This window comes from Delphinapterus leucas, chromosome 8 (assembly GCF_059928025.1).
Source record: "Delphinapterus leucas isolate spDelLeu-1000000601 "Yukka" chromosome 8, BTC_Dleu_Yukka2, whole genome shotgun sequence".
Classification (NCBI taxonomy): domain Eukaryota; kingdom Metazoa; phylum Chordata; class Mammalia; order Artiodactyla; family Monodontidae; genus Delphinapterus; species Delphinapterus leucas.
Window position 1 is genome coordinate 7,077,710 of NC_143136.1, and position 108,076 is coordinate 7,185,785.

Consider the following 108,076-nt stretch of genomic DNA (forward strand, 5'->3'; position numbering starts at 1 on the left):
CCCTAATCCAATACAACTGGTGTCCTTACATCAATAAGAAGACATTTGGACGCAGACAGGCTCCAAGGGAAGACCATGTGAAGACACACAGAGAAGTCATCTGCGAGAAAAGGATAGAGGCCTCAGAAGAATCTGACCCTGCCGACACCTTGATCTCAGACTTCTGGTCTCCAGAATTGTGAGAAAATAAATTTCTGTTGTTTAGGCCCCCAGGTCTGTGGTACCTTGTTATGACAGCAAGGAGCTGGCTAATAAGGGCACAGAGGGGAGGGTGTCCTGCATCTCCACGGAGATTGGTGATTTTTGTATCAATTAATTGCAATGTAGCGTGATACATAAGTGCAAAAATCTAAGGGTGTTATAGGGGGAGGGACGGTACAGCAGGAGAAAGAGTTATAACTCTGCCGGAGGTGTCAGGGGAGCCTCTCCAGAGGACGGATTACCCCAGCCTGGTTTGGAGATTTGAACTGAAAGGCAAGGGGATGGAGGGAATTTTCCAGGAAAATACAAAAAGGCAGGAGACTACTACTCGAGTTGGGAGGATGACAGGGATTTGCATTTGCTGCTGAGCCTCTGGTCAGGTGGTGGGGAGTCTGGAAGGTGAGCTGCACCAGGACTCAAAGCAGCCTCTGTTTGACTCAGGAGCAAGGACGTTATCCTCTGGGCACCAGAGCCACTGAAGGGTTTTTGCAAAGCAGAGGAGGGTTCTATCCCTGGTCGGGGAACTAGATCCCGCATGCATGCCGCAAGAGTTCTCATGCCTCAACTAAGAGTCTGCATGCCACAACTAAAGATCCCATGTGCCGCAACTAAGACCTGGTGCAGCCAAAATAAATAAATAAATAAATATTTAAAAAAATAAAATAAAGTGATTTACCAATCCAGGCAATGCTGATTTGGGCCAGAACCGAGGAGGTAGTTGTGGAGGTGGAGAGAGGAGGTGACAGACAGAAGACGTAGTAGAGGGAAGAATAGGGACCAGGTGCTCCCTGGCAGGAGATTAGGGAGCGGGGCAAGTCGGAATGCCTCCCAGATACGGGGCTTTCCAGGGAAGAACGCCCCACTGAGCACAGTAGGCCTAGAGGAGAAGATGAACTTGGTTTGGAGCAAACTGAGCTTGAGATGCCTGGGTGTGCTGTTGCCTATGCCCGTTAGATGCTCAGGGGATACCAGGGTTCCAGAATCCATCATTTTAGAGGCGAAAAGCCAAGGGCATGAACGTGAACGCAAGGGAGAGTTGGGAGGCAGAGATTGTGGCTGAATAGGAGTCTATCTGCAATTATGAAAAAGTACTAGAAATTGTCACAGCCAAGAGGAGCCTAAGGGAATGTGATGACTAAATGTCATGTGGGATCTTGGAACAGAAAAAGGACATTAGGTAAAAACTAAGGAAATCTGAATAAAGAATGGGCTTTAGTTTAATAATAATACGTAAATATTGATTCATTCAGTGTGGCAAATGCACCATCCTAATGTAAGATGTTAATAATTTAGAGGAAACTGGGTATGGGGGAACTCACTGTACTTTCTTTGCAACTTTTTTGTAAATCTGAAACTATTTGAAAATAAAAAGTATATTTTTAAAAAGAGTATTAGGCTTAGTAAGAACTATATTATGTTCTTAAATCAGAGGAACATAACTGCCATATTTTCTCTGATGAGCAAAGAAGCCTTTGTGTTCTCTGGTGGCTGCAGAGTACTGTCCCTTGGAGACCACCCCCAAGGTGGCACGCCTGTAAGAGCACATTCACCCGTACCTCCTTATGCAATGAGTCACGCTGTGAATCATCTCTAACAATATGCTGCTCCCCGAGTTTACCCCACCTTAAGGGCATATCAAGGTGGCAGTAATAACACACTTCACATCCAACCTAATCTTTCTTCTCGACCTGTCAATGTAGAAGTGCACCTCCTGTCAAAAAGAACCGCTTCACGTTTGAATAGATAAAGGATGCACTTGAAAACATGGGAATTATCTTATTTTATCCTGAACTGTGGTTATGATTGACATCTGGAGCAGGACATTGCTTTACTGTGTGCGACACATAGTTCCCCTGGCCCCCAGGACCTGTGTCAACCAAATACCACCCCCATACATTTCCAAGTGCACCCAGCTTCCGCCCCCTCCCTGCCCACCCCCCAAGCATAAGTAAACTAAACCCTTAGGGTTGTGATATTAGACTGGGAGGCAAGCAGTGAAAAATGTTAAAGGAATAGGAAAACAGACACTCTAGAAAGAAGTTATCTACACGTGATAAAATTGTAGAGAACTAAATAGACACACACGAATACAAGTAAAAAGGGGGGAAATCTGGAAAAGATGGGTGGATTACAGCTACATGTGAATCTATAATTATCTCAATAATATTTTCAACTTAAAAAATAACTTAAGGGCAGCCATTGTTGAATCATAAATGCTCCGACACCCCCCCCAGACTCTCCTATACACATTCAGCAACAAAAGGTGAGCAAAGGGAATTCCCTGGCGGTCCAGTGGTTAGGACTCCGAGCTTCCACTGCAGGGGGCACGGGTTCAATCCCTGGTCAGGGAACCAAGATCCCGTATGCCACACAGTGTAGCAAAAAAAAAAAAAAAAAAAAAAAAAATGGTGAGCAAAGTTCTGGTTGTTATAGACTCAGGGAAACCAGAGTTTAAGTCTTGACTCCAACTCTCACTAGCTGTGTGACCTTGGGTAAGGTACATAACCTCTCTGAACTGCAGTTTCCTCATCTAACAAATGGGAAGCATGGTTGGAATGATTAGCTGTAACAGGTGAAGTGCCTAGCACAAGGCAGGTGCCCAATAAATAGCAGGGACCGCTACTTCTCCTTTGGTTGCAGGTTGCAGAACTTTGCCCCAAGTTCTCAGCTGCCGCTTTCTCCATGCAGCACCCTCAGCTCCTTTGCACCCTGTTTCTCCCACTGCACCTACCTAGAAAACCCTGGGCTGCACATCCAACCTGCACACGGGACATCCTGCCTTCCGACGCCAGAGCAGACACAACGCCTCTAGTGAGCAGGCCCAGCCAAGCTGAGGTTCCATATCCCGTTCGGGGCAGCGGCTGCTCACTTCCTGCTCACACCCGCACGCCCTTGTAGGGGCGGCCAGCTGCAGATCGTAAACTAGCCAGCACGTGAAAGTCAGGCGTTTTGGTACCAGAATAACCTGGAGGGCCAGGGCTGTCCTGACCTCTGCTCTCCAGGGACTGGCCTTCCAGCTCTTCTCTCTGGCTCTCACACCCGCACAAAGGTCCGACCTATTCCTGCCCACCCTGACTTAGGATATCCTGGGGTCAAGCAATGCAGGAACCAACTGGCTGATCCTCTCACCGGGCCCTGCCAGGCAGACTCCCAAGTCCCTGGCTTGCCCAGCATCTCAGGCGGGAGCCAACCACAGCCAACCTGTGGGCTTGTGGGGTAGGAGGGCAGCAGACGGGCTCAGATTCCCAGAGGAGCATGCCGCCCTCCCTGAGTATCCTGAGAGAGGGGTATGGCTGGAGTGGAAGCCTGCCGATGGGGAAATCGTGTCTGACCCTGCAAACCCACAGCTTTTCGCCTGTATTTTTTTCTTAATTTTTTTTTTTTGGCCGCATCACGCAGCATGCGGGATCTCAGTTCCCTGACCAGGGATGGAACCCGTGCCCCCTGCGCTGGAAGTGCAGAGTCTTAACCACCGGACAGCCAGGGAAGCCCCGTGCCTGTATTGTTATTATCAGTCTTCCTCCTCCAGAAATGAATCCTCACCCCTGTCAATATCAGAATGCCTCATATCCAACACTCGAGTTCAGACCTTGCTCTGTGTGTATGGGATCCTGTCCAAGGTTCCCAAGTGGAGCCTCCGGTCTAAATCCCAGTCCCCAGGACACAAACCAGCCTGGAATCCTGCTGAACAAACCCAGATGTGGGAGCCTTCATATGCACGGAACCCACACTGTGTCTGGCCCTCCGCCACTGCTGTTTGTCCTGGAGACCTGACCCCGAGTGTCCAGCCCACACATGCCCCCTCCCATTCACCCTCGTACCTCCTGTGAGCAGGTTAAACTGTACAGAACTCTCCAACCCCCTTTCATCCTATTCCCTTGAGACATGGACCAGAGCCTACACATCTCCCAAGCCCCTCCGTGGCCACCAAGAGAGCCATTCAGCCTCTCTGCCATCATTAGCAGGCCCCAAGGCCGGGGTACCATGGGCCAAGAAGGGGATTCTGCAAAGGACAGGGCCCTGGCATCACCTCCGTTACGTCTCCTCCTTTCCTCCCGGACGTGAGCATCCTTTCCCCCAACCCCTTCTATGCCCAATCTCAATGAAGACAGTCTAAACAAGAAGCCTGTCTGACTCACGGTGAACCCCCTCTTCTGGGACAACCCATTCCCGGGGCTGGGCTCTGCCATTGTTGGCCCCAGGGCACTGATCCCCTGACGGAAGCTGGGCCAGATTCTCCTGCCCAGAAACGGCACACTGGAACCAGAGGCTCGGAGACTAGGAGCGTTTGGTTCTGAGCCACCACCAGGTGAATGGCCACCCCAGAGGGCAGGACCCTGAGTTCCTGGGCTGGGACCCCAAGCCTTCTCTGATTTCCACCCAGCCCAGGTGTGGCAACTGGAGATTCTTCCTTTAAGTCAGTTCTCTGAGCCACTCTGAGGTCCTTCCAATGCATTCCTTTTTTTCCCCTTTAAACCAGCCAACTCGCAGTTCGTTGTTTGCATTCAACGGAAACAACCAACAGCCCAGAGCTCAAACAGGACTTGGACCCAAAAGTTAAATCAGAGATGAAGAGTGTTTTTACCCACATGTGTCCACTGCCCTGTTTCTCTTGGGAGGCTCTTTGGGTGCTTTGGAGCTAGGATTGGTCAGGTCATTAGACACACTGCTCCCCCTCCAAGTTTCCAGGAAAACAGCTTGCCCCAGGGGTCCTGGAGAAAGCCCGGGACACACCAGGCCCCTTCGGGTGAGCGCATCGATTTCAGGATGCCTTCTCGCCTTGATGGGTCTCCTTTCTAGATGCTGCCCTCCCCCCTGCCCAGACTCAGGGCCCCTCAAGGCTGCAGCTTACGTGCTGTTGACGTCACCCAGCTTCCCCAACAAGTCAGCCTGACTCACAACCAGGACAGAAGAGACAAACTTTATTTCTGTGAAGAAGACCCGCACTTTGGTATTTAGCATAACTAAAGGGCTAACTGTGGGGCACTGCTACCATGCTGCTAACGACCCCATTTCCCGAGTCCTGAGCCGGCCTCTTCACTCATCCACAGCCGCCTCCTGGTTTGTCTTCTCTTCCTTAACTTCTCTTCCATCTTTCAGATTTTGGCGAGCAAACTCCTCAAAAACCAAATTTTCATCCTGAAAACTAAAATACAACAAAGAACACTTTGATCATGGCATGTTCTTTGAAGCTTTCAATGAGATCTTGAGGAAAACAAGATCCTTGATCTCCCTTTTGCAACACAGGAACCGATCAAGATTTTCCTACGTGATGGAACACAGGACAATGCCATTCTCCTCATAGTTTTTCAAGTAAAATCTCTTTAACAAACAAAAATCAGAGAAAATGAAGGAACCAACAGAGTAGACATACATGCCCGGAATAACTGTGTGTGTATATGTGAATGTGTGCGCGTGTATGCGTATGTGTGCACGTGTATGCATGTGTGTGCGCGTGTATGTGTATGTGTGCGCGTGTGTGCATGTGTGTATGCATGTGTGCATGTCCTGGTACTAGAGAGCAAAAGGAAAGCCAGGCCCTGCGCCGGTATCGAGAGCATGGGGCGTGTATGGAAAGACCCAAAAAGGGGTTTGCGCTTGTCTTGTGCAGAGCTCAGCCTATCAATAACCACTGTTGTGGTTGGACTGGCCCTTGTGGTTCCTGTTACGACTGCAAGATGCCCTTCAGCAATAACCATCCAGAAACTTTTAGAAAATAAAGGTTTATTACTTACAGAACCTGGAAATTACACAGCATATACCTGGGGCCACACAGCGAGGTCGTGGGTAGCGAGGGAGAGCACACCACACAGGCCTGGGGTTCTGCCTTTACTGCGGTTGGAGGTGGGGGCCTAGGGTTTCGAGGGCTCACTCTTTATTGGTGAATTTAAAACAGAAGAGCGGGAATTTAAAGTGCAGAAAGACAAAAAACAAGTGGCTCAAATGATCTGCTATTGAAATCAACCAAACTCTAAAACAAAGGAGAGGGAGAGCCGGCCTGGCTCTGATCGAGTCCGGTGGCTGGCAATGTGTTTATTCGAGTGGATGCCTCTTTGAAGGGGATGCCTCGGCAATCAAAGCTTAAGTCAGGCACTTGCATTACAAAAAAAGAAAAAACAAAAACTGTGAGGGGTCACATTAGGGCTGGGGAGAAGGAGGTCACAGAAAGGGATAACACCAAGCAGGGCTCACCTTTTCTTGGTCTTATCTGTGAGCATGGAAGAAAGGAGAGAGAGATCTATTAGCATAAATCCTGTCTACCGGAAATTTTCTTCCTTTGTTAGGTCACTTTATAGGTGGAGGAATAAAAGGCCTAGATATATGCATTTCATGAGAATGGCGTGTAATTCCTGCTTCTTTGCCATTTCCCACTCGGAGGGCCTTTCTCCCTGCATTTTTAACCATCGCTTCCTCTAAAAGTTGCCACCACAACCTTCACCTCCCCAGACGGAATCAGCCATAACCTCGCCTCTAGGACCCTTTCCCTGATTAGCCTCAGCCCCTCTGATGTTGTGCTTCTCCTTTCTAAGCCTTTCTCCCTATGTGCCCTTTGGACCCTGTCCAGATCAGAGTCCCCAGGAGCTGTTACGACCCAGACTTCCATGGTCCGGCTCTCTAGGGGTGAGTCCTGGGACTTGACATTGAACTAGTACTCCAGTGGCTGGGGGAAGGGGGTGACTAAAGCTTGAGAACCACTCCCTGGCCCCTCAGGGAGTTTGACTTCTCTCTTAACACATTGATCTTGGGGTAGGGGGCGGGTGCGGGGAGTGGGTTAGATTTTCACATATATTTTGCAGACCCAGGGTTATTGCTAATTCTTTGTGAGGTTTTCTGCTTTTTGTTTTTTTTAATTATTTTTTCTTACTTATTTATTTGGCAGTGTTGGGTCTTTGTTGCTACACACGGGCTTTCTCTAGTTGCGGCGAGCAGGGGCTACTCTTCGTGGTGAGGCACGGGCTTCTCATTGCGGTGGCTTCTCTTGTTGCAGAGCACGGGCTCTAGAGCGCAGGCTCAGTAGTTGTGGCGCACGGGCTTAGTTGCTCCACGGCATGTGGGATCTTCCTGGACCAGGGATCAAACCTGTGTCCCCTGCAATGGCAGGCGGATTCCTAACCACCGTGCCACCAGGGAAGCCCCTTGTTTTTGTTTTTAGCTTTTTGCTGCCCACCTAGTAAAGTCCTAGTGTAATCGCCTCACCACCCACCATGGTGAGCCAGGAAGAGCTAAGTGAGGCTACACAGCTCCAGAGGGTTTGGGGGAGCTTGTGGCGGGGCTGAGCCACTGCCCTTATCTCTTGTGCCTGTCTGGAAGGCAGTACCAGGAGGGAAGTGTCTGTGTGGGCTGCTAACCACAGGGGACCTACAGAGAGGCTGATTCATCAAAATGACCCTGGGCAAGAACCATCCTGGACCCCCCCCCACCCTTGTATGTAATAAGTTCTGGTAGCATTTCTCCAGAACTTATTACATACAAATTACTTGGCCCCTGGCCCTGGCAGGGTTTCTTAACTCCAACTTATGCTTTCTCTGCTTAGCATCTACCCGTCTCAACTCGGGGCACCGGGGACCAGGCAGGTAAGATGTGAGCATGCATCTGTGAATGAAACTTGGGACTCATAAACCTCTGGAAATCAAAATTTTGAGGCCATGGGGGTGATTTGTCCCTTCTCCCCAAAATCTCACAGTATAAAAGATCATTGGTTTAGCCTTGATGTTATGATATGTTCAACATGAGGGCCATAATGACTGGAACATGAAAATGTCATACCCAGAAAAGGAATAACTCCACTTCCCCCAAGTGAAGTCATAAAGTCTGTTCACGGGGCCAGAAAATGATCTGACACAAACTATGACATCTCCTCCGGTCATAGTTTTAAAATAGCCTTTTAGAATGTCCTTGAAAGGGACCAGAATGTGTCTCAATCTCACATAGTTAAAAATAGTATTTTAACGATACAAGCATAAATGAATAAAAAAAAATATGGTTAGACTGTATTTTTCCCCCAAGGGAAGTTTTTGTCAAACTTCCAAAAGTTTTGAGTATTTGAATCTAAAATATTTGGAAGAGATACTTTGAGACAAAATAGTTTTGAGACAAAGCCAAAATGAATATGGGGCTCATTCTAATGTTTAAATGCCATTTCATTATCAACATAGAAAAGCTCTTTATAAAATATAAGAAAAAAAAAACCTGCTTGTTTATACCACTTTTACTTAAAATGTTCTTAATTACTATAACTCGGGAGGGTTCTCATCCAGACAGGTCCATTTTTCTTTCCTGCCAACTAAGCCACCTTAACACACAGAGGAGAATTTTTCCTCAGAATTTCTGAGATTGCACCTACATTATTTTTGCCGCTTCATTTATCCCCTTTAAAAGAGCTGTATTAAGATCTAATTCAAATATCATACAATTCACCTATTTACACGTACAGGCCCATGGGTTTTAGTTTGCTCACAGAGCTGTACAACCATTACTTAATTTACTTTTAACATCCATACAAGAGCCAACGGATTTACAATTCAAAGGAGCCAAGGTATTAGGAGCCCAGCCTGACCCTCTTTTCCAGCATTTTCTGTATTCTCTTCATAGCTGCCATCGCCAGAAATACTTATCATCTTCTAAATTCCTATTAATGCTTCCAAATGAAAGGCAAACGCCTCAGGCTGTCAAATTTACTTTTCACTCAAATTTTATTTAAATCTAAATCCAGGTCTGGGGACTTCCCTGGGGGTCCAGCGGTTAAGACTCCGCACTCCCAAAGCAGGTGGCCCGGGTTCGATCACCTAGTCAGGGAACTAGATCCCGCATGCATGCCGCAACTAAAAGATCCCACATGCCGCAACTAAAAGATCCCACATGCCGCAGCGAAGACCAGGCGCAGCCAGATAAATAAATAAATAAAATTTGTTTTAAAAAAAGAGAGAGTAGATCCTAAGACTTCTCATCACAAGGACAAAAACACTAAAAAAAAAAAAAAAAAAGAATCCATGTCTGTTCACAGCAAAGCTTCTGCTTTTAAATCATTCCTGATAAAACCAAACGAGACAACCCGCCCCCAAGCAGGGATGCTATGTCCTCCACACACTCACTGAAAGTGGACAAGCCACCTGGCCCATGACCTAGTAGCCGAGCACTCATTCCTGGGAGGGGGGACCCAGGCACTTGAAGGTGGCCTGGAACCTCGGCCACCTGGCCCTGCCTATGCTCAGATATGCAGTCAAGGAAGACTAGCAGTGAGTACGTAATAAATCTGTGAGTGGTAAAGGACTAGAAAAAGGCAAGATAACGCGAGACTGACCTGGGTCCTCAGACTGGGGGTGCATGAGGCGGAATGGCACGTCAGCGGCCACTTCACTAGAAAGAAAGAAGGATGCAGAGCGGTGAGAACACGCACACAATTGTAAATGCACAGCCAAGAGCTGGGAGCTGGGGTTGCAGAGCTCTGTGAACGGTCCCCAGGCCCCAGCTGAAAGAGGACTCAGTGAGAGTCAAAACAAAACAAACCAGAAATCGGGAAGTGGTCAAGAAGGAATTTTAAATGTATTCCCTGGAATGTGGTCTAGAAACTCCACTTGCGAGAGGCTGAGGCAGCTAGGATTTTTAGGTCCCCCTTCCTCCTGGTTATTAGTTTCAGGGACATGATATTATGGGTAGAGAAGAGGTGAAATCCTGGAGAATAAGGATAGTTTTGAAAATATCCTTTGCAAAATGTAACTACTTTTTACGTGTTAAATCTGTGCTAAGGCTGCACACAGTCCCTCTGCAGAGAGCAGAACAGGGATGAGCAGGGTCTACCCAACTCCAGAGGCTAAAGGGCTTCGAGGCGACTTGGAATTTATATTAAAAAAGGAAGGCAACAGGGCTTCCCAGGTGGCGCAGTGGTTAAGAATCCGCCTGCCAATGCAGGGGACACGGGTTTGAGCCCTGGTCTGGGAAGAACCCACATGCCACGGAGCAACTAAGCCTGTGCACCACAACTACTGAGCCCGCGTGCTACAACTACGGAAGCCCACACGCCTAGAGCCGGTGCTCTGCAACAAGAGAAGCCACCGCAGTGAGAAGCCCGTGCACCGCAACAAAGACCCAATGCAGCCGAAAATAAATAAATTAATTAATTAATTTTAAAAAAAAGAAGGCAAGGAGTCAGGAAGGGGTGGAAGGGAAATCTAGGCACAGGAAGAATGGAAAGGGGTGTGGGAAACAAGGGTTACTCCTTGTTTCACCCAGGACCCATCACCTCCCGCCCTGGGGTTACTGCTTCGGTCAAAGCACTTCTGCTGCTAAGGCGCTCCTGGCGGACCCGAATATGGCTGGGGTCTAGGAGAGAAGGCACAGCCTGGGCTCCATGTGAGGGGAGGTGATAAGAGTCAGTGAAGGAATATGTAAGGTCAGTGCCTGCCTCAGACTTGTCTTACCTGCTGCCTCTTTGTGCATGATTTAAATGGCTGCTGTCACTAATCACAATCGCCCACAGGTGGAAACAACCCAAATGTCCACCAACCAAAACGTGGTCCGTCCATACCATGGAGTATTTCCCGGCCATAAGAAGGAATGAAGTGCTGACATGTGCTACAACATGGACCTTGCAGACATGATGTCAAGGGAAGAAGCCAGCCACAAAAGGACAAATATTGCCTGATTCCATTCATATAACATGTCCAGATTAGGCAAATCTACAGAGCTAGAAAGCAGGTTAGTGGTTGCCAGGGGTGAGGGGGAGGGGAGAATGGGAGAGACAGCTAATAGGTAAGGGGGTTCCTTTTGGGATGGGAAAAGTGTACAGGAGCTAGAGAGTGGTGACAGAGGCACAACACTCTGAATGTCCCTGATGCCACTGAACTGTACACTTTTAAAAGGGTAAAATGGTAAACTTCACGTTATGTATATTTTACCCCTCCCCCCCCCACACACGGGCAGCTGCAAGGAGTGTGCCAGTTTTCTGAGTGTGTGTGTATGTGTGTGTCCTCGCCCAGGTGCAGGCCCAGCTACTGTCTCAGAGGAGCATCCCCAACCTCACACCTATCAGCCAAGGTCTGCAGGGTGTTAGGGGCATCATCTCCTAAGACCTCTGAGCATGACAGCCGGGAAACCAGACTTCACTGTCACTGTTTTGAAGCCCCGGTTTGTCCCCTTTGATATCTTGGAATCAAGCAGAGAATCAAGCAGAGAAGGAAGATGAAGGGGTTTACCTGGAGGTGAGGTCTCCCAGAAGGCTAGGAAACATAAAAGCAAACAGGGCTGTGGTGACTCTCCACAGTGGTAACACAACCTTACTTGCCGTTATTCAGAGGCTGGACACGTGCCCGCCATGTTCCTCACTCACGACTTTCAGGATCTTCGCACCCCTAACAGCCAACTCAGCTATTCCTCTCTACTTGTGATTTCATCTCTTTCTCAAGTGGGTTAGTTAAAAAGAGGAATTACGTAGGTTCAAGCCCTAATGTTCAAGAATAAACCTCGGTCCAGAATTTCTCTCTGGGCCACAAAGGTCACTGTGAACTACCTGCTGATCACTTACCTTGACTGCTGCACTCGACCCTGTTTTAGATCCTCTCAGAGAAGATGAAAGAAAACACTATACACTTTGAGAAACACAGCTACACACACTGTGTTAACTAAATTTGCAGAATCAACCCACGTTCTACTTTGTTGCCCCAACCAAAATTTGGGGAACTCTTCACCTACTGAGCCCTATGGAATATACCCATGGATTTGCTTTGATGGCTGAACTACCGAAGGCTGATCAAGGTAAAAGGCCAGAGCCTCTGGCAATGGAATTTGAAAAGGAAAATGAGAAGTCGAGTTTTTGCCTTCTGATAAGATTTTTAAATGGAAAGAAATTGATTTCAAAAAAGATGGGAAACCATTTCCTCAGAACTCTGAGACAGTCATGCTCTTGTATGAAAAGGAGACTCCCCAGTCCTGTGATTGCTCATTGGGGAGGAAAGGCAGGCCCTTTCCGTCATGGATGGATGCCTCCTGAGAGGCAGGTGAACCAGGATGCCCTGCGAGTTCATTTCACAGCCGCCAGTCTTTTTCAAAGTACAATCAGACGCTCAACTGACTCTCCTGTTTTATATCAGCGTCCACACATGAGCACAGGCACACCCATTTTTGCCAAGTGGTACCAATAGTGCACGTGTTTCGTAGTCTGCTTTTCTACCTTTTCCCCCGTAATGTTATATCAGGTAGAATTGTGAAACTAGACAAATAGAATCTTTCTAAAACTCTGCTATGTAATCGATAGAATTTGTGGACTTTTCTTGCTTTCTGTCTCCCAGTCACTCAGGAATGAAACCATTCAGACTACTGATGGCCAAGATAGAGCAGGCAGAGTGCTGGAGCTGGACACTCACCCTGACACCGTGAGTTTCACCTTGATCTGGTAAGACACCAGGATCCCCATGATGGTCTTGTCTATGCCCTCCTTTATGCTGCTCAAACAGAAAAGAAAAACAGAAGAATGCAGGGAGGGGAGAAGCGGGAAGCAAAAACCGGATGAATCAACCCCACCTCTCCCCACTGCGTCATCCAGGCTCTGCTGTGTCCTCACTGTCTGGGGCGCTGGAAGGCAGCCCTGACGCTGGGTGAAAGGGGGGCTCGGGATTTGGGTTGGGCTTTGCTCTGCCATTAACTGACCCGGTGACCTTGGCTGAAGCTCTCATTCTGGTGGAACCTCAATTTCCTTATCTGTGAAATGAGTATAAATTCACCTTCCTCACAAAAGCATGGAGAGACTGGCATGTTTATAAAATACTCCATGAACCACAAAAGATCGTTACAAACGGCAGTGCGCCGCTGTGGATGTCGTGATTCCTTTGCCCTCGCGTTCACGGATCTAGGGCATCAATCTCCCTGCTCGGCCCTCTCCCAGAGCATCACAGATGTGCTTTAGAATCTAACACACCAACTGGCAAATCATCCTCAGAAAATCCTTTGACTCCCAAGATCCTGCTTTCTGCCCAATGCTCACTGACCCCGCTGTTCGTCTCGGAGCTACGGGGGCAGGGAGGGCAAACGCGAGAGCTCTTCTCGATGGCATCACCTGGAGCTGATCGCTGGGGCCTTGGAACACACAGGGGTGGAGGGGGAGATGGCAGCAAAGGGCCCGAGCCTGGGTGGCAGCTCCTACCCCAAACCCTCAGGGCTCACCAGCAGACACACCGCTGGGAATGGAAGCCCCGGAGGATGGTGAGGAGTGACAGGGCTATTTGACGTAGAAGCTTCGTTCTAGTTTTTACTAGATCTGCTGGCTCAGTTCGGCCATGGTTCTCTGAGCGGGGTCAGCATATCAGTGCTTATTTTCATTTGAATTGAACTGACCTCTGTAGCCCTCAGGACCTCCTGTTTTTACCTTTCCTGATGGAAATGCATAACCGACCTTTCCATCATTCGTGGAGCCAGCTGGGGCACTCAGTTCATATGCTCAGGGCTCTATACTAGCTAATGATAATTTTGAAGGTAATAGCTGACATTTCTGGAGCACTTACTGTGTGCCAGGCACCACATTTTACATGGACTGTCTCACATAACCCTCAAAACCTCTCTCTGAGGCGCTGTCGCTCCCACACTTTACAGACGGGAAAACTGAGGTTCTCAAGACAGCTCCAGTTATCTGCCCAGGGTGGCCCAGACAGCAAGCAGGGGAGTTGGGGCTCAGCACAAGGCCCAGAGCTGTAGCCACTGTGTCACACCAGGGGTGGGAGTGGTGTCCCTGCTTGGGGCCCCGAGCACGTGCTTGCCACCAGGCTGCGTGTGCACGCCGTGAGCCCAGGGCTGGGACGAGGAGGAGGTGTAGACCAGCGCCACTGCAGCACTGAGTCTCGGGGCTCACATGGTGCTAGAGGCAAGGTTCGTGTCCTCGTGCTTGATTTTCCCGTCCAGGGCGATGCCCTTTCTCTCGCGGTTGTTAGCCAGCAAGGGCAGCAGGGTCAGCGTCGTGGTCAAGGTGCTGTTTGGCAGCACTTTTTCCCTGCAGGAAGAAACACAGAGAGCAGATTTAGCTGACTGCTCTTACAGCCTTGAAGCCACCTTCGCCCCCACGAGACCCTGTGTGCCATCAAGCATTTTCTAGAACCCACGTTCCCTGCGACTCATGGGAAAGACAGTCCAGGTGCCTGTGCCTTTGCCTTGTGAGAAGAACGGCATTAGTGACGTCTCAAAACAGGCTGGCAGCAACGTTAGAACGTTTCTCAAGTCCCTCAGCCTGTTCTGATTGCTGAATTTCTAGAATGTCTTGTGGGGTGAAGTGAGACTGGCCCAAGAGTCAGGGACCACACCCAGCCTCCTCCTGAGGCTTCGTGAACCACGCAGTGGGCTGCAGGGCCAACTGGCCAGTGCCAGCAACAAGCCCAGGCTGGGAGTCGTCACTGTCGGGAGGTTTCAGCGTGTGCCCAGGGAGGAGGGGCGCGAGAAGGGCCGCGTCCTCCACTGTGGGCTGTTCAGACTGGGCGGCTCTGTGGGCCTGGGTGCAGCTGGGGGCAGAGCAGCGCGGTCTCCCCAGGCCGGGCAGCATCCCAGCTCACCGAACAGCATCTGAGGCTGGAGAGTTGGCTCTGCCACTCACCCACGTGCTGACCCCTGGCCTGTGCCAACAGCCGCCATGCAGCCGCCTGCCCTCTCTGACCCCAGAGCCCAGGCGAGCCGTGTCCGTGCTCCTGGCACACCCTCTGTCCTTGTGCCCAGCCAGGAGAAGGCAGGGCCCTGAAAACACTGTCCAGGAGCCAGCCTCGGGCCCTTTCCCCAGCCTGCTCTGTAACAGATGGGGAGTCCCACTGCCACCCTCGGAACGGGTCCCCTCCTCCATCTCCCTGGGGAGTTGAAGGCGGCTGTGTCTTCTCTGGCCTCCAAGTGCACACAGGAGGCTCCCGGGCATGCAGAACCCTGCTTGAGCCCAAGGTGGCCCACATCCCTGCATCTGGGCCCTGGTAGAACTTCTCTTAATGAGCTTAGTTTGGGCAGCAGAGTGACAGAAGCACAAATTACACTGGAAAGGTAGTTGTAGTAGGAAGGGGCCCCCGGGATGGGGCTTGGACGATGGCCTTTCCTGCAGCAGCCCTTGCCGAAGGCCTATGCCAAGGCCTGGGGCCAAAGTCCCACCCGGCCACTTCCCAGCGCCTTTGGGATTGGGATTGGATGGTGGGCAGCAGCTTGGGTGTCAGGTCTGACCTGGTTCCCAGGAGGCCTGCCCACCAGGGCCCCAGAAGCCCCACTTTCAATCTCCCTGCCTCCCACCCTTTTGAGTGTATCGGAGGATGGTTCCCAGTTTTCTGGGAGTCCTTGATGCAAAATGTATCCAAGAGCCGTAAAGAGGCCCAAGTAATGGGGTATAGTAGGGGAGAACTCAGCTGGGGACCAGTTTCTCCTATCATTGTTGGGTGCGTGCCAAAAGGTGAGCCAGGAAGATGCCCAGGACACAAGGATGTTCAAGGACACAGCCTAAAAGGTAGAGTAGACCCCAGGCCTGGCCCCAAGGAGACAGTCAGTGAGTTATGGTTCTTTCCTTCCTCTCTCCTCTCTAGACCTATAAGTAAACTTAGGTCAGGATCTGGTTTAAATAACAGTTTATCCTGAAGTCGCCTTTTAAATATCATGTAATGTTATCTTGCTGAATCAGCTGTCTTTCCTCACCCCGCTCCCCGAACCCTCCTTCCTTTAACCGTGATAATATTTTTTGCATACAACAATGCTTAGAAAAAACACCTTCCCAAGCAATCCTCTCTGGGGGAAGGCATAACCCCCAGAAGCCTGTGTGCCTCATGAACCTGACTGCCTAGCACAAAGCAAAACTGGTTAGATCTCTCGCTCCACCATGAAGAAGGTATCACAGGATTCCCATTTGTTTTTAATATCTTTTCTTTTTAATTTATTTGGCTGCGCTGGAACTTAGTTGCGGCACGCAGGATCTTTATTAGTGGCAGCATGTGGGATCTAGTTCCCCGACCAGGGATCAAACCCGGGCCCCCTGCACTGGGAGCACGGAGTCTTAGCCACTGGACCACCTGGGAAATCCCCCCATTTGTTTTTTACCCTAATGAAGGGAGAAAAGTCACTAACAACAAGTGGCTGAGAACTGACATATCATCCTAATCCAGTTGTCACTGGTATCAGACTTTCAAGTTATGGAGAAGATCAAAAGATAGAGAACCCTTGACTGGGCTGACAGGTCATTTGATTTTCTGCTGTGGGGGCAGAAACAGTATCAAATTCCTACCCACTTATTCAAGGATCAATAGAAAGTTCTAGACATTCCCACTGTGACGTTTCAGCCTTTATTTCTCTCCTCTCCATCATCCCTAGCTTGACCCAGCTCTCGGAATTCTTGTTAGTGAGCACACGATCAAGATGCTAACTTTCTTTTGCAGTCCTTGAAATGAGAACAGGGGAAGGAAGTGGAAGGCTGGGGAGCTAGCTGACCATTCTACTTCCGTCTTCAGCGATGACCAAAATGGGAACTTGACCAAGAAGCTGGAGCCGCCCAGGAAATAGAAACCCAACCCACTACTCACTGTGTTTCCTCCGTGGCCACCGGCTTGATGTAATAATCACTCGAGTAGAGAACCACGTTGGCCACTTGTTCCACTGCAAAGGGGGACAGGGTAGGGTGACTTGGTGCGGAGTCCTGCGTAGTGCCTTCCAGGGGACATGGTTGGTCTTCCCTAATGGCCATTTGAGTGCACCTCTCAGGCTCGGCTTTAAGGCTGAGATTTCTGTTCTGTCCTCAGGCCACTTCCATTCACCAATAACCTGCTCTGTGTCAACCCTACCCATGAGCCAGTCTCCTAAAACTGCACCTCCTGGGAGACTCATCCTCCCTGCTGAGCTCAGGGCACATCTGCGGGTATCCTTCCAAAACACACAATCTCCCGGTGTCCCAAAACTCACCATGTGCTCTCTTTCCCCAAATACACTCCCTTCCAACCTTCTCTATCTTATTCAATGAGCATCTCCTTCGGGTGTCCAAGCTAGAAACCACCTGGAGGCAGCACAGGGCTGATTTGTGGGTGTAGCATGGTGGATAGGAAGGTGGGCTCTGGGGCCAGACCACTTGGGTTCACATCCCAGCTTAGCCATCTGCTGTGGGGTAATTACTGAGCTCCTCTAAGCCTCAATTTCCCCATCAGCAAAATGAGAATGATAATTGCATCTAACTTATATGGTTGTGATGATTAAAAAGATGATTTTTAATCTCCATTAAAATCAAATTTGAGAATCAGAAAAACAATTTGTGTGAAGCACTCAGCACAGTACTCGGCCTATAGAAAGTTCTTAACATCTTGCTTCAGAAATTCAACAGCTTCTTTCAAAAATTAGGGGCTTTGATGTTAGGATTCATAAAACTTTGAGAAATAATTTAAAATCTAAGTATCAAATGATACTTTCTCAGTCCTGCTGCTTTGTGGAATACTGTATTGACACTACATACAACATGCTAAACAAATAATGCCAGGTCCTACAAAGACTTAAAGGCATCGGAACTAGACCAACATAAAAACAAATCCGTAAAGTAAGCATGTATATTAGCATCAAGAAAAATCTAGAATTTTTTAGTATGTATGCATCAAATTCCTGAGTCTTCTCTATGATGGATAAGAGGGAAAGAGGAACGTGGTATATGGCACTTAGGGTGACCAACCATCCTGGTCTGCCTGGGACTGGCCCCATTTTAGCATTGAAAGTCCTGCGTCCTTGGTCCTGGTCAACCCAGGATGGTTGGTCACCCTAACACACTGTGAGTCTAACTCTGTCTCAGCCATCGAGTGTCTGAGGGAGAAGTGAACAGAGAGGTCTCCCTCCAAGGTCATTTTATCGTGTCTTTTTTACATCACCCATATAAGACCAAGATCTAGGAGCATCCCGTGCACTTTGATGTCCTTTGAGGTGAGGAAGTGTGTAGGACCAGCAAGCGGGAGGCGCATCTCCTGAGTAGTCAGGAGGCTTGGCCATCACATCACGGTGGCAACAGTAGCAGTGACAGTAGCGATTACCACTTACAAAGCATGTCCAGTGTGATCAATCAGTACCTAACGAAACCTGGGAAGGTAGTCCGGGAACACTGCCGTGGCTGCCCGCTAAATTCCAAGAGGACGTGCACAGCTCGAGCCCACAGGGGAGCCCAGAGTTCCCAGGCCAGGAGTCCCCACTACACGGCGCAGAAAGAAAACTCCCCCCGCACTTACCCCGAGACCTGGCACAGGGGCCCCTCAAGGAAGGCGTGACAAGGAAGGACGGGAAGATGCCCTGTCGGGGATGCTGTCCCAGGACAGAAGACAACACTAAGCTGGGCACGAGGCTGCAGGAGAGGACACCTTCCTCCTCTAAGGTCCTGCCGTGTGACGACAGAGACAAACGGGCAGTTCCAAGGCCCCGGGGGGCCTTACTGACCAGAGGAGAGACCCTTGGGAAATATGACTAGATTGGGAACCTGGAAGACTCTGCTGTCCAGGTTCGAGCAGAAAGTCCTACCTAGCACTTTAATCTTCTTCACCGTCTTCTCTGTATTATTGGTCACGGTCACAGTCACAGGAATGGGTTCCCCATGGTAATAGAGCTGAAGAAGTCAGCAGATACGTCAGAAAAGGGGAAGAGAGTGTGGCCATATCTTGTTAAATTCATCTCAGTCCTTTAACTGGAATAAAAGTGGCTGAATGCCCACACTTTCAAGGAAGACAGGGTGATGGCGTCACGTTTCCTGTGGAGAAGGGTCTGGAGCGGGCTCTACCCCGTCTGTGGGAGGCTGAGGTGGATGACGGGGGCTCCGGCCCCAACGCCCAAGTCCTGAGGGTCACACAGAGTTAGCCCCGGGGGTGTTGAGTGGAATCATGAGGTTATTGGGGGCAGAATAAGTGAAATGAGGGGAAATCAGTGGGGAAGCCCAGAGGTAGAGCTTGCCCAGCAGTGACTCTGTGTGATCTAGCCCAGGTGCTCATGTCCTTGCGTGCAAGGGCGCGCACGCACACACACACACACACACACACACACACAGTCTGCTGGCAATGTGTGTGCACGGCTCTTGTCGACCAGAGACGGCCTTGGCCAGTTTCATCTTTTTCGGCCGTGATTTTCACACATGACATGCTCACCCCCTCACCGTTACTGCCAAACTTAAGTTTGCAGGGAAGTAAACAATTTGTTAACACCACACCCACTGATGACACACTAGTAAAGAGGCCCCTGGGGGCAGACAGGGGGCAAAGACAGCCTGGGCTGGGGGTATGGGAAACCCTCCACCTCCAAGTTGTCGGGACCCACAGTGAGTGGAATGCAAGCCAGTTTGGTCCTATCCTAAGGGTCACGTTTACTGGCTCCAAATTATGAAAAAAGCCAGTTGTCCCCAAATGTTGGTGCTTTAACTATCGCTGCCCCCAAGACTGCCTGCAGCACACCCCCAGCAGAGGGCCTGGCAGGCTGTCCCCAGGCCGGCTCCACAGTCACCTCTTTGCTGAGGGCGACGGCGAGGTGCAGGGGCTTGTCGGACATGAAGAACTGCCAGGAGGTCTCCGTTTGCGGCTGGGGACCCATCTCTCGTGGCGCATGCTGTACCTTCCGGATCAGCAAACGCACGGAGCTCCTGTGGATGAAAAGTCACTGATGGTTCCCCGGATCAGAGCCTGGGCCTCCTCAGGACGCCCTACCAGGTCCCCCTGCCCATCCCCAGGCTGGGATCCCTCAGGGATGCTGCCGATGGATGCAGGATGGACCAGTAGAGGGATCAGGTCTGGGGGGTGGGGCCTGGTGGGTGGTGTGGACCAGTCAGCTCTCCAAGGGTCCCTCTCACCCTCTGCTAGGACCCCGGCGTGGCCTCCTCTCGGGTGAAGCTGATGTGGGGATGTGTGCCTATGTGACAGGCTTCAAAACTCTCTACAGATGTGATGCCCTGTTATTGCTGTTTGGTATAAGTGTCCATAGGTGTGAATGTTGAGCATGTAGAGAAAGTGTTGAGGGCACAACTGGAAACCTTGTTCAGGAACAAGAAAAATGGGCACCAGAGCCTGAGAGTATAGGAGGAATGGAAGTCACTGCCTACTGGGCAGAGAGCTTCTGTTTGGGGCGACGACAGCATTTGGGGTACAGGTACCCTGAGGCATGGACAGCAAATAGTGGTGTAACTGATTGCACAACGTAACGAATGTACTTAATGCCACTGGATTGTACACCTGACGATGGCTAAAATGGTAAACTTCATGTTATGTACATTTTACTGCAACAAAGAAATTACAAAAGAAGAAGAAAACTAAAGAAAGAGGGGATCTGGAGGCTTTTAAGGGCTTACATGAGCCCTTGAGGTTGCCAGCTCCCCTGTCATTTTCTTTTGTTTTTTTTCCCCCCAAATGGTCAGCCATTGTCCCCCACCCCATGTGGAGATGGTTCATCCTGACGGTCCTGACCTGGGGAGGCTCCATTACCCCGCCACAATGGCCCTGTGGGAAGATTCTGCCACTGGGACATAAAGTGAGGGGCGGTCTCTTATCCCCAGCCCTTCCCCACACACCCCTCACATATTCCCACAGCTACACTCTTACTTCTTGGGAATTTTGTCCTCTTCCGTATCTGTGCCTTGTATGGCAAAGGCTTTGACCTCGAAGTCGACCCCACAGCACTGCAGGGGCAAGAGAACAGACAGGGCTGTGGTCAGCACCTCCCTTCTGGGAGCCAGGATGGGGGTCACAGCTCCCGCAGGGGATGTTACGTGGCTACTTCTTTTTCTGTCTTGGCCGTATCCTTTTCGGAGTTGCACCATTATGACTAGCTTTGGAAGTGTGCTAGTGATGAAACAGTGGCATTAACTCGAGGAGAGTGCCACGGGCTCCAAGGCCCCAGTGAAGGTCCCCCAGCCTGCAGGATGAGCCCCGCCACTAGCTGCAGAGCACGGTCCTAGCCTCTCACCACCTTGCACGGCGGCCAGCCCATCCCCCATTTAGTTGTCCTTCTCAGAAGTGACCCTGTGTGCGTGTAACTGATGGTCCACTGCCTACAGCAGGGGCGGGAGCAGTGGTCACAGGGCTGGCAGGGGTCCGTGGACGCCTGTGCTGGGGCTCCAGTGCCCCACGCCAGCGGGCAGCTGCTATGCAGCTGCAGCCAGGCGTGGCCAGGCTGCCACGGGGACCCGGTGCTGGCAGCTCTCCCAACTTTTGAAAAGAAGCTGGAAATAGAATTTGGAATGAAGGTTCCTGATTTTTAAATTAACTAGATTAAAAAATGTTGCATGGGTGGAACAAATGCATCTGCGGGCCCCTTCGGCCCCCAGCCCCAGAGTGAATCCCCCGTGACCTCGCTCCTCTGTTGTGTTAACACGAGGTGGACGGGGCAGGGGTGAGGGCACAGAGGCCGGGGATGGGCCCTCCACCAGCTGCCCACAGAGTGACAGTAGCGTATAAGCCACAGTCTTACTGGCTCTGCAAAACTGTGGAATCGCAACAACTCTAAAACCTGGGTTGAAAATAAATACACATCGTTACGCTCCAGCACCTGGAGCTCTTAGCCACGCCTCCTCTCTGCTCAGCCCCCTCCACCCCCACCTCCTGCTGCCCCCTGCACAAGCCAAGCCCTTCCACCTGTCTACCCTGGGCACGTGCTGTTCCTTCCTTCTGAAATGCTTGACGCCTCTCTCTCCTTTTATACTAGCCCAGCTCCCAGGCCTCCTCATCTGTGAGGCCCCCAGGGCCCCTGCTGCACTGATGTCTCCTCCCCGGGGACAGAGGGAAGGGTGGCCCTCTGGCTGGTATAGTGTCCCCCACTCTGATTGAGTGGCCTTCTCCACCTTCCCGCCCACACCCCCGTTTTCCTGGCCCGGTGGCTTTCAAAGGTTTCAGGCCACCGCCCACGGTAAGTAGGAAAGTTCACTGCGAGGCCCAGTAAACAGATGCTCACGTGTGAAGCAATGCTCATGAACTAGCGCTTATCTACGCTGTGTGCGACGTGCTCTGAGCTCCCATGCTGTTCCACTTCATGCCATTCCATTTTCTTTCTTCAATGCCATCTCGGATCCACCTCACCGGTTTCACAAACCACTAATGGGGTAGGACGCCCAAGTCGAAAATCATGGCCCTGGACCCTCGGTAATCCAGGTACCGATCTGCCATTCTCAGCCCTCATTTGCTGTCTTTTTATTTTCCAGCTTCTTCCCTCGTGACTCCCTCAGGCCTGTAGTCCCTGGATCCCAGCACCTTTTCCTCTCTCCTCGTGTCCGCACTGCCCTCCCTCCCTGCCTAGAGTCCCCAGTCCACCAGGGTCACAGCTCTCTTGCACACAAGGCCCCTTTGCTTCTCGCCTTTCAGAGCTCAACCCCACTCTTAGCTCAGTGGCCAGAGGGATCCTCTACAAACCCAAGTCAGAACCTTCTGTGTGTGGGGGGGGAGGGATAAATCGGGAGATTGGGACTGACATATACACACTACTATATATAAAATAGGTAACTAATAAGGACCTGCTGTACAGCACAGGCAACTCTACTCAGTACTCTGTAATGGATGTATGTATATGGATAACTGATTCACTTTGCAGTACAACAGAAACTAACATGTTGTAAATCAGCGATATTCCAATAAAAATTAAAAAAAAAAAAAAAAGAACCTACTGTGCAGAGCCCGCCAGCGGCTCCCATCTCGCTCAGAGAAAGTCCCAGTCCATGCAACGTGTACGAGGCCCTTCCTGACCTGGCCGCACCTCCCGCCCCTCTCAGACCTGCCCCCACCCTTCACCCCAGCCCCGCCTGCTCTCCAAGCAGCACCCACTGTGCATGGTGCGCCCGCCCACCTGGATGGCTCTCCCGAGGCTGGAGTGGCCCCTCCTTTGCCCCATCAGAGAGGCCTTCCCTAAGCTCCCCGGGCAAGCACCACCAGGTCCTCCCTTAGCTCTCCGAGCCTCTTGTTCTCCATGGATGGGCCGCATAGGGACTTGCTATTTGGTTTTCGTCTGTTTCTCTCCCCAAGTGAGACCCACGAGGGGAGAGACCTACTATTTCACTCACAGGGCTGCTCATGGTTAGGAATTGCTGAAGACAAGTGATACGCTCATTATACTGTCTCTCTACTTTTGCATATGTCTGCAATTTCCCACAGTAAAAGCCCGTGCGCCACAACTACTGAGGCCACGTGCCACAACTACTGAGCCTGTGTGCCACAGCTACTGAAGCCTGTGCACCTAGATCCCGTGCTCCACAACAAGAGAAGCCACCTCAATGAGAAGCCCGCACACTCCAATGAAGAGTAGACCCCGCTCGCCACGACTAGAGAAAGCCTGCGTGCAGCAACGAAGACCCAACGCAGCCAAAAAAAAAAGAAAGAAAAAGTCTTTTGAAGTAATGAATGAATCCCTGGCATTTCTTCTGGAACCAACCTTGTCCACATCTTGTGGAGCTGGCTGCAGCATCACCGAACAGGGCAAGTAGTCAGGAAACTGTGGAAAGAAACAACAGATCATTTCTTTCAGAGAATGTTATTCCACGTGTGTTCTACCTTCATCGCACAAAAATTGAAGAATGGGGGCTTCCCTGGTGGCGCAGTGGTTGAGAGTCCGTCTGCCGATGCAGGGGACACGGGTTCGTGCCCCGGTCCGGGAAGATCCCACATGCCGCAGAGCGGCTGGGCCCGTGAGCCATGGCCGCTGAGCCTGCGCGTCCGGAGCCTGTGCTCCGCAACGGGAGAGACCATAGCAGTGAGAGGCCCGCGTACCACAAAAAACAAAACAAACAAACAAAAAAAATTGAAGAATGAAGATGAGGAGCAAGAAAAAGGGAAACATCTTCACGTCTGTTCCCAACAGCCGGAGTGGCGTGAACACAGCCTCCTGAGGGTCCCATGTCAGCCTCACACAAACACGTATGTGCCTGTCTAGTTTTACAGAAATGAGACAAGTGATGCACGTGTCCTGCAGTCTAGTTTGCTCCCATCACTGCTCCTAACCCTGCTCAGGGTGAGTGTGACCATTTTCAATGCTGGGAGATGTAGTTCTGCGCCACCATTTTTAAGGCTCCCGTAACACTGCTTTTTATTTTTTTTGGCCCTGCCGCATGGCTTGCTGGGATCTTAGTTCCCCAACCAGGGACTGAACCTGGGCCCTTGGCAGTGAGAGTGCAGAGTCCTAAACACTGGAGCACCAGGGAATTCCCCTGTGACACCACATTGAATTCAGCCCGTTTCCTTTGTTGGCTGCCCTCCATCAAGTGGCCTTTACTTTGTTGCCATTGTCACCAAGGCTGCATAAACATCCTTCAGCCACCTTAGCACAGTTTTAGTCCATTCACTCCATAGGCTACACTATTAGAAAGGGAACAGTCAGGTCGAAATCACATTTTTAAGGTTTTGATATATGTTGACATGTTATCTCCAAAAGGTTCTGTCACTTCAAACTCCCAGTCCCAGCACATGGAAGCACCCAGGACCACAAAACTTTAAGTGATTTTTTTTAAAGCTGTTATAAAATATACCTAACATAGGGACTTCCCTGGTGGTCCAGTGGTTAAGACTCCATGCTCCCAATGCAGGGGGCACAGGTTCCATCCCTGGTCAGGGAACTAAGATCCTGCATCCCACATGTTGCATAGCATGGCCAAAAAAAAAAAAACTATATATATATATATATATATATATATATATCCATCCCTAAATAAAACTTACTATTTTAAGTGTACAGTTCAGTGGCATTGAGCACATTCCCATTGTCCTGCAATGATTCCCCACCACCCATTTCCAGAACTTTTTCATCATCCCCAACGGAAGCTCTATACCCTTAAACATTCATCCAATTCCATCCTCCCCCGTTCCCTGGAGGCCACCATTCTACTTCCTGTCTCTACGAACTCCTCTGGGTCCCTCATATAAGTGAAATCACAGAGTATTTGTCCTTATGTGGCTGGCTTATTTCACTTAGCATAATGTTTTCAAGGTTCATTCATGTTGTAGCTTGTGTCAGAATTTCCTGCCTTTTTAAGCCTGAACCATATAACTTTGGAGGAATATATAATCTTAAGACCCATAAACACGTGAGTGAAGAGGGTGACAGCAGCTACCCCGACAGTGAGCTCAGGCCCAAGTCTTCAGAGGCAGGAATGCTGGCCCCGTGGTAGCCAGGTTCCATCAGGGGAGACTCAGGCCACGAGAGGGGCGAAGGGCTTTCTCTACAGTGACCCACCGAGCTCTGGTCAAGGCTACAGAGGATGACTCATTTCACTAAGATCTCCTGTCTGGCAGGGAACTCTTTCCTGCTTAGAAACTCCTCGAGGCAACCGAGGGGCACGTCTTTCTTTTTATAGCCGAGCAAGTGAAGGCATAACATGCACATATAATTAGGTGGTCGGATGCAGGGAAATATTTAAACCGTAGGTTGAAACGGTGCCTTCAAAGGCCGGGAGGCTGTTTTCAAGGACTTAAAAAAAGACAATCACAGCCCGTGCAATCTAGAATTTCCTCCAAGGGTGCAATTTGCAGGCCCGCAAATGTGAAGTCATTACTCTGGCCCCTTGCCTTCGCTGCTGATCCCATCATAAGGTGTTGTGGGTGAAGGAAGCAGTGCGAGGAAGTGGAGGGTCGAGTCGTCACCCACCTTGAGCAGGAAGGGGTACGTGTGCTCCCCTAGCTTCTTGATCAGGCTCTCCTGTAGCTTCGTGAGGGTTTCCGAGGCCCCCACAGGAGGGAACAGCTGGACCTGGGAGAAGTACAGGTCCCTGCGGAACTTCAGGCCGATCACATCGATGTCTTCCTGGCCGTACCGGAAGGCGCAGGTCAGAGAGACGTACACTGGAAGGGAGACAAGAGGGGGTAGGCTTGCCCCGTTGGCAGGCTTGGCACCCCTGCCTGGGCTGACACTGCCTACCAGTCTCAACATCCCACCTTCAGCATCTCAGTAACGACCTGAGAACCTTACTACCCAGCTGGCCCTTCCCTCTGGCTTGCGTCAATTACTCGAAAGGGCCAGTGTCTGAGTGCTGGGAGGCTCCTCCCATGAGCCACATTATTTAGCCTCCTGCCTCTACTGTTTCCCTCATTCTCCCACCGCCTCCTCTTGATGTACCAGTTCAGTGAGCTCAGGAGGCTTTTAAACAGTGTGAGGTTGCTTGGGTTCTGAGGGCGGAAGATCTGGATGGAGTTGAGAGCGAAGGTAAGAAGCAGAGGAAGGGCTTCCCTGGTGGCGCAGTGGTTAAGAATCTGCCTGCCAGTGCAGGGGACACAGGTTTGAGCCCTGGTCCGGGAAGATCCCACATGCCGTGGAGCAACTAAGCCCGTGCGCCACAACTACTGGGCCTGCACTCTAGAGCCCACGAGCCACAACTACTGAAGACTGTGCGCCTAGAGCCTGTGCCCTGAAACAAGAGAAGCCACTGCAGTGAGAAGCCCACGCACCACAACGAAGAGCAGCCCCCACTCGTGGCAACTAGAGAGAAAGCCTGTGCACAGCAACAAAGACCCAACACAGCCCAAAATAAATAAATAAATTTATTTTAAAAAAAAGAAAAGCAGAGGGAAACCGTGCTAGAGAACAAAACAGACGAGTGCCTGAGCTAGACGGGGCCTCGAGGGAACTGAGCAGGGGCTCAGGGACCAGGTGGAGAGGTGAAACCAACTCCGAGAGGAAGCCTTCTTTTCACACTGCTCAGAAACTTAATTGAGCTTTCTCTAAATCAATCAACGCTTCTGAAAATTCACTGTGGTTAAACAGATGTAAATTGTGCCCCCAGCGGACCAAAAGAATTATATGAAACTACACATGTTTCGAGGATGGACTGTTTACAACTGTCCTTAATGTGGTAAATAAAACCACACGAAGTGGTCCCCCCAAGTCCTTGGTAGCTGTTGGTTGAGGATTTTGTCTGTGTCTGCCTCAAGAGTAATTGTCCCTCGGCGCTAAGCTCAGAAGAGCCACTGATCATTTGCTTATCCCTCATTCAACGTTTGTAAGAGGAAGGTGCCCAGAGATGACCTGGTTTTATGCCTCCCTCTCCAGGCAGCGCGTTCCTGGCCAAGGGCATGGGCTTTAGGGGCTGGAACTGGGCTCCGCCTGGTGTAAGAGAGGAGCAGAGTACCCAGGAGGAAGCTGGAGACAGCAGAGGGGGGCGATTTTCAGCCTGTTTCTGCCACGTCCCCTGGATGCTGTGGGCCCTACATCTGACATACTCCATGGGCACGTCCAGGGTTAGGAACAATTCCTTGTTGGGTGCTGGTAGCTACCACTCTAAAAGGCATATTTAGAATGGAACTGAGTCAGTGACATTATCATAAGGATAACTTGGTTCCAATTTAGTTTACACGACTGGTTTTTGTTTGTTTGTTTTTGACATGCCACATGGCACGGCTTATGGGATTTTAGTTCCCCGACGAGGGATCAAACCCAGGGCCCCGGCAATGAGAGCACCGAGTCCTAACCACTCGACCGCCAGGGAACTCCCTACACAACTGTTATTAGTACCAAATTGCTTGCCACACATCGCAACTGCCAGGTATCTTTGAGGGGGCTGCGCTGCCGTGGTCCAGAATACCAGGCTCAGCATAAAAACCCTGCCTTCCCGCAGCCTCAATTCCCCGCTTTTCGTATAAACCCAGAAAGGAGCCCTCTTGAGTCTGCCCTGACATAGAACGGCAGGACACGGGGCAAGCAGGCAGTCCGTGGAGCCTGCAGACCGGGGCTCCGGGCTCTGTCTGCCGTTCCTTATCCTGCCACCTCCGACAAGTGGCTTCCCCGAGTCTTCACCTCCGTCTGGAAGATGCGGACAGTGAGCTCTGGTGGGAACAGGGCCCGTGTCCTGAGGATCGTATGAGGGAATGTGGGTGCAAGGGCCTGGCAGAGAGAATGGGTGTGCCAGAGCTTCCCCGCCCCTCCTTGCACACACACGCCCCCTTCCCGCAGCCAGACCACCGCTCCCCGGAGGACGACGAGCTCTGCCTCACCTCTCTTTCCCTTCACAAGCTCAGGATCCACCAGCACGACACCATCTAAACCAAAAGAGAGAGAAGAGTGAGGGTGGCGGACGTGAAAGAGACTGGAAGCTTCTTGAAGTGTGTGTGTATACATATATATATCACACGTAATCCATGTTCATTACAGGAAAACTAGAAAGGGAAGCTAAGCAAAGAGAAAACAAAGTCACCTCCACTTGAGATACCCAGAGATACCCATTGTCAACATATCGGTACAGAATGATTTTCCAGATGTATATACATTTTTTTAAATATTCTTTTTTTAATGTATATTTTTATTTTTTTGACTGTGTTGGGTCTTCGTTTCTGTGTAAGGGCTTTCTCTAGTTGTGGCAAGTGGTGGCCACTCTTCATCACGGTGCGTGAGCCTCTCACTATCGCGGCCTCTCTTGTTGCGGAGCACAGGCTCCAGACGCGCAGGCTCAGTAGTCGTGGCGCACGGGCTTAACTGCTCCGTGGCGTGTGGGATCTCCCCAGACCAGGGCTCGAACCCATGTCCCCTGCATTGGCAGACAGATTCTCAACCACTGGGCCACCAGGGAAGCCCTCCAGATGTATATACATTTATATGAATGTTTTTTTATATATATATATTGTTAACTGCTTTCCTCATTCAACTATATATTGCAAACACATATTCATACTATTCATACATACACACACATATAATATGTACTAATCTTTTTTAAAAATTTTATTTATTGATTGATTTTTGGCTGCGTTGGGTCTTCATTGCTGTGCACGGGCTTTCTCTAGTTGCGGCAAGCGGGGGCTATACTTCATTGCGGTGCGTGGGCTTCTTATTGCTGTGGCTTCTCTTGTTGCGGAGCACGGGCTCTAGGCGCGTGGGCTTCAGTAGTTACAGCACGTGGGCTCAGTAGTTGTGGCTCATGGGCTCTAGAGCGCAGGCTCAGTGTTTGTGGCACACGGGCTTAGTCGCTCCGTGGCATGTGGGATCTTCCCGAACCAGGGATCGAACCTGTGTCCCCTGCATTGGCAGGCGGATTCTTAACCACTGCGCCACCAGGGAAGTCCCATGTACGAATCATTTTAATGGCCACACATTTGCTCCATTGACCAGGTGCACCATAAATTATTTAATCAACCCCCTGTTGTTAGGGCATTTAGGATGTTTCTGATTTTCCCCATTATAATTAATATTGCAATGAACACTCTTATAGATAAATCTCTATCCACAGCAGAATTGAATTTGGCTTTCGATAACATACTGCCAAATGACCTTCTAGAAAGTGTTTTGCCAAAGGACATTCTCATCCTAGTGCCTAAAAATGCCAGTCTTTTACACTCTTTTTTTAAAAAAAGAACAATTTGAGTTGAAGTAATTATAGGTTCACAGGAATTTACAAAGATAGTACAGAGAGGTTCCCAGGTATCCTTTATCCAGTTTCTTCCAATGGTTACATCTTAGATAATGACAGTACAATCTCAAAACTAGGAGGTTGACGTGGGCACAATGTGTGTATGGTTCTAAGTCATATTATCAAATGGAGATTTGTGTAACCACCACTGCAATCTGGATACAGAACTGTTCCCTCACCACAGAGATCTCCCTCTTGGGCTATCCCTTTGTAGTCACGCCCAGCTGCCTCTCCCCACCATCCTTAGCCCTCAGCAACCACTGTTCAGTTTTCCTTTTCTATAACGTTGTCATGTCTAAGATGTTATATAAATGGAATCATACAGTATATGGCCTCTTGAGATTGGCTTTTTCCACTCATTACAGTGTCCTTGAGACCCACAAGCTGTTGCATGGATTGGTAGTTCAATCTTGAGACCCACAGGCTGTTGCATGGATTTGGTAGCTCAATCTTGAGACCCACAGGCTGTTGCATGGATTTGGTAGCTCAATCTCGAGACCCACAGGCTGTTGCATGGATTTGGTAGCTCAATCTTGAGACCCACAGGCTGTTGCATGGATTTGGTAGCTCAATCTTGAGACCCACAGGCTGTTGCATGGATTGGTAGCTCAATCTTGAGACCCACAGGCTGTTGCATGGATTGGTAGCTCACTCTTGAGACCCACAGGCTGTTGCATGGATTTGGTAGCTCAATCTCGAGACCCACAGGCTGTTGCATGGATTGGTAGCTCAATCTCGAGACCCACAGGCTGTTGCATGGATTGGTAGCTCAATCTTGAGACCCACAGGCTGTTGCATGGATTGGTAGCTCAATCTTGAGACCCACAGGCTGTTGCATGGATTGGTAGCTCAATCTCGAGACCCACAGGCTGTTGCATGGATTGGTAGCTCAATCTCGAGACCCACAGGCTGTTGCATGGATTGGTAGCTCAATCTTGAGACCCACAGGCTGTTGCATGGATTGGTAGCTCACTCTTGAGACCCACAGGCTGTTGCATGGATTGGTAGCTCAATCTTGAGACCCACAGGCTGTTGCATGGATTGGTAGCTCAATCTTTGTCAGTGCTGAGTAGTGTCCCAAGGCATGGATGTGCCCCAGCTTGTTTAATCTTATTCGCCTGCTGGAGACGTTTAGGTTCTTTCCAGTTTGGAGCTACTACAAACAAAGCTGCTGTGAACAGTCATGTACAAGTTTTGTGTGGACGTAAGTTTTCACTTCTCTGGGATAAATGTCCAGGAATGCAACTGCTGGGTCACATGAGAAGTGGATGTTTAGCTTTTAAAGAAGCTGCCAAACTGTTTTCCAGAGTGGCTGCTCCACTTTACATTCCCATTCCCGCCAGCAAGGCACGAGCGATGCAGTATCTCTACATCCTTGCCAGCGTTTGGTATGGTCACTATTTTTAATTTTAGCCATTCTGACAAGCATATAATATTTCATTGTGGTTTTAATTTGCATTTCCCTAACGACTAATGTTGTTGAACATTTTTCTTTTCTTTGTTTTAGAAATGAAATCAGGTCTTTTTTTTTTTCTTTGGCTGCGCTGGGTCTTCGTTGCTGCACGCGGGCTTTCTCTAGTTGCGGTGAGCAGGGGCTACTCTTCATTGTAGTGCACGGGCTTCTCATTGCTGTGGCTTCTCTTGCTATGGAGCATGGGCTCTAGGTGTGCAGGCTTCAGTAGTTGTGGTTCGTGGGCCCTAGAGCGCAGGCTCAGTAGTTGTGGTGCACGGGCTTAGTTGCTCTGTGGCATGTGGGATCTTCCCGGACCAGGGCTTGAACCCGTGTCCCCTGCATTGGCAGGCGGATTCTTAACCACTGCGCCACCAGGGAAGTCCTGAACATTTTTCTTTTTGTTGTTGTTGAACATTCTTCTATGTGCTCATTTGTCACCTATATATTTTCTTTAATGAAATGCCTTTTCATGTTGTTTGTCTATTTTCTAATTGGATTTTTTTTTAACTGGTGAGTTTTGAATGTTCTTTATCTAGAAATGAGTCCTTTGTCTCATTTAAATTTGTCTCCAATCAGCCAGTGGCACCTTGATGATGTTTTAATTTGCATTTCTTTGATTAGATTATTAATGAAGTCAATTTAAAAAACACAAAACTAGTGTTTGTCTGATGACTTAAAGGAAAACCAGCATTAAAATCTCACCCCAGGAGACTTCCACGGCGGTCCAGTAGTTAAGACTCTGCACATCCATTGCAGGGGCCATGGGTTCGATCCCCGGCCGGGGAACTAAGATCCCGCATGCCACGCGGCACGACCAATAAATAAATAAATAAAGAAAGAAAGAAAGAAAAAACTCACCCCAAACTCAACTTACCCACAGGCTCTACTTGGTCAACATGGTCTATATAGTCTCTCTTCCCCAAGTAGATGGTCACCTGTGGGGAGAACAGGTATGGATTCTAAATGGCCAAAGAACACTAAGGTTTCATGTTAAAAATCAGTAGCAACCAATAAAAATAAATAAATAAAAATTAGCAACAGCCGAAACATTCTGACCAGTCCTGAGAAGAGGAGCGGCCTGGCTCTGCAGCTTGTCCACAACCTCCTCTCTCCCTGCTTGGCTGTAGGCGGACATAGTGGATTGCAGGCAAGCTGTGATCTTTCCTCAACCTCATAAAGTGCTCCAAGGAATTCTTCCCACCCCTTGGATAGCTCCCTGTTCTCCCCACCTTTTCCCATCAAGCCCAGGTCTGATATCAACCAGGTAAACTTGTTGAGTTCATTGATGATACTTTAGTGGAAAGTTATGCCTATGCATATGAGGCGCCTGTCAGCTATTTGCATGTTAAGCCTTTTATCTCTAGCTGTGAATGAAAGGTTTCTCCTCCTTGTTAGAAGAGTTTCTGATTAAGAGGCAGGTGTTCTGGAGTCCCTGAAATCCTCTCAGGTGAGCATCTATACAGATAAACCTGAGCCCATGCCCTGAAGAATGGGGGAAGGGGTCCTGGATGGGAAGAGATGACCATGTCTCAGTCCTTGTCCTATCTGTTTCAATGCCCCTGGCAGCAAAGGTCTCTTTACCAACCCCCTTTGTGGGAGAGCATGGGTTGGGTTCACCACCACTCACCACTTTAACCCACAGCACTGTGACTGCCGTGATGGTAAGAATTCTCTTATTCGTCTTTCAGCCATCACAGTATCTAGTATAGTATCTGGTGCATACAGGGATTAAATCAACATTTGCTAAGTACACCGATGAGTGAGTGCATGGACCCTGGCTAGCCTCCTTCTTCCCTAAGCCTCTGAAACTCATATTTTTATTTCCAAGAACACTCAAAATAATTTTTGTTGGCATTGTATCATCTCCTGTATCTACCCCCTCATGGCAGTATCCTGGAGAGGATCTCTATGGCTTCCAGGTTATTTGCGTTATTGATGTTGAAGCACCTGAAGGACAGCATAGCCAGGTGATCGGGATGGGGGCGGGGAGTTAGACGGTGAAAGGATGCTTTCTGGGCAAAACAATTCAGTGTGTACAAAGCCCAGAGCCAAGAGAATGCTTCTGGAACTGCCAATGGTTTCATCTGTGGGTGAATGGCCTCCAAATGGGCATGCAAGCTGATGCCAGAAAGGGTCTTATAGGACCGGACCCTAAAGAATCTAGGAGGACATGGAAGCATTTGAAGCAGGATGAAAGGCCTGCAATTAAACGGCATGTAGTGATTGTCATGTACCAGGCGCCAAGCTAAGTACACTGACTACATTATTTCACTTAATCCTCACAACTACTCTTTGAGCTAGGGATTACGCCCATTTTATAGAGGAGAACACTGAGACTTTGGTTGCACTGGCAGCAAAAGGGAAAGCTGATCGTGGTCTGGAGGAGGGAGCACTGAGAGTGAACGGAGGGGAGAAGGTGGGTGGAGAGCACATGTCTTCTTTCTCAAGCTTTGGCTGTGAAGGAAGGAGAGCTAGAAAGGGGACGGGGTCAAGAGGGAGTTTGTTGTTCTTGTTGCTGTTGTTGCTGTTTTTAAGATGCATGAGGTGGGTACTTGTTGTCATGCTCAGGCCAAGTACTGGTAGAGAGGGAGAGGCTGCACATAGCCCCAGAGGGAGGCTGATGGTGGAGGACCCTAAGAAGGTGGTGGACCGTGACCCAGGCTGTAAGCAGCATGAACCTCCATGGAAGAAACAGCACCTCTTCTGCTGCAATTGGAAGAGGAGAGAAGAGACAGGAGCAGGTAGAGAAGTGGGGCTGGATGATGTGAGGCTGCAGCCCACCTGCTGCTTGCAAACCCCATAGCCACGTGCCCCATCTTCCTGGATAAAAGTCATCAACTGTAGGGAGTCCCCTGGTGGTCTAGTGGTTAGGATTCCGGGCTTTCACTTCCGCGGCCTGGGTTCAATCCCTGATCGGGCGGGGAAGTGAGATCCCACAAGCCACAGGGTGAGGCCAAAAGAAAAAAAGTCACCAATTGTGTCCAGGGTCCCATGTGGTTGTGTAGTAAGAGGAGACCACCCCAGAGGATGATTCTTTTTCCTTTTTTTACCCAGTTTTATTGAGATATAATTGACATATTGTATAAGTTTAAGGTGTACAACATAACGATGTATGTATAAATTGCAAAGCAATAACCACAATAAATTTAGTTAACATCCATCACAGAGGAGGATTCTTTTTTTTTTTTTTTTTGCGGTACGCGGGCCTCTCACTGTTGTGGCCTCTCCCATTGCGGAGCACAGGCTCCGGACGCGCAGGCTCAGCGGCCATGGCTCACGGGCCCAGCCGCTCCGCGGCACGTGGGATCCTCCCGGACCGGGGCGCGAACCCACGTCCCCTGCATCGGCAGGCGGACTCTCAATCACTGCGCCACCAGCGAAGCCCGAGGATGATTCTTGATTGGCCAGATCCAATTCTTTTGGCTCGGGATGGCTTTAAGGTGGGCATGTGACCCAGTTTTGACCAATGAGATATGAGAGAAGTCTGCTGGAGAAATATAACCTCACCCTTAAGAGACCCCAGGAAGCAACAGCCTTTTCCTTCTTCTAGAAGAAAGTGAGGGTAAGGCACCTGAAGCTGGGGCAGCCGTCTTGCCACCAGCCAGAGGATGAAGATCACCAAAGACGGACGAGTGGAGAGACTCACAGAGAAACACAGCCAGGGCCCTGGCACCCACACCTGCAGCCAGGCAAAACTTGCCACCGAAATGATCCTAATACGTGACACGTTAACTGATGAATTGTGTTTTCCTCCTATATACAAAAGTTCTAAATTTCCCAGGTCAAAGATGTCTATCTGGATGTGAGGAAGAAAAAAGTGAGAAAATGATATGGCCCAGCAGGAGTGTTTTCTTTCTTCTTTTGCCAGAAGACAAGATAAAGTGCACTGGAAAGACACAAGTTGGAAGAGAGTCGGGAGGATGAAAGTTTGAGGGGTACCCAACTTGTCTCCCCAAAGAATCAGAGGACTTGATGAAAATGATGGACATCCTCAGCGAGGGAGAGGAGAGGTAGGGAGTGTCTGTGCAAAGCCCGATTCTCTCGTGAGGCGCGAAAGCATCGGAGAGTTCCTTTCGGGCGCAGTATGTATAGGCTTCAGAAGTCAACTAGAAGAATGACCTAGAATCACATTGTCCAATACGACAGCTACTAGCTCCAGGTGGCCACCAGCACTTGAATATGGCCACTCCAAGCTGACGTGCTATAAATGTAGAACACACATCAGGTTTGAACAACTTAGAAAACGAAGGGAAAATACGTTGTTAACAATTTTTATATCATTTACATGTTGAAATGATAGTTTTTTGGATATATTGGGTTAAATATAGTATTAAAATGAATTCCCCATTTCTTCTTACTTTTTTAACATGGCTACTAGAAAATTTTAAATTAGATATGTGGCTTGCTTTGGATGGTGCTGAACTAGATTATGAGCCCCTAAGAATCCATAGAGTGGAGCGAGGAGATCCCATCCTCGGAGGCTGTGGGGTGGGCTCTCCATAGGGTGTCCCAGGCCAGGAAGTTCACAGGCACATCTAGACTATCTAACGTGCCCCCGATGGAGCCAACAATGGCATCGTCCCTGCCAAATATGCGGAGTGCCAGGATATTGGGTGGCCATGCAGCCACAGTGCTGAGGGGCAGAAAGGGAGCAGCAGGAGATGCTCCCTTATCCAGTGACCCTGGAGGCCCAGCAAGGTTTGAGAGCATGGCAGCTGGGGTGGGTGACAGAAGGTAGAGAGTTGCATTGATCCATTGATCCAGCATCAGGGCTTTCACCAGGCAGTTAGGTGAGATGATAGAAAAAGGGTCAAGGAAGTTAGAGATACTGACCAAACAATGTTTGAAACGGTTAAGTCATGGGTTCAAGGCTAGGAAAAGAGGTAAAACTGGAGGCGAGGGGTTGGGGACTGAGAGATTAGGAGAAAATTAAGGGTCTTGGGACTAAAGTCTTGTTGATATCAAAGAGAATTTATATTTCTGCAATTTACTCATTCATTTATATCTCATTTATCATCCATCTCAGACAGAGATGGAAAATAGACATAGAGCTTCCATTGACCTCATAAGATTTTGATGTTGATTATGTCTATTCGAAAAAGCTCCTTTAAAAAAAAAAAAAGATTACTACTAAGCCCCTCACCTCTGTACTACTTACCGATTTGTCCCGGGAGATCTTCTTGAAGATAACGTGGTTTGGTGTTGACTTACTGTCCTGCGCGTTGGCCTCCATGTTATCTGTCCCTGGCAGCTTCTTCCCTTTGGGGTGTTGTGTCAGGTTTTAGAGGGCTAGGAAAAGGTAAAATCATCTTAAATATAAAGTCAGGAACATTCTGTGAATAAAACCCATACATGAGATGCTGGACATCCATCAGACATTTCCTTCTACCCGCCTCAATACCCACGTTTGACTAAATAAGGGCTTCGTCTAGTTTGTATTTTACTAGAGTGTGCTTTTTTTGTTTAAAGGTGTTTTATTTTTCCTGATAAGCCTCAGACATTTCTTAGCAAAGCTCACCAGGACGTCCAGATAGATTCCAATGAGAAGGTTTTACTTTGAGACTAAGCCTTGGTATCGTCACATTAAGCCAGACTGAATTTAAAATTCTATCTTGACGATATATTACGGCAATTAAAATAGAAAAAGTCCCTGCAAACCACAGCATAACCACTTCACGAATATCATTTTAAAAATACGTTAAATCCCCAAAAGTTTTGCTCAGCAATTCATACTGAGCGGTGCTTTCCCTTTCCTGCCATCTCTCACCACTCCCCAGCTTTACCCACAACAAAGAGGCCATCTGAGCTGTCTGGAATTCAGTGCGCTCCTTAACAAGCAACGTCCATGAAAACTACACAGAAAAGGTGAAACTGGGACAGACTGACTACACGAAAATGCCAGTCTTCCTGGCGCTGGCTCTTCCCTGCGCCCTGCCCTGAGTTTCTGAGAAGGCTTGTTCGAGGGTGACCACATACCTTGGGCAACCAGCTGGGACGGTCCCAGGAGGTGAGGAGAGGGTCTCTGTGTCCTCCGGGGTGAGCAGGCAGCCAGCCCTTGCTCTGTCTAAACAGATGACCCCACTTGGGCCCTGGCTGACTGGAATTTGTAGGGAATCTGGAGAGGGTGCCCACACCCAGGTCTTAATGTCTAGAAGCCAAATCCCATTTAGGGAGTAGAGTGGCAACTGGATTAGTGCTGAGACGGGAGAAATGGTAGTTTCAGCAGTTCAAAGCATTAGACAAGGGCCCAGAGGGGCTCCCAGCGCAGGAGCTGTCAAGCTTGAGTGGGGAAGGTTTGGGGGAGGGATGACAGCTAAATGAAAGCTATTTTATCTTAATCCACTTTGGGTTCTGGAAATAGACTGATTATCCCTTCACTCCTGGTTTCACCAGGAGAAGGGATTTTCAAGAGCTCAACCAAATTGATTAAACTCAGCAGGCAGCTAACGCAACCTTGGGGGCGGGGATATAAACAAAAAGGTCAAGGAGAAATGTCAGCCTCAAGATAAACCCTGGTGTTATGCAAGCCAAACTAGTCATGTCCCTCTCCTCTGCCCTACGTGCTATTGATTACATCACGAGTCCTGTCAATTTGCCCCCAGTGTCTCCAGAATCTTAGTCTCCCATCCCCAGCGCTCCCTCTTGAGTCCATACCAGCCCCTTTGTTTTCCTGGTCTGACTACATCCTTCTCCACGCTGCAGAGGGGGCTCCCAAGCCCTGAGCAGTCACCCTCCCGCTCAGCATCTCGCCTTGCTCTCAGCTACAGGCGCACAACTTTAAAGCCACACGCTTGAGCCTCCGCCTGCTGTTCCCCATCTCCCTGTACCGCCTCTCGCTGTTTGCTTTTGCCTGGAACCATCCTCTTCTCCTTTCCTCCTTGACTCTTTTCATCCTTCAGATTCCAGCTCAAGAGTCACTTCCTCAGGAGAGCCTTCCCCAACCTCTCCGACTAGGTTGGAGGCACTATTGCATTCGATGCTTGTACAGGAGATGATTTTACCGTCTCTCTTCCCATACTTGACTCTAGGCTCCATGACGTCAGGGACCCATGCCGTTTTGTTTCCCTTATCTTTGTATTCCAGTGCCCAGAACAGGATACTCAGCGAATGAATGCATGGGATGGTGTGGCCACTAACACATATATGTACTGGACTTGAGCTGGTGTGTGGGAGTGAAGCCAGTCTAAGCAGAAAGTGACGTTTGGGGTGTTAGCATCTATCGAAACACTCCAGTGGCTTCCCACCTAAGTCTGGATAATGTCTGCAAGGCCCTGCATGATCTGGGCCCCCTTCTTCCCACCTCACCCACTTTGCTCCAGTCCACTGGCCTCTTTGCTTTTCTTCAAACCTGCCTCAGGGCCTTTGCATTTACTGTTTCCTCTTCTGGAACACTTTTCCCACAGATAGTCACTTGGCTCACTCCCTTAATTCCTTTGGGTCTTTACTTCAATGTCACCCTATCTATCTATATCCTATTGTGTACCATCTCACCCAACACTTCTGTCCTCCTTCTCTGCATTACCTTTCTCTGTAGCACTTATCAGCAACTGACATACAAGATAATTTATCTTGTTCATTGTCTGTCCCCCCACCCCAACATAAGTTCCAGGACTGTAGAGATTTATGACTGTTTTGTTCCTATCCCATCTCCAGGACCTAGAATAGGGCCTCAGTGGACTTTTGAGCGAATCAATGAGTCACTGGATTGCAACAGTATAATGGCTGGCAATAGCTAAAGTTGGGAACAATTTTAATTTCTAAGGGAGAAAACTTAAAAAATTTTTAACGTAGGAATGCCAGCTAATAAATGCAAAGGGAATGATAGAATTGGAAAAACATCATTTGACAAACTCTGATGGTATTAATCATGCCTTTTTGTTTCCTGTAATTCTGATGCTTTGACATCTGAGGCTTTGCTGACCCTGGAGAGACTGCCATCCCAGGGCTAGCTCTTTCCTAGAGAGAATAAATGACTGCTTTTCATATGCAAACCAACCAACTCAGAGCCCATACACCCCAAAGGCCTCCTTTCCTCCTTTGCTGGGCTCTTACACTCTGAGCCACTACTGCCCGGCCCTAATCACCCTGGGGCCAGGTATCAGACAACTGGAGACAGCCCCTGCACTCCAGGGCCTGCTGAAGTAAATAGCCAATCTTAAGTCTGCTTACCCTATCTCACCCGTTCTTGCCCATGGAAACCACAAAAGAACTCTTGCCCATGTTTTCTCCTTGATCCTTCTACCTCCTGACTGGCCCTGGTGCTTCCCCGCATGGCCTGCCCCCTCTTTTTGGTAACTGTAACAAACTATCTTTTCAACAGCAATCGTCTCCAGATCTGTTGACCTCGCCATAGCTGAATAATAGTAAAACTTACGTTTTAAAATACTGATGACATTATTGACTCAGACAAGGATTCTTTATTGGTGTGAAAATCATTAGGTGAAGTGTGGAAGGGGAGATGGCTATTCCTGTGACACCAAAGTGATGCCATATAGATTATGACTCTTCACAAGGTGCAAAGCCGAACTATACAACAGGGGATCAGCCACAGTCCAATGTCAATCTTTGCATCACAAATGGTGTCAACCAATGTGATGTGTCACCTTGCAGCAGCTGGAATCCATCAAGCCTTTAGACATCACTTCTCGTTTTTAGGAAATACAAGGAATAGTTAAATGAGACCACAAGAGAGCTACCAGATGAATGTAGAAAGTGGCTGATCTCTTTCATAAGTCAATGTCATAGGAAAGAGATGCATTAGATTAAGACACTTAAGGAACATCCAGATGTACTGTGTGGTCCCAAATGGACAAACAGGATGTACAGTCCATTTCTGGCCTGTTGGGGAAATCTGAATATGCTCTAATAATGTATCAGTAATATGTCATATGAGCTCTGACACGCAGGATGGAAATTACTGGACTAGGAAGGTAGAGATTGTGACTGAAGAAGGTCATAGGATGGTATGTACAGTATGATCACATTTTGCAAACGCACAAGTCTATGTATGGATATACATGCACACATGTGTGTTATCGTGCACACTATATGCATAATCTACGAGGACAGACACCAAAGAGCTGACACTGGTGGTCTGTGTGAAGGGAATGTTAGGTTTTGTTTTGAAGAAATCTTTTCTTGTCGCTTAAAAAAAAAAAAAGGAAGAAAAATGACTGGGGCCCTTCATTCAGTGTCCCCATCAGAAGGGCTGCCCTGAGCTGTGGGTGCTCCTGGGACCCCCGTTCTCCTGTTCTCCTGCAGCTGTGTTAGCTCCAGGCCCCCAAGGGTGCAGGTCTCAGTCACTGACCTGCCAATGCCGGGCAGGTAGGAAAATCTGGGGTGCACTGCATGCCAGACCTCACTCTTTTTGGAAACGGTAGTCTCTGGTAGTCATTCCCAGCCCCTGGTCTGTAATGCATTTTTCTCTGCTTGGTGGAGAAATGAGAAAAATAAGGACACTCTTGTCAGTTTTTTCATAGAACCAAATTATTCAGTATAAAGGACTGTCCTTTGTTCTAAGGTTATGAAGTTCTAAATTTTTCTATTTTTTTTATTTGAAGTTTTAAACTTTTAAATATTAAAATGTCCTTCTTCTTCCTCCCAATCTTTATTGAGATATACTTCACATCCAACCAAATCTACCCATTTTTAAGTGCGTGGTTTGATGATTTTAACCACCACTATGATCAAGACACATTTCCATCACCCCTAAAAGTTCCCTGGCACCCATTTCAGTCAACTCCTGGTCCCAGGTAGCCACTGATTTGCCTTCTGCCATTAGTTTTGCATTTCCTACAATTGATTATGAATTTAAGCATACAGAGAAAGGCTGGAATAGTATAATAAACACCTACATAGTCAACATGGAGATTCGACAATGAACATTTCACTGCATGTGCTCATCTATCTCTATTGCTTTTTTCCTTTTGAACCATTTGAAAGTAAATTGCAGACACTATGACAATCAACAAATGTCAGAATGCAGCCGCTAAGCCTAAGGACAAAGTGTCCTTCCTTTTATAGAGATGAGCGTAGATGGCAATTTAGAAAAAAAAAAAACCCTTACTTGGCCAAAATAAAAAGTTATCCACCTCTTTCTACAATTCTTTTAGAAATTTACTGGTCTATTAATGCTCAAAGTCTAAGAACCACTCACTGGCTATACAATACTTGTTTCTCTGGAGTCAGCATCCAGTGAGAAGCAGCTGCGAGTCCTGTGTTTCATTTCCCAACATCAAACGCAGCACCAGCTCGAGGGGGTGGGAGGTCGGGATATGCAGCTAAGAAGCTTAGAGGTTTTGGGGCTAGGTTATCATCTTAGGGGCTTACTAGGGCACACACATGAGGAAAACTGGTTCAGTCTGCTAACCGTCAACTACAAAATGAAAACCTTGCCTTAGTTTTACTGAAGCAGAGAGCACTTGACAAGTTTGAGGCTACTGTATTTATGCAGAGTGCCAGGGAATCAGAGCTTTTAAAAGCCACCCTCATTTCAACATGTACCACTTAGTCAATTGGCCTTAAGAACAGAGGGCTGTTTTTATGGGCTGGGCTGGCTAATGTCTGAAATCATAAATGCAACCCAACGGGCAGAGACCCTTGAAAAACGTTTAGTCTACACTCCATCCCTTGCTTTGATCTCCTCTACAATAGCCACAGAAGTTGTTGAATGCTTCCAGGGACAGGGAAATCACTACCACTTTTCTTTGAAATAGCATGAAGTGTGAGAAAATTTTTTGTAGGATGGAAATCAGCCTCCCTTCTACTTCTCTGCGTTGCTCCAAGTTAATCCAATCTCTTCCACACGTCAGTCTTTCATGATTAGAACACAGGTGCTCAAGCCACATGGGCACTGAAACCCTCCCACACCCAGACAGATCTCAAATGTCCATCTTGAAGCATCACACTGACATCAGTACTTAATGCTCCAGGTTTCTGTGCAGAAGGACCAAGTTGTACAAACGGCCCCAGACTGGAGTCCTGGGCTCCGTCGCTCACTGACGAATCCACTGCCATCTTGAGAAACTAGCTTGGCCTCACTGCTATTTGCTTTTCTCCATCTGTAGAAGGGGAGCCCACGAGCTGCCCTGGCTTGCAGGGTCAGGGAAATGCATCAAATGTGCAGACAAGGTCTTGAAAAGGATCCTGATGGATGTTCCTTCGTCCTCTCTGAGGTGAGAGCTTCTTCACCCTCTGGTCCTGCCACATGGGCCCTGACGCTAGAGGGGGTTTCGATGGTAATGAACTTGGAGTTGACCACAAACTGCGCTGCTTACACCTGAAGTTGAGCAAAATTAGGCAGAGCCTTCTGGAGAAGTTTGTTACACACAATGTGTCCCCTCAGATTCACGTGTTGAAGCCCGTTTACCGCCCAGTGTGACGGTATTTAGAGGTGGGGCCTTTGAATGAGGTCATCAGTGTGGTTCCGATCTGACAGGCTCTCCACTCTCCTTGTGCACAAACAAGTCTCATGAGCACACAGCTTAGTGGCAGTGAGGCCTCAGGATGAACTGAAGTCTACCCCGCCAGTGCCTGCCGCTCGGACTCCAGGCTCTGGAAGTGTGAGACACTTCTGTTGTTTAAGCCACTCAGGCTACGGTTTTTTTGTTCTTTTTTAAAAATTTCAATGATGTTTATTAAAGAAGTAATAATAGCATGAACAGGGCTTCCCTGGTGGCGCAGTGGCTGAGAGTCCGCCTGCCGACGCAGGGGACACGGGTTCGTGCCCCGGTCCGGGAAGATCCCACATGCCGCGGAGCGGCTGGGCCCATGAGCCATGGCTGCTGAGCCTGCGCGTCCGGAGCCTGTGCTCGGCAACGGGAGAGGCCACAACAGTGAGACGCCCACGTACAGGAAAAAAAAAAAAAAAAAAAAGCATGAACAAATGCAAGGTCTATGATATCTACCCATGCAGGCTACGGTATTTCATTATGGCAGCCCAAGCTGAGCAGGACGAGGGCCCGCGCTTTTCTACAGACAGATCAACTGCTATCGATCCAAAGTTTGGAAAAAAAAATGGACACTAATCCAGTTTAAGAAATACGCTTTTTTGTTGGAACTAGGTAGAGGTGGTGCTCGTACAACACTGTGAATGTGCTAAATGCCATTGTTCAGTTTAAAATGACTAATTTTATGTTAGCTGAATTTCAACTCAGTACATTTAAAAATAGTAGAAAAAAATATTTTACACCGCGACCCAGTACATACACACATATATACACAACACTCCTATGAAACAATATTTACCCTTGCTAAGTGGTTTATTCTTATTTTTTTAAACTACTCTCCCTCTTACTCTTCCTTTTAGCTGGTTACGATTCACTTTGTTTTTGCTGATTCAATTCTACTAAATAAAGACTTTGTGCCAAGTACTACGTGAATGTCAAGATGTCAAGGATATGATTGATCTTGAGACTTCTGGCTTACGACCTCTTAGAAGCACCTGGGCACGTACTCCGGGGAGCAATGGAATGTATGGCTTTCTATCTAGAAACTAGACCGCGTATAGCTTGTCTTCCTATGGGCCTGGCTCACGAGCATACCTTCCCATTGTCTCTGAAGTCCATTCCTCTGGAAAAATGAAGCCCAAAGCCTGAATTCCCCTGCTCTCTTCTCCAGGTCCTAGGGTTGGACCAAATCCCCAGAGCCTGGCACATAGCAATCTCCAGGGCTACATTCCCAAGTGGGACACAGAGCTTACATGAGGAAAGTCAACCAAATGCAGCGTGGCACACCAGTTGCCAGAACCGCCAAGGCGAGTCCCTTCCCTGTCCCCACTCTGCTCCGCAGTCCCACTCAGAGGCCGGGCTGCGCGTGCCACCTGCTCTAGCCAACGGGGTGTAACGGAGGTGACCGGGCAGAGCGACAAGCGGTCCCACAGACGCTTGATTTCTTGCCGCATCATCCTTGTTCCCCTTGCTGATGGCACATTAGCAGTCAGATACGAGTGAGGCCACCCTCTACCAGTTGCCCCCAATCCAGCCGGCTACGCCCGCTCACAGAATCAGGAGAAATAGTACTTGCTTTAAACCATTCCATGTCATGGCAGTTTGTTATGCAGCAAAAAGCTCACCGGATCCTGATTCACTTGTTTCTTTGCTGATTCAGTTCTACTAAATAAAAACTTTACTGAGTGCCCACTGTGTGCCAAGCACCACGTGAATGTCAAGGTGTCAAGGATATGGCTGATCCCAAGACTTCTGGCTTACGACTACTTAGAACCACCTGGTTCTAAGAGGTTGTAATCATAAAAAACATTGGAACAGTCAGGAAAATTTGAATATAGACTGGATAGTGGATAACAGGGTCACTTAATTCGGTGAGGTGTAATTGCGGCATGGTGTCCTTATTAGGTTGGGATGCATGCTGATTCATGGGGAAAATGACATGCTTGAACCTTGCTGTAAAGTACTCTGGCAATGGTACTGAGGGGCAGGTAGGTACACCTTGCTACATTGGTGTTTCCTTCGCCTCCTCGGGTTCTGGACCCCCAGAGACGTGGATGTTCCCATCATGCCTGCCACTCAGGGTTGGAAGAGGGCAGCTCGGCCCCCAGCAAGATGAGTAAGAGCAGAAGCGCCTGAAGGGTCCACCATGGCCAGAGCACAGACAGGATGCGAGAAGCGTCTGGAGTGAACATAGGGGAGAGTTCAGCAGCACAGATGGAAACCAGGGCTCCCTGAGGTGAGAGAATCCGATTCTGCCGAGGTGAGGGAGGGAGGCAAGAATCACTTTCTGGATCAGAGTCCAATCTTTCACTGGCACGTACCACACATCCTACGTGTTTCTACACAATCTATGCAAATACAGATATATTTCACTTTATTCAAGATTCCCAAAGTTTATTGGCTTGAAAATTTGGGATTTCTAGTGAGAATGAGCCTTACAGTAAGACACAAGAGAAAAGACGCAGTGGAATAAAGACAAACACGGGCAGCTCATCCTCGCCCCCGAAGAGGCACTTCCCGCTGGCTCACGTGGAGGGCTGGATGGGGCACCAATGCCCACCTGGGGGCCAGGACTCCGGAACAGCCTTTTGCTTCGCTGGGAAACTTCCCCCCATTTGTGAAATGGGATACACTTCAGATCTGACAGAATTTGAGCGCCATAGCTTCCTTATTACTATCCAAGACATCTCATAAAAACAAACATTGGTGGCTTCTGCAGCCTGGCAAGCAGTCCTGCACGAGGTTTCATCACTGCCACCCTTCTCTCCCGGTGCTGCACCCAGGCGGCGAGCTTCAGGTCTACATTTCAAATTGTCAGATTCCCCAAGATCACGATTGATCACGGTTGTGCTATAGATGTGAAGACACACAGTAGCTCCGCACACCTTGGTACACTCCAAACCCTGGAATTTCCCAACAAACACGCCCCTGGGGCCTCGGCTGGCCCCTCCCAGCTGAGAGCAGCTTCATCCACTTGCCCCAGTGTCCCCACAAAATATCCTGTGTGCTGTGATATGAAAGATGCATCGGGGCTTCACAAGATAAAGGTAAAAGTGAATGTGTGCACAGTATGTGCTATAAGAATAAGGCACAGAACTTGATATATCACACTATTTTGGGAAACCACCTAGGAAATATAAATTTTAAAAGTCTTTAATTCTCAGCCCGAGATATGCTAACGTCTGGATCAAAGCCCACTGCACGCTAGCTCTAACCAGTCAGGATTCACCTGGGAAATGAAAAAACCCCATGCCCACCTCCCACCCTGACCAATGAAACCAGCAGCACTGGAGGAGGGTCCCAGATGATCTGAGAAAAAGAGAATGAAGACCATGAGCTGGCTGGAAGCATGTTCCACCCAATGGAAGCCATACCTGTAACCCAGCCTTGGCAGTCAGGTGACCTGAAGAGAGCTTTACAGTATGGATGGATCTCAAACTGAAACATCTTTGTTAAGAGCAGAGAGCAGTCCTGCTTCCCTCCAAGGTCAAAACCCCCCCCCCCAGGATAATCAGAGGCTACGACAATGTTTACTTTCAGCCTTTTTGAAGAATGAGACTTACCTCCTTGAAGGCGACTGCAACAGGATCCCCACGTTCCGCTTTTTGGAGATTGCTGGCTGCCTCTGAGACTCCAGATCATGATGGAATCCTGACTCAAGCTGCTGGACTACCGCCTGGTAATGGGCTGGACAGGGGTCCTTGGGGGTGGGGGTGGGATATATCAGGGAGACCCTAATTTGTTATGGCACACGGCCGCTTGCTAGATATCTGAGCTGCTACGAATAAATCACTCTTCAATGAGGAAATTCATGTCCCTTCAGCGAAGAAGAGGCCTGGCGGCTGGGAGACACATACAGTTCACTATCAATCCTGTGAACAAAGTCTGCAGTGCAGGGACAGGAAGCTCGTACTGCTGCAGCGTGGAGCAGACCGCACAGCTGCCGAAATTTCGAAGAGACCCTTTTCTGGTTCCAGTTAAGATTTGCAAATGACGTGAAACTGGAACGCTGACGTTTACAGACAGTAATACCTTGGGCTTAAATGATGAACAATAAGGAAAGGCACGGGGACAGTATTAACCATCATTTACAAATGAATGAATACCAGGAAAACAAATGAAAAAAACCCAGCTTTTCGCCCTTAAGGATAAAGAAGAATAAAATAACTACCAAGAGGCATGGAGTGTGAAAAGTACATAACAGATTTCTTTTTTATTTACAATCAAGTTCTGTTGGGCAACATAATTAAATAAATAAAAGACATGCCCTGGCCTGTGAATTTCAACTCCCCTCAGCACGAGTTCCCTGAACAGCAAACTGAAAAGGGGAGGCGAGGGCAGGGGAAAGGGGAGAACAGAGCCACCAACACCATCAGAGGGAGCGCGCAGCCCGTCCTCGCCCTGCTCTAGCCCTCGCTCCCACAGATGTCCAGAGAACAAGTCTGGAAGGAAGAAAATTAAAGTGCGAATGAGTAAGTGATAAAAATATTGGTGTTTCAGTCACTCAAGGAACTAGAATTTTATAAACGAGTAAGATGGTAAAGATAAACGTTTAAAAAAAAAAATGCATAGGCCAGTTTCTTCCCAGCCTTACTCGCAAGTCCCGAAATCGAAAGACGGCATTCCCATGCTTCCTGGAATGGGCTTCCTGCACTAAAGCACCGAGGGGGTATTGCACATAGGCTTGGCAAAGGGGCAGCGACCCGGAACTACTGGCTCCAGGGTAATACACTGGAGGCCTCCAATCCCACACCACCGGCAACTGTAACCCCAGCACAGCCGGGAAGAAGGGGGCGGCCCACCTTCTGAGAAGCTACAGATGATCCGGGAATACAGTCTTTATTCCTGCAGCTCACCCGCTTCTCTGGAAAAAGGGTTGTGCACTTCTTCTCCTACCCACTGCCAATTTTTTTTTTTTTTAAACCAAATTGAGATTTATTTCTCGACCAAGAGATAGATATGTAGAACTGGGGGGGGGAGGGGAGGGAGGAAGGAGTTTTGAAGAACAGTTGCTTTCTAAGAACAGTTTAGGAGGCCTAAGGAAATTCCAACTGTGATCAGGTGAGATCAGAGTAAGAGCCTCGTAATAAAGACACAGACCAGCAGGGGGGACCACAGTCCCACTGTCCCTGTGGGCTACCTGAGGGCAGGGGTAATCCCACCTGGGTTTCTGTTAATCCATGATTAAAGCAAGTTCCCTGGGAAAATGACCCCAAGGTGACAGGACCTTCATCAGGCCAGAACCGACTTTGGAAGGACAGGAGAAAGCACAGGGGAGAAGCAACACCCGGTACAGGGGGCGTCTGCGGCACCGCCGCCCAGGGAAGAAGCCAGCAGGTGCCTGCACTCCCCCCGCTGAGGTATGCAAGATCAGAGCCAGTAGTGTTTCCCACTTGAATCAAGGCAAGAACCTGAACCTCTGCTGAGCGACCGCAGCATCAGGTTTTTCTCAGTGTTACTCTTTCAGGCCACGGGACCTCAGCCACGACCCTCGGGAGCCCTGCTCAAAGGCAGGCTACTGCGCCCCACGGCTCGAGCTCTTCTCTGGAGGTCAAAGCCACAGCCCAGGCGCCACCTGCCAGGACAGAGCCGTGGGGCCCGCGTGCCCCTCCAGCTTCTGATCCGCTCTCTCCTGACGAGGTGCCCTCAGTACTCTGACCACAGCACAGCTTTGCTTCCTTTGTCCACGCTGACGACATGGGAGCCGGCAGGCGACCAGGCCACGGCGTTGATCGCTGAGCTTCAAAGGGAGAGGTCGGAACGCGGGTGAGACATTCGTGGGCCGAGCACAGGGCTCCCTCGCCATCAGGGCGTCAGGCTTGTCCCAGCGCCCATTTTACTCGCCGGTGTGGCTCCCACGCACAGACAGGCGCTTAGAGAGCAAAAGAACTTGGAGGAACCCTGCCTTGATTCTAGGAGGTAGTTTGGAATGAAAGGAGTCAGGCCTTATCAAGTCTACCCTAAGGGAGTAGCTCTGAGTTAAGCAAAGAGCCTCTGACGAGCACCTCAGGGCAACTGGCTGAGGAGCGGGGAGGCACCACCACAGCGAGGGCGGTGAGGGGTGGTCCCGGGGGGCCCTGGGCCTGGGTTCTAAGAGCAGCTGGGCTTGGGGGACACAACAAAGCCGAGAGGAAAAGGGGCCTGGATGAAAGTAAAAAGCACGTGAAAATCGGCGTTTACAGGCAGTCGATTTCCTGAGGAAAGGGGCTTAGAAGGGGGAGAAGGGGAGCCAGAGAGGAAGGAGAGCGGTGAAGGGGCAAGAGCAAGACAGGAGGCGCCACATGACGAGAGACAGAACGCGGGGCTCTAACCTCCTCCAGTGGCCATACCCTAACTGCTCTAGCTGGAACGGTCTGAAATGTAAATAAGCAGGACGCTGCTGTCTGCTGTCCGGGGAGAAGGGCCCCAGCTTCCCTCCACTAACCTGGCTCACAGTAGAGCGTGTGAGCGGACACTGCCCTCGTGGGGTCGACTCGGGTCCACGCCCGAAGAGGACGTGACCCCTGGGATGGAGTCACAGGCCTGCTCACCACCTCAGAGGGGCTGACATCTTACCTGTGATGCTTTGAAAGGACCTTCTCCACTTTCCCGGAGAGCACGCTCCAGATGTAGAGAGAGCCCTCGGCTGAGCCTGCTGCCACGTAACTGCCGTCAGGGCTGCAGGACACATGAGACAAGAAACGGCGTCTACCACCCACCCCCAACTCAGCGTCTTCCCGGACCCCTCCCCAGGAAGTCATGTTTACTCTTCACTTACGAGTCAAACACGTGACCATTCCCGTGTACCCAGAAACCAGAAGATGCTCTTCAAAACCGCTTTGGCCAAAGCCGCTTCGCCCTATCATCTGGCCTCACCAGCTAATGAAAAATGGTGCCGCTGCATTACTTCTTGGGGCCACAAGTCCCTAAGCATCTCTCAGACTCAAACATAGCACATAGGGAGGTCAAAGTCAACCCCCAAATGGTGAAGGGTTTCTTTCAGTTGATGGACTGCCTCGTTATACGGTGCAGTGAAAGCAGAAAAGGAAGGAAGCATCGACTGTAGAGAAGCTTCTCCACGATATTGGCACTGACCATGACAATGTATTTGGGAGAACAGCCATGCGTGGAAGGGAGAACAGGAAAGGGAAACCACCCCCTCTCCAGAGAGCCTATTCTGCTCTGTTCCAGGGGACACCACCCTTCCCAAAAAGCTCTCGAAGAGTTCTCATGTAAATGAGTAAAGAGAGGGGAACCTGATATACCCAGAACAAACCAACTAGCCATTATTAGATTTTGAACTGGGACACAGTTTCACGCAATCACAGAAGGGACACTTTAGAGAGGAAGGAACAGTGGCAGTGACCTCTAGGACTGAACGTGCAGCTTCATTCCTGGACACCTGCGCGTGTGGAGGCACCGTACAGATGTAGCTCGTTTCCCCAGTGGGAAGATGCCTCTGCTCTAACCTCCGCGGTGAACCACGCTGGGGGCGCGGGCGCGACGGGAGGAGCACCACCACTAACCTGAACACAACTCTCGTCCAGTCGGAGCCGCACTTGAAGCCCGGCGCGCTGCAACAGACGACAGGGCACCGTTACCCCCAGAGTCCATGCGAACTTGGGATGTGCGGGCAAGTCAGGCTTCTGGCCTTCTCACAACCCTCTGAAAAATCAGCAAGACTCAGATGAAACCCAACCAGAGTGTCTTCAGTTACCTGAATGTCTGTCTGACGGCATTTATTCGTAGGTCAATAATTTTTAGCAGGTCATCTCGGGAGCAGCTGAGGAGTTCAGTTCTTTCTGGGTTTAAGTCCAGGGCAGTAATCTTTCCCAAGAGCTCCATCTCTCGGACGATACTCTCTGATCTAGGAAAAAGATGGAAAGTCTGAGAAAACCTAACACAGAAAGGTCAGAACTTCCCCATTTCAACCAGGATGGCATGCCACGGAGAAAAGGAGGAAGGAGAAAAGGCAACTGAACTAGAATACAATACTCTTCAAGGACGGTGAAAATGCTCCCACGCCCACACAAATAATCTCAGTCCTGGCTTTTATTATTTTCCCATCAATAGATTCTATCAGTAGTTGTGAGTACTAGAACTCTAAAACTGGTAAGGATTAATTTCCTTGCCTGTTGCTGAAATGATACAGTAACTGCCAATCAGAGCTTCTGATCAGCATGAACTAAGCAGGGCTACTATTTAATTAGTATTACTTCAATTTTGTCATTTCAACTTATCCAAAGGGACGTAAACCGCGTTAGCAGGTCTGGGCTGCCTTATATGGACAAATGTGTGGGCTCTCCAGGCTTCCTGTCATACAAAGTAAAGCTCGGGGACCCTCCAACTCATCCCAGTGACTCCAGATGTGGAACCGGGGCACCCTGGCAACCCCTTCTCCTTCCTTGTCTTCTCCCAGCTCTCCTCTGGGCCGCGGTCCACACCCAGGTCTGTGCTCAGCAGTCCTGGGCTGGGCCCTGTTGGTGATACAGCCAAAGGAGGTGCAGACCCTTCTGGACTCATTCATTCTGTTGTAAACTTTCGATGAAATGATTTCCCACCTCAAACCATAACCAAGTAAGAGAGTTTATCTTACTGTTGCCGCTCCAGCTCCCTGGGACTTGGGGTCTTCATCTGTCAAATTAGGGGGGAGACCAGGAGGAGCCTTCTAACATCCAGCTTAGCTCTAAAATTCCTTACTCCCGGTTCAAATTTCTGCCAACCAGTACACCTGAAACTAATCACCAATTACCTACCTCCTAACCAACTGTCCTCATCCTGACAGGACTCCTGTCCCTTCTACTGCCCCCACCTTGGCCCATCAACAGGACTCCAGCTTTCTTCCCCTTTCTGCCACTCCTCCCTCCTTGGGCAGCTCCCTGTACTGCCCTCCTGTTGCTTCACAGGTGGGCTCTGACTAATTCACTCTCATGTATTCAAAGTCCTCCTGTGAGGACGTCTCATTTTTTCTCCCAGCCAACCTCTCAAAACTTTTGTTTTTCCAAATGTCTATTAGAAACCTCAAATTTATGTCCTTTTCTGAACATGTTCACTGCATCCTCTTCCTAAATCTGTCATTTATTCTGCATCTTGCTTTACTTCTCTCCTTCCTCACCCTCCACATCCAACTTGTAACAAACCCCATCCAAATCCCCCCTCCACTGCCTTGAGTTCAGATCCTCAATGCTTTACTGATTTCCCGCTCCCCAGTACACCCTTTAAAACTGCCACCAATGCAATCTACCACACTCTCATGAAGCAATCCTTTACTCAACACCCAACGACTTATGAGATCAAGTCATCTACCAATGGCGTCCAAAGCCCGCAGCAATCTGATCCCAGCCCACCCTATTGGTCTCATCTGCCCTCGCCTGACCTGCCAGACTGCCCTGTTCTGGCCTGGAATGTCCCTCAGGGGCTCTTCTGCAACGTGAAGCCTACTCACTCCTCAGGACTCATCTTGACAGACGGTCTCTAACATCCTTGGACAAGGGCTCCTGGCCCTACTTCAACACACCCTGCAGACTTGTGTCTCTGTCTTCTCGATTACACTTGAAACCACCTAACAACCTCGTTGTTCATCTGTTTGTAAGTACATAGGGCATGCTCAGAGGTGACTGTTGAATGTGACCGTCTACTTCAGGGTAAAGAATATCAAACTGAGAAGATAATGTGGACTGGAGCTCATTTCTGCCATTTCCAGGGACTTTAAAAACACAACCCACACACAAGACACCATCACAGTTCTGCCACATACAGACCCTCCCATCTGCCTCCCCAGCAAGCTCCTGGGTGTTTTACCGGATGTCCCAGAAACGAATTTTCTTGTCAAAATGTCCACTCATCACACACTGCTCTGTGCAGACGATATCATTGCAGCTGGATCCGGCAAATACCGTCTTTATGCCTGAAAGACAACCGAACACGAAGAATCAAGCAGAGGCCCCTCTGCGGCTGTGCACGCAACACTGCTGCGCTCTCACCCTAAGTAATCAGAACTACTTATTTAAATGAAGCTTCAAACTTGAAAAACAGTCACTGCGCCAGCGCCACTCAGCATGAGGCTGGACTTTCAAAGTTTATCACACTAAATGCAGGCTTTAACGTGGAAACAAACACCTCTGAGGTTAATATCTAATCATTCATAGACACAGAGAGACTGAATTTCCTCACAGACTTTGCTGCGTAGATCCCAGAGTTTGAGGGTCCGGTCGTGACTTCCAGAAACAATACGCGCATTGTCCAGCAGGAACTTGGCAGACAGCACTTTGCCGCTGTGTCCCGTGAGTGTATGCTAAGGGAAAGAACACAACCAGGGTAAACCTCCGGGGCGCCACACTGGGAGAGTCAGCGGCAAACTGCCAGGGAGCCAGCTTCTCCAAACACCCTGAGATCTGGTCAGGAACACGCAGAGAGAAAAGGAGGAGCAGCTCAGGGAAAACACCCAGAAAGCCTGTCTTTGGGTATTGCCCGGGGTGAGGTCTCAAGAGGAAGAGGATAAACCTCCCACCGCCAATAAAACTAAAAAAAAAGGTAATGAAAAAATAAATGAAAGCTCCAACACCACAGCACAAACTTCACATGACCATGCCCTCAAAATAAGGGAGGAGCAGGCAGAGGACCTCAACAGACATTTTTCCAGAGAAGATATACAGATGGTCAATGGACACATGAAAAGATGCTCAATATCACTGGTCATCAGGGAAATGCCAATCAAAACCACAACAAGATTATCACTGCACACCCGCCAGAACTTCTATTATCAAAAAGACAACAAATAACAAGTGTTGGTGACGATGTGGAGAAAAGGGAATCCTCGTACATTGCTGGTGGAAAAGTAAGTTGGTGAAGCCACTATAGAAAACAACATGAAGGGTCCTCAAAAAATTCAAAATAGAAACCCCATACGATCCAGCAATTCTACTTCTGGGTATTTTTCCAAAAAAAAAACCCCAAAACCACTAATTTGAAAAGATATATGCCCCTCTATTTTCATTGTACCATTAATCACAACAGTCAAGATATGGAAGCAACCTAAGCGTCCAATGATAGACGAATGGATAAAGACACGGTACATATATACAGTGGAGTATAAGTCATAAAAAAAGAATGAAATCTTGCCCTCTGTGACAGCATGGATGAATGTAGAGGGTATTATGCTAAGTGAAATGAGTCAGACAGAGAAACACAAATACCATATAATTTTACTTATACGTGGAATCTAAAAAACAAATCAATACCTTACAGAACAGAAAGAGACTCACAGAGAACAAGGTGGTGGTTGTGTGGGGTGGGAGTGGGGGTCTGAGTGAAAAAGGTGAGAAATGAAGAGGTACAAGCTACCAGCTACAAAACGGTCACGGGGATAAAGGTACATACAGCACGGGGAGTACAGTTAATACTGTAGTAACTTTGGTGACGGGTATAACTAGACTTACCATGGTGATCATTTGGTAATGTACAGAAATAACAAATCACTATGTTGCGCACCTGGAACTAACATAGTGTTGTAGGTCAATTCTTCTTCAATTTAAAAAAAAGTATATACAAAAACTGTATAATAAAGTACTCAGTAAAGGCTCTACTACAGAAAGTATACAGAACACAAATAGGATATCTGTATTTAGTCTTATTAGCCAATGAAATGGAAAAGAACAATGTATATACTAACGGTATCTATTTAATATTATTAGATTTGTGCTGCCACGTTAATCTTACATGTTATAGAAAAATAACATGTTTGTCTTCTCCCAAGTGTTTAAAAAATACATGTAGACATTTCCTGAATCTGTATTCTTTATTGAGGCTTGTCACATTTTAAGCTGTTAATTATACAACTTAAAAGGGGCGGAGGGCAATCAGAGGACCTTCTTGAAATAAGCTCTATTACAGATACCGGTCTGTATTGTTCTTGCAATTTTCTGTAAGTCTGAATTATATCAAATTACAAAATTTTTAAATCTTGGATTTTACTAATGTCTCAGAAAGTCAGTCTCCTATTTAAAGTCAGAATAGACAGGTTCACCAGAGGCATAATTTATCAATATAAAAGGAAACATCAGGGGCTTCCCTGGTGGCACAGTGGTTAAAAATCTGCCTGCCAATGCAAGGGACACGGGTTCGAGCCCTGGCCCGGGAAGATCCCACATGCCGCGGAGCAACTAAGCCTGTGCGCCACAACTACTAAGCCTGCGCTCTAGAGCCCACGAGCCACAACTACTGAGCCCATGTGCCACAACTACTGAAGCCCACGCGCCTAGAGCCCGTGCTCCACAAGAGAAGCCCGCACACCGCAACGAAGAGTAGCCCCTGCTCACTGCAACTAGAGAAAGCCCGCATGCAGCAATGAGGACCCAACACAGCTAAAAAAAAAAAAAGATTCTTAAAAAACTAAAAGGATACATCAGGACTCTTTAAATAAACAATTAAAACTCCTAGGGGTTTTTCAATCAGAGGTCTCAGCTTGAAATGTCAGATCATAACCACAGACACCAGCATTCCCAACAATCAAATCTTTTCGTGACTAGCTGTTAGATGCCAACCATGGCGTCTTTCCTGGGCTACCAAGCAACGCAGAACTGGGTCATAACCGAACGTCAGTGTGCTTTGCCCGCCACAGCACTACTGGAGCCCAGTGGGAGAGAGGCGGCTGGGGATGGTGAGGATGCCGCACTTTCCCTACTTTTCAATATGGATCAACATAGTCATGTGTGGAAACTTCAAAGGCTCAGAAGATATACAGGTATTCACTAATGATTTCTTTATAATTTTTTTTAAAATAAATAAATTTATTTATTTATTTATTTATGGCTGTGCTGGGTCTTCGTTTCTGTGCGAGGGCTTTCTCTAGTTGCAGCGAGCGGGAGCCACTCTTCATTGCCGTGCGCGGGCCTCTCACTATCGCGGCCTCCCTTGTTACGGAGCACAGGCTCCAGACGCGTAAGCTCAGTAGTTGTGGCTCACGGGCCTTGTTGCTCCGTGGCATGTGGGATCTTCCCGGCCCAGGGCTTGAACCCGTGTCCCCTGCATTGGCAGGCGGATTCTTAACCACTGCGCCACTAGGGAAGCCCCTATAATTTTTTTTTTAAAAAAAGAAAAGGCTTTTTTTTGGGGGGGTGGTTGCTGCGCTGCATGGCTTGTGGGATCTTAGTTCCCTGACCAGGAACTGAACCCGGGCCCTCGGCAGCCAAAGTGCGGGGTCCTAACCACTGGAACGCCAGGGAATCCGTCCCCCCCACCCCCCCAAAAAAATGAGCAGCTTTTAAAAGACCCTAATATACTTACTATAACTGTCAATTTACTGGGTTTCAACCCTGACCCCCAAAGCCAGGCCTCGCAGTTTAGAGTTAACATTTTAGAAACCAGTCTTTCCTCTCTGCTCAGGAGAACAATTCCACTTTAGTACAGGAAGAGAAAACTCAGGGCCACATGTACTTCCCCTTTAAGAAAAAGTCTGCAGGAATTCCGAGACTCCTTCTCACATTTAAAATGCTCTGAAACTGGAATAGCATCTTACAATCGCTGCCAGCCAGGTGGCAGCTGTGCTGTGGCTGTGTGACAACCTCCCACTGATCCTTCTGGAAAGATCAAAAAAGTTCCAGCAACAAAGTTTATGCTAAATACAGTATAGGAATAATGCTCAGTATAAATCATTCAATCTGCACAAACCATGGGGAGAGACCAAAAACTTGGCGTAGGTACTTCTACTTCACCAAAAAATTCAGTTTTGTGTACATGCACCGTTTTCTTTCTTACTATTAATATAAAAGTAAAATCATGTTTCACAAACATAGGGAGGAAAAGACACTGCCCGCAAATGGGCGATGCAAATCTGCTCGTTTTGCTTACTCTAAATGCACGTTAATATTCTCATATAGTTCACATGAAAACACCCCTACAAATTTATCCACCGCACTTTTAACTTCATAGCACAAGCAGTTTTTCATGTGACAGGAAAATACACGGGCTTTGGGGTCACGCTGTTTGGCGCCTGAACACCCTGGCTCTCTAACGTCTGTAAAAGACTAACATCTTCCTCACTCTGTTTAGGAGGGTGACCCACGCACCAGGCCCATGGCTGACTGCATTCTTTCTCTTCCTTTCTGCACCACCCTCCTTAAGAGTTTCTGTAATTACTCTATAATAGCTAAACAGTCTCCAAGCAATGAGATTACAACCTAATAGAAATTTCCTTGGCTAGCAGACACCGACATCCCTTTGAAAGTTTCACGATCACAAATGATGCTGCAGTGAACATCTATGAGTACACGGCTTTCCCCTGACTTACTTCCTGGAATGAAACTGCTGGATTAATGGAATAAAGGAAAGGAATGTTTTTATTTCCTGGCTTTTCACATGTGTTACCTTGCTTTTAAAAAAGTCTGGATTTCTGCTTATTTTGTTCTTGGTGGAAACCCAGCCTGACCGGCCCTGCCTGGAGCTGAGTAGTTTCATCTCCATGCTCTCAGTGGTATGGAATTCAGCCTCCTGCAAGCATTCACTTTTATCACGTAAAAATTGATTTTTAAGTCATTTTAAGTGGATCAGATTTATTTTAAATTCTTTTACCCATTCGGTGTTTCTGAATTTATTCTTAATAGTTAATATTTAACTTCTAACACTACTTTAAGGCTTTTATCTTCCTCTTTAAGAGACGGGCATGGGTTTTGATGTCACAGCAGCCCCGAGTCTCCGAATGGGAAGGCTTAGAGCTCTCTTCCCTCAGGCTCTGCACAGGCTCCCTGGTGCTGCAGGGCAGACCCAAAGGGCCACCCACCATGTAGCAGCTACCATTAACACCAACCAAAGACAAGTGACCTCAGAAAAATGCAGAACTTGATAAGGAGGTTTCTGAAATAAAAACCATCATCTGAAAGCAAGTCCTCACTGAGGCCACTTCTCCACACCAGCATTACAGACGTGAGCAGGATGGGTTCTTCAGCCCAGTTCCTCAGTTTTGCAGTAATCTTTTAGATTTTTTTTTTTTATTTTTAAAAAATATTTATTTATTTATTTTTGGCCGTGCTGGGTCTTCGTTGCTGTACGCGGGCTTTCTCTAGTTGCGGAGAGCGGGGGCTACTCTTTGTTGCAGTGTGAGGGCTTCTCACTGCGGTGGATTCTCTTGTTGCAGAGCACGGGGTCTAGGCACATGGGCTTCAGTAGTTGTGGCACATGGGCTTCAGTAGTTGTGGCTCGAAGGCTCTAGAGCACAGGCTCAGTATTTGTGGCACACGGGCTTAGTTGCTCTGCGGCACGTGGGATCTTCCCGGACCAGGGCTCAAACCCGTGTCCCCTGCATTGGCAGGCGGATTCTTAACCACTGCACCACCAGGGAAGCCCCTACATTTTTAAGAGAGTCGAAAACATCCTGTAATGACAGAAGTCCTCTGGAATGGGCCCCTTTCAACACGAGACTATTTCTAGAACCCTTTACTAAATGGATTTAAAGCAAGCACTTGACCAGCCACTCCTGCTTTCTGGTCTCACCCAACACCACCCACCTCAAGTTGAGGAGACAATGACCAGGGCTTGGATCTTGAGTCTCAGAACATGGAGATGCCCATCTATGTCCTCCAACATCCTCTGTAAACGAGGGTCTCGGTAGAAGCCAGAGCCTCCTAGACAGGGAGCCTACTTACATCCTGGGCCCTGGTAAGGGTTCATGCGGTTTCTGTGGGAATGGAGAACCTGTTAAAAGGGCCCTCTGATCTCCTTCACACATTTACCAAGTGATAGCACACAGCTGTGAGCAGACCAGAGTCCCTCTGAGCCAGCTGGTTCAGCAAAGGAGGCTACAGCCCTGGCACCAGCCCCTGGCTCGTCAGCACCCACAGCTTGGTGCTCCAGCACCCTCTCCAGTGAGACTCAGCCCACCTTTGCAAACCAGCTCACTTGAAAACAGTTACCAACATTATGACCTCTATCATACAGGTCTATCTCCGCCTCCAGGGCCTTCTTACTTCAGGCCTAAAAGCTGACGCTTACCTGTTGAGAACTCTTCTACCAACTAAAAATATCATCCTGTTAGGAACCAACATGGTGGAGTAGAAGGATGTGCTCTCACTCCCTCTTGCGAGAACACCAGAATCACAACAAGCTGCTGGACAAGCATTGACAGAAAGACACTGGAACTCACCAAAAAAGGTACCCCACACCCAAATACAAAGGAGAAGCCACAGTGAGACGGTAGGAGGGGAACAATCACAGTAAAATCAAATCCCATAACTGCTGGGGGGGTGACTCACAGACTGGAGAACACATACCACAGAAGTCCACCCACTGGAGTGAAGGTTCTGAGCCCCACGTCAGGTTCCCAACTGGGGGTCCAGCAACGGGAGAAGGAATTCCTAGAGAATCAGACTTTGAAGGCTACCAGGATTTGACCGCAGGACTTTGACAGCACTGGAGAAAACAGAGACTCCACTCCTGGAGGGCACACACAAAGTAGTGAGCGCATCAGGACCCAGAGGAAGGAGCAGAGACCCCAGGGGAGACTGAACCAGACCCACCTGCTAGTGTTGGAGGGTCTCCTGCAGAGGCGGAGGTGGCTGTGGCTCACCATGCGGACAAGGACACTGGCAGCAGAAGTTCTGGGAAGTACTCCTTGGCGTGAGCCCTCCCACAGCCCCACCAAAGAGCCCAGGTAGGCTCCAGAGCTGGGTCGCCTTAGGCCAAACAACCAACAGGGAACCCAGCCCCACCCATCAGCAGTCAAGCGGATTAAAGTTATACTGAGCTCTGCCCACCAGGGCAACAGTCAGCTGTACCCACCACCAGTCCCTCCCATCAGGAAACTTGCACAAGCCTCTTAGATAGCCTCATCCACCAGAGGGCAGACAGCAGAAGCAAGAAGAACTACAATCCTGCAGCCTGTGGAACAAAAACCACATTCACAGAAAGATAGACGAGGTGAAAAGGCAGAGGGCTATGTACCAGATGAAGGAACAAGATAAAACCCCAGAAAAACAATTAAATGAAGTGGAGATAGGCAACCTTCCAGAAAAAGAATTCAGAATAATGACAGTGAAGATGATCCAGGACCTTGAAAAAGAATGGAGGTAAAGATCAAGAAGATGCAAGAGGGGGCTTCCCTGGAGGCGCAGTGGTTGAGAGTCCGCCTGCCAATGCAGGGGACGCGGGTTTGTGCCCTGATCCGGGAAGATCCCACATTTCTGCGGGGCAGCTGGGCCCATGAGCCATGGCCGCTGAGCCTGTGCGTACGGAGCCTGTGCTCTGCAATGGGAGAGGCCACAGCAGTGAGAGGCCCGCGTACCACAAAAAAAAAAAAAAAAAAAAGAGAAGATGCAAGAAATGTTTAACAAGGACCTAGAAGAATTAAAGAACAAACAGAGATGAACAATACAACAACTGAAACGAAAACTACACTAGAAGGAATCAATAGCAGAAGAACTGAGGCAGAAGAATGGATAAGTGACCTGGAAGACAGAATGGTAGAATTCACTGCTGCAGAACAGAATAAAGAAAAAAGAATGAAAAGAAATGAAGACAGCCTAAGAGACCTCTGGGACAACATTAAATGCAAAACATTAGCATTATAGGGGTCCCAGAAGGAGAAGAGAGAGAGAAAGGACCTGAGAAAATATCTGAAGAGACTATAGTTGAAAACTTCCCTAACATGGGAAAGGAAAGAGCCACCCAAGTCCAGGAAGCACAGAGTGCCAGGCAGGATAAACCCAAGGAGAAACACACTGAGACACATACTAATCAAACTGACAAAAATTAAAGAAAAAGAAAACTTATTGAAAGCAGCAAGGGAAAAATGACAAATAACATTCAAGCGAATTCCAATAAGGTTCACAGCTGATTTCTCAGCAGAAACTCTACAAGCCAGAAGGGAGTAGCATGATATACTCAAAGCGATGAAAGGGAATAACGTACAACCAAGGTTACTCTACCCAGCAAGGATCTCATTCAGATTCGATTGAGAAATCAAAAGCTTTACAGACAAGCAAAAGCTACGAGAATTCAGCACCACCAAACCATCTCTACAACAAATGCTAAAGGAACTTCTCTAAGTGGGGAACACAAGAGAAGAAAAGGACCTACAAAAACAAACCCAAAACAATTAAGAAAATGGTCACAGGAACATACATATCGATAATTACCTTAAACGTGAATGGATTAAATGCTCCAACCAAAAGACACAGGCTTGCTGAATGGATACAAAAACAAGACCCATCTATATGCTGTCTACAAGAGACCCACTTCAGACCCAGGGACACATACAGCCTGAAAGTGACAGGATGGAAAAGGATATTCCATGCAAATGGAAATCAAAAGAAAGCTGGAGTAGCAATACTCATATCAGATAAAATAGACTTTAAAATAAAGGATGTTACAAGAGACAAGGAAGGACACTACATATTGATCTAGGGATCAATCCAAGAAGAAGATATAACAATTATAAATATATATGCACCCAACATAGGAGCACCTCAATACATAAGGCAACTGCTAACAGCTATAAAACAGGAAATCGACAGTAACAAAATAATAGTAGGGGACTTCAACACCTCACTTACACCAATGGACAGATCATCCAAAGTGAAAATAAGTAAAGAAACAGAAGCTTTAAATGACACAACAGACCACATAGATTTAATTGATATTTATAGGACATTCCATCCAAAAACAGATTACACTTTCTTCTCAAGTGCGCAAGGAACATTCTCCAGGATAGAACACATCTTGGGTCACAAATCAAGCCTCAGTAAATTTAAGAAGATTGAAATCATATCAAGCACCTTTTCTGACCACAACGCCATGAGATTAGAAATCAATTACAGGGAAAAAAATGTAAAAAACACAAACACATGGAAGCTGAACAATACATTACTAAATAACCAAGAAATCACTGAAGAAATCAAAGAGGAAATCAAAATATACCTAGAGACAAGTGACAACGAAAACAGGACGATCCAAAACCTACGGGATGCAGCAAAAGCAGTTCTAAGAGGGAAGTTTATAGCTATACAAGCCTACATCAAGAAATAAGAAAAATCTCAAAGAAACACTCTAACGTTACACCTAAAGGAACTAGAGAAAGAAGAACAAACAAAACCCGAAGTTAGCAGAAGGAAAGAAATCATAAAGATCAGAGCAGAAATAAATGAAATAGAAACAAAGAAAACAATAGCAAAGATCAATAAAACTAAAAGCTAGTTCTTGGAGAAGATAAACAAAATTGATAAACCATTAGCCAGACTCAAGAAAAGAGGGAGAGGACTCAAAACAATAAAATTAGAAACGAAAAAGGAGAAGTTACAGCAGACACCCCAGAAATACAAAGTATCCTAAGAGACTACTACAAGCAACTCTATGCCAATAAAATGGACAACATGGAAGAAATGGACAAATTCTTAGAAAAGTATAACCTGCCAAGACTGAAACAGGAAGCAATAGAAAATATGAACAGACCAATCACAAGTAATGAAATTGAAACTGTGATTAACAATCTTCCAACAAACAAAAGTCCAGGACCAGATGGCTTCACAGGTGAATTCTATCAAACATTCAGAGAAGAGCTAACACCCATCCTTCTCAAACTCTTCCAAAAAATTGCAGAGGAAGGAACACTCCCAAACTCATTCTATGAGGCCACCATCACCCTGATACCAAAACCAGACAAAGATATTACTAAAAAAGAAAATTACAGACCAGTATCACTGATGAATAGAGATGCAAAAATCCTCAACAAAATACTAGCAAACAGAATCCAACAACACATTAAAAGGATCATACACCATGATCAAGTGGGATTTATCCCAGGGATGCAAGGATTCTTCCATATACGTAAATCATTCAGTGTGATAACCCCTATTAACAAACTGAAGAATAAAAACCATATGATCATCTCAATAGATGCAGAAAAAGCTTTTGACAAAATTCAACACCCCTTTATGATAAAAACTCTCCAGAAAGTGGGCATAGAGGGAACCTACCTCAACATAATAAAGGCCATATATGACAAACCCACAGCAAACATCATTCTTAATGGTGAAAAACTGAAAGCATTTCCTCTAAGATCAGGAACAAGACAAGGATGTCCACTCTCACCACTATTATTCAACATAGTTTTGGAAGTCATAGCCGCAGCAATCAGAGGAGAAAAAGAAATAAAAGGAATACAAATTGGCAAAGAATTAAAACTGTCACTGTTTGCAGATGACATGATACTATACATAGAGAATCCTAAAGATGCCACCAGAAAACTACTAGAGCTAATCAATGAATTTGGTAAAGTTGCAGGATACAAAATTAATGTACAGAAATCTCTTGCATTCCTATACACTAATGATGAAAAATCTGAAAGAGAAATTAAGGAAACACTCCCATTTACCATTGCAACAAAAAGAATAAAATACCTAGGAATAAACCTACCTAGGGAGACAAAAGACCTGTATGCAGAAAACTATAAGACACTAATGATAGAAATTAAAGATGATGCCAACAGATGGAGAGATATACCATGTTCTTGGATTGGAAGAATCAATACTGTGAAAATGACTATACTCCCAAAGCAATCTACAGATTCAATGCAAACCCTATCACATTACCAATGGCATTTTTTATGGAACTAGAACAAAAAATCTTAAAATTTGTATGGAGACACAGAAGACCCCGAATAGCCAAAGCAGTCTTGAGGGAAAAAAACAGAGCTGGATGAATCAGACTCCCTGACTTCAGACTATACTACAAAGCTACAGTAATCAAGACAATATGGTACTCACACAAAAACAGAAACATAGATCAATGGAACAAGACAGAAAGCCCAGAGATAAACCTACGCACCTATGGTCAACTAATCTATGACAAAGGAGGCAAAGATATGCAATGGAAAAAAGATAGTCTCTTCAATAAATGGTGCTGGGAAAACTGGACAGCTACATGTAAAAGAATGAAATTAGAACACTCCCTAACACCATACACAAAAATAAACTCGAAATGGATTAGAGATCTAAATGTAAGACCGGTCACTATAAAACACTTCGAGGAAAACATAAGAAGAACACTCTTTGACATAAATCACAGCAAGATCTGTTTTGATCCACCTCCTAATGGAAATAAAAACAAAAATAAACAAATGGGACCTAATGAAACTTCAAAGCTTTTGCACAGCAAAGGAAACCATAAACAAGACGAAAAGACAACCCTCAGAATGAGAAAATACTTGCAAATGAATCAACAGACAAAGGATTAATCTCCAAAATATATAAACAGCTCATGCAGCTCAATATTAAAAAAAAACCCAATCCAAAAATGGACCGAAGACGACCTAAACAGACATTTCTCCAAAGAAGACATACAGATGGCCAAGAAGCAAATGAAAGGCTGCTCAACATCACTAATCATTAGAGAAATGCACATCAACACTACAATGAGGTATCACCTCACACCAGTTAGAATGGGCATCATGAGAAAATCTACAAACAACGAATGCTGGAGAGGGTGTGGAGAAAAGGGAACCCTCCTGTAGTGTTCGTGGGAATGTAAATTGATACAGCCACTATGGAGAACAGTATGGAGGTTCCTTAAAAAACTAAAAATAGAACTACCATATGACCCAGCAATCCCACTACTGGGCATTTACCCAGAGAAAACCATAATTCAAAAAGACACATGGGGCTTCCCTGGTGGCACAGTGGTTGAGAGTCCACTTGCCGATGCAGGGGACACGGGTTCACGCCCCAGTCCGGGAAGATCCCACATGCCGCGGAGCGGCTGGGTCCGTGAGCCATGGCCGTTGAGCCTGCGCGTCCGGAGCCTGTGCTCCGCAACGGGAGAGGCCACAACAGTGAGAGGCCTGTGTACCGCAAAAAGAAAAAAAAAAAAAAAAAAAAACACACGATGCACCCTAATGTTCACTGCAGCACTATTTACAATAGCCAGGTCATGGAAGCAACCTAAATGCCCATCGACAGACGAATGGATAAAAATGTGGTACACATATATAATGGAATATTACTCAGCCATAAATGGGAACGAAATTGGGTCATGTGTAGAGACGTGGATGGATCTAGAGACTGTCATACAGAGTGAAGTAGTCAGAAAGAGAAAAACAAATATCGTACATTAACGCACATATATGGAAACTAGAAAAATGGTACAGATGAACCGGTTTGCTGGGCAGAAACTGAGACACAGATGTAGAGAACAAATGTATGGACACCAAGGGGGGAAAGCGGTGGTGGGAGAGGTGGTGTGACGAATTGGGCGATTGGGATTGACATTATACACTGATGTGTATAAAACTGATGACTAATAAGGACGTGCTGTATAAAAAATAAAATAAAATTCAAAAATTAAAATAAAGAAATAAATAAAATAAAATAGAAAAAAAAATATCATCCCGCACTCAACTCCTTGCTTTACTTCTCAAAGGGCCTAAAATGTAAGGAACCCTCTATGTCACTCTTCACTAATTACACAGTTTTACTGTATCTCAGTCTAGAATAATCCAGGCCAACTGAACACAGGAAAGAGCACAGGACTCAATCCAAAGTCTCATCTTTCTATTTGTTAACTGTGTGACCTCGGGCAATTCTGTGGGCTTAGCTGAGCCTCAGTTTCCCCATCTACCTACCTCACCTGCATCCCCCTGAAGATTAAAAGCAGTAACATATATAATATACCTGACTACTGGGTCAAACACAGAAACCACTCAGGTAAAAGCCCCTTTCCTTTAGGAAAAATAATGACTGCAGAAGTATTCAACCCTGTCTTAAATTTCTGCTAAGCAACTGATGGGTACATAGAGAAGGCATGCCACAGGATGGACTGTAACACTGCCAGGAGAACAGTCTAGGCTGTTACATGGAACTTTTTCCATGCTTACGGTGCAGGACTACAGGGCTTCAACTGAGAACTCGTTCAAGCATTTGAACAGATGTGTACCATTGCTTAAGAGGAGTCCAGCCCTGCCCGCAGGCATCCACCTCCCTGTTCCTTCCTTGCAACAAGACCATCAGGCAGGCCCTTCAGCTTTCAGAAGAGAACATAATCTTTGTCATCCTCACATCTCATGCTTTGCACGTGGATCCTATTTCAACTAAGAATCGAGAATTACCACCCTTTAGTATTAGCTAGCATCTAACACTGGCCATTTTCCACACAGCTCCTTCAAGAAAATGGAAAGCCCAAGTGATAAGTGAACTGTGTGTTTCTAACTATTCTTCTAGCTGCATCCCTGCACCATCGAATCAGACCATCAGAAACTACCTAATGGACCACTTCTATTGCAGCTCCCCACCTCCCTGTAGATTTATCTTTATGAAGTTCACCTTAGCATCATGCTCTCTGCTTTTCATGTGGGTTGACACACAAGTTTGCGTCAAGCTTTTTTTTGCGGGTAAAATGCCTACCAATGTCAAGTAAATCCGCCATCTTATCTTTCAGTAGCCTTTATTTAATGAGCTCATGTGAAGGTTGCTTCAAGCTTAAGGAGAAAAACATGTCTCTAAATTAAGCTATGTCTTCTATTAGAACAAAAGTGATATAACCATCTAATTTTTGTCTTTGTCTTGGAATCCAAGCGTCTTCTTGGTAGGTTTGGGTTCAGATGCAGATTTCATCAACATCTGATCCCACTGTCTTGCTTTCCCATACATCTGTTTCCTGGCTTTGAGTTGTTTTCTCTCTCTCATAAGTGTACCCACATATACTTCTACAGCCTACTTTCCAGTTCTACTTTGTGAGGTGATTTAGTCTTGGGGTGCTTAAGAAACACAGATTACACTCTGGTGCTAAAATAGCTGAAGATAAGCTAAAACTGACACCTACCAAAAATATTTAGTTTTTATGAACAGGAGTGTCCCAAGTCTTTCATGGAAACGTGATGGTTTCCTATTGCAAATATTCTGCAACTGAATATTGGACCAAGTAAGAATGTAAAGTGGAAACATCAATTTTCCTAAGGAGGAAAGGACAGGGCAGGGGCAATCAAGTATGAGTTTCAGGACAACATACAATTCTCCTAATCAATCAACCTGCCATTTCCTACATCATGTGACTGGTAAGCAACCACGTGAAGTTTGGAGATTACATTAACTTTCCTCACTGGGTCTTACCCGTAGCCGATAGTCATCCACAGTCCAGATGCGGCTTGCAAAATCATTTGACGCTGCTAAGAGGTAAGATCCCTACAGGAATAAAGGGGAGGAGAAGAAATGTTAGCGAAAATAGAAGAACTCAGTTACAAATTCCCCGATACAAATTCCCCGATAATCAAGCCCAAGAAGGTTTAGATGCCTATAACTATACACCTGAGCTGAATACTGCTATAACCAGTATTCTGTTATCACTCCCCCTTAAGTTCAGACCTTCCTCCCGAGCCTGCTCGACCTCACCTGTAAGCTGTATATACCTCCAGCTCAAAATGGAATTCCTCCTCCTGTGTTCACTCCTCACCACCTCCCACCTTCAGTAACAGCAAGTACTAATTCTCTGCACCTGTCCAAGTCCAAGAGCTCAGAACCACCGACTCTCCCCAGCCACACCTCCCAACTGCTCCCATTGGAGACCTGCTTGTCTCTGGCGCTTCTCGCTAGACCCTCTCCTCTCCACCTGCACTGCCTTGGCCCAAACCGGGGCCTTTATCAAGTCTGGCGACTGCCTTGCTGGGGTATCCCAGACCTGTCCCCCTACCCAGTCTTCAACACGGTCGTGATCAGCACAGAATTTGTAATCTACCTACATCCTTCTCTAACATTAAGACAGAAAATAGCAGAGAAACCAGATAAGTTTTTAAATTTCAAGAACCAGATGTTTAAAACTGTTTCTAAAAACCTCTAAACTCACCCATTTCCGTGGATATTAGGTACTTACAGCACTATCGAATTCAATGCTTGTAATTCCTGCATTACTGCCGGACAGGGAGCCCTTGAACTCACATTTGTCTGCATACAAACAAGGTTAAGAAAGGGAGGTTTAAAAACAAACGATGGCAAATCCAACGTATCAATTAAAATGAGGCACTTGAAACACAATGGAAGCCAACTACATGGTCAAAAACAGCTTTCCTGCATCTTTACAGAATCAAGTAGCAGGACAAATGGAATAATGAGACCAAAATATCCGGCTGGTCAGTTCCAAGAGCAATGAATGTACAAGCGGGTGCAGACCCCAGCATTTTCCTGTGGGTTCTTATGCTGTTCATTTCAAGAAATTCAGTGTCATCGATTTCCTTTACAAAAGATAAGTGCAGGAATTTAAAAACATGTCAATTGACCCTAGAGACCGAGTTTGTTATTTCTCAGTAAAATTTTCTACTTTCCATAAATACATCTTTGGGTTTGATCAATATTTGCCAACTTAACTATCACTTTCGTAGAACCTGACCACTAGAATTTCAGAACCCAAGTAGGAAAAGAAATTTCTACTTACATAAACTGGCTGGTCCTCAGAATTCTAGTAAAGCTAGTTTGGAGTTTCGGTCATCTCTCTGTTCACTCTATATACGTGAGCCTAAGGTTCTGGCAATCCAATCGCCCGCCAGTGCTCCCCCCTCCCATGCTCCCCCCCCCACTGCTGAGTCTCCTCCACCAAGAGGCCCGTCCATATACCCCCGGGCTCTGTTTTCAAACAGCTTTGGCCACCCGCAATGAAACTTTAAAGATGAGCTGTATGAGTCTCAATGATGATGTGATTCAGTTTCCTTTTTAAAGGGTATCTTTTTTTTTTTCCTCTAAGTTTTATTTATTTATTTACATCTTTATTGGAGTATAATTGCTTTACAATGGTGTGTTAGTTTCTGCTTTATAACAAAGTGAATCAGTTATACATGTGTTCCCATATCTCTTCACTCCCATCCTCCCTATCCCACCCCTCTAGGTGGTTACAAAGCACTGAGCTGATCTCCCTGTGCTATGTGGCTGCTTCCCACTAGCTATCTATTTTACGTTTGGTAGTGTATATATGTCCATGCCACTCTCTCACTTTGTCACAGCTTACCCTTCCCCCTCCCCATATCCTCAAGTCCATTCTCTAGTAGGTCTGTGTCTTTATTCCTGTCTTACCCCTAGCTTCTCCATGACCTTTTTTTTTCTTAAATTCCATATATATGTGTTAGCATACGGTATTTGTCTTTCTCCTTCTGACTTACTTCACTCTGTATGACAGACTCTCTAGGTCCATCCACCTCATTACAAATCGCTCAATTTTGTTTCTTTTTATGGCTGAGTAATATTCCATTGTATATATGTGCCACATCTTCTTTATTCACTCATCCGATGATGGACACTTAGGTTGTTTCCATCTCCTGGCTATTGTAAATAGAGCTGCAATGAACATTTTGGTACATGACTCTTTTAAAGGGTATCTTAAGGATAACCTATATAGACAAGCCAGGAAAACAATTAGGGAATCATTCAAATCAAACTCATAAAATAGGAGCACAGAATAGTATACATTTCAATTAACAGCCTTTTCTCTTAGGACTTCTAGATGCTAATAAATATAAATACTGGTTTGGGGACTTCCCTGGTGCTCCAGTGGTTAACACGCCACACTCCCAATGCAGGGGCCTGGGTTCGATCCCTGGTCAGGGAACTAGATCCCTCATGCCATAGCTAAGAGTTCACATGCCACAGCGAAGATTCCACGTACCACAACCAAGACCCAGCACAGCCAAACAAATAAATAAACATATATACATATATATATAAAAAATACTGGTTTGGAGCTGTCAAATACGTTTAGGGCGAGGACTATTAACCTGGTGGATGAACCCCTGAATTAATTTGCAAAATACGGCACATTTAATGCCTTTCCCTGGATCCTAGCTTTCATTAGATTTTCACAAGTCAAAAAAAGGCCAATACCTACTAATTTAGGACTTTATTTAGATTAAATCTTTATAGACAAAAATATTACTGCAAATTCTAAAAGATATCTCTTCGGCTTATGCCTAAAACACTGGTCTATTTGTTTGGCAGGTGACAAAGTGCCAAAATGTAAGAAATGATCAGTAAGTGCTAGTCTACACAAGAGATTGATCTGAAAAGACCAAAGATCTTATTAAAATCTCTTTTATTTAGAAGGCACTGGGGAGACTATGTCAAGAGCATTTATGTGATTCCCAGCAGAGCTGCTGCTTTTGACAGAATAAGCAAAGACAGGTGCTCCTACTGGATGCAAAGTGGTGGTGGAAGGGTAAAAAAGAGGACCCCCGAACTATTTCATAAAAGGCCTCTTGGACTTGGTCTCTTCCAAGACTCAGTAAATATTAGCCAAGGGGGAAAAATTATAGGCCAAGTAAGCCATTTGTGAAGGAAAGATCCTATAATTAGTTATAGGATATATATACAGGACTGATATTTGTTCCTGAAAACTATAAAAAATGCTGCCAGACACTATGTTATTTCTGTAGACCTAGTAGAAATATTTCATTTTAGTAACACAAATTATGTTCTGGCACAAATTATGTCAGTATTAATGTTGGTTAGTGTTTACTTCCTCTTTAGCAGCAAAAAAGTAACACTATTACTAATCCCTGGTATCTTTAATTTTCTTATAGGTGTTTTTACTGACCAAGGAGTAAAACGAAAATATTTTTAGTGCTATCTGTATTTAATTGCAAGGCATAATCAAAACAGACTATCTGTGTAGATTTTTATCACAAAATCTCTATTCTTTTTTTTTTTAATTAATTAATTAATTTATTTTTGGCTGCACTGGGTCTTCGTTGCTGCATGTGGGCCTTCTCTAGCTGTGACGAGCAGGCGCTACTCTTCATTGTGGTGCGCAGGCTTCTCATTGCGGTAGCTTCTCTTGATGCGGAGCACGGGCTCTAGGCGCGCAGTCTCAGTAGTTGTGGTGCACGGGCTTAGTTGCTCCGCAGTGTGTGGGATCTTCCTGGACCAGGGCTCGAACCCGTGTCCCCGGCATTGGCAGGCGGACTCTTAACCACTGTGCCACCAGGGAAGCCCAAAACTTCTATTCTTATGATATGGTTTTATTATTGTTTTGTAAGTTTCAGCAATTACCATTCATAAGGTGTTTCTGGGTAAAACACAGATTTTGATGGGTTTCAAATAGCTCTAACTGCCAGGGATTTAAGTACTGAGTCATTTTCATGAAAATCAAAGGCCAGGGTAGACAAACTGGGTGCTTTATATGACAACGTGTTCCAGCAAAGGAATCAGTAGAATTGCTCTTGCTCTAAATACATCAGCAGTAGTAACACAGGGACTTCCCTGGGAAGCCCGTGCTCCGCAACAAGAGAAGCCACTGCAATGAGAAGCCCGCACACGGCAACAAAGAGTAGCCCCCGCTCTCCACAACTAGAGAAAGGCCGTGCACAGCAGCGAAGACCCAACGCAGCCAAAAATCAATCAATCAATCAATCAATTTATGTATATAAAAAAGTAGTAGTAACACACATGCTTCTTCAGCAGGTCTATAGCTCAGAGGAGGCTGTTTTGGAAAAAGCAAGGCATCTACAGTCTTAACACTCAAGCTCAGGTCCCAGGTTTCACAACTCCCTGTCCACGTAAATCAACCGTGCAAATCAAGTAGTGTCTCTGAGTTTTCACCTGTCAAACAGGGGTGATACCCACCTAACGGCACAGGGCTATTGTGAGGATCAGAGGAAATAAAGTAGAGAAAGGTATGATGGTGCTATTTACTGTTGGAGAGTGAGCATGTATGTGCTGCAAGTATGGAAACCGGACAAAGTGGTTCCTATAAAACCCTTCAGTCTATTCTTTGACCTTGCCTTACTGTTATTATTTTTTGGCTGTGCTGTGTGGCTTGTGGGATCTTGGTTCCCTGACTAGGGAATGAACGCAGGCCCTTGGCAGTGAAAGCCCAGAGTCCTAACCCCTGGACTTCCAGGGGAATTCCCTGACCTTGCCTTACTAAATATACATGTATATTTAACTGAATATCAAAATGTTAAAAGTGGGCTATGCCCACGTTCAGAATTCTGGGAGAGGATTTCACTAACTCTCATTTCCTGTTTTAATGCCATCCCATTTTGAGTACTCTGAGGTCATTCCTGAAACAATGTCTAATCAAAGAGACTTCAGTCTTGATTTTAGAATCCTTGTCCAATAAGCTCTTTGTTAAATACATTTTCCTAGATGATACACCCCTCTGTTTATTCTCAAGCTTAGATACGATGTCAGTCATTTTTTGCTAGGCTATGGCCACTGGCATTATTAAATGCATAAACCACAGCTTGATGTGTAATTTAATTGTAGAGTCCATGACTATAAGATTTTTTATTTTCCTTCTAAAACCTGTACTATCTTGGAAGATCCCCTGGTCAGTACGTATTTGAGAAAACACAAACGCTAACGTATCTGTAACTCAACAGCATTCTCTAGTCTACTTGGAAACCCAGAGCAAACATCTACTTGGCTGTATCAGCTGTAAAGGATAACTGAGAGGGTAATAATGCTTTGGTCAGATGATTCCTCACACAAAATACTGTATGTTTCAAGAAGATGAACAATTCAAAGACTGCCTGAAAGCAGGGCCAACCAAATGTCACCAACACAGCTTCCTTCTGTTTCTCACTCCAGCGAGATCTCACCTCCGAACACTTCCCAGAGCTTCACCCTCCGATCCATGCCTCCCGTGGCCAGGAGCCGGGAACCCGGACTGAACTGCACAGCATTGACCTCCCCATCGTGAGCATCCTGCAAGACAAGTGCCCTGTTTCAAACCCAACCCCTGTCATCCCCAAGAAGAAAGGGCCCAATACTGATGGACACTCTGGACCCCTAACCAAAGGTTAAACACCTGTCATTGAAGAGGGGACCCAATCACAAACTTGGGTTCCTAGCCCAGGGTCTCCTGATTCTATTATCATTAAATACTTATAGTTACAGTTCCATTTTTTTAAATGCAGTGCAACCTTCTTAAAAAGCATTCAGAATCTGTGTAAACTAATTGCCTAAAGTTTGTCTCTGCATTAATTTTCCTTCTTCTAAGAATAATGTAATTTCAATCTATACTGTACTATGATCTTAAGAGCTTAAAAGTAAGCCTATGGTTAACTGCCTCTTCTGGCCCAGACTGCATTAATACCACATGTTAAACTATGTATCAAATTAAGGTATAGCATGGCTTCTCATGACTTTAAAAAAAGAAGCCTTTTCTTTTTTTAAAAAGTCTTTCTTTTGGTCTCCCTAATACGAATACATCCTGATATGAGTAGATGGTGGTCCTACTGCCACCCATCAGTGTTGGAGTAGAATCCCAGGTAGTTCTTTCTGGAAACAACACGGCACTACATGTACTAGCAGTGAGGCCTCCGCCAAGTTCCTTCACTTCCCAAAGCCTCAGTTTTCTCGTCTATGAAAAGAGACTTCTGCAGGTTTTGTGAGCTAGGAACGTGTTCGACCATGACTCGGCCTTTGACAAAAGTAGCAGGTGTTATTTTGGCAGAACCCACATTCTTCACAGGGAGATGTCTGAGAATGGCATCCACGTTGGAACACATGATCTGAAAAGGTGGTGGCATTTGTGCTCAAGATGAGAAAGGAAACCAAATAAAAAGCACCCCATTCCAGAATGGGAAGAGAGAACACTAGACATGACTATAATCTCCTCTCTTAAAAGACCATGGATACTGAAATATTTATGAATGAAATACCATGAGATTTGCTTTAAGTTGCTCCAGCAAAAGTGTGGGCGTGGGGTGGGGGGCAGATAAGATTGGCAAACGTGACTGACTGAAGCCGCCCGACAGGAGGATGTCCGGGAAGTTCTTTTACTCTCTACTTCTGCTTATATTTGAAAATTTCCATAATCAAAAGCCAGGGGCGGGGGACCCTGCAATACATGAATGATAAATACTAGATCCTTAAACCTGTCATCAACCACTTGCCTAAAAGGTCATTTTGGGAATACAAAATCTGATCTTCACATTTGCTTGGGACTGAAAAAGGTGCCTGAAGTATCGAGAACGTGACTCATGAACTGACTGGAACAGAAACATGATTTCTTATTATTTTGCTTGATCTGCTTTCTCTCCACCCTCTCGTGTCCCGGGGCTGAAAAGCTGTCTGACAGGGGATCAAACTCTTTACCTCCATACAATTCCGTTTTCTTTGTAATGATACCTTTCTACTTCGGAGGTCTCAGATTGAAAACTTGAGATCACGCACCATCACAACCATGGCTGCCTCTCATCAATCTCCTGTGTGGCCGGTTCTGTTGGACGCTTGTCAGCTGTGCACTGCTCACTCTCAGAGACACACACTGACAGAATCCCCGATTATCAGCTGCTCCATTGCCCCATACACACGACTTAGATGTGACAGGAGGGAAAAAATGGGCTGCTGGGAGTTGAGGGCAGGGAAGGCAATGTGACGTCAGGTGCAATCAGACCTTTTACCAATCATCATCGACCTCCGAGGTGCCCAGGCCTGTTAGAGAATCACAGGAGCCGAGTGGGAAGGGGCCTTAATGGTCCCCCGTCCAACTCCTCACCCACAGCAGGACTCTCTTTACAACGACCAAGGTGGCTAATCGCTCAGCCAGTTCACTGTATGGAAATAACTATTAAAGTTCCTCTTTATGCCCGGAACTGAAAGCTCCCCCCATATAAACTCCATCCCATTGTTTTTTTCTTTTTTGCGGTACGCGGGCCTCTCACTGTTGTGGCCTCTCCTGCTGCGGAGCACAGGCTCTGGACGCGCAGGCTCAGAGGCCATGGCGCACAGGCCCAGCCGCTCCGCGGCACGTGGGATCTTCCCGGACCAGGGCACGAACCCGCGTCCCCTGCATCGGCAGGCGGACTCTCAACCACTGCGCCACCAGGGAAGCCCCATCCCATTTTTACAGCAAGCCTTTCTCTCCCCGAACGTCAGCTCCTCCAACTCAACCCTCGCAACACAAGAGTTAACCCAACTATTTGGGCTTTGCTCTATTCTTCCACCCCCCACCCCATTTCCTAGCCCTGAGCCAGGGACTCTACAATTCCCCAGGCCGGTTGCATGTCCGCTCAATTACCCCAGCCAGGATCCGGATTATCCTTTAGTACTAGGACCCAGCTCCACACTCCAGCTGACAGCCATGGTATCACAGTGGCTTCTGCCCAGGAGTTTCTCCGGCTTCCAACTATGTGCTCCTAATGGTCAGAAGTCACATGGACCTGAGTATAATTTGTGAAGCCAACAGCTGCCCTACTGACCTTCCAAAACAGAACACTGACTAGAAACTCTAAATTGGAGCCAACTGGTGACAACAACTGCATGAATTATTCTCTAATTCCTCACCATCCTAAATTAGCTCTCCCCTTGTCCCACCCCCTCACGCTACACATCCTCTCAGCCAGTCCTACATTACAGAGGGTGGCTGCAAATAAATTCTGTTCTCTGAAGAGCGGCAAAATACACTAATTTTACTTACCTTATCAAAGCAACTTTGCTTTGCTTTGCTTATCAAAATATAATCAATCCTTTCTATCAGACAGCCAACAGGTTGTCTGATAGAAAGTTCCATATGAACAAAACAATAATAGAAAGCTTAGCTGCAGCAGGAGAAAGGGTCCTTTGTCAGGCTCTGTTTCTTTATGAAGCTTGGTGGGCTGTGGGGATAAATCATACTTACGAAGACACACATTGCGGTCGTTGGCACCCTCACTTCTTTACTAGAGCCAGGATGAGTATCCACGTTATCCTGGGGAACTGGAAAGGAAGACACAGAGCGCCTCCTAAGAAGTAACATAAAGGAAAACATCAGGATGGCACAGGCTTACTGTCCACCAAACTCTCAGAAGGGATTCAAAGACATCTTTTATCAATAGCTTCTTTCCCCTTCTAGACCCTCCAAACCACAGAACGATTCCCCAAATCAGAAGCAACCTCACTCAGTGACAACTGGAAAGACAGTCAGCACTTACCTGTGCTCTCCTTTTCGCTAACCCACGGACTCCAAAACTCAACACTGAAAAGCAGTCCCGAACAACTGCTGCCCCCGTCAATAAACAGCTACAAGTGTTCTCAACTTAATGTAACCGCTAGCTCAGAGGGAGCTCGTTGGTACTTTCATAAAACTATGTTAAGGTGATTCCTATGCCTGGTTACAATCATCCTCAGCGTACACTTGTGGTCAAGGTGGAGCTGAACACACGCCAAAGAAAGAGCGACCCGGCCTTGGTTCCTGTACACAGCTCAGCCTATCCGCCCGTCTCCGAGGGCTGACAGCATTCCTAGGAGCATGCAAAGCGTCCAGGTTATTAGCGCATGTACACGTGATGATTGGTGTAGTGAAGCAGTGATCAGCATAATTATCAACGACCCACGCTTGCATGCTGGGCTAAGAGAGGATAATATTTTCACCTGGCAGCATCAGAAGAGTGATGTCCCAAAAGGGGAGACTCGGACAGACTAGAGGGTAAGGCCAGAGATCAGCACGCAGCGAGATTAAGAAAAAGGAAGTTGAGGAAAAAAGGAAGAAGCTAAATGAAAAGCTGAAATTAAGGCATCTGTATACTCTGCACGGAAATTCTGGCGCACATTTAAAAAACGACAACAAATCATGTACATGTACTCAGGTATATTTATACACATATTAACAAGGAAAGGTGAAGGTTTTCTAACCTACCCAAAGATATTAGTGATAGAATCCAGAAGGCCTCCAGCAGGCTGCGAGAGTCGCTTACTAAAGAGGAGGGGAGGATAGGTTTAAACCTTAGAAACATTTTGCCCAAATAATCAATCAAAAACAGTCCACAAAAGTACCTGGGAGCGTGTTTCCCAATGAGCTCCCAAACCCCAGCTGAGAACCCCTCACAGTACTGAACCACCAGAAAGCATTGGGAAGGTAGGAGGGAAAACCCAGCCTTGAAGTTTCAAAAGAAATACGGTTCCCTAGCACTACATTAACTTCCCTGGAAATAATGCTTTAGACGATGAACTGTCTAAGCGACCTAACAACAACTTCTAGTGGTTAATGACCAATCCCGTTCTTTTCATCCTGTTTTGGCAAATTAAAAAAAGAAAAGAAAAGAACTCCTGGAGCCCTAGTAAGAATTAAGCAGTATGATCTAAACAATCACCCTGCCTAACAAGGTCCATCTTTCAGAAAGCCACTACACTTTTTCTGCTTCTCTTCACAGCTGGTGGCGGCACTAAGGGACGGCTAGCCTCCTGTTAAGCAGAGGTGACCCGAGAAAGACGGAGACACCCTGGAGCCCGCGAGCCCCATGGCTGAGTGAGCGGGGCTGCACGTTCCAGCTGGGGGCGCCACACCGTTCCCTGGCCCCGCCCACAAGCATGCTGCCGGGCTGCTCCGCCCCTGGCACAGCCCGTCTACTCACGCGGCTGCTCTGCTGACGGCCCGCACCGGAGAGGCCTCCTCAGCGTGATCGGAGGTTTCATCCACAAGGACTTCAATGTCATCATCCCTGGAAAGAAGGGCAAGAGGCTGAGTCTTTGATGCTGCTGAACAGAGCTTTGCTCTGCAAAGGCCGACACCAACACCACTTCCTAATCACACACGGGCTATGTGACCTGGCTGTGACAGAGGCAGTCAAGGCTTCTCTGGAGAAAAAGGAGCTGCCATCTGAGCAACAGCGAAGAAACAATCTGTTCAAGTCAAATCCAGAATTCCAACTGAAAACAATTTTACAAGTGAGCTTTTGCTCTTTTTACGTCTAAACACAGCTCCCACTTGGAAAGCAATGACATAATGGCTTATTAAGCCTATATTCACATAACCAGCACTAAGGTAGATTTTTCTCATCAGAAGTCTGGTTTGTAGCTCAAGGGCTCCCGCATGCCAACTGGACTGCAGCACTAAGAAACAGTTCCCGTGAGACGGGCTGAATAACATAGAGGATAGCTAGGGGGCAGCTATGGTGTACAAGAAAATGCCAGGATAGGGAGAAGATCCAAGTCAATAAGGAAACGGACTGCTAAAAGGGCAATGAAGTCAACGGGTACCTAAACAACCCAGTTCTAAATATTAGTGTAATAGTAAAAGACAGGAAAGCAAGATCTAAACACAGTTCATTTTTGACTCTGGGTATTTGAGGCTTATGTTCAAGCATAGCTCTGGGTATTTGCTGTTTCTGACATTTTAGAGAGTCCATTATATTACACATGAGATAATCAAGTCACAGGACCATGCTCCTTTGCTGGTGTTTATCCCACCGGATGCAAAGCTCCTCTGGAATTCCCCTTCCTCCCCGTTTTCCTGGCTGCGGGGAAGGCAAGTAATTATTTTGGTCTTAATGACGTCCTACCGAGTTGCGATCTTCACGGAGAAGCAAAATAATAAAATCTAATAACCCAAGACTTTATTACCAAATGTTTGGATTCATAAGAACTCGAGAGATTTTTCCATGATTAATTATCTGGATTATGTAAATATATACTTCAGAACTTGTTACCAAGCAAGTTAAACCAAGTTCAAGTAAATTTATTTTCCTTGGCTATTGATTCTAGGGTCCCGTGTAACTGAACCCAGTCTTGGCCAGGATTAGAGGAGAACAAAGGCGGGCCTGAAGACAGAGAACAGGCTGGGCTTTCTTCTCTTCTCAGTTGTGGTCTGCGGGTCACTTGTGTCCGCACAAGGGTAACAACAGAACAGCAGACATGGCAAGAGTAACAAACCTGAGCTGAGCCTATGTAAATGGTTTGTTTAAGATAGAGTTGTATAGGTATAAAGGTACTTGGAACAGTGCAAAGGCCCAGGACCACGAGAAAATACCAGCATGTGGTAACGCGTTATCAAAACCTTTCAAAGGTGTTAATGTCCTTTCACCTAGAAACTCTACTTGTAGGAAAGAACAGAGATTAAGAACATGCCTTTACAGTCAGACACCCTTAAGTTTCCACCCGGTCTCTGCCTTTTCCTTTGTGATATGGGGCAGGATGCTGGACCTTTCTACACCTAGTCACCTGTTTATGCTGGCCAATAAGAGGCAGGCAAATGATGCTTTTATAAGCCGTTATTTTTAAGGAACCAAATCTCATTTCCAGGTCAACTATTTAGCTACTTTGTAGCTTTGGGCAAATACACCTGAGATTCATTTTCTACATGTGAAGAGTATAGAAATTATGCACATATGCTACATCTAAAGCAAAGGCTTGGTATGAGATTTGTTTTCTTATAAATCAAGACCTTTGTCTGGCAGATGACTCCTGAGTGAATTTAAATCACTCCCCTCCATTTACAAGGAAGCAAGCAACATTTAAAAAAATAGAAGATCATAACTCTAATACTATATTCCAGAATCTATTTCAAAGAGGGAGAAGACCCCACATCCTGAACCAGAGCAAAGGGAATTTAGTCACTAAAATACCCACTGCTCTGAAAACAAAGCTTCAAATCTCAGGGAAGACCCTCCACCCAATTCCAGATTAGGAAAAACTCCATATTGACTCAGTTGCTTTTGTTCCAGGAAATCCCAGTTTTTACTTAGGCTTCAAAGGTTTGCCCAAGCTCCACTTGAAGCCACAAACCAAGAAGAGAGCAAGAGACAGAACCCCAGCCCAGCATCACACTGCAACAGCTCCAACCAGAGGCAGAAAACAGGTCGGTCTCAACAGGAAAACAGCGAGGCTGTCACTGGTTAAGGGTGGAGGAAGTCAGAATTCACACTCACAGCTAATGAATATAAACTGAAACAACTTTCTGGAAGGTAATGGGTGTTTTTTATTTGCTGCCCTAAGTCTTTTCGTTTTCCTTCTACATTTTGTAAAATGGTTTTATAGAAACAGAATATTATAAGACTATTTCAAAACAGCAAATCAAATTACTACGAGCATAGTTTCGATTTGTACATCTCTACTCACTGCTCAGCTGGGAGAGGTTCCTTTGCTGCTTCTGCGAGCTCCTTCTGCAGCCGGGCTTGCCGCCTCCTATTTAAAAAAAAAAAAAAAAAAAAGCCCATTATTTATGTCTACTTAAAGAAAGCATGGGGTTTTGGCTCTCAAAAAACTATTTAGTAACACATTTGAATATTCAATGCACTTAAAGTAACAACTACCCTGGACAAAGATACCCAAAGTCCCAAATCCACAACTGTAACTTCAGCAAGGATCCTATTATAATGGATTTCAGAGCAAAGCCCTAGGAGGGATTAGAGAGAGCAGTGAACCAGCAAGGGAGAAGCCTGCCTGTGGGGACCCAGGGCCTCTCAGGACAGAAACATGCATCAGGTTTATCCAGGGTTAGTCATGGTCGAGACTTAGTTTTCTGAAGTAAACAGTCTCACACTAACATATCAAGAGCATGAATAATAATAAAAATTTACTTGTACCTAGCATGGTTTTATTATTTTACAGAATTTGACTCATTTAACACTTATAACAAACTTTTTGAGGTTAAGTACTATGATTCCCATTTTATAGACGAGGAAACTGAGGTATAGTGAGATTCTTGAGTCATCAAAATGTACAAGGCTTCAGTTTACTAGGGCTGGACACACAAGTCCTGGCTGCAGCAGAATTTTAATGTCGTCACCAGTCGCTTCCACTCTCTCCCCTCTCAGAATCATTTTTGTCTTTCCTTCCCAAGTCCTCAATTCAGGAGCTTCCTAAACTTTAAACCTTGGCCTCCCTCTCTTTTCCATGGCAAGCTCACCTCTATCTGTCATTTTTGCCCTCGCTGTGGAGGACCCCCAACCCAGAACTCTAGCACTGCTACTGAGCTCAGGTCAAGAGTTCTGCTGGAATTTTTAAAAATTTTTCTAAATTAAAAAACAACTTTTCTAAGTTTTTAAAAAAGTTTCTACCATAGTGATAATTCTCAAAATAGGGCAAAGTCCTGTAGGTGGCACATCAGAATCTGGGATGGGATGAGGCTCTAGCTTGAAAAAGTGCCTTACACTCTTAATCTTATACCTTGAAGATGAAGAGTCAGTTTTACAGGACAAGTGACAAAAATTACAGGTTAACAAATTTTTCTTAGCTGGAATAGATGACCTATAAACTGTCTTTGAGGGGAAAGCAGAATCCTGGTGCAGGGTGTGTAACACTCCTCTAAAGGAAAGGCACCTGTCTGCAAGGAGTGGGTAAAGGACAGAGCTGGAGTCACGGGGAGAAAAAAACACCCGCAGCCCAGGCTTCATTACAACAGCAGAAATGTCCTTCTTTAATGCTGACAGCTTCTTACACCGCACCCACCGTGCCTGCCTGTGGGGACACACCCCAGCCTTGCAAGGGAGGCGGAACACAAGCAGCTATTTCAAAAAACAGCGCTCCACTATGACCCAGGTAAACAAAAGCTGCTAGGAGAGGAAGGACATCTAATCTGGGAAATAGGCAGGAAGGGGGAAGGCTTCTAAGGAGGAGGAACTAGTTGAGTCAAGTAACGAAAAGAATCCCCAGGTCCCACACGTGCAATCAGATGGTTATACGTGCAATGGTATATTCCTAGGAAAACATTCCAAAGGACAGAACAAGGGCAGGTATGTAACGTGCCTCACTCCCCATTTTCACTAGAAAGTTCGGGTTGTTCTTGTCCACGGCGATGATCAAGGGCTCTCCCTCTGCAGAACCACACGCCTGCCCACTTCTCCCTCAGGCAGGCTCTCAGCCCGAAGCCTAACAACTTCCACGGAGCCCCGGTGTCCTTACCACCCCTAAGCTGCCCAAGAGTTCCACATATAAGCCGCGCAATTTTACTTAAACATGAGACAGAAAGAATATAAGGACAGCTCACGTTTTCTTAATACAAACTTAAGACGTATATATATTTTGAAAAGACTTTGCAAAATCCCACTGTATGAAAATATCACAATTTCTTCCCCCCACCAAGGGATATACCGCTTCTAATTTCTCACTACTGTGAATAATGGACTATCACAAAATCGTACTTGTGAACGAACCTCATCACTCAGGATAAAGGCCAACAAGTGGGAACCATTTTCAGGTGCCTGCCATCCCCAGGGCCCTCGAGGGGTTAGAGAAACAGCCTTCACATCGGCAATGTGAGGGGCCTGTCCCACCTTCCTCCCAACAATCCTTTTTACCAGATTCACTGAGCTCGTCCACTTCTTTTATGAACTATCTATGCTTTACATCCCTCTGTCTGAATGCTCACCTGTTCCTTACTGACTCTATACTAAGGATACATATTTTATAATAGCATAGCCTATTTGCTTGTTTTATAGTGTTCTTCGATGTTAAGAAACCTACAATTTTTATACAGTCTGTTCTTTATTACCATTACTTTTTTTTGGGGGGGGGTGTTTTTTTTTACTTTTATTTGCATTTATTTTTTGCAGCATTTATTCCCGGGCCATAAGTTTTTGTTTCTTCAGGTATATCTGTTTATTCTGGGCAACCTCCTCTTCTGGTTTAGGAACAATCTGTTCTTTTTCAGTAAGGATCATCTCAGTGTGGCAGGGAGAGCTCATGTATGGGTTGATCCGACCATGAGCTCTGTAAGTCCTGTGCGGCACCTTGTGGGCTTTGTTCACCTGGATGTGCTCAGTGACCAGAGAATCTACATCTAAGCCCTTAAATTCAGCATTACTCTGCATTTTTGAGCATGTGCAGTAGAAATTCAACACTCTTTTTGGGCCACCAACCCTGTGCCCAGCCCCACTGTTTGGCCTGGGCACACCTACCAACTCCATCACTGTAACGACGGAACGGCACACACTGCTTCTTTAAAGTGACATCCTTCAGATACTTGGTGGCTTTTCGGATATGCATATCCTTAATGGCCTGGGCAGTTTCACAAGTGTTCTTAAAGTGAACATGAAGATTTGAACCTCTTGACTTGCATGACTTTGTGGGGTTTTCTGGGTCAACTGAATAGCGAACCATTTTTAGAGGTCACCTCAGGCTGCTTACTGGAAAAGCTACCATTACTTTTAATGTTTAGAAAGTCCTCCAATACTCCTATTTAGGAATTTTTCATAAAACAAACAGCAGAGAGTAACATTTTTTGCTTCTACCTTTTGGTTTCCGTTTTTACACAGATTTCGAAATCTTTTTGCATATATTATTTGGTAGGATTAGGGCTCTTTGTTATTCTTTAAGGCTCTTTCCTATTCCATGTATTTATTCTTTTAGATAAACTACAACAATCTTTTCAAATTCTAAACTACTGATGTGGGGATTTAAAATAAAATGTTCTAATCTTTTGAACTCATTACTAGTGAGGCTGGCTCACGGTCTTCTTGTACACTAGCCAGATCAGAGTTTTTGCTATGGGTTGGAATAGTTTTACAAAATGGGGCGGGGGGGGGCGGATTATAAGCTTTTTCTAACTCTGGTTTAATTTACACTGTTCAAGAACTAGCTTTTCTTCTTGAAACACGGAAGGAATTTGCTGGCAAAAATAGCAACGGGCCAAAGCCCTTTTGGGAGGTAATCCTTTGCTCAGCTGTAAAAGTGTTCTTATAAATGCAAATCTCTTTCACACCCACCACCACTATTTCTAATTTTGTTAGTGCTTCCTGGTGCCCCCACCCTGTGGTCAGAGCTGCCAGGTTGGTTTCCTTCTTTTCTAAGAACTAGGTTCGACTTCATTAAACGATGGAAATCACTGACTGCCGACTCATCTCCCACCTCGAATCCTTCTCATTCTCCGCATTTAAGCGATTAGCTTCCTGGGCTTTCTCAGCCATCCATCTGGTGACCAGCTCCTGGTTCTCCTCAGTAGTCTTCCTCAGTTTCTCCTCCAGGGCAGTGAAAGTGATCTGCAGGGCATCATATTCATCCTTCAGGGTCTGGTTGGCTCTTTCAAGGTCCTGAAGCTTAGTGCGTAGTTCCAGGCACTCGGTCTCGAGATCAGAGATGGTCTGCAAGCATTCTGCAATTCTGAAAACACGACGGGAGAGGGATACTGCACAAGAGCTGTGTGAGCTTGGGCACCAACAATGACCTCAGCCATCACAGCAGGCACCTCACTTGGCCAAGCCCAGCCCCAGGGGTTTACAGGACAATCCCATTAATGGAGAGGAAACACCTAGGGTAAAATTCATCCAGACTATGAATGACTAGTTAAAGTATCTTTTAGAAAAGCAGGATGGGAAGGAAGAGGGAGCTTTTGATGCTGAAATAGTGTAGTAATGGGAGATTAAAAGGAGGCTGGGTATCTTGTGCATTCCATCAGCTCTACCACTCACTGAGTGTGAATGCCTGAGCAGGCTCCCCACCTTTCTAAGCCTCTAGAGAGCCCTCTCTGTGGAGTAAGGGAAAAGGCACAGATGAAACCCAGGCTCCCCTCCAGCTCAAAGATCCTAGGATTTGGAGTCCCTGTTTATCTTGACCGGTAGGCTTCTCCCAGATCAAGAACAACCCTGCCCACAAACTCATCCCCGTTCCCAATGGCCGGGCACTGGGCTATCTTGGTCCCATCCCCACCACAGAAGACACCCGCTCCCCCAGGCAATGGCCATGGGGAGAATTGTGAATGCCTCAGGGACACTTCCAAGAGCGAAGCTGACTTCTCAGGGGTGTGCTGGGGCCCTGGAGGACACAGGGCACTCTTCTTGCCTTTTCCATCCTCAGAGGGTAGAAAAGGACCCCAGACTATGTATGCACAGAAACGAAACTTGTGCTGAGCCCAGCGTGGCTACTGTTTGCCACCGATCACCACTGGCCCCGCTCACAAGAGTACAGTAAAACAGGCGGTGAGATCCCACGACCAGTCCCGGAGGAGGCGTGCTCGCTACTCACTTGGCTTCATTCATCTGCATCTCCTTGTCCTTCTGCTGCATTTGGTTATTCAGGTCAATCACCAACTGAGCTAACTGGGGGTAAAGAAGAACACTTTCATAAACAAGAGATTTTAGGACCTCAGCTGGAAACTCATAATTGCGGTTTACTTTAAAGAAAAAACAGGTGCCTGTGCGGTGGGGCCAAGGCACCAAGAAGAAACGAGCTGGGTGGCCGAGAGGAGAAGGGCCAGCGGGGGGCTGCGCGGGGGTGCAGTGTGCGCTTTCCCTGTTGAAGGCAGCCTTGGATAGACGAGCAACGCTCCAGGTGACCGCCAGGTTCCTGCTGAGAACACCCGGCTACCCCTCCACCCCAGCTACCTTTCCCGACTCTTCAGCTGATAATCAATTCAGCTGAAGTAATGGTAAGTTGCACTTTTTCATAACTTGCCATTAGACCACCACCCAGTGTAAACACAGCCCAGGACTTGATTCTTCCTAATGAATTTTTCTGAAATTGCAGGTTTCACGCTTTATGAAGGTATTAGTTAAGACTTTCAGTCAATCAAGGAGTAAGCTTCTTTCTTTTTATGTTTCTCCACTCGTACCTTTCATGCCATCTTGGAGCATGACAACCTGGTTGTTATCTCAATGGCTTGCCCACCTGCTGACAGAGGTCTCACATCTTTTCTGTTGTTTCATTCCCACAGATAGAGCTGGTGATGCCGTATGTAGCCAGGATGGCTGCAAATTCCAGTGGGAGTGCCTGCCCCACCCCCCGACCCCCAAGACAGACGAGAAGAGGAGCTATCTTTACCTCCCCACGTTTCTTGTGTAATTCAGTCAGTTCTTCTTGGTGTTTAATCCTCAGCTGGGCCATTTCTTGCAGCTGACTATCATTCCATGCACCATCATGTCCAGGACTAAATGCCCCAACCAGGCAGATGAAGAGAACGTGCAAACAAGAGAAAAAAAAAAATCAGACCCCAGAGCCCTTCAATCAGGCACTGGAACAATAACTTTAGAATTTCAAACCTGTACATGACAATATAGCCAAGAAAGCAGTTCAGTTCTCCAGGCCAATAGAGTTATAAGTCACTACAAACCTAAAGTAGAAAGTAGGAGATATGAGACACAGGGTAAAACCAACCAGCCACAACCCACACCACCAGCTGCGTCAGGAATAAAGGATGGATTCCAGAATAAAGTTCAGGTAAACGGGGAGGAGACAACGAGGTCCACTCACCCGACAAGTATCTGAGTACCGGCTCTGTGCTAGGCACTGTTTTGGTGCCTAGCGGGGAGAAGGCAGGGAACAGGAAGCTGTACAATTGGCTAAGAGTAGGTAGACAACAAATGAGTAGATGGATGGAGTCAGGTGGTCAGATATGCTGTGGAGAAAAACTAAGCAGTGTAAAGAAGGGGACAGAGCGACAGGGTTCCTGTTCCACGTGCGGTAGTCAAAGGCATCCCGAGAGGTGACACTTGACTGAAGACTGGAAAGAGTGAGGAACAAGCCATGCGGACCTGGGGGCGGGGCCCTGTAAGTGGAGGGAACAGCAAGTGTTGGAGAGGCTGGGGGCAAGTGTGACCGCAGCGCCCGGGGCAGGGGGTGCAGGGAGGATTGGGGAGGCCACGCAGAGCCTCGCAGGCCCCTGAGGACTGTGGCTTTTCCTATGCATGACTGGAAGCCGCCAAGGGTTTTGAGCAGAGGAACGACTTACGTTTTGAAAGGATCGCTACAGTTGCTGGGTGGAGAGCACACTGCAGAGGTTAAGGGCAGAAACAGCGAGACCAGTTAGCAAGCTATTACATATTCCAGACTCAGAAAGTGCAGATCGGGACAAGGTGACGGCAGCAGAGGCGGTGAGACGTGGTCAGATCCTAGCTAGATCCACTCTGGAGAGACTGCAGGACTTGCCTTTGAATTGGTTGTGGGGAATGAGAGAAAGACAGGAGTCGAGGACAACTCCAAGGCTTTTGCCCTGAGTGGCTATTAAAGGTAGGCGTCACCTACTGAGGCAGAAGGACTGGAGCAAGAGGTTGGGGGAGGCCTGAAGAGTGAGTTCACCGTGGACATCCAAGTGGGCATGTCAAGTGGAAATTGCATATTGTTAAGAGTCTGAACTTCAAGTAAAGAGGTCCAAGCTGGAGGCTGACATATAGAAGCTGTCAGCAAACAGATGTATCTAAAGCCATGGACGGAGCTCAGGCCACCTCGAGAGTCAATGGAAGTTGGGAAAGTTTGCATACTATCTCAGAAATAACAGCAGGTGAACAGAACTGTGGATCTGTAATTCAGGAGAGGGGTCTTGGCTGGAGTTACAGGTGTAAATTATCAGACTACAGTGAGTAGCTAAAACCACTCCCCAGGGAAAGCACACAGATGGAGAAAAGGAAGATGGCTGGCAAACTAGGATGCCACCATCTGAAGCGGGGGCGGGGGCACTATCTCTTCCCAATGACCGATAAGAAATAAAGAGGGAAAAGGCGGCAGAATGATGCTCCCTCCTAAATCTACCCTCCATCTCTAAAAGCATTTTTCTTACATGTTCTAAGATACACTAATATTGCATTCTTTGAGGCAACATAGTGCTTCCCCAATCTTGGCCCATGAACTAGAAGCCAAGAGACTAGAAAGCGGCACATACCTTATAAGAAACCACCCTAAATTAGGCAGAAGAAGCAACAGGCCTGGGTGATTGACTGCATATGGGGATTAGAAGGAAAAGAAATAATTTTTATCAAATCCCCTTATTTCAATGCAAAGCAATGTGAAATATGCAAAACATAAAACTAGTCTGTTCCTCTAAGAAGCTGAAGAGAATCCTGAGAAAACGCAAGGATACAGGGCACTCATTCCTCTGCTCAAAGCCTTTTACCACTTCCAATTTTATTCACAATAAAAGTCAAACTTCTTACAAAAGCCCAATAACAGTGCTTCACTAGGCAGAAAAAAAAAGAATCACCTAGAGAGTAGGTTTTAACAGATTCTTGGGCCCCGTCCCAGAACGATTCATCAGGTCGATGTAGAAAAGGGTCAATAATCTGCATTTCTAACATGCTCCCCCGGGTGTCTCGGATACTTCACAAGGACTGAGTAGCCACTAAGGCAGTGGTTTTTATATGTTAGAGGTCATCAGAATCACCTAAAGGTTCTTAAAACAAGACTACTGGGCGCCACCCCTAGAGTTTCTGAAACAGGAGCTCTGGGGTGAGGCCCAGCATTCTGCATTTCTAACAAGTCTCTGAAGCTGCGGTCTAGCGGCCATACTTAGAAAACTGCTGGAATCAACTCTTTCTCAGGGATGAGTCTCACTTTGATTTATTCAGTAAGCAAAGGGATTAAAACACTTAAGAGAGGAGTCAGATAATTGATGAGATAAAGCTTTTTAAGCACAGTGTGTTTTAAGATTAATTAGAATGCGATGGGCAGGACTTGAGAGCCCAAAAGAGAGAAAGTAGCCAATGAGATCCCCATCTTCTGTGAATACCTGTATCCTACTAGCACACACCTCACTGAGCTACTCTCCCCCACGAGGCTCAGGTCCTTGTGAACAAGGACTCTTGGCTTATTCATCTCTGTATCCCAACGCCTGGTCCACACTGTAGTCACAAAATGACTCAGTGAACGAGACCCCTGCCATAGTCTAGGAGTGGAAGCAACGAAGCTGGTGGCACACAAATGCAAACTAAGGGACAGATGCACAGGACACTTGGGCAAAGAATCAACAGGCCTGGGTGACTGCAAAGGGGGAGGGGCAGGACACCAAGGGAAAAAGGAATCATAGCTGACTTGTGGAAAATAAGGATACCATTAATAGAAACGAGGCAGTCAGGAAGAGGCCTGGCTGAACACAAGTTTGCAGAAAGGACGGACTTCCAGTTAAATTACCACCCCAGTGGTACTCAGTTAAAAGAATGTTGTATATTTATTTATTGTACCTTTCCAAGCAAATGAGTTTCGCTGACAGATAAAGGATGCAGGAATATAGTCACCAAGAGGCTAACCAGATAGAAATAAAATGTTTCAAGGTTTCAGTTGACTGAATTTAGATGAAAAAGGGTGAAATGGATTCTCTACACCTAAAGTTGATCAGAACACAGCAACTAATATTTTAAATCCTGCAGAAGGCCTCCCAGGGCCACAGCTAGGCACGATCTACTGAATTGTTCTTAAGCAAAAAACGGAACCTAGGCCGGGCCATCTGTTCCTCTTTCTACTCCGGTCTGCCTGGAGACCACCTCGCCAGATGAGGAAACACAGATGGCAAGTAGTTAGCAGATATGGCTATAGGAGTAAATGACAAGCTACACCCAGCATTTCTGTTTTTTTCCTAAAATCCTAAATTACCATCAGCTTTGTTTTTACAATTGCTAAATGTTAGCTGATATGCAAAAAAGCTTGTAGATTTTAGAACAATAATGGGTACTGTTCCCATACAAACCACAAAATTTAATATGCAAACGTGATGTACAAATGGAAAAGGAGGACAGTAAGACTCTAGAATGATTCCATTTAAGCCACTCGGATGAAGTATGGCTTTAAGGTTTTTTTGGGCCATGACCCTCAAAAAGAGATAGTTTACATGAATGACCCAAGTAAAGATACTAAACTCCCCACCATGAACACATACTCACATATTTAGTGAAGCAATACTTAGCCTTCCTATAAAATGCAGATTTCTGCCTAATCTTCCTTAAAAAAAAAAAAAAAAAAAAAGCTTTCTGCAACCCACTGGTTTGACTGCACACTGAGATACATGGAAACAACACTGAACTAAAAAGGATCACAGAGACCTGTAGCGCTTATGTTTACAGGCCAGTCAATCCTGTACTGACAAGATCTACGTCAATCTGCTCAAGAATGCTTACTTGTCTGATTATTCAGAAAAAGCGAACCCTGGCAGGCTACAGGAGGAACTGGCCTGGTTACCCGCCTCAAGCGATTTCTCAAGCTCGCATGGTACTGATGATGTGCCTTCTAGGTGGGCAGCTACATACCTTCAAAAAAAACTTAGTTAGTTAGTTATCTGGCTTCAGAAGTTTTTATTTGAAAGGAACTGACAAAAAGTGGAGCACAAACACAGTACTTGGTTTGCTTCAAAATCAGGGAAGTGACAACTGAACTGAGACAAATTTCAATTAAAAAGGAGACACAAATAATACAGGATCGTTTCAGAATACCTTATCTCATGCCTGTTTGGTATGTCATGCTTTTCAGCTTGTAGCTTATGGGCCAGCACTGAATGAAGATCTGACTTTTCCAGCAACTTGTTATCTAGCAAAGAAAAAAAAAAGTTATTACAACCCAGGTATGCTTTATTACTACTTAACATCTTATAAAGATTTGGACCAAAGAAATAACCAGAAGATGACTGGGCAGGTTTCACTTTTATGAGGTATCAAAGTACTAGGTACTGTACTTTACCACCGATTACAGCAATCGTCCAAACTCCAGGCACATGCGCTCCTTAGACACTTCCTGGCCCAAGCACAGGCAGCCCAGACAAAGGAACCTATGAAAAATCACTCCAAAACGCCCCCGTGCCCATGCTTTCTACTCCCACAGCTACCTGTTTCTACCTGGGAAAGAGGCAACAAACATACCAAAACACAATGGAAAAGTGAAGTGCTATGCATCTCTAAGCAAGAGAGGAAAACTTTACCTTATTATATTTGGAATTTTTTTAGAAAGAAGATACTTTTTTTTGTTTTTTTTTGCAGTGTGCAGGCCTCTCACTGTTGTGGCCTCTCCCGCCGCGGAGCACAGGTTCCGGACGTGCAGGCCCAGCGGCCATGGCTCACGGGCCCAGCAGCTCCGCGGCATGTGGGATCTTCCCGGACCGGGGCACGAACCCACGTCCCCTGCATTGGCAGGCGGACTCCCAACCACTGCGCCACCAGGGAAGCCCTGGAATGTTTTTTAAAAAGATTTTTTTAATGTGGATCATTTTTTAAAAGTCTTTATTGAATCTGTTACAACACTGCTTCTGTTTTATGTTTTGGATTTTTGGCTGCGAGGCATGCGGGATCTCAGCTCCCCGACCAGTGATCAAACCCACACCCCCTGCAATGGAAGGCCAAGTCTTAACCACTGGACTGTCAGACAGTCCCTGGAATATTTAATCTAAGATCAGGGCACTAGGGATACAAATACAAACCAGAGTCCCTGACCTCAAGGAGCTAAAAAAGTGTAATGGGGGTGGGGGTGGGGTGGAGGTCAAGTATAAAAAGGAAGAGTGAACTTTTACTCATTTTCTCAGATGGTTTCACAGGTGAAGACAACAGACAGTCCAAGCAGAAGGTCTAGAGAGCTGTTCAGTAAATGGCTAGAAATAAAAGTTTGCACCAACACGTGAGAGGGCAGGATGAGAAATTCAGACCTCTTCTTACTGGCAATAGCGAAACAACAGATTTTAAAAGCAGGCAGTGACATGAACAGATATCAATTAGTAAGAAGTCAAAGATTATTCTGAGGTTCCCTGCTCGTCCAACTGGGTGCAAGATCCTAACATGCCAGAGAACACAGGAGCAGAGAGCTCAAGGAAGAAAATGAGTCCTTGGAACTTAATAAATGTGACAGGGAACACAGTGCAGAAATTCAAAAGAAAAGTCAGGGCAAGAAATGACATGCATGCAGGGGGCCAGTGAGATCAGAAGTGGAAGGGCGTGCACAAAGCAGAACAAGAAAGTGACCACGGGAAACTTACAGAAAACCCACACCTGATGGGGGCTTTCACAGATCCCAAACGTCTGAGATTAGCGGTCCTTCACAGCAAAAGTTGGAGAGGGTTTATGCTAGTGACTATTCCTGTTAGAATAGCTTATCTTTCCTCTTAAAGAGTTGAGTCCTACTTCTTGATATCTAAAAATGGAAATCCTGGGCAGAAACAGAAACACTATCTTCATCAATATTAATTTAATAAATTAGCTCAAGAGAACAGGGAAGTGATTCCAAACTTGAATGTTCACCAGTGTCAAAGGGCTCTAATAAGATCTTCAAAATGTTACAGCTAGGTGCCCTGTGATATCAAAGACATGAGGTATTCAAGAGGGATCCTTCTTAAAAGTTCCTCTCACTCAAAGGCCACCTGCTGTCCCCAGAGCCTCTTTTCATCTTTCTCTTCAGGCTCAGAGGCAGGACTGAACGGGAAACTCTGGTTGACTGCTTTGGGAGGCTAGGAATGAAGAGTGAGGCTGTTCCACCATCTAGAAGTGACCTCCCAAATGTCAGTCCCCTGCCTCAACTGCAGATTTTAACAGGCCAAGATTGTCTTGCCCTCTTGGCCCGCCCCCGCTCCCCCCCAGCCCCCTCTCCTAGCTCCCGGGCATGCATTACTCACTATAGCTGTTTTAAAGACGTGTTCCCTCTCCAGGACTGACCTGTCTTTCTGACTTTCCTCCAACATCCTCCACCCCTCCAAGATGTCCATTTTCAAAGTGCAGAAAAACACTCAATTGTGTCAATGTGATTACAAGCACCTTCCATTAATAGACAGTTACGTAGACGGCTTTCAAAGCACTTATATGCACAGCACTGTGTTTATGAAGCAGGCAAGGCGAGCTTCACGCCTATTTTATAGATGCAGCAAACCAGACTCAGGTAAGTGAGGCTGGTAAGGGGAGTGTCGTCAGACCTCCAACCCAATGTGACCTTCAGTGTATTAGCTTTGAAACAATAAGCATATGATGAAATACCCGATGACCTGAATTTATGTAACCCATGAGGAATCGTTTCAGCAAGGAGTTTCCTGTGCTTCTGGCTTTCTGAAAGAGCACTGGGCTGCCAGCCTCTTAAGAGTGTAAGGAATCAGCACAGGAGTGGCACATTCATCATGTCCCTTTTCTCCCCATTTTAGTTAAGAGGATGGGCTCAGCGAAAGCAAGAAGGCCGTTTCTTGGGGGACCCAATGAGAAAGGCAAAAGTGCAAAAAAGTCCGGAGCCATCAAGTCTGTGTCCAAATCCAGGCCCTATCATTAATCTGCTGTACCTCCCCAGAAAAATGACCTAATCTCTCTCAGTCTCAATTTTCTCATTTGTATAAAGGGCAACAGGACCTGCTTCACAGAATCTTCAGAAAGATAAAGTGAAACGACACATGCCAAATATTTACGACAGCTCTCAAGCTTGTCTCTACCTTAGAATTACTTGGGGATCACCAAGAAATACTGACACCTGTGTCCCACCTCTACTACTGGCGTTTCGTTGGTCTGGGATGTGGCCTGGGCTTTATAATTTTTAAAAGATCCCCACCTGATTCTAATGTGCAGGTAAGTTCAGGAACCATAACTTTAGCACAATCAGAATTCAATAAAGGGCACCCACTATTACAATGAACTGCGTCATCAACATGATTTGAGATTTGCAGGCTTACTTCAAGGGGTAGACAGAACCAGAGGTCCAAAGAGTGTCCCGTTTCTTCCCCCAAATGTGTCGTCAGTTATGGTAAAATGGGGCGGAGGGGCACGGAAATGCTCTTTAGAAGGCATCTAAGGGCACAAACATTTTTGTACTCAAATTGCAGCAGCGGGGGTGGGTGTGAGCCACCTCTTTCACACTGAAGTTTTCAACGACAGTAAAGACTGTGATGTCCCAACTAAAAAGTACGTTAAGACTCAAGATGTGTAATATGTAACAGTCAAAGCACACCAAACTGAAGGAAGAACAACAGATCTTCAGGAATGAAAGGCAAACATTTCGCTACACTCTGAAGACGGCGGTAACGGAGCGAGTTACTGCTTAAAGTCAGTGCCCGTGTCAGTAACAACACGATGCCCGAAACAGGATGTGTCTGGAACCGGCCTATTTAAGTAACACAAGCATTATGTGAGCTGCTGGGATTTACAAACACAGACATGAACGGTGCCTGCCCGTGAAGAATATCCAATTGAGGAGGTAAACCCAGCACAGTCACACCCAAGAATAAAGTGAAAGAGGAAAAGATCTAAAAAGGCGTTTGGGGGTCCAAGGCGCTGGGTACCCGGGGCGGCCTCAAGGCGCGCGGGCGGCGCGGGGGGCTCGGCCTCGGGTTCCCGCTGGCGCTCCGCATGCCTCGGCTGGGCCCGCCCGCCCGCTCCCGGGGCCCGCCAGCCGCTCACACTGCAGGATGATCTCTTCGAACGCCTGCCTCTGCAGCCGGTCCCGGCGCCTCAATTCCTCCGAGATGTGGCGCTTCCAGCGGGGGAAGACGGAGGCGCGGAGGCCCGACGACATGTCGCGCGCTGCCCCGGCGCCTTAGCGCCGCCAATCCGCACGGGGGCTGGCTGCCGCGGCCCGCACCATGAGGCAACCTGCGGGCGCGGGAGGAGCAGCAGCCCCAGGTTTCAGGTCCACGAACAGGCCTCCCCCGATGCAATCCAGGACGGACTTCCGGCTCCTGACGGAAATGGCTTCGGACAGAGCCAGAAAGCCCGCCTCCTCATCCGACGTCTTACGCCACACGCACGCACATGTCCGGCGCCGACTCAGGGCGCTGGCTGATGATAGCATCCCGAGGCCGGAAGTGCCGGCCGCAGAGATGCGGCCGCTAGGAGGCGTGCGGGCCACGTTGGAGGCTCGGCCTTGCGGGGTCGGGGGCGGAGGAAGGAAAAGGCAAAAGGGAGGCTTCCGCCCACCTGCTGTTTCCTTTGCTTGCTTTTCCCCGTTTTATATTTTCTTTCTTAGCCTGCCTCCCTTTTCTTCATGTCAGTTTACAAGCAGAAGTAAACTCCCCACATGGTAGCTGTGTGACTATAGATGAGAGACAGCATTCCTAAACCTCAGTTTCCTAATCTGTAAAATGGGGAAGATCCCTAAACCGGGAAGGAATGATACCTATCCCACAGGATTGTCGTGAGGATTGAAAGTAATAAACTATATAATGCAATTCACACTGCGCCTGTACATAGTAAGCCTAACCTTACCTAGACACTTGGTATCCGTCGAAGTCCTAACCAAAGATTGGTTGCTTTAAGCAAGAGCAACCCATTGACCTTCGAAAAAGGTTTTTTATGCAATAAAGAAATGGAATGCAAAGAACCGCTAAAGAAAATGCGAATAGATTAGCTATGTAAATCATTAGAAGCCTATAAATTATCTATGACCTAAAGGTAAATGGGTCCTTAGAAGGTCATTTAAGGGTTAGGATACAAACAGGATTTTGAAAGAGAAAAAGGACAGTTTGCCAGTAGATGAAAGCAGAAGATGAAAGACAGACTCGGGAGAAGATGACATCTATCAACTCAGTAGAATGGGAAACCTTGGTCTGTAGTAGAATCATCTGAGTTCCATCTGCATTTAACAAGTTAGTAAATTTATTGCATGAAAATGGAGCCGGACAAAATAGGAGGCAGAAGAGAGGAAAGGAATGTTAGAATCTGCCTTCTCTTTCAATGTGTCTCAAGTCCAGAGGAAGATCCTTCACAGAGAAGAAGGCCTTTCCTCTCCTGTGGAACCCAGGAGTAGGACAGTTAGGATTCTAGACCTGTAAAGATATTTTGTCAGCAGCCAGTACTGAGTGATCTGAATTTGTGAGAAAGACCCATGGGGATCAGAAATAGAAGGGACTTCCTCACACACTGAAGCAAATGAAGAAGCAGTTCTGAAAGTCACGAAGAATGCCTCTAAATGTAACAGTGGTACCAACCTCAAAAGAGCCTAGAATCAAATCTTGACAGCTGAATATGCTGATTTCCAAGACAAGATTATGATTAAAACATGTTAACAAATTTGCAGAACCAGCAATTCCCCTTACAGGAATGTATGTCAACAAATATTTGGACGAAGGCCCAGAGAAAACTGTCACAGCATTGTTAGAAATAATGGAGAGTTGGGAAAAATCTATTGATTTCCACCAATGAGAATTAAATTACTGTATATTTATTGTTCAAAAAATTCATAATAAAAGGAGTATATGATATAAATCTAATTGATGTAAAATTAGTATGTCCCTGGATCTCATAGGCAAAGTTTGTTGAATGAGTAGAGAATATAATTTCTAAACTGAGGATACTAAGCTCTGTAGGTCTGCCCTCTCCCTCCCCGGCCAGCTTTGCCCAGTGAGCACTGCAGCCTCCGTGGGCCCTCCTCCTCTCTTCTGCTCACCACTCTCCCTCCCAGTGCAGGGCCTTTGGATTCACTGTGCTTCTGTTGGGCAAACCCTTCCCTTCTGACCTTTATGAGTTAACTCCTATGAGTTAATTCTCAGCTCAGTAGTCACTTCCTCACAACCTTCAAGTAACAGACCTTCACAACTAGGTCAGATTGCCCAATGACACGTGGACCTCTCCGTTCTAGCATTTATCACAGTTGCAGCTTCACATGTTTTTTATCATTACTTGCTTAAGGCGTGTCTCCCCGCCACAGACTGTAACCTCCACAGCAAGAGCCGTTTCTGTCTTTGTTCATCATTTTACCTCCAGCAAGGGCGTGAAGTCTTTCATATATTAGGTGCTCAGTAAATGTTGTTTAATTAACGAATGGAATATATGAAAATATTTTCTCTGGGAAGTAGCATTGCTGGTGTTCTTTTGTTGTATGTATTTTCTATATCTTATATGCATTTTCTAATTGTTATCCATTATATACGTACTATATATGCAAGAAAAAGTTATAGAAATGAACATAGATTTCTCGATAAAACCACTTCTTCAGCAGAGTGCTAGGTTCTGTGGGAGATAACTAATAAGCGGGAGCACTTCTAACAACATGGGCCGCGCACTCTTCTGAATATTTCACGTGTTGTCACTCTCTTAATCCTCACAACAACCCTGCTCAGTAAGGTTGTTATTAGCTACCCTTAGCATCTTTATCCTCATTTACAAATGAGGAATCTGAGGCCCGCAGGGGTAAGTCACTGGCCTGAGCACACCTGGCTCTTTATTGGCCAGACCTGGCTTCAGACACAGGCAGTTTGACTCTAGCGTCTGTGATTTAACTACTGCACTCCATTGTGCACTTTCTGTTTCTGCTGACACTGTAGTTTGGCTCAACGAGAATACGTAAAACAAAGAATAATTTGAAATGATTTGAAATCAGTTCCTAAATTAGCCAATAGGGAGGGCATCCCATCGAAGAGCAAAGTCAGCAAAGTCAGTGGTTCGGAAGCCTCAGGTGTGTTCCTGGGACCCTGAGGGGACTGGCTGGAGGGAGGATGAGTAATGAGTAATAGGAAGGAGGAGGAAATGATGTTGTCTGAATATTCCGGAGACAAATCATGGATCTTAAAAGAAGCGTTTTTATTTGTTCTGGTAAATACTGAGTGTCTAAAGGATGCAGCATGCTTTGCTGGATAGCGATATCTATGAAATGGATTCTGCCCGCCTGTAATGGATGTAAGATACATGTGAAGTGATGCTCCAGTTCTGAGGAACTCAAGTGCAACCTTCCAAGAATTGTCCTATTTACTTCTGTCCTTTCCCTTTTGGTCCCCCTGCTTTCCTTTATCTTTCAATCAGCAAGTGGTCAAACAGCTGGGTCCTGGTGTGGGTCAGGCACAGGGTGAGCACTGCCTGGAGACAAAGATGGCCAGACTTGGATCCTGGCCTCAAGGAGCTCACTTCTTCAGGAAGGGAGATCTGAATGTGATTATGTATGAATGTACGGAATTATAAAGTCAAAAAGACCCAGCCAGTGCCCAGGGCTTTTGATTCTCTTCTGTTCTTTTTTTCTCTTGCTTTTATTCTTTTTTAAAAATATAATTTCCTGTTTTAAAAAAATATGGCTCGATCTTTATTTCCACTCCTTTTCAGCTGTTCTCAAAATTAGATCACTAAAAATGAAAGTAAGATAAGCTAACCATGTTCCTGTGTTAACTGCTGTAACCTAGTAAACCTAGTGACTGCTGGAGTAAATGAAAGGATAGCCAAGAATCCAACCGACGTGGATTTTCAGACACACCGATGATCCTTCCAAATGTCACATTTTTTGGCGCTGGACATTTTTACCCCTTGGCTTTTCTTTGTTTCCTTTAGTGTTATTGTGTTTGCAGACATATGAATAAATACCACCTGACATTTCCATTATAAAGACTCTCTGTGCTCGTGGAGTAAAACCCATACAGGTCTCATCACCCACTCCATATATATGTTGACACTTAGATTTCACATTTTAAAAATGACTGTCTGATGTAGGTATTATTCCTGTACCCCAATACAAGCATTATAGTAAACTTTAACTTTCTTAGAGAAATGCCTTGTTATCCCTTTTATAAATTGACAGCCAAGTGTCTGGAATGGTGGCTGGAGGATTCAACATGGCACATCTAACAAGCTGGGACAATGGCTAGAGAGAGAGTGTGTCTCTGTGGGAAGTTATCTCCCTTGGTTTGCCTCTTTGCTCTTTAAAGAGATGATAAAATTTCTCCCAGACACTACTGCCCTCTCCTACTATGAATAATACCTAATGTTAAATGAGTGATTTTTGCATGCCAGATACTTTGCTCAACATGGATTAACTTATTTAATTCTCAAAACACTACCATGTAGGTACTATTAGTATGTCCTTTTGCAGATGAGGAAACTGACACGCAGAGGTCAGGTAGCTTGTCTGATGTCACAGAGTTAGTAAGAGGCAGAACTCGGATTCAGTTGAGGAAGGCTGGTGCCAGAACCCAGCCATATGACCATATGTCCCTCTGCTGTGGATCAGGGTATAAAGGTTCTGGCTGTTTTTTTGTTTTGTTTTTGTTTTTTGTTTTTTAGGATGAGATAGAGTATCAGAATGCTTTTGACTGCAAGCAATAGAAGTGCAATTCGAGCTTCCTTAAGGGAAAGGGGAGGTTATATGGATATGGGGTGCTGCATCAGGCTGGCAGCAGGGATGTGGCTGGACTGGGACCCAGATGCAGATCCTGTCAGAATGCTCAGCTCTTTGCCTCTACCTCCCTCTGTAAATTGCCACATCCTTTGTCTTGTGGTCCAGCTCTTTTTGTCCAGCTCCTCCAGCATCGCCACAGTACAAGCCAGCAGCAGACCAAGCTGGCATATCCAAGTCCCAGGTCTAATAAGTTTCTGGGAGAGGGGACTTCCGTGGTGGCACAGTGGTTGGGAGTCTGCCTGCCAATGCAGGGGACACGGGTTCGCTCCCTGGTCCGGGAGGATCCTGCATGCTGCGGAGCAGCTAAGCCCGTGCGCCACAACTACTGAGGCCTGTGCGCCTGGAGCCCGTGCTCCGCAACAAGAGAGGCCACTGCAGTGAGGCCCGTGCACCACCACAAGGAGTGGCCCCCTGCTCGCAGAAACTAGAGAAACACCATGTGCAGCAATGAAGACCCAACGCAGCCAAAAATAAGTAAATAAGGTATAAATAAATTTTAAAAAACAAAAAAAGCCCCCCAAACCCCAAATAACTTAAAAAAAATTTCTGGGAGAGGAGGCTACTGGACTAGCAGGTGCCCGTATCTAATAATCTATGTGGCAAAGAGGCAGGGTCAGTCTCCTAGGGTGGTTCCCTCTGGATGGAGGGGAAGGGACAGGTCCCAGAAGAAGGTAGGTGTAGAACACGTCTGTTCAGACTGTTGAAAGTTGAAATTTATTAAGTAGATCTTAAATGTTCTCCCCTCCCCCATCCTTTTATTAACACATCCACCCGCCTGACTATAGTCATGGTTTTTCCTTGCTCCATCGGGCAAGAAACTGGTCCCAAGGGTGGGTATAGGAACCCTTGCCAATCACTGTCCTCCACAGGAATTTTTAAACTGGATCTGGGAGAGGGGGGCCCTTTTTCTCCTTCCGTTAGGAAGTGAGGCCATGCATGGCCATGCTAGTAGCCACGTCCCCTCCCAGGTCTCATGAAGAGTTTAGCCTGAAAAAAATGGAGCGAACACACAGGGAGAAGAGGAGACGAGAAACCCCAAATTCTGATGGCATTAGTGTCCCTGGTTCCCGCCAGTCCTGAAAGCAGCCCAGCCCTACCTTCCCAGTCTGGTTACATGAGCTAATACATTCCTGTGTTTCACTAAAGCTGGTTTACTCTGGGCTTTTATTTTCTTTTGCCACCCAAGAAACCTGATTTTTTGTCTGTTGGTTGGTTTGTTTTGGCCACGCCGTGCAGCTTGCAGGATCTTCGTTCCCAGACCAGGGATTGAACCCGTGTCCTCTGCAGTGTAAGAGCAGAGTCCTAACCACTGGACTGCCAGGGAATTCCCAAGAACCCTGATTAAGACAGCAGACCAGCCCAAGAAAACACTAGGGCTGGGCAGACAGAATGGTAGTGTCCCCACAGGTGGTCACTAAGGCTGGGTTTTCCACTTTAAAATCTTGACAAAAAGAGGAAGGTCAACCCACTCTTCTCACCATGCATGTTTTGTGTTCATCAGCAATCCATTTCCAAATTTTTGGGGAAAGGTTTCTGGATCTGAGATCTCATGAATGTCTAAGTGAAGCTCTGTTCTAAATAATAGTGTCTGCTGGTCAGAGAAAATGTTAATAACCTCAAAGTGATTAGAGCCAGCCTGGGGATATTAGAAAATACTGTTGCCATATGTTAGAACTGTATTGTCATTTCCCCCTCATCAGAAAGTGAAGGGACACTATTTCAAAAAGCACCATTTCGATGACTCATGGGATATTAATAGTTTTTCAGAGTGTTTAACCACCACTGCATCCTCATGCAGTAGAACCACGTAGAGAGCACACAGCAGTGGAATAGTATTTTGATTAAATAACTAACTAAATAAATATTGCATATCATGAGATGGGGTTCCTTGTTGAGGCATCTAGTTGATGTTCTGTCTTTAAAAAAGCCAACAATTGGAGCAGCAGTGTGTTGAACTTGCTCTGCAAATCCGGATGCCCAGACAATTTGCTTTTGGGAGCCTGATCCCCAAATAAGGAGAGGCCAGCCAGGGATGCAGCGTCCTGCAGAGACAGGGCTCAGGGCTGGCCACTCTGTGTGCTGTGTGACTGCACACACTTTCCAGTTTTTGGTTCTGAACCTCTTCTTTCCAATAAGGACATTTTTCTATGCCAGGTCATGCACCAGACCTCAGTCTCTTAAACTTCCCCACAACCAAAGGTTCCTTGCATAGCTCCCTTAATTTTGTCAAAGAGTATGCTGGATCAATGGCTTCTCCAGTTGCCTGGGTAATCCCAGCACAGCCCTCGTTCTCCTGTGGGGCAGTCCAGTCCAGGCAGAATTGTCTGGCCATGAAGTACACCTAGGAAACCGTTCAACTGGCCTTCCCGACAGGTTCATGTGATCCGGTCCAGCCCTTACATAGTCTGCATTGAGGTGGAGAGTCAGGGGTGTCCTCTCTGGTCTTTCCAACACGGCCCTGTGACTCCCGTGGGCCTGGGCCTTGCCCTAGACCTTGGGGCTGCGCCACATGATCACACCCTGGGGGCAGAGTGGCCCTCGCCCTCTCCGCCTCTCCCTTCCACAACCTATCCCCCTACCTCTCTCTCTCCCTCCCTCTAGTTTTCTTAGCTCTCTTTCCCTCAAGGCCCCATCCCTTTGGTGTCCAATATGAGCTCCACCCCTGTGATGGTTATGTTTGTCAGCCACTCTGCGCTCCACCCATTTCCTGTCAGTTGGGGTGTGTGTGTGTGGGGGGGGTGTTGCAGGAAAGAGTGAATGACCCTCTGGTCTGGCTGGGAAGGGGGTTGGTAGGGATGGATCTAAAAGACAGTCAGATCTTTGATTCTTGCTAGTGCCTCTCCAGTGCCTTATTAAACCGTAAGATTATTGGGACTTCCCTGGTGGTCCAGTGGTTAGGACTCTGCGCTTTTCCTGAAGAGGGCAGAGGTTCGATTCCTGGTCAGGGAACTAAGATCCCGCATGCTGAACGTCGTGGCCAAAAGGAAAAAAACTGTAAGATTATTTTTAAGACTATTTTTCTCCTCTCAGGTCTTGACTTCTGTTACAGAAGCCCTGCCCCCACCCCACACCCATTACTGTAAACTTAAAAGTTACCTGCTTCAGGAGGTGAGGAGTGGACAGGAGGAAAAGGAAAACACTCACTCTCTCATGCAAGCAAGAATTAAAGTAAGATGCAGTAAGTCTGAGTGTCAATGGACTAATTTACAAGGGGAATTAGAAGGACAAGCAGCCTTAAGTCAGCATTCTTGTGTCAGCAATACTCCCCCACTTGTGGAAGTTAGGAGGATTTCAGATGCAAACAACTGAAACCTTAACTTGTAATTTAAACCAAGGGGGGGGGGGTCAGCAAAATATGGCAGGTGGGCCAGATCCAGCCTATTTGTTTTTGTGAGGCCTTCAGGCTAAGGAGAGTTTTTGCATTCTTAAAATAAAGAAGGGCCTGTGTGTTGGCCTTGAACTTATGCCCTTCAGATCTCCTACTGCGGAATCAAAATTGACTGACAGCCACTGCTGCTGCTCTCTGAATCCACCGCTGCAATAAAGCCATGTCCACATTTCTGAGGGAAACCTCAGCCAGGGACCAAGCACAGCAGGGGAACTAAGGCAAAGTCACTCCTGAGACATGTGAGACTCCTCTGACTGACTTTGCCTCAAGGACACTGTTATGGACTAAATCTTGTGTCCTCCCAAAATTCATGCATTGAAGCCCTAACCCCCAATGTGATGGTATTAGGGGGTGCGACCTTTGGGGGGGTGATTAAGTCAGGAGGGTGGAGCCCCCGTGAATGGGATTAGTGCCCTCATAAGAAGAGACACCTGAGAGATGATCTCTCTCTGCCGGGCCGTCTGCAAACCAGGAAGAGGGCTCTCACCAGACATAGAAGCTTTTGGCACATAGATCTTGGACTTCCTGGCCTCCAGACTGTGAAGAATAAATATCTGTTATTTAGCGCCCAGTCTGTGGTATCTTGTTAAAGAGGCCAGAGCTGATTAAGACAGACACTCTATCAGCCCTGCTGAAACTTTGCTAGAACTCACTGCAGGCTGAGGGCCTTCCTTCCCAACCTCCCTTCCTCCCTCTCTCCTTCCCAGGGTCTGGCCTGCACATGGTCTGACAGCTCTTCTAGCCTCATCCAGAGACCCCCATTCCTCCATCTCCTCTCCCAGGTGTCTCCCTCAGTAAATCTGTCACATCTAATCCTGCCTTGGCATGTGCTTGTCAGGGAACCAGAGGTTGTGATGAAACCCAAGTACCAGGAGAGGATGGGAGAAGGAGGGAGCTGCCAGCTCTGCTATAGACATTTTGGGGGTCTTGACCCCCCAAGTCTAATTGCTTTCCCTCTAATAACATCATGGGTCTGGGTGCTTATGTTTCCACCACGGGACTGGACCTATGTGACCCATCGCTCTTTGGAGCAGCTGTGGACACCCAAGATGGGCCAGATTCCTCTTCTAGGGGTACAGGCATGGGGAGCTGGACTTCAGGGCTTGAGCAGCTATGTGGAGCCAAAGCAAAGCCAGGGAGACCAGGAAGGAGAGGGGAGCAAGGAAAGTGGGCAGAGGAAACGTCTGGGGAAGACCAGAGCCAGGGAGGACCCCACTCCCCACGCCACCATGTGTATGAGCCTGCATGTCATCGGTGCTCCCTGGCCTCTGCCATTGCTCCATCTCCACCTGTAGCTCATTTCTCTTCCTTATAAGCAGAGATCCTTGACTACAATGGAAATTCAGAATTCGACAGCTGGAAAGTCCCTTAAACATAATTTTATGGCAGAGGCTCAAAGCAGGGAATTCCCTCCTGGTCCTGTCTGCCTTTGCCAGGATCTGAGGGAATGAACCAAGTGCTGCTGCAGGTCCTGGGTCTGGAGTAAGGGGGCTTCTAGCTGGGGGAAGATGGCCTTGCTGTGTCCTTTCTCAGGCCCGGATTCATGACTGGGGAGGTGACAGCCCCTCATGCTGCAACGTGGGGGGCCTGCCTGCCCTCTCTGCCAGACCCCAGGTGACTTCTCACACGAGGGCCGTGAAGGCAGGTCTCCTGTGGTGGGATGGGGGTGAATGGAATCTTCTCCGCTCCTCCCCAGCAACCCTGCATTCCCATCTGCTGTGATTTCACAGCAACTCCAAGATCAATGGGCGGGAATTTGCTTCACCTTTGGGTAACTAAATAGCCCATTTCTATTAATTTTTCCAAAGTACATGAAGTCTGGGTAAATACTTTCATGGAGTAATCAGGGAACACCTCTGCTGCACAGGCTCCGCCTTCAGAAACTGGGAACTGCCAACAACCTTTTAAGCAGCTTTTCCGCTAAAAATTTAAAAAACAAAAACTTGGGACTTCCCTGGAGGTCCAGTGGTTAAGACTCCGCGCTTCCACTGCAGGGGTTTCAGGTTCGATCCCTGGTCGGGGAACTAAGATTCCACCTGCCGCACTGCGTGGCCAAAAGATTAAAAAAAACCCCAAAAACCCTTAAATCCCATTTTGGGTGAGCACTTGTTTTATGGGCTGAAGCTATTTTTTTTTTCTTTTTAATAGCGAAGACTTTTATATTTAGAATTAACCAGCTGGACTCAGTTTAGATGATCCCAATTTTGTTGGCAACACCCAAAGCATCATAGTCAGGAGCCGGTCGAACATATACCTTCTTCTAACCATGAGGCCTGATCAGGGTGTTGACCGTAGCCATGTGGATGTCATAGGGCTTCTTCACAGCCTGTTTAATTTGGTGCCTGTTGGCCTTGACATCCACAATGAACACCAGTGCGTTGTTGTCTTCTATTTTCTTCATGGCTGACTCCGTGGTGAGGGGAACGTGATGATGGCATAGTGGTCAAGCTTGTTTCTCCTAGGGGTGCTCTTCAGAGGACATTCGGGCTACCTCCTGAGCCACAGTGTTTTGGGCTGTCAGAAGGTGGGTGATGTCTGGATCTCCATTTTTTTTTCAATAAATTTATTTATTAATTTTTTATGGCTGCATTGGGTCTTCGTTGCCGTGTGTGGATTTTCTCTAGTTGCGGTGAGTGGGGGCTACTCTTCGTTGCGGTGCGCGGGCTTCTCATTGCAGTGGCTTCTCTTGTTGGGGAGCACGGGCTCTAGGCGCGCGGGCTTCAGTAGTTGTGGCTCACGGGCTCAGTAGTTGTGGCTCGCAGGCTCTAGAGTGCAGGCCCAGAAGTTGTGGCGCACGGGCTTAGTTGCTCTGTGGCATGTTGGATCTCCCAGACCAGGGCTTGAACCCGTGTCCCCTGCTTTGGCAGGCGAATTCTTAACCACTGTGCCACCAGGGAAGTCCCCAAAGAATTTTTTGTTTTTTTCTCATTAATTTTCACTTTATTCGTTTGAAATTTGTGATCATATCCATAAGACATAGGAGTCCTTTTTGCTGAGGCTACAAAATGAACACATCCTGTCTATTGATTCATGTTTTTTTTCCTTTTTTTTAAATTAACTTTAATTGGAGTATAGTTGCTTTACAATATTGTGTTAGTTTCTACCGTACAGCAAAGTGGATCAGCTATACGTATACATATATCCCCCCCTTTTTGGATTCCCTTCCCATTTACGTTACCACAGAGAACTGAGTAGAGTTCCCTGAGCTATACAGTAGGCTCTCATTAGTTATCTTTTTTTTTTTTTTGCAGTACACGGGGCTCTCACTGTTGTGGCCTCTCCCGTTGCGGAGCACAGGCTTCAGACGCGCAGGCTCAGTGGCCATGACTCACGGGCCTAGCTGCTCCGTGGCATGTGGGATCTTCCCGGACCGGGGCACGAACCCGTGTCCCCTGCATTGGCAGGTGGACTCTCAACCACTGCACCACCAGGGAAGCCCTAGTTATCTATTTTATACATAGTATAAATAGTGTATATATGTCAATCCCAATCTCCCAATTCATTGCACCCCCGCCCCTTTCCACAGAGAATTTTTTAAATTGTTGTTTTGAATTCTGAATTTCTGAATTTTGAAAATAAAATTTATTAACATGGCTCCAAGTTAATAACAGCCATGCACAGGGGAAGGTTTGGGAACTATTGGAAACAAGATTCAACAGTCAGAAGCACATGAAAGCAGCAAATACAACTATGAAACTAAATACCAGTGGTCTATTTGTTAGGCCACAGGGTAAATGTGACAAAAGTTGTCCTTGCACACACACACACACACACACACAATGTTTTCTGAAGTCTGTCTCTGCATATTTGACATTTGCATCCCAGGTGGGATGATTTGCATATTTTGATGCTGGGTTCAGATCTATTATCCAACTCATGGGCAAAGTCAAGTTAAATGTAGAAAATGCGTACATGACGTTTCAGCCTGAGTTAACGGAATATATTTTTGACAGAGTAAATGACCTTTCATCACACAATTATGTGGGGATTTGTAAAATGTCTTAGGGACCTGAAAACACACTTGTTATCAGAAGTACATTTTACTGACAGGTTTGTTAAAGAAAATTTGTCCTAGTGATAGAAAGTTAAACCAAAGAGAAATTTTGAGGGACTCTATCAGCATCTTACCCAAGGAGTCTCCTTCTCTTCTTTCCTCTTCCTGGCATTTTAGTCCTGCTATAAACCCCTATGGCTGGTTTTAAAAGGCTCTTCTCTCCCTGAATTTCTGATTATTTTGGTAGGATTGGGTTCCACCAGGGTTCTGACTCTCGTAGGTCAAAGGTTATGAAGAGAGCAGTCTTTAAATACATCTGACCATATAACTTTCCATAGGCTTTTACAACTTTATACTTCCATCCATGTGTAGAACCATTTCTTTGCCAGTTTTGGTAGTACAATAGAAAAAAAAACCCACCGAAAAATGAAAAAAAAACTTTGCTATTTGATAGATGACAATCATATTTGACTGTTGTTTTAATTTGGTAAAATTGAACTTTTCCCCATCTATTTGGTTATTCCTGATTCATTCTCTTTTGGGTAATCTCTATCTAAATCTTTTGCCCATTTTGTCTAGGCAAGGAATAAACAATTTCCTGTAAATTTTTTGGGGGGAAAGGCCAGGAAGAGATGATTAAAAAAATTTTTTTTCACGATTTGTCCAAGATCTCTTCTTTATAAGGCAGATAGGACGTGGTGGACATTGTCACTGAACAAATGAGAGTGTGCACATGCATTCTTCTAAGGAAGCTGTAAAAATTCCTCATTTGGTATCTATGAAGCATTGTCATATCTGAGTGTTTCCATATCTTAGCATTTCCATACCTTAGGATGAAAAGTTCTGCTAACTAAGGTCTTATCATCAGGGTGGTCTTCTGAGGGAGAATACGACAAAGTTATTTCAGAAGTGCCAGTAGTAGCCTAGTAAGTCCTCCACTACAGCAACCGTATTGGGCAGACAGCTTTGAGCAGCCACACAGAGCCATTTTAATGACCACTTTACATTCATCTGGACCCGAAGATGGAGGTGGTGGTACCCCTCCTGTAGGACCCAAGATGAACCCTACTGGATTGGCTACTGTGCTTTTAGACCTCTTTTCTTTGGAGTCTTGAGCTCCTCTCTTCTTTTGGTCTGGGTCCCTTTGTGACTTAAATAATGAACTCAGCAAGCATTGATTAAGTGCCTTGCATATGCCATGCGGTATTCTCGGGGCTAAAGCTAGACCAGTATTTCTGCCCTTAAGGAGCTTCCATTCTAATGGGAGATACAGACCATAAGAAAACTGAACATATGAAAGACGTAAGTTATGTATGTCTGAGGGCGATGAGAGCTGTGAACAAAAAGAAAGGGTGGATCAGAGCCACAGTGCTGGTGAGGGGGTGGAGGTGCAGTTTGCACATCAGTAAGGTGGCCAGGGTGGCCAGTGTGGACCTCATTGAGAAGGTGAGGTTTTAGCAAAGACCTGACAGAGGGGAGGGAGTCTGCTAAAAGGTTATCTGGCGGAAGAGCATCCAGGCAGAGGGCTCAGCTAGAGCAGGCTCTGTAGCAGGTGCATTTGGAGCCCACCTGGTCCTCTGCAGCAGCCACTGCACCCAGTCCTGTGTTGAAGTGGGTGTTGACAGCAAAAGGCTCACAACTGTCCCCTTCTCTGGAGGACTGCCCTTGGCTGACCAGAGCCAGCTCCCCTCCAAGAGATGCCTAGAAGGTGGTCAATGGCTAACTGATAGGAGGAGGCTTGGGTGCCCAGTGCCCTTGCCTTTGAACAGGACACTCTCTGTGATGCAATATATCTTCCGGAGTGCCCCATGGGACAGACTGAGGACAGACTTCTCCAAAAACTACAATTCTGCCTAATTTCTTCCCCTGACCTATCCTCCTTTCCTCAATGCCTATCCTGATGTCTGGATTGAGAGCATTTTGTCAATAAATTGCTGGCACAAGAATCCCAGTCTCAGGCTCTGCTTCTAGGGAACCCAGCCTAAGACAGCCCTAACGCCATAGCTTGCCAAAACCCAGCAGGGAAGCCACTGTGGCTAGAGCATACCTCCCTGAGAAATGTACATATTCAAACATATTTGCATACAATTCTGCCTCGGACACTATGGAACCGGATTCAGCAGCCACAGCATCTTTCAGGGTTCCGGCCTAAGGCCTGGTAACCCCACGTGTTGACTTCCTGACACACCGTCCATTTTTCCACAAAAGGGTTGGAAGTGTACCTTCTCAGAGCTTACTGTCTTCAGTTAGGAAAAGCTGCCGATTTGCATCTCTCCAAAGTTGCTTTTCTAGAAAATTACTGAATCCATCTGTTCTGAACAGAATTGTATGCCCCCCAAATTCATATGTTGAATCCCTAAATCCAAGGTGACTGTATTTGGACATAGAGCTTTTAGGAGATAAATTTTGATGAGGTCATAAGCATGGGGCCCAAATCCAACAGGTTTTATAAGAAAAGGAAGGGAGAGAGAAATCTCTTTCTCTCTTTGCCATGTGAAGACTGAGAAAACAGCCGTCTGTGAACCAGGAAATGGGCTCTCACCAGAAAATGAATGGTATGTTATTTTGTTATGGAGTCTGAGAATACCATCAAAACTGCAAAGCCATCAAAACTGCAAAAGTTACCTTTGAAAATTCCAGCCTTACGTTTATGAAGATCACTTTTCTGATCCTGTTGGGAAATAGCTCCTGCAATGCCCCCACCCAAGCCAGGATGTCCTTGGGCCATTGATAGAGGGTTTGAAAACGGGAGACAAACCAGGACTTAATTTTCTGTTTTCACACCTAACCATAAGATGGAAGCATTGTAAAAGTTCTGAAGCTAGAGACAGGGAGATGTTTCTTAGAATTTTAATCATTTCCTGTGTAGCTGCTATTCTGTGAATGTACAGTAATCTCCTCTTGTATAGAAAATTAATTCCGAGAGGTAA

The 108,076-nt window shown here is 46.8% G+C and overlaps 2 protein-coding genes and 2 non-coding genes across 5 annotated transcripts; all 4 read right to left on the reverse strand.

Moving 5' to 3' along the window:
* Positions 1-4,502: 4,502 nt before the first annotated feature.
* On the reverse strand, positions 4,503-44,455 carry SAG (S-antigen visual arrestin). The gene is made up of 14 exons (XM_089916205.1): positions 36,106-44,455; positions 31,822-31,882; positions 28,086-28,130; positions 25,747-25,940; positions 23,542-23,601; positions 20,727-20,803; positions 19,639-19,774; positions 18,670-18,754; positions 16,713-16,785; positions 14,039-14,176; positions 12,561-12,638; positions 9,503-9,558; positions 6,394-6,409; positions 4,503-5,347 (listed from the first exon to the last, which is right to left on the reverse strand). The coding sequence occupies exons 1-14, from the start codon at positions 36,178-36,180 to the stop codon at positions 5,239-5,241; spliced, it is 1,203 nt and encodes a 400-aa protein (XP_089772331.1). The 5' UTR covers positions 36,181-44,455; the 3' UTR covers positions 4,503-5,238.
* A 2,122-nt stretch (positions 44,456-46,577) lies between these two features.
* On the reverse strand, positions 46,578-93,366 carry ATG16L1 (autophagy related 16 like 1). 2 transcript variants are annotated; one of them, XM_022567992.3, is made up of 18 exons: positions 93,069-93,366; positions 89,154-89,247; positions 84,784-84,889; positions 83,989-84,062; positions 82,876-83,127; positions 79,147-79,212; positions 76,665-76,751; positions 75,950-76,006; positions 74,954-75,056; positions 71,928-72,033; positions 67,217-67,287; positions 66,460-66,531; positions 52,547-52,667; positions 52,175-52,280; positions 50,091-50,240; positions 49,900-49,947; positions 48,950-49,051; positions 46,578-48,134 (listed from the first exon to the last, which is right to left on the reverse strand). In XM_022567992.3, the coding sequence occupies exons 1-18, from the start codon at positions 93,181-93,183 to the stop codon at positions 48,041-48,043; spliced, it is 1,824 nt and encodes a 607-aa protein (XP_022423700.1). In that variant the 5' UTR covers positions 93,184-93,366; the 3' UTR covers positions 46,578-48,040. The 2 variants fall into 2 exon arrangements, with proteins under 2 accessions (XP_022423700.1, XP_022423701.1); XM_022567993.3 differs by lacking the exon at positions 75,950-76,006 and having other exon boundaries at positions 93,069-93,365.
* Positions 54,828-55,070, reverse strand: LOC115802148 (small Cajal body-specific RNA 6). Its single transcript, XR_004022548.1, has one exon.
* Positions 73,476-73,751, reverse strand: LOC115802147 (small Cajal body-specific RNA 6). Its single transcript, XR_004022547.2, has one exon.
* Positions 93,367-108,076: the final 14,710 nt, after the last annotated feature.

What these genes read in the sequence shown, in the direction of transcription:
- SAG (XM_089916205.1), bottom strand. Translation starts at nt 36,180, where the DNA reads ATGGAGGCCAACGCGCAGGACAGTAAGTCAACACCAAACCACGTTATC. An exon ending in CCGTCGCCCTCAGCAAAGAG is followed by an intron (nt 18,755 to 19,638) that starts GTGACTGTGGAG and finishes TGACTTCTTCAG; the next exon opens with CTCTATTACCATGGGGAACC. An exon ending in GTGGCCACGGAGGAAACACA is followed by an intron (nt 14,177 to 16,712) that starts GTGAGTAGTGGG and finishes TTCTTCCTGCAG; the next exon opens with GGAAAAAGTGCTGCCAAACA.
- ATG16L1 (XM_022567992.3), bottom strand. Translation starts at nt 93,183, where the DNA reads ATGTCGTCGGGCCTCCGCGCCTCCGTCTTCCCCCGCTGGAAGCGCCAC. An exon ending in TACACAAGAAACGTGGGGAG is followed by an intron (nt 84,063 to 84,783) that starts GTAAAGATAGCT and finishes CTTTACCCCCAG; the next exon opens with TTAGCTCAGTTGGTGATTGA. An exon ending in GCATTGAATTCGATAGTGCT is followed by an intron (nt 66,532 to 67,216) that starts GTAAGTACCTAA and finishes TTATTCCTGTAG; the next exon opens with GGATCTTACCTCTTAGCAGC.